Genomic DNA, 106567 nt, shown 5'->3' with positions numbered 1-106567 from the left:
AAAAATTGTGCCCCAATTTAGCTTACAAATCTGAATGGAAGTCTGTTAAAGCAAGTTCTAGCTTATGTCGCCCGAGTACACGACTGGCGTCCTCAAGTACGCATCAGGAATTGCCCAGCAGCTCATCTTGTTAAAACTTCGTTCTGTTTTAGCCAGTTTCAAGTAAATCTGCCCAGTTATGTTAGTAATAAAAACCAATAAAGTTGGTGGCCAATTGGCCTCACAGCGGGGGCTACCCTACTGTATATTTGGTACTAAGGGGGTTCAAAGGGGTCATGTTTCTGAAAAAAGGCCTAAGGCAGAAGTCTTGAACATTCCCCAAAACACTCACAAGCTTTTTTTGTAATTGGCTCAAAAAGAAAAATTACACATACCTGTTTGTCCTGACTCTTCATCTTGAGAATAAACCTAACAATTCTATATTGCGCCCTTACTATATTGCTAGAAATGTATGAAGCCCCTTTAATGGATTAGCTTATTAATGTTCATAACTTTCCTAGGAGGTTGGTAGTATTTTTAGGCTCAGTTTGGAAATGAAATGGGATGACTGAGTCACTTAGCTAGCATCAAAATCCAGATAATCTGGGGGCGCCTGGGTGGCTCAGTCGGTTAAGCGTCCAACTTTGGATTCTGTGTCTCCCTCTCTGTTCCTGCCCCACTCATGTTGTCTCTCAAAAGTAAATTTTTTTTTTTTAAATCCAGATAATCTGGATCTGAGACAGAAACCTTAGTTTATCTCTAATGGGGTGGGTGAGCATCCATACAGCAAATTAGGTTGCAAGGGGAAAATTTGTGCAATAGTATTCAGGACATCATTATCTGCAGGAGAGTTCATTGATTTGGTGCAGTCAGGTTAGGATGAACTGACCTTGAAGCATTTCATTAGGTAAAAGGGATGAGAGCATTTCTGTTCGTATTAAGCTCTGACAAGTTTAGTGGCTGTTGTTTTTAATCAACTACTCCTACCTGTGTGACCCTCAAGATGCAAGTGTAACTTGTGCGTTGGTGTCCTGATGCCGGTGAAAGCAAATGCAGATCCCTGTGGAGCAACTCTAAACTCACACTTCAAAGTGTTTCCACAAAGATCCAAGGGATCCTAGTTCAGAAGGGAAAGGAGGAGCAGCCTAAGCAAGAATCAACCCAAACAACAGACCGCATAATCAGATTCGCAAAGGCTGCAGATACTGTAATTATGATTTAAAAAACAAACAAAAAAAGACCTTGCTAAAGAGATTTAATTCCAGTGGATGCAAATGGAGGAAATAAGAGCCTATCAAGACATAGAATGTAGGATCAAGAAGGACAAATTCAAAGGACAACCCCTGAAATTCAGAACCCAGTGGGGTGATTACAGCTATCGCGAAGCCGGGGAGTCCGAGGAAGTTACCCACAACGCAGGACAGCGCAGCAGCCCGGGTGAAAGAGCTTATTCGGGGACTTGGGGACAAGATGGGCAGCGTCACTTCGCTGGTACCCGGGCACAAGCGCGGGGACGCGCGCACGCGCGCGGAGCTCAGGGGCAGGCAGCCCCGCGCCGCGGCAGGCGCGGGATGGCTGCTGCGGCCGCAGCCTCTACGGCGCAACGACCGTGTCCATATGCTCCTGGGACAGGGCGAGGTGACGTTTAAAGTCGGACCAGTCTCGTGGGAGCTGCGGGAACCCGCTCAGGGTGACGTGCGCTGGCGAGCAGCGGCCGTGACAAGCCAGACCGGAAGTGCTCCCTGCCCCGCTCGGCCGAGCTTCCGTCCCGGGGGCGGGCTACCTCTACGTCACGGGCCCCGCGACCCTTAAGTGGTGCCGCGCCGCGGGGCTCGGGCGGGACTTCCGGGCAGCAGAACTTCCGGCCGCTGACTGACGGGCGCAGCCTAGGCAGCGGCAGCAGCAGCAGCATCAGCAGCGGCGGCGGCGGCGGCGCCCGAGCCCTGAGGCGGCGGCGGCGGCGGCGGCGGCGGAGGAGGAGGAGGCGACGGGCCGCGGCCTGCGGACTACGGGCAGCCGGGGCGGGCGGGCGCGCCGGCGGACAGCGGGCCGCGCTGGCGGCGGCGGTGGCCGCGATGATGGAGATCCAGATGGACGAGGGCGGCGGCGTGGTGGTGTACCAGGACGACTACTGCTCCGGCTCGGTGATGTCGGAGCGGGTGTCGGGCCTGGCCGGCTCCATCTACCGCGAGTTCGAGCGCCTCATCCACTGCTACGACGAGGAGGTGGTCAAGGAGCTCATGCCGCTCGTGGTCAACGTGCTGGAGAACCTGGACTCGGTGCTCAGCGAGAACCAGGAGCACGAGGTGGAGCTGGAGCTGCTGCGCGAGGACAACGAGCAGCTGCTCACCCAGTACGAGCGGGAGAAGGCGCTGCGCAAGCAGGCCGAGGAGGTGCGTGGGCCGGGCCGCGGCGCCCGGGGGACCCGCCCCGCCCCGGGGACCCCTTCCCGCCCGGGGGACCCCGCCCCGCGCCGCCGGGGGGACCTGCCCCGCCCGGGCCCCTCCCCCCACCCCCCGCGCCCCTCGGCCGCTCCCCGGGTCCTGACCCCGCTGCTCCAGCCAGCGGCACCAGGCGGCCTGAGCGGCCTGAGCCTCTGGCCAGGCCATTCTGCCCGCTCCACACCCACCTCTCACTCCAGGCGTCCGTTCTCTTGGCCCGTGTGTGTGTTTTTGCGAAGCCGTTTCCTAGACCCCCACCCCACCCCCCACCCCCACCCCCCGTTACTGCCTTTGGCTGCTGCCATTCTAAATCCTCCCCGAAACGGGACATCTGGCCTTGGGGTTCTGCGCCCCGAAGCAGGGTGTTGTCCCAACACCTTTCCCTTAGGCCCCAGTGCAGCGACATGGATGAATTTGGTGATTGATGTAAACAGCTAACTGAAGGGGCACCTGGGCTGCTCCTCTGGCACCAGGGGAAAGACCCCAGGTTTCTGGAGGTGACGTCTTTGCCTTGTGGTTCCCTCAGTTGGGAATGTTATTAGCTTAGGTGGAAAAGGCTGAGAAATTTCACCCTGGCTTCTGGGAAATTAAGAGTGGAATTTTGAAATATTTGATTACGTTCTAGGAAACCTCCGTAACCTGGAAATCACTTATTTACGAACAGTTAGAAGAACCATGCGTTGTGGGGAACACCGCTTGACTTACTCATTCGCTCTCAAATGCTTAGTGCCAACTGTGGGCCAGCCCCGGGCGGGTGCAGGGGGTGTGGGTCCCCAGCCCTGCTTTGCCTCTGTGACCTTGTCCACATCGCCTGCCCACTCTGGATTTTGATTTTCCATCAAATGAATCAGGTGCTCTAGACAATCTCTAAGCCTCTCTGAGGGTCTTTCGTTCTAGGCATTAGGTGATAGTCTTTGATGTATGAATGAGAAGCTGTTTGTTACATGAGCCACATTTCTTTTCAGTTAGTTTGGCTTAGCGCAATTTTTGATGTTAGTATTGAAGTAGAAGATTGTTTGGGTGTTCAGGCTTTTTCTTGAATCGGAGTGGTTTACATTCTAGTTTGGTTCTGAAGTCATTCCTACTCAGGGTAGTTATTTTGCCTTTGGGGTCATACATCTGTCAAGAGGCTGTTGTGTATTGGTTGGGGTATCAGTCTGGCCACTGGTTTAAACTTCTCAACTGGAGGGGGTGCAAGAGCTCATGGGATTTTAGTGCTCAGAGTGGCCCTAACTGGGGAAGGAAGTGGGCCCAAGACGTGGGGGGGCTGGACCAAGGTCACAAGCCCTACAAGAGCCAGGCTGGACCCAGTCTACCCGGACTCCTGGCCTGGTCTCTTCTGTATCATGCTATTGCGAGAGGTCAGAGAGCTGCACCCCCAGAAAAGTGGAGTGCGGGGGGGGTTACCCTTGCCCGGCCGCGGTGGTGGGGAGTGGCTGCGGCCTCCCCTTCTCTGATTCCTCTCTGCAGCCACGTGATGTCTAACTGATGTTTCCCATAGATGTGTTTTCTTTCTTCCTGTGCCTGTCTGGTCCCCACGGTGGGTGAGAAGAGATGAAAGGGGAAGATCAAGATTGACCACCTTAAGGCTAACAATGATAACCTTCCGGCTTAAAAAATTAGCGAGGTGTGGATTAGGCCTCTGCTCTGCTCTGTGCAGTTCGAGTGCAGCCATGAGTGACTGTGCTTCCTGCCTCCCACTTGCACTCGCCTGGATTACAAGCTGGGGGGTGTGCGTGTGGCTTGCAGGACACTGCCTTTGAGGCCGAGACCCGGCATCGCCCGGCTCTTAAGAGAAGCTGCCTAGAGCTTCCTGAGCAGAAAGCCATGAAGCAGACAAATGCTCGGCTAGCCGGCCCAGGGCTGTGATTAGCTGCTAATAGGACGCCCTTGGAAAGACCTCAGGCCATGTTACAAGTAAAGAAAAAGGCCGAATACTGTAACCATTTTGGCATTCTATCTCATTCCTTAAATCTGCCAGACATTTATTTCCAGTTTTGTGGAAAAGACCACTTCTCTTCTAGGCAGGGAATTGAGATCACAGATGTGTGTCTCCTAACACAGGAGCTGGAACGTCACAGGCTGAGGCACGTTCGTGGCGCAGAGTAGCTCCTGCGTCCCTGGCCACTCTGCTCAAGAAGGCTTAGTCACAGCTGGGTAACCTGAGCCACTGTAGCCTTCCAAGCAGACAGAATCTGGAGGTTTTGTGTAAAAAGCCTTGAGCAGAGCAACTACCCATGTCCCCCTACTGCTGCCCGTAATCACTGCAGCCAGGGATTGCGAGCATGCTCTGGTTCTGGGATGGCTCATTTGGTGGGAGTGAGGGCGGCTAGAGACGGTGGGGGCCAAGCAGCGGGGCCAAGCCCTGGAGTCCACATGGGCTTGAGCACCAGCCCTGTGCTTGGGAGCTGCGCTCGCATCGCCTGGTGTGCCCCTTTCCGGCCGCAGTGGCCACCTCTGTAGGGCAAGCGGCTTGCCAGCTGCGAAGTTCTTTTCCTACCAAGCGCCGAGTCTCCTCGTTGGCTGTCATTTGCCTGGAGAACTGCGGCGAGGCAGATTTAGTTGAGTCAGGGGAGAGCGCCTCGGTGGATTTGCAGACGGCAAGCGCTGGGCATCTCGGTCTCTGATTGTGTGGGGTTTGCCCTTGGAATTGAGATCTCGGAGTCCTGCTCAAGCTTGTGCAGCTAAGCGGACCTATTGCTGGCTCTAAAATTTCTACAGAGACCTTAAAAATGCTGAATCTTTATCTGATTGACAGGAAGTTGTTTTTTAAGTCCACCAAGTTCCTTCCTGTTAGGAAGGGTGGCGGTGGGCAGTTGGGTGAGAGCACCACAGAGCGAGTAGTTGCCCACCCAGCGTGATTTGAGGGAGGAACAGGCAGAGGGCTCCCCGGGGCAGGGCAGGGCTCGGCTCAGGCACGCAGTTCATAGGAGGAAAAACAGTCGTTTTTCGGCCAGATGTGAGTTTGATAGCCGTTACTTGCATCAAAATCATCTTCGCCCTAAAGAGACTACTCGTTGTGCCCCCAACTCATTCAAGGCAACCAACGTGTGCCGATGCCTGGGCATTTGGTGCTACCAAAGGAAGGCATCCGACAGGAAGAAAGTTTTGCCCCAAACTGTTTCTGGTTCTATAAAAGTAATTTATTTCTCGGGAGAACATTTGGATAGGATTAAGCTGGATCCACTCTGTAGAGACGATCATTTTGCCTCTTCTCATAAGTGAATTAATGCACTGAATCAGAAGCTTTTCTTCTTGTTTCCCAGATGACAAATAGTAAATTCGCTGCTGCTTGGACAAGGCATGTCATCTTCTGATTTTGCCACGTTGTAATGTTAAAAGCAGTTTTTAAAAGCCTGTAAGTTTTTTTTTAGATAAAGCCATTAAGATTTAGTGGCCAGTACTGCCTCTTCCGGTTACTTCTAAAGGCTGGCCCGCTGTAGCTGTCCTGAGTCTCCCAGAGAACCACCGAATCGCCCTTAAACATGCAGACAGGTTGGGGCGTTCCCCGGCCAGAGCAAACATGTGGAAGGTGCCCACTTCGGTCTGCTGGCCTCTGGGCCCACAGCCCTGCCACCTGCCTGTCCTGCCGTGTCAGGAACCCTCCGGGCCCGGCGGCGGCGGCTAGACAGCGGGGTCAAGGACTGGTACAAGTTAGTGTGAGTTCTTCCCAAGCGAGGGCTTCTTTTTTAATGTATGTTTGTTTGTTTGTTTATAATGTTTTCAGTTTGTTTTTGAGAGGGACAGAGAGCACAAGCATGGGAGGGACAAAGAGAGAGAGAGAGAGACACAGAATCTGCAGCAGATTCCAGGCTTTGAGCTGTCAGCAAAAACCCCGACACGGGGCTCGAACTCCCAGAACTGGGGGATCATGACCTGAGGCGAAGTCGGATGCTAAATTAAAATTAATACCTGGGCGTTTTTTTAATGGTATTAATTTAATTTTTTTTAATGAGCTCTGCCCCTCCCCCCCACACGGGGCTGAAACTCACAACCCCTGAAATCAAGAGTCACATTCTCTACCAGCTGAGCCAGCCAGGCACCCCGCTGGGTTTTTTATTTTTAAGTTTTCTAAAACTTGCTGTTTTGGAACCATTTATAGAGGGTGCGCAAATGATACTCTGCGTACATTCCCAAATAGGAGCACTTTTCTACCTTGTTCTTTTTATTTGCAAACTTTTTAATGTTTATTTATTTTTGAGAGAGAGGGCACATGTACGCGGTAGCAGGGCGCGGGGAGGGAAAGAGAGAATCCCAAACGCGGGGCTGGGTCTCACCAACTATGACTGCGAGATCATGACCTGAGCCACGAGTCAGAGGCTTAATGACTGAGCCCCCCGCGCGCCCCCTGCACTGCTTTTCTCTCTCTCCATCCCTCCTCCTCACTCTGCCAACAACTCCGGGGTCCCGCTGGTCCTCTCTCCAGGAGAGAGGCGGTTCCTCGTAGTAGAAGCGGTTCCTCGCTTTCTACTTTTTGAGACTGTCACAGGCCCCTGGTTTTGCAGGACGCTCCTCGGTTTGGCTTTCACGTGACCGCGTGACCGGGTTCAGGACAGCAGAGAGCCCCCAGAGGTGACGTCACGCACTTCCCGGGGTCCCTGAAATCCTTGCTGTGTACAAGATGGGTGTCGGGCAGAGGCACACGAGTGCAGGACAGGGCCCTCTCTCAGGTCCCATTCATTGTGAGGGTGGAGCTGCAGCGGACAGCCAGGGGCGCCATCAGCGGCAGGGCCAATGTGCCTTTTCGGGCACGGGTTTCCTGTGCTCTGGGAAAGGTCAGGACGTTACCTCCCAAGCCCCACACTCACTGAGTCCTGGCCATTCTCGTGGCCTGACTAGGTTTCCCGTGCTTTTTTGGTCTCCTTTGCCACGGTCCTGGTTCCAGTCGGCATCGTCACGCTGGCCTGCCAGCCTCTCTCCCTGTCCCAACCCCTCCTCCACCAGAGGGGACTTTTCCAAAGGCACGTCCCATCCGGGCCTGCACCCACCCGTGTCCTCGTTCACCAGAGCCTCCTGAGTGCCAGGCTCGGCTGCAGGCTCTGGGGATTAGGTCTGGGAGGGGGAAGGCAGGGGGGGAGATGCTGCTCTATGTTCCCGTGCAGTGGGGGCACGGGATGCGGGGTGAAAAGTGGGGACGGGACTACTCTGGGTAGAGGGACAGAGACGACACCCCATCCCCGTGCTTGAACCGGCCAGGCCCGCCTCACTCTGGCCGGCTCCCTGCACCACGCTCTGCTCCCCCCACGCTGCCCCTCTGCATGGTCTTCCAGTCCCCGTGCACCCCTGCCTCCCCAGCGTCTGGCGCAGGGGCTTTGTGGACACATCCAGATGCTGGGTGCTTGGATGGATGAGTGCCCGACCAGAGGGAGGGGCCCTGTCGCCCCAGTCGGCCCACGCCACACCTCCCACCCTACCCGGGAGTGGGCCCCGCCCTTGCGCATGAGGATGAGGGAAGCGGCCTTCCTCTGCCTCAGTGCACACCACACCCAACCGTCCTTCTAGTTCCCGGAGGGCAAGGCCTCCACCACTGAGTCTACGGGGCAGCTGTCCGGTTCAATAGCCAGTGACCACATGGGATCACTGACACTGCCCAGGTGGCTCAGGCCGCAGGGGAAGTGAGTTCTTACTTTAGGTCACTTTAATTCCCGTAAACAGCCACAGCATCAGCGGCCCCGCCCCAGGCAGGCAGAGCAGGCAGGGCAGGCAGGAGGCATCCCCTTACACAGCCTCGGGCCAGAAAGGGAGCCGCTGGCAGTGATTGTGGTCTGAAAGAGGAGAGCACCCAGAGCAGGAGGATTGGACACAGGAGACCAGACAGAAGCAAAATATTGTGACATAAGCAACAACAGAGGAATGCCAGCTGTTCGGGAAAGAGCAGGAGACGAGGGAATTCTCGAAAGGCTGGGAAGAACCTGTCGAGAAATCACCAGCGCCTACAAAATGGCTGGCGTCACGGCCCAGGTGGAGATCTGGGACCCCGGCCGCGTCTTCCCTTCTCTGCTTTTCTTTCTAACAGCTTCACCAAGGTGAACGCGCTACACTGTATGCGTTTGTGCAGTGTGGCGAGTGTTGACCTGTTCACACCCAGAAACCGTCCCCGCGGTCAGGGTGACGATGGTCGCCACCATCCCTGAAGTTTCCTTCTGCCCCTCAGTGGCCTCTCCCTGCGTCCCCCACCCCCAGGGAACCACTGATCCGCTTTCCGTCACGGTAGATTAGTTTGCGTTTTCTAGAACTTTATATAAATAGAATCGTGCAGCGTTTTGGTCTTTTTTTGGTCCGGCGTCTTTCTGTGTAATGACTTTGAGACTCATCCGGGTTCTTGCAGGTGTTGTCCGTACCCTCCCCTTACTGCTGAGCTGGCCCCGTTGTCCGTCCCGCCCGTGCCGGTGAAGTGGGGAGGTGCATTTGTCCGCGGCCCAAGGCCCTGCTGCTGTAGCTTGGGACAGGCCAGCCCGGGAGCCCCTGCCTGCGGGGGTCCTGGGGAGACACCCCGAACCCAGGAGAGGCCACGAGCAGTGGGTGGCTGACAGCAGATACTTGGAGCCCGCGTAGTCATCACCTCTTATGGCCAGGAGATTTGGGGAGTGCCAGGTTAGGTGGGGACAGGTCCTTGTCCCCGAGGACTACCCCTTGTTCAGGAGGCCTTGTGGGGCAAAGGCTGGCAAGTTTAGATTCCGATTGTCAATAGCGACAGGTTCAGAGCGACACGTCTCATGAGAGTCTCTGGGCTCCCGTCCCCAGGAACTCTGCCCGCTGTCCAGATGCCCTGCTGCTTCATGGGTCCTTCCCCGGCCTTCCCAGCCCCTCCTCAGCACTGTGGAAGCCCGTGGGTGCCTGCTCACGCGTGTGGCTCAGGGTCTCTGTCACACCTGCCGTGTTCATTTCTAGACAGCAGCCCCCTGTGCCCACGGAACGGCCAGACAGAGTGCCCCTGGCACGCGTGCTCTCAGCCTCGCAGGAGCAGGGGCCAGGGACGAACGGGGCGGGCAAGCCCGTGCAAGGAGCCGGGCACACCCCTGAGAGAGACTCGGCCATCTGTCCCAGGCTGGGACAGTCAGGCTCTTAGTTTTGTCTTCCCTTCCTTCGGTCCCGCATTACCACCCACGTCAGGTATTTTATGTATCTGGTGTGTGTGTGTTTTATGTAGCATATACTTAACATATAAAGTATATGTTACTACTTAGTATGTAAACACATCCATAAAAATCTTTTTTGAGACATAAAAATAAAGATATTTTTCCTGTCTTGCCAATCCTTAGAAGTCAGTGTGAATTAAACCATCGCCATTTGTTGGGATTCGGTTCAGGCGGATGCTAAACCAGTGGTCCCTGTGACATGAATGTGAGAAACTTCTGCTTTTTCTGTGAATCCAGCCTGATTCTTGGATGCCTGCACGGCCTGGCCCCCCACAGGTGTGCGTCCTACCAGAATACAAAAGTACACTTTCCTCTCTCACCCTGTGGGCCACCCCCTGGGCTCGGCGGGCCGGTACCTGGGGGTAACTTCCCGGCTGCTCCGCCCCGCTGCCCGCACTGCGTTTCATGGTCTACGTGGTGACACCGTTGGAAAGCAAGCTGTAAAAGAACATCTGTGGTGTGAGGTCTTAGGGATTCATCGCCCCAGGGAGAGCCCGGTAAACATTTCATGAATGCCATCACCGTACAGGGGGTCAGCCTCCAGGAGAAGGGCGCCTCCCCCTGTGCATGAAGTCTGTGCCCAGCACCCCAACTGTTTACTGCCCTGCCTGCCTGAAAGTCCAAAAAAGAGGACTTTTTTTTGGAAATCTACTCTATTCCTGCACCACCCCAGAAGGAATTAAATGATGACTGATGCAAAAAAACAAGGTCTTTGATTTCTGTTGGGTTCATTTTTTTTTTTCTTTTAATGTTTATTTATTTTTGAGAGGGAGAGAGAGACTTTGAGCAGGGGAGGGGTAAAGAGCAAGGGAGACACAGAATCCGAAGCAAGCTCAAGGCTCTGAGCTGTCAGCACAGAGCCTGACTCAGGGCTCCAACCCACGACCTGTGAGAACCGTGACCAGAGCTGGAGTCGGATGCTTAATTGACCGAGTCACCCAGGCGCCCCTGGATTCTCTTCTAACAAACCAGCCAGAGTTGAATTATTTCCTGTGTATGACCCTGCCCTAAAGGACACATATGAGGGAAGGATTAGATTGAATATGTTAACTTACTTTGCCATTAAAATAACCTTGTGTTATGGAAGTTGCCAGAATTAATGATTACGTTATAAAAAGTGTTTACCTGATAATCTCTCTTGCGTTCTGGGAATTAGGGATACTGATTTCTGCTGTGTTTTTAATTTTATATTTGACACAAAAGGTCGTTTTACTTCTTAACTTTGCTTTTATGGATACACTGGGATGAATGACCTCATTCCATGGAACACTGAGGAAATTCTCTGGCTCTGAGTTAGAAAGAGGCCGCGCTCAGGTTATTTCAGTGTGTGTCTTGAAATTCACCTGAAAGCAAATTCGAAAACCAAAGTTGAGTTTAACTTTTTTTTAATGTTTATTTCTTTTTGAGAGAGAGAGAGAGAGAGACAGCGCAAGCAGGGGAGGGAGAGTGACAGAGGGAGACCCAGAGTCCAAAGCAGGCTCCAGACTCTGAGCTGTCAGCCCAAAGCCCAACACAGGGCTCAAACTCACAGACCATGCGATCATGACCTGAGCTGAAGTTGGATGCTTAACCGACTGACCCCCCAGGCGCCCCTAGTTCCACTTTAAAACAGAGCACTTTGTTCACGGGAGAGAGGGGGCAGACTCCTTAAAACAAATCGAAAAAGAGAATTGTGTGGTCTCTTGGTATTTAGAAGTGCGCATTCGGTGTTTGATGTCTAGATGCTGAGAATAGGACGCGTTTTCCTCAACTGTGTGTTGGCCGGTCCTTGCTCTTTGGGGCGCTCAAAAGACTTGTCACAAGAGTGACCGTAGACACTGTGCGTTATCCTGTGCTTCGTGATATTTTGAGGAGACTTGGTCAGACAGATGGTTAACTTCAAATGCCCTCAAACCCGTGGTACGTATAGTCAGCACGTGCACCGAGTTTTCACTCTGCTGCAGTCACGCCTTCCGGACATCTTTGGGCCTGAGATGCTACTATGTGTAGAGTGGGTTCAGGTGGGAGATTTTTGTTTTTGTGTCTTCGGTACCATGCAGACCCACACGGCCCAAATGCTGACGGCCAAATTTTTATTCATGTCAGTTGTAGTCATATTTTGTAACAGATTCTTTTTTTTTTTTTTCATTTTTTTTTTTTTAACATTTATCTTTATTTTTGAGACAGAGACAGAGCATGAGCGGGGAGAGGCAGAGAGAGAGGGAGACACAGAATGAGAAGCAGGCTCCAGGCTCTGAGCTGTCAGCACAGAGCCCGACGCGGGGCTCGAACTCGTCAACTGCGAGATCATGACACGAGCCAAAGTCGGGTGTTCAACTGACTGAGCCACCCAGGCGCCCCACAGATTCTTTTTTTTTAATGTTTGCTGATTTATTTTGAGAGAGAAAGCCTGCATATGAGCTCCTGCGAGTGGGGGAGGGGCACAGAGAGAGGGAGAGAGAGCATCCCAAGCGGGCTCCACCCTGTCAGCCCAGAGCCCAAAGCAGGGCTCGAACTCACAGACCGTTAGATCATGACCTGAGCTGAGATCAAGCGTCAGATTCTTAACTGCCTGAGCCACCCAGGCGCCCCTCGTCAGATCCTACTTTTAAAATTTTGGAAGATTTTCTTTACAGACTTTACTTAGTCTCCACCCTACCCTGTCTGCCAGCACTGAAAAATCTTGATTCCCTTAAATCTAAACTAAGTGGTATCTAATTAAAAATATTTTCTGCTTTTTCGAAGCCATCTATTGAATTTGGGGTGACTTTGCTCACCCAGTTGATACAGTGTCCTGCTACCACCCCTCCCCCACGTGGCCCACCCCTGTGCCCGGGGAGCTGGGGTTGGCAGCCTCCTTGCTTCTCTCCTGAGCTCGCTGCCAGCCAGGGCGCCCCTGCCTTCTCCCTCACTTGTCCAGATGACGTGCGCTTCTTCCCGAGTCTAGCTCTGAGCGTGTCCTGCTGAAGCGCAAAGATTCAGTGTGGCGTCTCGGCCAGGCACTGTTCCTCCACGTTATTTGTTCCCTCTAATATTTGGTGAAGATTCCATTGCGTGTTCTATTTCGGGTGAATGGCGGGCTTGTGCTGTTGTTGACCAGAGTTACTTTAATGACACTGAAATAATTCCTTCAAGAGGGGAAGAGAGGAGGATTTCTTGCAAGCTGTCCATGCCACGTCGTGTCTGTAATGCTGTCACGGACCCGGAGGCCTTGCGGGGCCCCCAGTCGGTCCTGTCTGGTAGGGTGCCGACGTCGGGGAGCCCAGGAACAGGGGCTCCCCGCCGCACACGCCGTGGTCCAGAAGCCAGCGTGGAGAGCGTGGGCCCGAGGCCGGGGTCCTCACATCTGCTGGTGGTCACTTGGGCTCACCCGAGGAGCTGCTCCACGTGAGCGCCCACACGCCTTTGAGCAGGGGTGCGAGAGGGTGGAAGACACCCATCCCTAAGGATGGAGCGGTTCCCGCCCCGTAGGGCCATTCCTTGCGCACAGGGCTCCACGCAGCCCGAGAACCACGGATGCCCTGCTTACCCACCGTGGGCTCTGTGTCCCTGCCCCTGCGTGCCCTTTGCCTTTTTCCTTAAGGATGCCCGTGTTCATAGCTTCGCTTGGTGCTTGCTCCTGGTCAGTGTCTCCATCCTTCCCGACGCTGAAAACATGCCAAGGTCAGAGGACTTCTGCTGTGGTCTGGTTTGGGGCTGGCTTCATCGGGAATCTGCAGACACGGCAGTGGTTGTGTTCCACGGCAAAGCTTTCTGGCACTGGCACTTAGGTTGATTTTAATGATCACCTATCGGGGGTGGGGGCTCCTGGGCGGATCAGTCAGTTAAGTGTCCGACTTCGGCTCAGGTCATGATCTCGTGGTTCGTGGGTTCGAGCCACACATCAGACTCTGTGCTGACACCTTAGAGCCTAGAGCCTGCTTTGGATTCTGTTGTCTCCCTCTCTCTCTGCCCCTCCCCTGCTTGCTCTCTGTCTGTCTCTCAAAAATAGACGTTAAAAAATTTTAAACATCACCTATCAGGATACACTTAAGAAAGTCTGTCTTGAGCTTCGTAAGAACCTGGGAAGGACAGCTTTCTGACATGGTCTTTAGTTTGGAAATCCCTTAGCTGGTTTCCACATGTCAAGTGCAAGTAACACGTGACGAAATAGAGACGGGGCGGTTGTCACGAAGTGGCCCCTTCTTTGTGTGAAACCACAGTGGTGCCGCTGGCCCCGGGTGGGGTCGGTGTAAAGGAAGGGAGAATTTTCCGTCTTCTGTCAAACAGCCCTTGACGGGCTCGCGATGACTTTTCTCTTCATCCCAGCCCTGAGGACTTGGTCACCAAAAACCGGGACCCCTTCCCGAGGTGCAGAGAGCTGGTCCTTACAGACAGGGAAACTGCTTCCTCAAAAATAAATACAGAAGTGACTCCAGACGGTGCTCCATCACGGCCGACGTGGTAGAGTATTTCTGGATGTAGAAAGGAGCTCCACTCTAGAAGGATGAGCAAGTGGGAATAACCAAGAAAACGTTGAAAGGGGACTTGAGAGGATGAGTGTGGAACAGGTATTGAAGGGTAACGTAACAGTCCACGTTCAGAAAGCCCCCTGGTACTGGCTCACAGACAGACCGAAATCTCTACTAGGGTTTTGCCTGTGATAAAGGTGGCATTTCAAAGCAACGGGACAGGAGAGACCATTACGTCAACTGGGTCAGTGTGCACACCCAGCCGCATCCTGGGGCGCATCTGTAGCCTGTGAGACAGACTCGAGCAGGCACGGTAGAAGTCCTTGCAGATCACGGAGAGCAGCGGGGACACGGTCGTAGGACGCTGGGCCAGGACGTAGCGGGCTGCTCGGGAAGAGGTGCAGTATTTACCCGGTCGGTTTGCGGGAAGTGTTCACTAGCAGAGTCAGCAGGGAACTGGAAGCCGGGACGATCGTGGCCGGTCGCTTTCCCACGCGTGCGGCTGGCAGCATTCTGGTGAAGCTCTGTGCCGAGGCAGCGGGGGGGCTCTGGGAAGGGCTGCTGCCCTAGCCCCGGGGGAGCCGGAGCTGGGCGACCCTGCCGAAGGGTCGTCAGCCGAGTGCGACCCCAGGACCACAGCCTTTGAGAGCAGGTAGCATCGTGCCTTTGCGCAGGCGGTGACCCCAATCACGGGCGTGTGCGAGCAGCCCGGAAGCCCCGACAGCGGGTAATCAACGGGACGGAGTCTGCTCTGCACTCATCGTTTCTCACGGCGGAGGTGGTAGAGTGTTTCTGGATGTAGAAAGAAGCTCCGCCCGAAGCCACCGAGTAAATCAGGCCACGCGACCCTGCGTACAAGAGATTGCGCGTCTGCCCTGTGCACCCACACCCACACACATCTGGAAGAACACCTCCTAATCTTAAACCGACTCCAGAGGGTAGAATTGTGGTTTCTTGAAAACAGCCTTCTTTTTACTTCACGCTCTCACCTGATTTTCCTACAAAAGCACATGTTGTTTACATTTCATTCTTCTCTCTCTTTTTTTTTTTTTTAAATTGAGAGAGGGATAGAGAGCATGAGCAGGGAGGGACGGAGGGAAAGAAAGATCCCAAGCAGGCTCCACACTCAGCATGGAGCCCAGCGTGGGGCTCGATCCCACGACCCTGGGCTCATAACCTGAGCCGAAATCAGGAGTTGCCCACTCAACCGACTGAGCCACCCAGGCGCCCCTACGTTTCATTCTTTTCATAATTTAAAAAAAAAATTTTTTTAATGTTTATTTATTATTGAGAGACAGAGCATGAGCATGAGCATAGGAGAGGCAGAGAGAGGAGGAGACACAGAATACGAAGCAGGCTCCAGGCCCTGCGCTGTCAGCACAGAGCACGACGTGGGGCTCGGACCCACAAACCATGAGATCGTGACCCGAGTCGAAGTTGGATGCTTAACCGACTGAGCCGCCCAGGTGCCCCAACATAATTTTTTTTTAAGTAATGGGAATTAAAATTACCCAGTTTAAAAAATACCCTTCTCAGTCTGTTAACAACAGTTTATTCTTCACACACTGGTTCAGTCCCAAGCCCACAGAACAACTGACTTGTATTTTGTGCGCAGCCGCACCATCAGCGTGCATTTTCCTGCTCCTGGGGCACTTGTCTGCCCCTCCCCCGGGGTTCCCGCCCCCTCCCGCCGGGCACAGACAAGTCGGCTTGGGGCACAAAGGCCTTGAGCCGCTGGGTCCCGGGTGCAGTTATTCCAGCACTCTTCCAGATGCCCGAAACCCAAAACCAGCCATCAGTTTTATATTCCCATCTCTTTAAAAAAAAAAAAAATTTTTTTTAACGTTTGTATATTTTTGAGAGAGAGAGACCATGTGAGCTGGGGAGGGGCAGAAAGAGAGGGAGACACAGAGTCTAAAGCAGGCTCCAGGCTCTGAGCTGCCCACACACAGTCCAACGCGGGGCTCGAACCCAGGAACCATGAGATCGTGACCTGAGCTGAAGCTGGGCGCCTAACCGGCGAAGCCACCCAGGCGCCCTGTATTCCCATCTTCTGAGAAACTCTTCATGTGTTAACGTAGCTGATGCTCCTGCTTTCTACAAACGAAATCGCTTTTTGTTTTTCAAATGAATTGTAATTTATTTATTTTTACTAGGCTTGTTATGTTTTGTTTTTTTAATATGAAATTTATTGTCAAATTGGTTTCCATACAACACAAAAATAGGGAACGCTTCACGAATTTGCGTGTCATGTAATTGTTGGTAGCAGTCATTTGCTTTTGATGTTTGTTTGAGAGACAGAGTGTGAGCAGGGGAGGGGGGGAGAGAGAGGGAGACAGAATCCCAAGCAGGCTCCACACTGTCAGGGCAGAGCCTGATGCGGGGCTCAATCCCGTGAACCCTGAGATCCTGCCCTGAACTGAAATCAAGAGTCAGACGCTTAACCCACTGAGCCACCCGGGAGTCCCAAGAATTGTCCTTTTTTTTTTTTCAAAGTGCTTTCTTTTCACTTGATTTGATGATAATTTTGCTTAGCTACTTAGCATGTAAGGGAAAGATTCCAAAGACCGATCTCCATTGCCGGTTATTCCAGTAGTGATGGCTTCCTGAACTGAGTGGCAATTGGAATACAGATGAAGAGCCAAGTAGACTTGACCTCGTTTAGGTGTGTTGTGGTATCGAGAGGAGTAACGTCACTCTGTTGCAAAAGGACCAGGTACCCGACTTGTGGGGCCCAGTGTGGAAATGGAACTGTGGGGTCCCTTGTTCAAATACTAGTAGGAATTGCAGGATGGCAACAGCAGAACATTAAACCAGGCGTGAGCCCCCCTCCCCTTTTTTAAATAAGGGTATTTATTATTTTGAGAGAGGGAGAAAGAGCACAAGCGGGGTAGGGACAGAGACGAGAGGGAGAACCCCAAGCAGCCTCTGTCATCAGTGCAGAGCCGGACACGGGGCTCAGACCCATCAACCGTGAGACCATGACCTGAGTGGAGATCAAGAGTCTGATGCTTAACCGACGGAGCCCCCCACGCACACCGAAGGTTTCTTGGGAAACTCTGGCCCCTCCTCAGGGGCCCCCGTGTGTCGGGGTTTGCTGCCTGAGGGTGACGGGCCGTGTGGCCTCGGCAGCCTGTGAATGTCGGTCCCGGAAGCCTTTGACCCCTCTGTGAGAGGCTGCTGTCGCCTGACATCCCGCGTTCACGACGCCTGCTCTGTTTCTCCTCCCGCGTGTAGAAATTCATCGAGTTTGAAGATGCCCTGGAACAGGAGAAGAAGGAGCTGCAAATCCAGGTGGAACATTATGAGTTTCAGACCCGCCAGCTGGAACTGAAGGCCAAGAACTACGCGGATCAGAGTAAGTGGCCCGCCAGAGGGGGACCGGCATTTGAATGTGTCTGTTGTTCCCAGGCTGACCCCAGCTGGGAAGGATGTTGAGAGCCTTTGATGAAAGGAGAGCGAGGGAGCCCGGGACAGCCATATTCTACCCGCACTGTCACTCGCCCTACCCTTTGTCTTACCTCTTTACGCTGCCACGCATTTCCCGTAATCGGCCTCCGATTCCTTGTGGAAATAAGTAAACGAGGCTCCTTTGATGACAAAGCATTTTGGCTTCAGGCTGCAGTCCGAGCCAGACTGGGCCAGCGTGCCATCCCGTGTGACCCCTTGGGTTACAGCTCCCGTGCGGTGCGGGCCCCTGTCTGCGTGGCACCGAGGGGACGCCACTGTTGGGTGGTCGGGAGGCCAGGCCTGCTGAGGGAGCCCGCCGGCGTGGCCCTGCCTGGGGGTGCCGGGCTGGCCGGGGGCCTGCAGGATCACTGTGTCCCCTGCATGCAGGGGCAATGGAGTGCTTTTGGATGAGGGTTGTTATAAGAAGCGTTGTTTCGGTTTTCACAAGTCTTTGTTTAAAAGTCGACGTTATGGTGACCCATGAGTAGAAGTTTTCGTGACGGAGAAAGGACACAGCTGAAGTTTGAACAAAGGGCCACAGGCGGAAGGTGTCCTGGCTGCACGCTTGCTCGGGTGGTGGGGCACAGGTGCAGGGTGCCTGGCTGCCTCGTGAGCTCTCCAGCAGGCCTGTGGGGCACTCAGGTGACTTCCCTGCATTTCGTGGCCAGAGTAGGCCCTTGCTGAGGGACAGGGATTGTCAACTTAGGGGGAACCCCCATGCCCGGAGGTGGCAGGTCACGGCGTGGTCTTTGCAGCCTTTGGTACGTGTAAGGGACACTTGTGTGTCCCGTCCCACATTTCAGATGTCTTTTGCTCTTTGCCTCGGCACGGAGGCTACTCACGTATGAATTCTGCCCCCTTGTACAAGCCATTTGCTGGAGTCCTGTCTGCACCTGACTCCGTCTCGGGGGCCGCCGGCCAGCTCAGACGCAGCCAGTCGCCCGTGGCCGAGCTTCAGGCACCCTGGTTCTCCTCGTGGCAGGACTGAGCACACCAGGTGCCGCCCAGACCAGCCAGGACCTGCCTTCTGGCGGCCCCGGCGTTCTCTCCTGAGGGTGGCCCTCTGCACCAGGTGTCAGTTTGTCCTGGGACCCTCTGCCCACGTGCCGAGCCCGGAGGGGAAGTGAGGGGGCGTGGAGATGTGGGTTGTGCCGTTGACACGGGGCGGCTGTGTTTTCTAGTTTCCCGCTTGGAGGAGAGAGAGTCCGAGATGAAGAAGGAGTACAACGCCCTGCACCAGCGACACACCGAGGTGGGTGCCCGCCCGCGGCCCGGCAGCCGTGCGAGGCTTCTGGCCTTTACTTCCGGTTTCTCCTGCCCCAGCCGGAAAGCGGTTAGCCACGTGCTGGCCAGACTCCCTTTCGCGAGCGTCGTTTTTACTGCTGTCGGAGCACAGCGGGCCTGGAAAGTACCACAGTTAGAGGAGGGGACAGGGGCCGGGGTCAGTGGGAATGACTCACATGGCATCCTCCTCCTCCACAGATGATCCAGACCTACGTAGAACATATCGAGAGGTCCAAGATGCAGCAGGTTGGGGAAACAGCCAAACCGAGGGCAGCCTGCCTGGGAGGAGGTAAGGCGGGAAGATGGAGGTGGCAGCCTCTCTGGTTCCCTCATCCCCGAGGTGCCTGGGCCGGGAGGGCAGGGGGCGCTCTGGAGAGCTGCTTCTCCCTGACTCGGGTTCCTGGCGGGGGTGCGTGGCTGGAGCAGGAACCTGCCCCGCCCGTGCCCCGGGCGCCCGAGCCGGTCCGGGGGAACGGGGTGGCCCTCCTGCTGGCCATGTGCGGTTACAAAGGCCCTGGGATAATGGGGTGGCCGTTCCTGATCATCTCAGGGCCTTGTTTCTGGACCCACCTACTCACTAAAACTTGCCTGTGGCCTCCCATCGACACTCGTGGGGCTTCTGGGGTCACGCACAGACAGGTGCAGAGACGCCCAGAGCGTGGAGGCGGGCGGGGCGGTGCAGTGTTGTGCGGGACGCCCGGACCAGGGCCGCTCAGGGACGTTGGAAGCCCAGCCCTGGCCCCTGTCCTGGAGCAGCCTCTTCCACACCCCATTTTCTCCTTTGTAAAACATAGCAAGTGGAATCTCCCAGGAGGAGTCAGGAACGAAGGTTCTGATCTCTGTGAGGCGTGTGTGTCTCATTCGCTAATCCAGGTCTCCGTGACTGTGGGCCTTAACTACCTCGAATCACGAGCACTGATGCGTGGGTGGGGAAGAGGCCTAGACAGCCTGGTGACCGCCGCGTGGAGCCACATTCTTACTGCAGGCCAGGGTGGCACCAGCAGATCCAGAGGCCCTTGCTGGTCTGAGTCCAGGAGCTCCGCTGGTTTTATTTGAGGGGTGGAGAGAGGCCTGCCGAGGCCAGCTGCTTTCTCCCCCCTCTGTGCCCTTCAGTCGGGATAAGGCCCAAAGGAGCGGACTGTCAGCGAACTTCTCGAGGGTGTCGGCAACTTGAGGGAGTTGGCCCGGGGAGACCCAGGTTATGGACCTGGGCCGGGTGGGCCGGGACAGAAGTCCCAAGTCTCTAGTAGGTCGGAGGAGGGGCCGGAGGTTGGAATCCCAGGTCCCCCGGATCGAGCTTGGTGATGGGTCCATTTCCAGCGGTGGCCCGTCATTCCTGCAGGCCAAGGCCTCAAGTCATGGTCACGTCGCATGAAGCCCTTGCTGGCTGCGAAAGCTTTCTCTGTGCCCGCCTCTTCGATGGGTCACGCCGCAGACGGGAGGGCTCAGGCCCTGCCGCTGTGACCGTTGCCGACCACGGTCTTTACCAGCGGGCAGAGCTGTTGTATCCTGTGCTAGAGGCGTCTGACTTGAAAACAGAAACACTGAGCACGCGTGTGAAGAAGGCCTAGCAGGACCTAGGAAAGGAGGTGCAGGGACGGTCAGCCTGTTTTTCACAGCCCCCCTGCTTCTCGCGGGGAGCGGGGGCGCCGGCCCTTGAGGACGCTTCCCTGCAGTGAATTCTCACTCCCTAGGGAGGTGTCACACGCTGTGCTGTTCGTTAGCTGAGTCAGCACCAGGTAGTGAGGGCATACGGACCGAACGGTTTGAGTGACAGAACTCTGTAGGTATCGTTTCTGGGTCACAGATGTCTGAAGGTGGGATATAGCGATCTCGCAAGCTACTGGTTCACGGCTGAGATTTTCTCTTGAGTGCACCGTGAGGTCCTCACTCCTGCACTCAGAGGTGCCGGGAAGATTTCTGAGCAGCTGCACTTGAATGCTAACCTGGGGCAGGGGTCTTTGTGTTGTTTTCTGTGGGGAGTTGGTCAGGGCAGTCTGGGCTGGGGCTGAAGCAGCTGGGCGGTTTGGGCATCTCTGATGAGCACTGGGCTCGTGGCCAGTTCCTGAGAGCTGCAGCATTCCAGAACCTTCAGGCTGTTTCCCTGCCAGCCTCCTTTAGGACAAGAGCACCTCAAAGGTCACAAAGGAGAGAGCCCAGGGAGAAGGGCCCAGTTTTCCCAGAAACCGGGAAGGTGTGACTTCTGAATTCAGGACTCGGAGGCCATGAGCGTGCAGGGTTCTACGAGGGGTCAGCACGCTGGGCCCCAGGGATGCGCAGAACCTCGGGATGACGCAGGCTCAGCAAAAAGCAGAAGCTTCGCAAGTTACAAAGCCGGGCACCGAACATCCTGGCCGTCACCGGGGGCCGGGTCAGGCCTCAGTTTCTTCCTGGATGTGGAAGAGGCCCCACGGTTGCAGGATGGGGTTGCTTTCCGTGGATGTCTCCGTGTGCGCTGGACGCAGGACCTGGTCTGGGAACCTGCTCTCCCGCGTGTCTTGTGGCTCCCTCGACCCTGAGCCAGTCTGGACGGAGCACGGCACCAGGCCCTCCAGTCTCCCTGGTGTCGGAGCTGGGCTCCAGCCCGTTGCGGGTGCCACCCTTCTGCTGGTCAAGACTCAAACTCGAGAGGGGCCGGCTCACAGGGTCCCGTCTAGGGTCCCCTCCGAGGCCCCACGGCCGTTCGTGGAAGCTCTGTGCGCTGTCCTCCCTCCGGGCCCCAGGATGGTCATAAGCAGCCCCACAACCTGTTCACAAGGAACGGGTGTCTTCCGTTCAGCCGACAGTCCACCTCCTGTTGGTGTAGACCGTACCGCCCTCGGTGGGGGGGAGGGGGGACTCTGGCAAGAGCCCACAGGAGCCCCTTCTTTTGTAACACGGACCTGGCGGCTGTCCAGGAGAGGGAGGGGCTCTGGTGCGGATATCCGCCGAGCCTCTTCTCCCTGATTTGATCCTACTAGAAGGGAACCCCACGGTCGAGGGGTATGTAGTCACCATGGTCTCTAGGCCGTCAGCAGTCCGTTAACAGACCTTCCTGAGCCAGAGCCCCTCCCGTGTGAGAGAGTCCTACTCGCAGGAAGAACGCGCCTGAGCTGTCAGCCGACACCTCCTTGGATATGGTCGGCCTCTGCCGGCTCCCTCTGGCCACGAAGAGGAAGGTGCTCCTGCCTGGTGATGGCCGGAGCGGCACTTGTCTGGGTGGGGGGTGGAGGGGGTTGCTGTGGGTCTGCACGGCCGCCATCGCCCTGCTAGCCGGCCCCTCGGCGTTGAACTTCCTCAGCAGCCCGCGAAACCGGCCACCTCTCCTGCATCGTGTGCCCGCAGCCCACACTCTCTGAGGGTGCACTGTGCGTGTCTGACTGCCCAGGACTGTTTCCGGGTGAACAGCCTCTACCCCACGTTCCCAGAGGGACTGCAGGGGGAAACAGGAAGCATGAGCCTTCTCTTGCCGCGCTACTGCACCTGGGGGCCCGGGGAGGCCCCTCCCCCCCACCATCCTGACCTGCTTCTCCAGGGTGTCCCCCTCCTGGCGCAGCTCTTTGGGGACAGATGTACGTCTGCCCCAGCTTCCGAGTTCAGACTCTCTGGCCCCTCCTGGAGGCCACCGGTGCCGGGAGCCACCGATCGCTGCAAAACCTTCACCGGCGTTTTCTTCACTCTTGGCTTGGTCTTCTTGGTCTGTGTGTCTTTAGAGACGCGGGTTAGCGTACGTGTGACGCGTGCTCCGTCCCCACGTGCCCACATGTGCCGGACGGCACTCGCCCTCCGCCCTGTGCAGAGTATGTGTGCAACCTGTTCGCCTGCACAGGCCCCGCTTGGGGCCTCTCGGTGAAGCGGAGAGGGTCACGTGTCTGTGTTGTGTGTCTGTCGCGTGCAGATGTCTGCGTGTTTCCACGTGTCTGTTCCTGTGGAGGGAAGTCCAGAGTGGGGTGCCTGGCCGTTGGCCCGCACCGCACACTCACCCTCCATGTGAGCACGTGTGACCTGAGCTCCTGACCTCTGCCCTCTAATACTGTCTTCTCGTCTCGCCCTCTGTGCTGTTGCCGCTGTGTGCTGGCCCTTGTCTGTCGCTGCCCTGCAGTCCTCGCCAGTCGTGGAGGAAAAGGTAAAGCCTGGGGCAGCGTCCGCGCTGTTGCGCGGAGCGCTCGGGGTGCCCTGGGGTTCGGGAGAGTCAGTCCGGCCAGTGGTTCTTAATTACAGGTGCAGGGCTGGTCCTCGCCCTGCTCTTCGCAGCGGTGTTACCGATCATGGAGTCTGGATGTGGCGCTCGGAGGCCATGGAGAGGCGGCAGTGGGCTGGGCCCGGGTTCCCGAGCCAGCCCCAGACTAGGTGGTGGTGCAGGGGCCCTGCCCAGCAAGCATCCACCTTGTTGTCAGATGAGACCTTGGGTCTGCCGCGCTGGACCCGGCCGGGCAGGGCTGGAGATGTGTGCTCTGGTGTCACACGGTCCTGGACTCACAGTCGCTCCCAGTACTGGGCCCAGAGCCCACTGTGTGACCGTGACCCTTGCGGGCAGCTTGACCTCTGCAGGCGGTGTGACTCCCTAGGGCTGCGGCTTCTGAAGTGGCCAAGCTTTGGACGGGTCTGGGCCGCAGGTGGGCAGTGCCCAGCAAGTGCCCAGGGGACTGTGGACCCGGCTGCCCGTGGCTATGTGAGGAGCAGAGAGAGGAGATGATGTTGGGTCCCCGGGGAGGACTCCATTGCAAGAGAGCAGCCTGACTGCTCACGAGGCACGTCTGTGCACAGAGCCATGGAAGTGGGGGACACGTGTCCTCCGAGGCGGGATGCTTACACGCTGCCCTCCACCTGGGGCCCAGGGACCCACTCTGCATCTCTCCGGAGGTGGAGCCAGGCCTGAGGAGAGGGATCCCCGCGTTGGCCCCGGGGGCCCGAGGGGGAAGAGCAGGCGATGGGCCTTCCTCGGAGCCTGGCCGCTGTGGCCTGAGACCAGGCCCCTCCTCTGGGGATGTGCTGACCGTGTGGCGGCCACTGCCTTCCCAGACACCTGGGCGTGGCAGGGGGGCGTGACGGGCTGCTGGCGGGAGGCAGCCTGAGCACCGGCTGAGCCTCAGGCTTACTGAGGTTTTGATGGACCTGCAGGCTCAGAGCTTGCTAACCTGATGTCTTTCTTAAGATCTGAGTCTCTAGCTCTCACGTGAGCAGCTGAGACACGCCTGAGAACGCATCCTCTGTCACGGGTGACGAGGGCTGCGTGAGGCCCCTAAGGTCATCCACGGGAAACCAGCTTCCTGAGAGGCCCTGAAGGGTGCAGCCCCCGGGAGCACACCACTCCTCTGGTTCTGTCCCTGCCGCAGACTGACTCTGGGACGGCACAGCCAGGTCTCAGCGGGTCCAGGGGAGGCAGCGTCTTGCTGAATAGGACACACGAGCCGGCCTCAAAGGGGACGAAGCAGGACTCCAACTCAGACCCCGTGTTTTTTCTCCTTCATCCTGGCCGCGGCCAGAGAGCCCTCCCCCTTCCCGGGGCCAGGCCTCACGAAGCCCCTGCCCGGCTGCAGCAAGTTCACATCAGGGGTGACGGCCTCACGTCTCCTCTCTGTCACCTGCACCCTCCGAGCACCGCAGGAAGCTGCCGGTCTTCTCTCTCCAGAACAGTCCAGCCTCTGGACCTGGCCATTGGGGAACTCTGCAGAAGCCCCCCGCCACTCCTCCCACCACACTCTCTGGGGGTCAGGCTCCAAGCGTGAGATGCTGTGGTGCGGGGGCTTTAATTCTTGGCCCGAACAGTTTCGGGCAGCACGGGCTATCGAGTGGACCACCTTCTCCCGGGTGTGGTGTGTCCGCCCCGGGGCAGGGCATGCATGGGCCGGCCTGGGCTATGTGCCACCCAGGATCCAATCAGAAGCCCCCGATGGAATGTCCCCTGGGGACTGAACTTGGCAGGCAGCTTTGGGCTTCATCCTGGCTTCATCCCTGTCTCCTGGCACACCTTTAAAAGAACTCCCCTCTGGGGTCTTTGCTCCATGATGACCAGGAAGAACTGCGTGGAGTGGGAGAAAGGGGCCCCCTCGGGCTGTCAAGGACACCGACACCCAACAGGAGGACGGAGCCCCTCTTCACTCTGCACACGTCGGTTCTGACGTTTTGCAGTGAGATCTCGTGAAGGAACAGTGGAGCAGGGTGGGGGACAGGGAGCAAAGTACAGAGCGAAGAGGTCGATGATCCCTTCTGTCTGGCCCCAGGACACAGACGCAGGGCCGACAGCAACAAGCAGGCACGCTGCGCCACCTATAGGAAAGGCCGCCATCGTAAAGTCTCCCCCCGGGAGCGCTCTGTGCGGCCACGTTGCCAGGGGGCCTGCTGCTGGCTCCCCCGTGGGACTTCTTAGTGCACATAGCGGGTGTAAGACCGAAATCACCAAACGTGAGTCACGGTGAAACAAGGAAGTATCACACAGGCCCGCAGGACACCCCGGGTTCCCCTGAACATGGAACCGCGTTTGGTTCCAGAGGAGCTCAGGGGGCAGGCGGCCCCTGTGCCCCCACCCAGGACCCCGCTCCCTCAGAGCAGGCCCCTGCGTGTCCAGAGCGAGTCCCGTTCTCGAGTGGTGAGCCACCTCTAACGTGCGCTTCCTTCCTTTCTCCCTCACGTTTCAGCAGGAAGGAGCGCCCCACCTCTCTGAACGTCTTCCCCCTGGCCGACGGCATGGTACGTGCACAGATGGGGGGCAAGCTCGTGCCTGCGGGGGACCACTGGCACCTGAGTGACCTCGGCCAGCTGCAGTTGAGCTCCAGCTACCAGGTTTTGTAGCCGTGCCGTGGAGTGAGGGTCCCCCCGCCTCCTCTCCCCCGTCCCGTCCCCCCATCGTCCCATGCTCATTCAGGAAGCTGTGTTGCGGCCAACCCTTTGCAGCTGCCCCTGGGTTCGCAGGGCCTCTCGCGGAGGGGCGTCCGAGCTGGAGAGAAGGACTGCTCTGGGGGTGTGGGCCTCAGGCCAGGGCTGAGCTGAGCCTTTGTTTGGGGGCACAAGCACGTCTGTTCCTCAACTCGCCCCAAAGTATGAGCCCCGTGGCCAGACTGGACGCCGGCCCAGAACGTGCCGTCCTCCTAGCATCTGAGGTTTGCATGCCAGTTGCGGGGAAGTCCAGGGTGAGGGGTCGGCGTCGTCTCCTCTAGACTGTCCTTACTGTGCTCCTGACTTCTGGATCTCCGAGTCTGGGGAGATGTGCAGTTATCTGGGGAGTGCACGCCTCAGCGGGGTCCCCGAGAAAGCCAGGGGCAGGGACTCATTCAGGGCCCCTGGTCACGTGCTGCCGGTTTCGGTCTGTGAGCTCAGCCTGCCCTCACCAGACAGGCTGTGGCCCCATCGCCAGGTAAGGATGCCACCCCCAGGGCTGGAGGAGGCGACCCAGGCCTGGTGCCCTTCCCGCAGAGGCTGTTGGAGGTGCCTGTGGAAGGCCAAGCCCCTGGGCCTCTGGACTGGGGCGGGCTGGCGGTTGTGGGGCCTGAACTTGTGGAGCTTCTCCCTGCCGCAGCTTGTGGCTGACTGTCCATTCGTCCCTGGGTGTCCAGCTTGACTGCTGGAGGTGGCTGCAAGCTGCCCGTTCTGTCACCAAGTGACCCCACTCGCTTTCGCTTTTGCTGCAGACACTGAGCATGTCTCTGCGACCTTTGACCTGGGTGCCGGCCCACCTGTTAATGGACCTGCCCGTGTGGGGGGTGGGGCAGAAGGGCAGGGGCCTGGGGGGCCAGGTGCGCCCCCCCCCGGCAGAGCCTGGCTATACCACTGGAGGTGACGGCTCATGCGGGGTGGCCGGGGGAGGTGGCCGCGGGGGTTGCGGGGCCGCTGAGCCCCGCCTCTTGCCCGCACCCCCACCAGCTTTCTTCCTGCGTCTCTTTCTGCCGCTGCGACGTCCAAAGTAGCTTTACTCTTCATCACCGTGTTTTCTGTTTCAGTTCGTATATGTGTTTTATTTGCCTTTTTTTAATTACATTTAAGTTCTTTTTATTTTGTGTTCTAGGTTTTAAGGTCTTTCTAATTTCTTAATTTTTTTTGTTGTTTTTTTGTTCTGTTTTTTGTTTTTATGTGCTGTATTTTCAGTGTTTTAACCAAACAGTTGTGGCTACTCATGGTGAGGAATGACCGCTAAGAGTTTGGGTTCTTTGCATTTGGAGGTCACTGCCACACGTTGATGGTTTAGGAGGTTGAGAGGTTTGCCGTTAGGTAAGTGGTGGCCAGGGGAGCGTCCTGCGGGTAGGCGGCGGCCTGTAGGCTCAGGGAGAGCCAGGGGCTGGGGGAGGCCTGGCTGCGCCGCACGGTTCCCCTCGGTGACTTTGGGGGCGAGGAGGCCTGCTGCAGACCCGCAGACACCGGCTGGTGGGGCACAGACAGGCCACCGGATGTGGCCGTTGAGGAGGCGGCCCAGAAAACGTGTGGTCCAGAGAGGTGTGGACTCGAATGCCGGCCTCCCTCCGCCCTCTCGGACTTCCCCGTGCCTCGGGTCCCCTGCGGCCGTCTCTCGAGTGCTGGCCTGGGGCTCCGTGCAGCAGAGGGCCCCTGCCCGCGGGAGGCCTGGGAGCCTGTGTCGTGTGGGGCGGACAGACCACTGGGGCAGCTCCATCACAGAGGCTGTCAGTGTGCCTCGTGTCACAAAGAGGATTTTTCCTTCTCACACCGGCCTTAGGCGGTAGAACCCAAATAGAAAATACTTGGATGGGGTGCCCCCAGGGAGACAGGACCTGTCACGAGGGGCCTGTGGCCTCAGCACATTAATAATCCGGGCCCGTTGTTCTTGGCTGTGGGGGTCGTCCTGTGGCCTGCAGGATAGTGAGCGGACCCCCGCCTCCACCCACTGGACCCCAGGAGCACCTACCCGTCCCCAGTTGTGAGAGCCACGGGTGTTCCCACACATCGGCACACATCCCCGCGGACCTGGCCGCCGGGTCGAGGAGGGTGTCGATTTGGATTCCAGGCAGATGCGTCCCCGCAGCCTGTTAGATGAAGCCGGAGGTCACCACCCCAGGCCCTGGCCTGACACTGACCACGCGGGTCAGGAAAAGGCGGGTCTCAGAGGTCCTCAACCAGCTCTGCCTCCCGGTCACCTAGAGGCAGCCACGGGAGCCTGGTCAGGCCTTCCTAGTTGCAGGCGGGTGTGGGTGGGTCCCAGCGTGTGTCCAGCTTTGTGGAGAAGGCCACGCACCCCTGCCGTCAGCTCCTTCCCCTCAGCGCCCCCAGAAGCACCCCTTCTGGAGACACCGTGTGAGCCACTGCCGCTGGCGACTGGGGTGTGCACCGGGAGCTGGGCCCCGCAAGAGGGTGGTGATAGGGCCTGGGGGTGCTGCCGGCAGGTTCTGGCGCGCCCACCGAGGACCGGGTTGGGGGTGAGTCACGGTTGTCGGTGTGCGTAGCCGCGTGGGGCCAGGTTATGGATCTTGTCAGGAGCTTCAGGAGGAAAGACCGGGAGAGGAGCGGGCTGGTTTCCTGCGTCATACTTCCTCAAGTAGAGCGTGTTCGCGGCAGGAGGCTCTCACGGTCAGCGGCTGAGGGCGCATTTTAATGGTCGGTCTCTGTCCGCTCCGGGAATGTTTTGAGGGTGACCCGTTCCGTGGAAGGAGAGTCACAGTTTGTTGGCATTTGTGTAGACGTGTAGGTGCTTGAGCCGTGGGGGCCGAGAATTCCACATTCCCTCTAGTCTCTGCGTTCGTTCGGGAGGTCTGTGCCCCTCCCAGCCCCTGGCTGCGGCCAGCACTGGGAGCGGGAGATGGAGTGGGGGGCGGGAGGCGGGAGACGGGGCCGGCCGGCCGCAGCACCCGTAGCTTGATCCGAAGGCATGCTCAGCCTCCTCCCAGGCCCCGGAGAGCCCTCCGCCCCGCCCTGAGCCACAACTTGTTTCCGACCCCCGCCCCCCCCCCCCCCCCCCCCCCCCCCCCCCCCCCCCCCCCCCGCTGGCTGCAAAGGGTTGCTTGTCATGTTCACGTAGCTTCATGTCCATCACACGCGGCATCGGCGGGCTGTTCCCGGGAGCGTGCAGGCTAAAAGCCCCGATGTGCAGCATTTAAATAAGGTGGCAGCAGCCTCTGCAAAGTGGGAGGAGTGGCTGGGTGAACCAAGGGACCGGGCCCGAGGAGCTGGCCCGACAGGAGAGCAGGGGTCCTCCTGTCCCTCCCGGTCCCGGCACAGAGCGCCGTGTGACCGTGGCCGAGGGAGCCCAGCACGGGGCCCCGTGGAGGTGGCCAAGGCCCCTGCTGGCCCTGCACGGCGTGCCCGGCCGTACCCAGAGCCTGGGGGCGTGGTGGCCCACATGACGAGCTTCTCCCTTCCCTGTGTTCGGCCCTAGTGTCCGCAGGACGAGATGTCCGAGTCGGGCCAGTCTTCCGCGGCTGCCACGCCCAGCACCACGGGCACCAAGTCCAACACGCCCACGTCCTCCGTGCCCTCGGCGGCGGTGACGCCGCTCAACGAGAGCCTGCAGCCGCTGGGGGACTACGGCGCCAGCACAAAGAGCAGCAAGCGGGCTCGGGAGAAGCGCAACAGCCGCAACATGGAGGTCCAGGTCACACAGGAGATGCGGAACGTCAGCATAGGTGCCTCGGCCGCCCGCGTGCTCCCGGGCGGCGCCCCCCCCCCCCCCCCCATCCTGCCGTCCCTTCTGGCTACCGCTTTTAGCTCGGGTGCCAGCACAGACAGCGCAGACATTCGTGGGCTCCCCGGCCACGGAGCCAGAAGTGAGCGATCAGGGTGGCGGGCTGGCTCCCCGCGAGGCCTCTGCCGGGCGTGCAGGCAGCCGTCGCCTCCCAGTGTCCTCGTGGGGTCGTCCCTTCCTCTTAGGACACGGTCAGATGAGACCAGGGCCTGCCCATGTGGCCTTCACCTCTTCAGAGTCCCCATCTGCAGATGCAGTCACATGCAGGGGTTCTGGGGGCTGTGGCTTCAGCGTGTGGACTCAGGGGGCAACCCGGCTTCTGACGGTACACTGCCATCACCCAGCAGACGCACTCACTAGAGGAGGGACAGGAGGAGAGACAGGGCTTTGGGTCTGGTCGTTGGAGGTCATGAAAAGGAGACCCGGTTCTGATGAAGGGGCCCCACGTGGCCGCCGGCGAGGAGGAAGCCCTTTCCTGACGGTCCCTGCCTGGCGGGGGTCTAGTGTGGGGTCTCCAGATACGGGGCCAGAGGGCAGGCGCCCCCCCTAACCCTGGGGTTCCTGTGTGTCCCCCCCACCCCTCAGGCATGGGCAGCAGTGACGAGTGGTCTGACGTTCAAGACATTATCGACTCCACCCCGGAGCTGGACATGAGTCGGGAGCCCCGTCTCGATCGCACGGGCAACAGGTACTCACTGAGCCCTGGGGCCGGGTGGGCTCAGCGTTCACTGTGGAGGTGGGGCCTTTGGCGAAGGTGCCCCCTGCAGCCTCTTGCACAGGCAGCGCTGGCATTGAGCGGCCCCTCGGGCGGTGTTGGAGAGCCCCCTCCCCCAGCCCAGAACGCTGCCCACTCACCCTGCCCTCCCCCGGCTGCATGTCCTCACAGCCCAACCCAGGGGATCGTGAACAAGGCTTTTGGCATCAACACTGACTCCCTGTACCACGAACTGTCGACCGCGGGGTCGGAGGTCATCGGGGACGTGGATGAAGGAGCGGACCTGCTAGGTAAACTCAGGCCACCCCCGTGACCCCAGGGCCTCGGGCTTGCTGCCGTTGCTTTTGTTCGTAATGAAAGCAAAGTCTTTGTCAGCTGCAACCTAGGGGTTTCTTTCACAGTTTTGTCGAGATACATTTCACATTCCATAAAAGGTATCCCCTTAAAGGATAAAGTTCAGTGGGTTTCAGGGTGCTCACAGAGCTGTGTTACTGCCTAATTTTAGAGCGTTCCATCACCCTGAAAACTGTGCCCGTGCCTAGGCGGTGCACTTTTTAGCAATTGTGCTCCTCGCAGAAAATGCCCAGACAGGGTCGCTGCCCATCTGCAAGCCCTCGGCACCGTGGTCGCCTCCAGAGCTCCCTGCACCTGGGTCAGAAATGGGTGCAGAGACACTTCCCCGTGTGGACTCCGTCCGGGGCCTGCTTCCTGTCCTGGGGTGGGCGTGAGGCATGTAGACGCCGTGTATGCAGCCGAGCACTGCCCTCGGGGTCCGGGGCCAGGTGGGAAATCGGATCCTTGCAGTGGCACGCCTCACCCCCCCACCCCCCCGCCAGCTCCTGCCCCCGCTGACCTCGTCCCCTGAAGGCCTGCTGCAGGACCAGAGCTCTCGGTCCCTTCCTCCCAGCAAGGCAACCTCCGGGGCAGAGGGCGACCGTGTTGTGGGGGATCAGTGGCTCTGGCTTGTCCTCTCCTCCCCACGCCGGCTTCTGTGGAGGGATGGTACCCCCAGCTCTCATGGCTTAGGAGGGGGCAGCCAGTCGGCGGTGCCACTTCAGCCCAGAAATCCGTGAGGCCGCCTGCAGGCCCTGTGGCCCGGGTTTGGTCACGTGCTGCCCAAGGAGGTGGAGCTGCCTCACGTGGATGAGGTTGGTTTTGTTTTTTAATGTTTATTTATTTTGAGAGAGAGAGAGTGGGAGAGGGGCAGAGAGAGAGGCAGAGACAGAGAATCCTAAGCAGCCTCTGCACTGTCAGCCAAGAGTCTGACAAAGGGGCTCGAACCCACGAGATCATGACCTGAGCTGAAAACAGGAGCCGGACGCTCAACCGACTGAGCCGCCCAGGCGCCCCTTGCGTCGAAGAGTTCTACTTGCCACCAGTGTCCCTCTGCACTGGTGACCTTTGGCCATCAGGGACTTGAGGACATTTGTAGAGTGTGTCTGCCTTGGGCTCAGCTCCCCTGTGTGGACGGCAGTGTCTTCGGTGGATGGCCGGGCTTCCGGCTGCAGACGTGGCCCGGCTGGAGCCCATGAGGGAGGGCCACCAGCCGGTGGTTTCCATCTGCACAGCCTCACTCTCTTAGCTCCAGCCTTGCTGGTTGTCTCGCTCGGGCCGTGGAGGCCTCCCGGGAGCACAGCCGCCTGCGGTGAAGCCTACTTAAAAAAATAACAGAAACTGTTAACATAGAGAAAAAAGGTACTTCGAGGAAATCATTTGCAATATTCTGACACCTTTCCCTTCTCCTTTATAGAGTTCAGGTAATCCTATATACGTTCCAATTTTTATTTTTGGAAAAGTAGTACGCGTTTATAACAATATTCGCATAATACCAGAAATTGCCAATAAGAGAGTAAAAACCAGACGATCGTGACGAGTGCACCTTCCCAGGTGCCGTAGCACACACACGTACGTGGCACGTGGGGGGTTTCGGGTCATGTCTGTCCTCCCCTTTGTGGGCGATGTTACCATTTCTCTGACCTGCTACTACCCCCAGTGCGCGTCACCTTGTGGCATGAGACTGTAAATTACTCAACCCGTTCTGCCAGGGTTCTGATTTTTGCTGTTTGGATACTGCGGTCACAGATACCTATGGGCGTAAATCAGCTCGCCCCCCTGGAGACTTCTTTAAGGCGGGTTTCTAGAGGTGGGAACCTCAGCGTAGAGATGTGGGCTCCTGACACTGGCTCCACGTTGCTTTCCCAGACGTGGCTTCCGTTGGGCTCGTGCCTGGCTGTCCTTCAGACGTTGGACCTGCCAGGCCGGGAGCGGCATGGGAAGGAACTCCCGCCCCTAGAGTTTGTGCCCGGGAGCAAGGCTGTAGTGGGTGACCGGGCACACGTGTGTGTCCGCGAAGGAGCACCTTTCTGCCAGGCCCACCTTGGAGGCTGTGAGGGCGCGAGGGCCTCGTGTGTGCTGCACTCCTGAGTCTCTGATGAAAGAGGTGGCGGCCTTCTCCCTGGAAGAGCGCATAGGCACACGGCGTTCGCGTGTCCGCGACCCGGCTCCACGTTCGAGTTCCTGGCCGTGGGCAGCTCAGCTGCCCCGCGCCGTGTTTAGGGGCCGGCCGCAGGTTGGGGAGGGGACCGTAGGGGAGGCGCCCAGCCGGAGTCCCAGACCTTGTGCTTTTCAGTCTCATCTCACGACACGGTTCCAGTCATCGACACGGTCACGAGAAGAGTCACACCAGCGTTAGATGTGCGCGTCTGCCTTTAATCTGGGGTGCTGCCGCCGCCCCCATTTCATAGATGAAGAAGCTGAGCCCGGGGAAGGTGAAGTGAAGCAGCACAATGGGGACTTGAACCCAGGTCCAGCCAGAGCAGCAGGCATGACTGACCGCCCTCTGTGCTTTTCTAGGGATGGAATGTGATGGGTTTGCCCAGAGTGCACAGTCCAGTGTCTCTGAGTGAGCTCAGGGCCGTGAGGTCAGCACCCCACAGCTCTAGAGCACTGTCCCCCCCGAAGGAAGCCTGTGCCCACGCACAGTGACCCATCCGTGTCTGTGCGCTCGCCCTCCTGGGCGCTTCCTGTCACCTGGCCCTCCTCTTCCACCTGGCCTCTTTCTGTGCACAAGTGCCCGTGAGGTTTGTACGTGTTGTAGCAGGGGTCAGCGTTCCATCCTTCCCTGGCAGAGCGGTGCTCCGTGGCACAGACGGGCCCCCACCTCACGTGGCCGTTCATCCACTGCTGGCCATCGTGGCTGATGCTTCTGCTCCACATTTGGTCCCTCGTGTGGTCGTGGAGGATGACTGGAGTTGGCCGGCCTCGTCGCCGCCCGTGACTCTGGGTGGCCTGCCCGCCAGCGCGTCCCGTCATTGGTCACTGGCCGGTGGCCACCCTGGGCACCGCTCTGTTCTGGCTGGCGTGGGCCCCGTTCTTGGGCGTGCCCTTCCGGAGCCTTAGGCATGACGGGCATCTGAAAGGCAGGCTGCCCCCGGGGAGTTGAGAAGGAATCAGGCGCTGTCACACTGTGTCAGTGGGGCGCCAGGCAGAGGAGCCCTCCCTTTGCCCAGCAGGGTGGAGGAATGGGCTGGGGTCGGCTCCAGTCCCCTCGCCGAGGGGCCCCAGCCCCGTTGTCTGGCTCGGCTAGAGTCTTTCTGAAGAGCCTCGCGCCTGTCCCCTGCATTCCCTGTGTGGCTGCTAAACAGCAAAAAGCCTGCGGCCAGTGGGCGGCAGTCCTCACAGTGGCAAGGTCCTGCAATAGCAGAAACACGGTGATGTTGTCGGCGTGGCCGAGGACGGCGTCCTTCAAAGCTCTGCATGTCTGGATCGGGCATTTGGATCGTGTCTGTTCGCCACGGCATTTGGACTGTGAATTCCTTCAGCAAAGAAGGAAGGACCCTGGATGGGCCTGTCTTGTTACGTTTCACTGAGCTGACCGCACTGCTTGTAAGATACACCGTTAGTTTAGAAATCTCCACGAAAGGAAGCCCTTGCTTCAAGTTGAAGGGGGACACGCCTTCGATCGTGAGAGCACGCCCAGTCTCAGAGGTGCCGTGCTTCGAGAGTGCGCCTCTCAGAGCTGACGTAGCTGGGGAGCCGAGGAGTTAGCACCTAGTGACCACGTAGCACGTGCTGGGCGTCTACCAGGGAGTTTCCAGGGAGCCCGAGCTACGGAGGTCACGTCTCTCCTTCACGGACGAGGAAACTGAGGCTCAGACGAGCCAGGCAGTGCACCCTGCGTCACTGAGTTGGAGTCTGAAGGCCGCACAGGCCGACCGGACGTGCTTTCTACCCGGTGCGCTGTGCCCAGGTAGCGGGGTCCCGCCCCGTGGCAACCAGACCCAGACGCTGTCTAGACGTTAACCTTGAGAGAGAGACCAGCCCATGTGCACAGAACTCGGGAACATGACGGAAGAACGTAGAAAGGGGCGCCCGGGTCGCTTAGTCGGTTAAGCATTCGACTTCAACTCAGGTCATGATTTTGCAGTTCGTTGAGTTCAGGCCCTGCATCAGGCTCTGTGCTGACAGCCTGGAGCCTGCTTCGGATTCTGTGTCTCCCTGTCTCTCTGCCCTTCCCTCCCCTCAGAAAAAAATAAACATTTAAAAAAAGAACATGAAAGGCCTCATGCATCGAGAACTCCTGCACGCTCCTGGTCTGCAGGCTGAGCTCTGTAAAGCTGCCGGGTGGCCTCACGGCTCAGCCCATTGTCCGTACCCAGCCCCGGCCAAAGAGCTTTGTGAGCAGACTCCAGACTCTGTCCAGGAGAACATGTGAGAAGAGCCCGGAAAGGGCTAAGAAAGAACAGACTGCAGGGCTGCCTGACGCTCCAGGCACCAAAGGGTTTACAAGCTGTGACGCAGAGGGCGGCGGACCCAGGGTGGCAACAAACCGGTGACCCCTTCGGTTCGTGTGAGGAGAGCTGGCCCCGCGTGGGAATTCACCGACGCTGAATGTGGTGCTTCACATCACCGGAAAACGGGTGGATTAGTTGAATAGCCATTTGGTGAAGAATGAAGTCTGGTCCCAACCTCCCGCCATACACAGAAGACTTTGTAGGGGGACTTCGGACCTAAACGTAAACACGCAAGGACAGCGGGACTGGCAGAACGCCGGAGAGTGTTCTCTGCATCGCCACAACTGTAGAGGAAAGTGCTGCCAGGTGTGGCTGCGCACAAGTTAACATATACGCGATCTCCCTCGCTGACAGAGGTCAAGTACAGTGGAACCTGAGCAGAGGACGAAATCAGGAAGTTCCCAGAAGATGCCCACCAACCACAAAAAGATGTTCAACTTCAAGAATGAGGCAGGACAGAAAAGAGAAAACACAGATGAGTTTTCGTTTTTGTTTTTTTCCTCACAAGAGCAACAAACACGAAGCAGGTGCTAGGGCGCCCACGGCCGGGAGGTGGTCGTGCGGCCCGCGGAGCCGTGCTGGCGGGGTGAGGTGAGCGGTCACTCCTACCCGTCCCCGCCTGGAAGTCCGGGGTGCTGGGCGGTGAGTGCACGCCCCTGTGCGCTGAGCACTCATCCCAGGCGAGCGCAGATCTTCAGTGCACAGTCCCGTGACACGGGGTCAGGTGGGACAGAGCAAATGGCCCACAAGGCTGGGTATTTGCCCTTGGTTTGTGCATATGTGCCTATGTATGTATGTATTTATTGGGAGAGAGAAAGACACAGCGTGGGGAGGGAGGGGCAGAGGGAGAGAGTGAACCCCACGCAGGTTCTGCACTGCCGGTGTAGGGCCCATCGTGGGCCTGGAACCCACGAAGCCGCAAGACCATGACCTGAGCTAAAACCAAGAGTCAGACGCTTAACCGACTGAGCCACCCAGGTGCCCCTTTGGTTTTGTGTTTTATTTTTTTTTTAATTTTTTTTTTAACGTTTTTTATTTATTTTGGGGACAGAGAGAGACAGAGCATGAACAGGGGAGGGGCAGAGAGGGAGGGAGACACAGAATCGGAAGCAGGCTCCAGGCTCTGAGCCATCAGCCCAGAGCCCGACGCGGGGCTCGAACTCACGGACCGCGAGATCATGACCTGAGCCGAAGTCGGACGCTTAACCGACTGAGCCACCCAGGCGCCCCGGTTTTGTGTTTTAAAAGCTGGTGTTCTTCAGGGCGCCTGGGTGGCTCAATCACTTAAGCGTTCCACTTCAACTCAGGTCGGGACCTCACAGTTCGTGAGTTCAAGCCCCGCGTCAGGCTCTGTGCTGATAGCTGGGAGCCCGGAGCTGCCTCGGATTCTGTGTCTCCCTCTCTCTCTCTGCCCCTCCCCTGCTCGTGCTTTGTCTCTGTCTCTCAAAAATAAAAATATTAAAAAGAAAAGCTGGTGTTTATCTGGAAAGACTTCTGAGAGACAGAAGATCAGCTCTCGAGCACGGTTGCCCTGGGGGGTCGAGACGAGCGGTCACGTCCACTGTTGAGCTGGCACATTCCTTTATCATTTCAGTTCCTGCGGCACGTTGTGTGTTGTGTCGTTTACGTCAAGTGACGAAGTGACCATGTACACAGTACTGTTGCACCCAGTCTTCAGCTGGGAAAAGTTTGGAGCCCAGGAGGAAGGCACTGCCGGCCCCACACGCCTCCACCCCTGTCCCCAGCGCCCCTGCTTTCTGCCTGCCTTTCCCTCCCTGCCAGCCGGGCCCTCGCTTCTTTCTCTTTTTCTGGCCGTCCTTTCCCTGAGGTCGCGCCCTTCCTGAAAGGCCTGGGCTGGCGGGAGAGGCGGGGGGCCACGAGGCCAAGCTCACACGCTCTGGGGGCACCTGGGGCCTGGACGCCCCGGGCCCCTGGCACAGCCCCCGCGCCCACACCCTCTCACCTTCCCCGGCCGTCGCTGCTGCGTCTTCGGGGGCCTCGCCCTCCTGAGGGCTGAGCAGGCGTGGGGCCCGGCGCTCGGGGTCTCTGTTTTCCTTCAGGGTCGCCGTCCCCGGTGGGATTTGTCGCCCACAGGCCTGGTGACATCTGCTTGTATTCTTTCACGCGTTGTTGCTTTCTCTGTAATAAGAATTTCTTTATTTTGTTGGTTCCAGTCACCAACTGACCTTTGTCACTTCCTTCCCCCGTCTCTCTGTGCTTTGCTGGACACGGCCCCAGGGGAGTTCTCAGGTGCGTATCTCCGCCCGTCTGCCACCCCTCCTCACGGCGCTGTCCGGCTGCAGTGGGGGGCATCCTGGGGACACTCCCCACTGCCGTCCAGTCACCGCAGGCTGTGCGGCCTGTCCCTTCCTGGGTCCCCTCCAGGCCACTAAGGCACACGTGCTTCTGCTTACCAGCCTACTGCCGCTCGGAAGCTTCTCTTGGTTTGCTCTACTAGCCCACTGACAATGGCCCTGACACGTGAGGGAGAATGGCTGTGCCCTGGACCCTGTCCCTCAAAGGCAGAGAGTGCCCCAGTGACATTTCTCAGGGTTCTCCCCTGTCAGGCACGCCCCAGAAGTCAGGGGTCCCATGCCCACGTGGCAGATGGCCCAGCCCCGGGCTTCTCCGATTGTTCGCAGCAGGAGACTCTGAGGCCCCGGCCCTCCACACGCGGCCTCCCCCGTGTGCTCGAAGGCATGCCGGGTCCCCGGGCACAGCTTTCCCTCATTTGCAGACTTGTGCCCTTAACCCCCACCCTCACGGCCCAGGACTCTGGTGCACGGGGTCAAGTACACTTCCCGGCCCCTCATCTCATCACCCGCTGCCCTTGGCCTGGTGACCTGTGCAGCCAAGGATGCAATGTCCAGAAGGAGCAGCTGGCTCCGTGCCACCCCCGGCCCTCCCAACCCACCACTGTGTCCATCCCACCTGCCCGCCGACCCTCCCCTGTGTCCACCACCCTGGCCCTCCTAGCCCTCTCCTATGTCCACCTTCCAGCCCTCCCAGCTCTCCCCTGTGTCCACCCACCAGCCCTACCGGCCTCTCTTGTATCCACCCCCCCGCCTCCCACCCTCCCCTGTGTCCACCCTCTGGCCCTCCTAGCCCTCCCCTGCATCCACCTCCCGGCACCCCTGGCCTCTTCTGTGCCCACCCTTAACCCAGCAAGAAGAAGGCTCCGTGCCACCCCCCCCCCCGGCCTGCCCACCCTCCCCTGTGTCCACCACCCCCCAGCCCTCCCTCCCCCCGTCTCCTGTGTCCAACCCCCGGCCCTCCCTCCCACCCTCTCCTGTGTCCACCCCCCCAGCCCTCCCAGCCCTCCCCTGTGTGCACCCCTAACCCAGCGAGAAGCAGGCTCCGTGCCACCCCCCTGGCCCTGCTGCCCTCCCCCGTGTCCACCCCTAACACAGCAAGAAGCAGCCACACGGCACCGCCGCCCTGCTGTTCACTGAGGCTTAATGCGCTTCTTTCTCTCCCTCCCTCCCTCCCCTGCCCCCCCCTCCCCCCGCCACCCGGCTCCCGCACTGGGCTCCCGCACTGGGACGACTCTCGCAGTGCGCCATGATTTCTTTGGTAAGCCCAAGGCCCTGTTTCAGTTTGCGTTCCTCCCTTTCTTGGCTTCCTCTGTCTGCCTCACACCTTCTCGTGCTTCCTGAGCCTTTTGCTTTGCTCTGCATGGTGGGATTGGCGGTGGGGTCAGCAGGGGCCACAGGCACTCCTGGCTCCAGGGTGGGGTTGGGGCTCGAGTGGGGAGCTGCAGTGCTGAGCCCCCCAGCCGCCTCCCTCCGAGCACACCCTGGACAGGTGGAGGGGGGCGGGCCACATCCGAGGCCAGGGGGTGCAGATGGGGACAGTCGTCAGAACCCACTCTGCGCACACCGTGTGTGTCGGGGGTCTCGTCTCACGATCGCCTCATACCGGGGGTGGGGGGGGCTGGTGAATGGGAGGAACAGACCCTGGGTCTCTGGGGCTTTCTGTCCCAACAGATGAGGTTCAGTCCTTTGGAGTTGCTGTGGTGCGCCTGCAAAGCTCAGACGGCGGGGTCCACTTTGGGGCTGGCTTACAGGGGCCGGGTCGGCCCCTCTGGGCACCAACCCCAGGGAGCGTGTCCTCCCCGCTCTCCCTTACCCCTGCCTCCTGCTGTCCCCACCGCGGCGGGCCAGGTTCCCCCAGCCCTGCTCCTGGCCCCGGTGGAGGGCCGCGCCTACCATGGGGCCATCCCCTCTTCTTGGCGGGGGGCTCTCTGCCGTCCTGAGCTGCCTTCTCTGTCCCCATCACCACAGCACCAACCGCTGTTCTCCCGGGGACGGCCCTGCAAAGGGTCTGCCTCCCGAAGGGCGAGGGGAGACAGGAGGATGCTGGCAGAGAGGACAGATTGAGGTGGTCCTTGGGGCCAGCTCACGCTGGTGCCGGCTGGGCCCTGCGGCACACTGGCCTCACGTGGATAGCCACGGGAGCTCAACCCGGGCTATCCGTGCCCATTGAGGCAGCAGGCCCTCCTCAGTACCCTCCAGGGGCTGTTCTGGGCTTGCATCCCTGACCGCGTTGTTGGGTTGAGAGCCCGCCTGAGGAGCCGCAGAGATCCCTCTGCAGGCATTGTCTGGCTTCCCGGAGACCAGACTGCTGGCCTCGCGCCCTCGCCTCTGCCCTCCCAGGGCTGAGCCACCCCCCAGGGAGGATTTTTGGTACTCTGGGGCAGGTACAGTAGTGTCAGGGTCTGGCCTCGCCAGGCACAGGTAATCTCTCTGTGCCTTTTGTTGCAGGAATGGGCAAGGAAGTGGGGAACCTGCTGCTGGAGAACTCACAGCTTCTAGAAACCAAGTAAGGACTCCTGTCTGGCACAGGGCTTGCTGAGATGGCCCTCCCCTAGGGCCGGGCCTCCCTGTAGCAACCCAGAGCTGTGACCTCGCAGCCCCTTGGAGGCCCCCATCATAGCGAGCAGGCTGGCTCACGCAGAGCCCTCGTCTTTCTGCCTTTCCAAAGAAACGCTCTGAACGTGGTGAAGAATGACCTCATCGCCAAGGTGGACCAGCTGTCCGGGGAGCAGGAGGTGCTGAAAGGGGACCTGGAAGCTGCCAGACAGGCCAAAGCCCGGCTGGAGGGCCGCATCAAGGACCTGGAGGAGGAGTTGAGGAGGTGAGCGTAGGCCTGGAGGCTCCTGGGAGGAGGAGGGGCCAGGCCCGCCCCCCACCCCAGTCCTCTCCTCCCCCGGGCGGCAGCCTCACCTCCTCTCTGTTCCAGCTCACTTGTGGGCCTCCTCTCCCCATCCTCCCAGGAGTCCCCCAAGAGGCATGGATGTCGCGCCTTGGGTGTCCTGCCACTCTCATGCCTTATGTTTATTGAGGAGGAGGGAGTTCAGGCACCCAGGAAGCTCTGGGGTCCCCTCCCCAGCACTCTGCACCTCCCTGTGGCTTCTCTTCCAGCCTGATGCTCATCCGAGGGGTGCCTGTAGCTCCAGACCGGAGTGGGGGTGTGACAGGAGGGGGGGGCAGGCGGCACTTGTCGGGCCTGCAGGTGCCGCACACCTGTCTGGGGCCGTCCTGCGACCCTGCCGCCTGTGCACGTGGCCCTGCCTGCCCGTTAGCCAGGCCCCACGGCCCTGCTGGGCAGCCAGGAGAGACATCTGGGCTTCCGGGCGTGAGCTAGCAGGGCTGTGGGCTTCTGCCCACCCCTCCCCACAGTCACATTTCCCTCCTCGTCCTGCAGAGTGAAGTCAGAAGCCATCATCGCCCGCCGCGAACCCAAAGAAGAGGTGGAGGATGTAAGCAGCTATCTCTGTACAGAATTGGTATATTCCACTATTAACATGCGGGGCAGGGGGGGCGGGTGGTGCTGGGTGGGCTCCCGGGGTGCGCTAATTCTCTGGGTCTCTGGGCCCTCCTCATCCTTCCTCTGTCAGCTCCTCTGCCCCTTCTTAGTGGGAACCCCTGTTCGGCCTGTGGGCCCCCCCTGAGGTGCAAGCAATGTTCTCAGGAGCCCTCTGCTCCTTGGGGGTTCGTACCTGACATGCAGGGAATGTTTGTAGGGGCCTTTGCCCGTAATTCGTGGACCCCTTCTGGCCTCCTTTCCGGAATAGAGCCCAGGTCCGGTGACTGGGCCGCTTTCCTGCAGGAGAGGGTGGGGCCCAGCTCCTCGTCCCAAAGTGAGTGGTGCGTCCTGGCCGCACCTCTTGTCAGCTCCTAGCTTCGGGGGTGTCAGGGTGCTGCTCACGTAGCAGCCATCCGAGACGCAGTAGGTGCTCCTTCAGCCCAGTGAACCCCACCCCCGGGAGCAGAAACAAAGGTGCGGGTGAATCGTGGACCCACGGGAGGCATCGATCGGAGCCCTTGCCTCCTTGCGTGGGGCCGGGGTCTCATGCTCTCTGGCCCAGCAGCTCCCCCTGGCCCCTCACCCCTGTGCCAGCCTGTAGTTTCCCAGGACACAGCTCCTCGGAGCGGACTTGGTCCTGCCACAGCACCCACAGACGGCAGACCCCACACATCTGCCAGAACCTCCCACGTCCTACTCGGACGTGTGACCCCGGGTCCTGCTCACTGCACCTTCCCTAGAACCTGTCTTCCCATGGTTCCACCTGGGACCGGCCTCACCTGTTAGCGTTGACGGACGGTTCCACCTGGGATCGCCAGGGTGTCCAGGGGCCGTGTCGTAGCCCTCAAGTGTATCGTGTGACCTTTTGGGGGCGGGCAGGCCCCGGCATCTCCTGCCCCCTGCCCACACCCTCCCCGCCACGTTTCCTGAGGCTCCGTGGGAACCCGCCCTGGGATTCGCCCACACCTGGGTCGGCCCGGTGAGGAAGCGCAGTGTGAGTCGGCCCGCAGGCCCCTCGCTGGCTGACCGGCAGCGCCCCCCCCCCCAGGACAAGATCCCCATGGCGCAGCGCCGCCGCTTCACGCGGGTGGAGATGGCGCGTGTGCTCATGGAGCGGAACCAGTACAAAGAAAGGCTGATGGAGCTTCAGGAGGCCGTGCGGTGGACCGAGATGATCAGGTGGGTCCCCCAGGCTGCCCTTGGGGTTCTGGAAGGCACCCCCATCTCCCTTTGTGATCTGTGACCCCCAGAGGAGGCCCTGACGGTGGGATTGAGTTTGGTCTGCACCCCAGCCCCGTGTCTCATAGGAGGACTGGAGGGGCCTCACGGGAGCCTGTTTGGGGGCCCCGACCCGGCCAGGGGCTAGAGCTGGGCTGGGGCCTGTTGGGCCTGGTGTGCTGGAACCCCTCGGGGGATTTGAACCGACCCACGCAGGGACCCCTCTTCCCCGAGGCTCCATTCCTGGCCACGGGGAGGGCCCCCCCCCGCCCCACCCCCTGAGAAGGTCCTGGGCAAGCGAAGCCAGAAGAGTCCCGCAACAGCGGTGCAGGGTTTGACTGGGTAGGGCCCAGAGCGGGTGTGGTGTGTGGGCAAGTCCACTGGACGCTGGCCGAGCGGGGCTCCTTCCCGGCCCCTCCCCGCAGAGCGTCCCGAGAGCATCCGTCTGTCCAGGAGAAGAAGAAGTCCACCATCTGGCAGTTGTGAGTTGGGGCGCCGGGGTGGGGTGGGGGCAGGGACGGCTCCCCACTGGCCGCCCCTCACTTCCCATGCCTCCGCTGGCAGCTTCAGCCGCCTCTTCAGCTCCTCCTCCAGCCCCCCTCCGGCCAAGCGCTCCTATCCCTCGGTGAACATTCACTACAAATCACCCACCACGGCCGGCTTCAGCCAGCGCCGCAGCCATGCCATGTGCCAGATCTCGGCTGGTAGCCGGCCTCTGGAGTTCTTCCCCGATGAGTGAGTGTCTCCCACTGGCCTGCGTGGGGGCGGGGGGCGTGGAGGACACGGTGTGTCCCGGGGCCTCTCCCCTCTGGGCTCCGAGGCCCGAGCGGGAGGCCTGTGCTGGGGGCGGGGTCCCTGGTGGGAAGGAGGCTAACCTCTCTGTGCCCACACCCTCACGGGGCGCCCCAGGTGTCCCTCCCCTCAGTCCCTGCACAAAGTCTCTCAGCTGTGCTCCCCTGCCCCGGGTGACCCCCCCAACCCCTCCTGGCCTGCGCACCTGCGCCCCACAGGGACGCGTGGAGCTGATGGGAAGTTTACCAGCAAGGTTAGCTTTCTTCCGGGGAATAGGCATCCTTTGGAATTTTATGTTTTCCTTAGTTTTGATACCAAGAATCTGGCTCCAGGGCAGAAGTGGGGAATTCTGTGTCTTGCATCAGAAGACTGACGTTGCCCTGGAAAGGGTTGGGGGCGGGGGGGTGGGAAGGGCACCTCACTGCAGGCCGCTGCCAGCCAGCCCTCGGTGGCAGCAACGGCCGAACGGGCACCGGGGTATGGGGCGCACGCCCCACAGGGCAGACCCGCACGGCTGAGGAGTAACCTGCCGCGTCTCCTGCCCAGTGACTGCACTTCGTCCGCCCGCCGGGAGCAGAAGCGCGAGCAGTACCGGCAGGTGCGCGAGCACGTGCGCAATGACGACGGGCGGCTGCAGGCCTGCGGCTGGAGCCTGCCGGCCAAGTACAAGCAGGTGCTGCAGGGGGCGCGGGGCACGGGGTGGGGTGGGGAGGGTGCTGGGGCAGCCCTGCAGTGCCCCCGCGGCCCTTCCTGCCCGGGGCCGGCCCTCTGCCCCGCGCCTCGCGCCCACGTGGCCGCTCGGCCTTGTGGTTGCAGCTGAGTCCCAATGGGGGCCAGGAGGACACGCGGATGAAGAACGTGCCTGTCCCCGTGTACTGCCGCCCTCTGGTGGAGAAGGACCCAACCATGAAGGTGAGCCGGCCCAGTCGGCCTGGCACGTGGGGGTGGGCGGGAGCACCTGTCTCAGGCCCCGCCGCCCCCAGGGGCCAGCGGAGGGGACTGGGCTCCTGACCACACGACCCTTCTCCCAGCTGTGGTGTGCTGCGGGCGTCAACCTGAGTGGGTGGAAACCGAGTGAGGACGACTCCGCGAATGGAGTCAAGCCCCCGCCAGGCCGTGACCCTCTGACCTGCGACCGGGAAGTGGAAGGAGAGACCAAGAGCAATCACACGTCCCCCGAGAAGAAGGTCAGAGTGGAAGGCAGGGCCAGGGACACCTGCTTTGCTGCCGTGTGTGTACTCGGGCTGTGCCCGGCACTGGAGTCTTGTCAGGGGTGACAGAGACAGGATGACTAGGGCCAGGGCTGGAGACTGGGCTCATCTGAGGACCCACCCCCTGTCCAGGGCACGCGGGGCCTGTGCTTTGTCCTCGGCGGGTGGGGAAGTGTGGAGGCCCAGACGCTCTGCAGGCGGTAGGGCTGGAGGGGTCGGGCCACCGGGCGCATCTCTGTCCTTGCGAGCTGTGCACAGGAGGGTGGCAGAAAATGATTCATCCACGGGTCCTTGTTCTGTGGCCTAGGCTGACTTGGGGGGCAGGGACTTAGACTCAGGAGCTCAGTTCTCCATGGGAGTGAGGCCACACATGCCAGCAGTCTTGGTAGAAAGTCCAGTCCTGAGTTTTTGTCGCCCTGCTACAAGGGAGGACAGCCGTCTCCCCTAAGGCCACAGGCAAGGTTATCTCCCGATAGAGTCCAGGTGGCCCCACCGCCCCGTGCGGCTGCTGGTGTGGCCCGCACCCGGCACCAGCCCCCGTCTCCTGTGCCCCAAAACAGGCAAGAGAGCTCCCCGAGGTGGATGCCACCTCCAGCCGCGTGTGGATCCTCACCAGCACCCTGACCACCAGCAAGGTGGTCATCATCGATGCCAACCAGCCGGGCACCGTGGTGGACCAGTTCACCGTCTGCAATGCCCACGTCCTGTGCATCTCCAGCATTCCAGGTGAGGGCCAGCCCCGCGCGGACGCCCACACCCACAGCGCCGGGGTCTGCACCGCTCCGCACGTGGCTGCGACATAGAGGCGGCCCCGGCCTTGCTTGGGACACGATGTGGACACTCGGGAGCCTGTGGGGGTGTCCCCATTAGTGTTGTGAACAACTGGCGAGACCCAAGGTGAGGCCCACTCACCCAACTGGAAGGAGATGCGTTGGGCCCCGGGACAGACGGAAACATCAGTCGGGTGCTCAACGTGGACCTACTGGGGGGCCCAGCTCCCACTGCCCGGCTGCAGCAGGGAGAGCTGGGCCCCCCCCCCAGGCTTGGCTCTGCCGCACGCCAGCACCTGGGGGTGGCCAGGGCCCTGCCGGGGTCCATTTGCTGAGATGACTCCAAGCTCCTCAGACTTCTTAAGGTTCTGTCACGTGACCACAGCCCTTTGTTCAGAGACCAGAGTCTCACTACTCCACTCTCGCAGGCTTCCCAGGCCTCCAGGCAGCGGTGGCCTGCAGGCCCCCGTGCTGAGGCTGGGCTGGCCTGAGAGGAGAGCCTGGGGCCCACCTCCTCCCCCAGCACCCACACCGGGACAGGAGCCCTGGGTGTGGTCTTGTAGTAGGGGCTTCTTGGTGAGGAGTGACGGGGCCGTGACTCTCCCCCCCCAGCGGCCAGTGACAGCGACTACCCTCCGGGGGAGATCTTCCTGGACGGCGACGTAAACCCAGAAGACTCCAGTGCAGACGGTGTGCTGGCGGGTATCACCCTGGTGGGCTGTGCCACCCGCTGCAATGTGCCACGCAGCAACTGCTCCTCCCGAGGGGACACCCCGGTGCTGGACAAGGGCCAAGGTGAGTCTGGGCCTGAGCCCGGGCGGCTAGCTTCTCTGCGCCCCGTGTTTGTCCCCACTGCCCAGCCGGCCAGGCTCACCTTCTCCTCACGCAGGGGAGGTGGCTGCCGTCGCCAACGGGAAGGTCAATCCAGCTCAGTCCACGGAAGAGGCCACAGAAGCCACGGAGGTGCCAGACTCTGGGCCCAGCGAGGCGGAGGCAGCTGCGGTGCGGCCCGGGCCCCTCACGGAGCACGTCTTCACTGACCTGGCCCCCACCCCGGCCCCCAGCACCCAGCCTGGCAGGTGGGCGATCTCGGGACGGGGCAGACAGAGGGGAGGGAGACTGGCAGAGGCGGGCGGGGACGGGCTTCCACAGGCCACCCCGGAGCCGCAATCCTTCCTGCAGCGAGAACGGGCAGGAGGCCGACACGGGGGGTGTGCAGCCGGAGCCGGAGCCCAGCGCAGACCCTGCGGGGGCCAGCACCAGCGCTGCCCCCACTATGTGGCTGGGAGCCCAGAACGGCTGGTAGGTGGGGCCCTGGGGCCGCGGTGGGGCAGGGTCCCCGGGCAAGCACCCCTGCCCACCACGGCCTCCTCCCACAGGCTCTATGTGCACTCGGCTGTGGCCAACTGGAAGAAGTGTCTGCACTCCATCAAGCTGAAGGACTCCGTCCTGAGCCTGGTGTATGTGACCGCCAGCAGAGGCCAGGGCACGGGAGGGGCCCGGGGTGGCCTGGCCTCCACCCGCTCACCACCATTCCGTTGCAGGCACGTGAAAGGGCGAGTGCTGGTGGCCCTGGCGGACGGAACGCTGGCCATCTTCCACCGAGGCGAAGGTGAGGCCCGGGCCGAGCAGCCACCCCTGTGTGAGCGGAGGTGGGCCCCGGCCAGGTGTGAGCAGGTGTCTTGGGCTCTCTGCAGATGGCCAGTGGGACCTGAGCAACTACCACCTGATGGACCTGGGCCACCCGCACCACTCCATCCGCTGCATGGCCGTCGTGTACGACCGCGTCTGGTGCGGCTACAAGAACAAGGTGCACGTCATCCAGCCCAAGACGATGCAGATCGAGGTGAGTGCTGGCGGCAGGAGGGTCTCCGTGCAGGGGCGGTCAGCTGGTGTCCCTCCCAACGTGGCTTCTAACAGGCACTGGGGGCTTCGTGGGGTCGCGGGAGATGTGCTCGGGGAGACGACGTCACCGACTAGGCTGCGAGTGCGTCTGTCCGGATACCACCTGCTGCTGTACTCTGTGACAAGTCAGAGTGACACCACGTGGGCCCCACATGCCTCCCCTCGGCCACCTGGCCGTGCACGGAGGGAGCCGGTGGGTGGCGACAGCTCCTCCTAGGAGCCTGGACCTTGAGGAGCAAAGCAGGCAGTAGAGGGGAAGTTGCAGTGACCCGGTGGCCGTGGCGGGGTCAGAGTACCCCCCCCCCCGCCCCCACTGACACAAGCTGCTGTGACTGCACAGAAATCATTTGACGCCCACCCACGGCGGGAGAGCCAGGTCCGGCAGCTGGCGTGGATCGGCGACGGGGTGTGGGTGTCCATCCGCCTGGACTCCACGCTGAGGCTCTACCACGCCCACACCCACCAGCACCTGCAGGACGTGGACATCGAACCCTATGTCAGCAAGATGCTGGGTGAGGGGCTGCGACGGCTCGGGGGGCGGGCAGGGAGGGCCCCTGGCCCCACCATGCTGACTCCCCCCCCCCCCCCCCCCCAGGCACAGGCAAGCTGGGCTTCTCCTTCGTGCGCATCACAGCCCTGCTCATCGCGGGCAACCGCCTCTGGGTGGGCACCGGCAACGGCGTCGTCATCTCCATCCCGCTGACCGAGAGTGAGTCACCCCCCACTGACGGCTGCCGCCAAAGGGCAAGAGTCAGGGCCGGGGTTGCGGGGCGGGCTCTGCCGGGCCGTACTGGGGGGATGGGGCACCTCCTGGGCTGCGGCCTTGCCCCACGCCTCCCCCCCCCCCGCCCCTCCCGTGACTCCTCTCCTGTCTCTTCCATGTTCCGTCCCCCCCATCTCCCCCAGCCGTGGTTCTGCACCGAGGCCAGCTCCTGGGGCTCCGGGGTAAGTCAGAGCACCTGTCTCCCACCCCTAGAGGGAAGCCCCCACCTGAGAGGCCCTGTGGGTCAAGGCCTGCCTGGCCCCTCGGCGAGGGCGCACTCCCACCCTCTGCCCCTCGCCCGCTAGAGATCTGGTCTCCTACTCAGGCTCGGGTCCTGGGGCCCCGCTCTCTCTCCAGCCAACAAGACCTCCCCCACCTCCGGAGAGGGGGCCCGTCCGGGGGGTGTCATCCACGTGTACGGTGACGACAGCAGTGACAAATCAGCCAGCAGCTTCATCCCCTACTGCTCCATGGCCCAGGCCCAGCTCTGCTTCCACGGGCACCGCGACGCCGTCAAGTTTTTCGTCTCCGTGCCAGGTGAGGAGGGGCCGGGCCCACCCCCGCTGCAGGGCCGTGCGTGGCCTCCCTTCGGCTGCCCCGCTGAGGTCCCTGTGCCCCGACAGGGAACGTGTTGGCCACTCTCAACGGCAGCGTGCTCGACAGCCCGTCCGAGAGCCCCGGGCCGGCCGCCCCTGCCTCTGAAGCCGAGGGCCAGCAGCTGAAGAACGTGCTGGTGCTGAGTGGCGGGGAGGGCTACATCGACTTCCGCATCGGTGAGTGGGCGCTGCCCGGGTCAGCGCGTCCCCAGCAGGGCCGTCTCATCACCGCGGCTGCTGTCTCCCTAGGCGACGGAGAGGACGACGACACGGAGGAGAGCGCGGGGGACGTGAACCAGGTGAAGCCCTTGCTGTCCAAGGCCGAGCGCAGCCACATCATCGTGTGGCAGGTGTCCTACAGCCCCGAGTGAGGCTTCGGCTTCCGGCGCCCCTCCTGCCCGACGCCAACGTGTACATACGACCCCGCCCGCCTGCCCACTGCCCGCCCTGCAGGCAGCCCGGCGCCAGCCCCTCTTCTAACCTCTCAACCTGCAGCTTTCACCTTACGGCCGGGCGTCCCCGACAGCGGGCGGCAACGTGGGTCAGGGAGGCAGGGAATCCGGGTGGCGCTCTCACCAGGGAGGGGAAGAACCTCTCCAGACAGACGTGCTTTCCCTGGCAGCTTGTGGCCGGCCCCCCATCCCAAGTTCCCACGTCCCAGGGGCCCTTTGGGGCCAGAGCGAGGCAGGATCCCGTGGTAGGTCAGGCTGGGAGGAGGCCCTACAGGCAGCTCCCAGCTCCCCCCGGGGCCCCCCCACTTCCCGTGCTCCTGGACCAGGAGGCAGGGATTTCCGCCCGCCAAGTCTTCCCAGCCGGAGCCCACTCGCCTTTGCCTGCTGCCTGAAGGGGGGGCCTGACCCTAGGGGGGCCGGCCCAGCCACTAGCCTTCCCTGGACGCTCCCCACCCCGCTCCCTGCCACCCCGGGAACTGGCATGAAAGCGCGTGACCAGCCTGCCTAAGGCAGCTGCCCTCTTTCTGCTCGCTCTGTCGGGCAGGAGACCCCCCCTGGCAGGAGCAGGCTCTGGAGTCCTACCCATCCCAGAAACCCCTAGGGTGGAATTTCTCAGGCTGCCAGGGCAAGCCCAGGCCTCAGGAAGAAGGGGGAGGCCCCTGGCCTCTCCTGGGGTCGGTCCTAAGATACAGGCTCAGCCTCAGGGTGACAGGGGAACTTGTCTGGGGACTGCCTCCCACAGTTTCCAAGGAGCCCAGCTCCCGAGACACACTCTAAGTGCCTAGGGCTGGCAGTGTGGCCGGCTCTGGGTGTGGATGGCCACTTGCTTTGAGGGGTGCCGCCCTGGACTGCTGCTCCCTGAACCTACCGGAGAGGGGCGCTGGTTGGGGCAGCCCCCGGCCCTGCTGCCCACCCACCTCCCACCAGAGAAGCACACATCTCCGGCAGCCTCCCCAGGAGCCCAGCCGGCCTGGCCACAGCCCCGTGCAGCTGCAGGCTTCCCCCCACCACCCTGCCACCCTCCACTGTGATGTACGTTCAGTCCCTTGTCTGTTCCCACAGGCCGTGCAGTGACTCGGGGGCTAGCTGGGTGGGTGCGGCTGGGGGGAGGGGCTGGGCGGACATTCTCCTCAGGCTTTGGCCCTGCAAGCAAACCCACGTATCTGCTCTGTATGTAATAAATGTCTTAACACGTAGCTCTGTGTCCCTGGGCCCAGACCGACGTGAGCATAAGCACTTCACTTTATTGTAAACAGAAGTGCCGGCCAGCCTCAGCGCTGGCCCGAGTGCGTTTCCAGGCGGGTCGCAAACCGGACGGCCCCTGGGGCCCGCGGGCAGGGCTACTCGTACAGCCAGTGCCCGGCGCTGTCCTCCCAGCACAGCAGCTCCTCGCCGCGGAACCAGAGGGCGATCTCGCGGCGGGCGCTCTCCACCGAGTCGCTGCCGTGGATCACGTTCCTGCGGGAGAGCCGCGTGAGCGCCGGCGGCCGCCGGGGCGTCGCGACGGGCTGGGCGCAAGCTCTGGCGGCCTTACTTGCCAACCTCGACGCAGAAGTCCCCGCGGATGGTGCCGGGCAACGCGTCGGCCGGGTCCGTGGCCCCGATGAGGGCCCGCGAGGCGCGCACCACGTCCAGCCCCTGCCACACCTGTGAGCGGGTCGGCGGGGTGCTCGGCGCGAGGCCAGGGACGGACCGCCCGCCCTCCCTCCCGTCCGCGGCCGGCACTCACCATGGCCACCACCGGCCCCGAGCCCATGTAGTCCACCAGGCGGCCGTAGAAGGGGCGCTCGCGCAGTTCGGCGTAGTGCTCACGCAGCAGTTCCTCCGAGGCCTGCGGCGGGCCGGGGTGGGGTCGGGCCGCGCGCGCCGGGACCCCCGCCCGCTCCCCCCTGCGCCCCGCCCCCGCCCTCGCCCTCCCTCACCTGCACCAGCTTCAGCGCCACCAGCTTGAAGCCTTTCCTCTCGAAGCGCCGCACGATCTCGCCCACGAGCCGCCGCTGCACGCCGTCGGGCTTCACGGCCAGGAAGGTGCGCTCGTGCACGCCGGCGCAGGCTGCGGGGACCCGCGGGGCGCGGCGCGTCAGGCCCGTCCGCCCCCCGCCTCTGCCCCGGCGGCCCGCCCCGGCCCGCGCCGCTCACCCGCCGGGAAGAGGTGGGCCAGCACCGTCAGCACCAGGCAGATCATGATGGCGGCGGCGGTGGTGGCAGCGGCTCGGACCGGGCGGGGCCTGCGCTTAAAGGGGCCGGGCCGCGGCCGGGAGGGCGGGCGCTGCGGCTCACGCCCACCCCAGGACCCCCGCGACACCCGCCGGGCGCTCCCCAAGCCCCAGACTCCTCCAACCCAGCCCCAAACTCAAAGAAACCACACCCCGAGGCTATGGCTTCTGCCTTTATTCGCGTGCAGTCTGCCCGAGTCCCGGCAGGGGCCGCACGCGACGGGGACGGGGAAAGAGCCTGGAAGGTACAGGCGCCAGCGCGAGGGCTGCACACGGCCAGCCCCGCGGCCCGCGGCTTCCCCACAGCAGTCATCACAGAGCTGGGGGACAAAGGAAAGACACAGGGGCAACGGCCCGTCCGTTTCAGCACAAGTCGCGGGGGGCGGGTCGGATGCAAGCTCCCGGGGGTTCATTCTCGCTCTCACACCGGGGCCCAGCGCCGTACGCTTCCCCGACAGCCTGCCCGCTCTGGCGTTTTACACCGCGGCGGCCTTGGCCCTTTTCTTCGCCTCCTGTTTCGCAGGGTAGTCCCAGGGATGCTCTCGCGTCCTCTCGAGATTCAGCATGGGCTCCTCGGTGCTGGTGTCCCCGCTCTTCCGTCGCTCCGCTAGAATCATGGCCCGGAGGAGCGGCGGGTAGGGCACGCGGCACTGAGCGTCCTCGGGCGGTGCCGGCGTGACAGCCGTGAAGGCCGCCTCCTCGTGCTTGGGCACCAGCCGCCAGTCGTGGTGCATGACCTGCGCGATCTCCCGGGCCTCGCTCTCCGTGTGTCCTGGGAAAGAGGGCCGGCGCGCATCGCACACACGCTCGCGGGGCAGGCTGCGGCCGACGGCCACCCCACCCGGGGCCCCAACGCCTCACCTTTGAAGGTCAGGATGCCCCAGGCCTTGCCGTGCTCCAAGTTCTGCAAAGCAAGGGCAGAGGGAGGCGGTCGGCTCAAAGCGCGCGCGCGGCCCCGGAGGCGGTGGCGGGGGACGGGGCGCGCGCTCGCACCTGCGCCGTGTAGTCGGGCCGCACGCGCGTGAGGCGCCAGTAGCACGGCTCGTCGTGCTGCCACAGCCAGGACTTGCGCGTCACGAGGCGGCCCAGGCCGAAGAGCGGCAGGCGACTGAGCAGCTGCAGCAGGCTGCTCTCGCGGCGCACGTCGGCCCAGGCGCGCGCGGGCAGCCGGCGGCCCGAGTGCGGCCGCGTCAGCGTCCCGTAGTCCAGCGCATAGCGCTGCGAGTCGCGCGGCCGCTCCCGTTGCTCCCGCAGGGCCCGCACGCGACGGGCCAGCTCGGCGATGAGCCGCGGCCGCAACTTCTTCCGCGCCATGGTCCGCGCCCCGCCGACCGGAAGCCGCTCCGCCGCCGCCGCCGGAAGCGGACGGTGTCCCGCGCAAAGGCGTCCGGGCTCGGCCGGAAGCCAGTTGGAGGCCGGGCCGGCCATGTCGCGGACGGATGCGGGGAGGGCGGGGAGCTCGCGCCGGGGCGGGTGTCTGCGGCGTCCCCCGACATGGGAGGTCTCGGACTCGGACGCCGAGGGCCCCGCGGGCGCGGAGGAGGGTGCGAGGGTGCCCGGCTCGGCGGAGGAGCGCAGGGCGGCGGCCAAGGCGCTGCGGCCCGAGCAGGCCCTGCGGCGCGTGGCGGTGCGCGTGGACCCAGGTGCGGGCGGGCGCGGGGAGTGGCCGCGGGACCCAGAACCTCCCCCTGCGGGCGCCCCAGGGGCAGCCGCATCCCCAAGGCCGCCTCCCGTCCAGGAACTGGCGTGGGTTTCCTGGCGGGGACGCGTGTGGCCTGGGGGCGACCAGATGGTGGCCTCGCCCGTGGGGCAGGGAAGTAGTGACCGCTGTGTTCTTGCGGCCTTTCGCAGCCGTTCTGGAAGATGCTGGTGCTGGCATCCTGCTGGAGGCCCTGAGCACTCTGGGCTGTGAGTACCAAGTGGAAACCCAGCGCCTGGCCCGGAGCCTCAGGTGGACCAGAGCAAAGCCGGATTCTTGCCCCCGCACCGTGAGTGTCCTGGTTTGTACAGAGTACGGTTCTGGCCAGAGTGTTTTATGTGCGAGGCTTCACACACCCTGCACATTTTACAGATCGGTAAACTGGGAAGGAAGAACACTGAGTGGGTGGGGCCCAAGCTACTGTGCTGGGAAGTTGCAGGGCTCCTGTCCTTAGAACCCGACTGGCCTTGCACCTGGCAGGGGATGGGACGTGGGTTTTTTAGTTAGAGTAGTTCTGGTGGAGCCTGGGATTGACTGTGGCCGGGAGCCTCAGAGCCACCCGGGTGCCCCACAGGTGCCTTCTGAGGTGTGGGACGCAGGTGAACAGGATTTCCTACTGCTCCTGGAGCCCGGGGAGTTTCTGCAGGGCGTCAACCAGCTGACCCAGGTGCTCTGGTGGGGGCGGTAGTCGTCCACAAATCTCCAGGGGCTGGGTTTCTTAGCATGGGGGAGCTGTTCTGCCTGCCTCCCTTCCCTGCTTAAGGAGAGAGGGTCAGACCGGGCATGCATGCGGCAGTCTGGAGTTCTCCTCAGCAACTGTGGAGCTGTTGTGGGCGAGGTGGAGAAGCCAAGTGGGTTCTTGGCCTGGAAGTGGATGGGAGCCACAGCCATTTCCACAGGATGAGAGTCAGGATGAGGAAGGTTTCCCAGAGAAACTAGAGAGAAGTCAGAGGCGTTCAATCAGACTCTTTGCAGGTTTTGCTGTCTGTTGTTAGGTACTTACCAAACGTGTCATATGCCAGCCACAGGGCAGGCTAGGGTGCAGGGAGAGAGCAGAAATGGGGGATGGGGACTCAGACTTGCTCTTTTCAGTACCTGGGACGTGCCCGGGGCTTTCACATATTCTTTGCCTTTGCTAGAGACATAAAGCCAGTTTCCAACCGGGTGACCAGAGAAAGACTGTGTCTGTTTTTCCCAGGACCCCTCAGTTACTTCCAAGCTCACTTTTTTCCTGTCTGCAAACTGGCTGTGGCCTGGTAGCCCGTGGGTCCTGCCTGCCACAGCCTCCAAAACCGGTGTGTTCATCCTTGGCTTGCAGACCTGTGGCCCACCCTGCTCGGTACCGTGGATCTCTCCTGAGGGCTCCGCCAGCCCCCACGTAGCCGTCATTGGGCTGGATGCCTACCTGTGGTACCGGTCACCCTAATGCCTTCAATAGGCCCAGCTGGGATGGGAGGGTTCGGGGGAAAGGTGGTGGCTTTGGGGGTGGCTGTGACACAGTTGCCCCCCTTCCTTGGGCGGATCGGGGAAACAGAACTGGAGGGTGGGAATGGCAGGGTGGCGGGAGCCGGAGAGACAGGCAACCTGTGCTCAGGTCTCACCAGCCCAGCAACATCCACCAGACGAGGCAGCCAGAGACTGCAGCAGTGGCCCGTACGGCAGTGGCACTCAGCTGGCCCAGGGTGGAGGAGGTGAGGGCTGGTTGGGTGGGGTGAGGTGTTTGTTTGGCCTTGGTCCTGGAGCTTGGACTGCTCTCCAAGGCCCCACGGCCCCGATTTTGGTCCCAGGCGGCATGTGGGGTTGGTCTCAGCTGGGGGTCCCCAAGGGTGACCTCCGCTGACCCACTCTGGGCTCACATCCTCAGGCCCTGGTGCTCCTGCAGCTCTGGGCACACCTGGATGTGCTGCTGGTGGCCTCCTGGCAGGAGCTGAGTCGGCACGTGTGCGCGTTCACCAAGGCCTTCGCGCAGCGCCCCCTCAAGTGCGTGACCACCACCCTGACTGGTGGCTGCAGCTGGGAGGGGGGACAGGAGTGCCTGAAGAGGTGGTACCTTTCTGATAGCTTTGGGAGCGGGGAAGACTGAGAGCTTTGTTGAGCTTGGAGAGTGGGACGTTCAGAAGGTGAGAAGTTTCTAGAAGTTCCCCTGCATCCTTCTCTGTCTGCAGGCAGTACCGGGAGTCCCGTGCCTTTTCCTTCTGTGTGGCTGGACGCTGGGCAGGGGGTGAGCGAGTGGCAAGAGATGGCACAGGGCTTCGGGGGGTCTGGTGGCGGCAGATCAGGCAGTTCAACCGGGTCAGCCCGGCCGTGGCCGATGCTATTGTCACCGCCTTCCCCTCCCCCCGCCTTCTGCAGCAGGTGGGTCCCCCTGCATTGCCCCCCCCTCCCACGTTTGGAGCCAGGTCCCCAGGACCTGCCCTGCTCATCCCCGTGCCTGCCCTAGGCCTACAGGACCTGCAACACAGAGCAGGAGCGCACGGCCCTCCTGGCTGACCTCCCCGTGAAGACGGGCGATGGTGCGCGGCCCCGCAGGGTGGGCCCTGACCTTGCCCGCCGCATCTGCCTCTTCTTGACCACGACCAGTCCTGAGCTCCTGCTGGACCTGGGCTCCTGACCACGTCCGCAGGACCAGAAGGGGGTACGCCGCCTGCCCTGCCTAGCAGGTTAACTGGAAACTACCACAGGCCGAGGGAAGGGAACAGCGCTGCATGTGGGGGATGGGAGGGTGGAGTGCTCAGTCAGGTCTGGCCCCCTGGCCCCGAGGGGGTGGTGCCGGGAGGAGCAGGAGATGACGCTCTTGCCAGGAGCTGCCACGCTGGCTGGAGAGGGTGGCGGCGAGGTTCCCCTGCCCCGGGTCCTGTCCACGGCGGCTACGGGCCTGGTGCCCCAGCGGAATGGTCAGGAAGGGGAAGAAGCGGTAAGACGGGGTCTTGCGGGAGGAAAGACAGCCAGGTTGTCTCCTGGAAAGCACCGTAATGCAGCTGGACCTGATAGGGAAAGAGCCCCAGGCCTCGTCCCACCACCACTGCGAGGCGTTGCCCAAACGTCGAGTTTATTAGGGTCATTTCAGCCTGGGACGGGAGAAAAACAGCAGCTGACGACATGCAAAAGGCAAGTTAAGAAAGAGCCCCAGCTGGCGGCAGCCGCGGTGCCGCCTCTGACGTGTGTCCTCCGCAGCCCACAACAGCCGCCCGGGCCCGCGGTCAGTCCCGAAGAGCCAGGACGGCCGCCCCCACACCCAACGCAGGAAGCAGGCGCCCTCGGACGGCTCTGCTTTCAGGAGCGCAGGGCCTGTCCCAGCCTCGGGCGGCAGAGGGACGGACCTCAGCTCCGTCCTGTCTGCTGCCCCGGAGCGTGGCCCAAAAGGGAGGGACGGAGAACGCGCCGCCTCGGCCCGGAAAAGCAGTTTTCGTTGGGAAACAAGTTAGGTCCGTCGGCAGCGCTTCCTCTGGCAGCGCCGGGTCTCAGGGCCGCTGGGATCGGCCTTGGGCGAGGGGGGCTTGTGGCGGCCACAGCTCATGCTCAGGACCCAGCCCAGCTTGTGGCGCAGCACCTGCTTCAGGCCGGGCGGCAGGGGCAGACCCTCCAGCGTGTCCCCGGAGTCGGGCCGCAGCTGGCGCAGGCGGTAGCAGCACAGGAACTGCAGGGACGTGACGCTGGCGCACGAGCGGATCACCTTCATGCTGCTCTTGGCCGCGGTGGAGCACACCATCGGGTAGAACTTCTTGTTCTGCAGCTTGGTGGCCGCCACGCCTGCGGGAGCAGGGAGCACAGCCTGAGCTCTGGCCCGCTGCGGGGGCTGCGTGTGCCCCGACGGCATCCGAGGACACGGACCTCCCTGACGACTCTCGCGCCGGGGATCCCGGCACCTCAGGCTTCTGGGAGGACAGCCCTTTGGGGAGCCTGGGGTGCTTGGCCTGGGGCTCCAGCTGCCGGCCCCGGGGGCCCGGGCCCAGCCGCCCTCACCTATGCACTTCCTGTTCTTGAAGAAGGTCAACGTGCCGTGCCAGGTGTCCAGGTGTACACCAATGATGGAGCCCTGGCCGAATCTCGACGAGAAGCTCATCTTGTCGCCCTTGTGGTGGAGGAGCCCTGGGGGGGGGGGCGGCAGAGGGGTGAGCGGTGCCGCCCTGGCCTCCCGCCCGCCCCACCGGCCGCAGTGCCCTGCGCACCCGTATAGGAGAGGCCCCAGCTGTCCTCGTCCCTGCCGAGCAGGCTGCAGAATGTGTGGTGATACTTGTCCAGATCCACGTCTGATGTCCCGATGCCCACCATCTGGGGAGAGCGGGGCGGGCACGGGGGGTCAAGGGCCTGCCAAGGCCCGCCAGCTGGGGAGGTGGGGGGCGGGCCTGGGCCCTGGAGGCACTCCTGCCTCCCCCACCCCCCGGCCCCCCGGCTGCTTACCATGTCGGTGCCATAGACGGGAGAGGTCATCTTGATCTCCCAGAAATGCTGGCCCTCCCCCAGCTCCTTGGTGCCCCGGATGGCTGCCGTGCCGCAGCTGTACTCCGTGTGGAAGTTGACCTTGCGGTTGTCACAGCTCAGCAGGGTGGCCGAAGACTTATTCAGGTCATCCCACACCCAGTCAAAATCTGCGAAGGGGGAGGCCGGAGGCCAGGGCTGGAGGGCAGGCTGGCCCCGGGCTCCTCCCCGCCCCCCGCCCCAGGGGCCCCCAGGCACTCACGCTCATCTTCCTCGCCGCAGCGACAATCCTTGCCCCGGTGTGCCACGTGCAGGCTGTTGCAGAAGGAGGCCTCGCTCGGACTGTCACAGTCACAGAAGGACTCCCCGGTCACGGGCACGGCGCTGGGGATGGGTGGCGGCAGGGCCGAGGACTCAGGGTCCGAGTCAGAGTCACTGTGCTGGGAGGGAAAGACTGGGTGCTCGGGTGTGGGGCACCGCCGCCCACCGTCCCTAGGCCCGCGGGTCAGCCGCTCTAATGGCCCAGGAAGGGACCCGGGGATTTGGCCTCGGAGGGCTTCCCGGGTCTCCCACGCACGCACTGCCCACCCTTGCCAGTGCCACCCACGGTGACCTTGGACAGCTCCGGCCTCCTGGCAGTGGCTTCAAGGGCTCCACCCCGTTTCCGCACAGCCAGGGGCACTGGGCTTCCAGCTGATGTTGAGCCACCGGGGGCCGCCAGCCCGCTCCACGGCTCCTTGTTCTCTAGGCAGCTTCCAGGCTGAGGATGCGCCGCAGCCCCACCCGAGGGCAGCCGGAAGCAAGGGAGCCTCAGGGCGAGGGCCGTGCCAACCCGACGAAGGCCGTGCCCTCGGGCAACAGCCGGACTCCAGCAGGTGCCCCTCGCCGTGGCAGTGCCCGTGCACCCTGTCCATGTGGTGGGGCACCCTGGAGCCCCGTGGCCCCATGCCACTTCTACAGTAGGAAAACACTGAGTGGAGACTTGGTCTTCTGCCTGAGGGGCCCAGTCGTCAGGGCACGTGTTCCAAGTCTTGAAGGCCTAATGGTGACCCAGAGCCAGATCCTTCTTGCAGGCCAGTTAGGGACGCTTTCTGTGCACAGGAGCTGTTCCTGTTCTAAAGACACAGGCCTTTCTGGACTCCTGCTTAGCTATGGACTCCAGGCCAACCAGCAAGGGGCTGGGGTCCTGGTCCGGCCCCACCTTCCAACTCCCTCTCCTGGCCTCTGGGCCCTCCTCTCGCTCCCTGAAATGCCCTCCGCGCAGCAGGCCGGCAGCCCCTGCTCAGACCCGGGCTGGGCCTGCCACACCTCAGCAAGCCACTGCTCTGAGCGAAGGCCCACAGCCTCCATCGGAGCCCACCAGGCAGCCTCCCAACCCCCCACAGGCCTGTCCACTTTCTCCCACAGGGTGAGGGTGGTCCGCCTTTAGACCGCAGCTTCCGCGTCACTTCAGAGAGGCTCTTCCAGCTCCTCCATCCCCTGCTGTGCTCCCTGTCCTGCAGATCTCTCTCCTCCCTTCTCCCACCGGAGTGGAAGCCCCTCGAGAGAACCCGGTCCTTGTTTCTTTTCTGTTACAATTGGGGCCACGGGGTGGTCACCCAGAAGCCGTGTGGCAGAGACCAAACGAAGAGAATGGGAAGTTTCAGTTACAGACCGATGCCAAAGGGATACAGGAAGGAGACCCCAAGCACCCCACTACCATGGAATGCTGATCCCCAAAAGCCAAGGCAGACTGGCTCCACTGGCCAGGGGTGGACCCTAACCCTTCCCACTCGGTCAGCAGCCAGGGTCACAGACCAGAGCAGAACGAGGAAGGGAGAGGTGTGTTCATCCAGAGGTTCTCAGGGTGACCGGCCCACCCACACAATCCAGTACTCCAGGTCCAGCAGGTGACAGATGAGCAGCAAATGTGTGTCAGATGCTGTGCCCCGGCCCCTGAACACCTCCCGCATCTCCCAGTGATGAGCTGGTAAAGGCAGGGACTGGCAGAACAGACTGCTCTGGGTCACGTGGTCCGGGGAGCCAGAGGCAGGACAGGAATGCAGGCCTCTGGCCTCTTGCTGGCTGGGGCAGGGAGGCCCTAGGAAGGGGCTGCCGCCCCAACTCAGAACTGCAGCCTCCAGGTCTGGAGGTTCCGCGGGGCTCGGCCACACTCACTCTAGAAGAGATGCAACCCCTTCCTCCCATAACACCTAGCTGCGCAGGGGCAAAAAGGTGGGTGGCTGTGACATGGCAGACGTGAGTCACCCAAGGATCCTCCCTGCAGGAAGCCAGAGGGGACTCGGGGCAAAGCCAAACCCCTGCCCGGGTCGAGGAGACTCAGGAAGCCCTCCACAGTGCCCACCCAGCCAACAGGCACAACGGCCAAGCAGCCCTGCCGCCCCATCCTGGCCCGGCTGCGGCTGGCGTGGTGAGACTCGGGTGCATCAGGCACCCTGCACCCCAGTCAGGCCACTCTGTGGACAGCTCCTGGCCTTCCCAGAGCTCTGGAGTTGCCAACGGAGGAAAGCTGCTGCAACTTTGGCCTCCAAGAATCGGAAGTCTTCCTACACACACGTGTGCATATGCATAAACGTCAAATGCACATCTGTCCAGGCAAGAGCACGCGCGTTAGGTTAATGATAGCTACCTTTGGAAAACGGTCAGGTGAGTGGAACAGAGAAGCTTTTGTTGAACAAACTGACAGAAAATTGAAAGAACAGAGAAGGATACAGCATCTGCCCTGGGTCCTGTCACCCCGGGACCGGTGGGTCCTCAACCGAGATAAACTGCCTGGGTGAGCACAGAGCACCCAAGAGGCAGGAGGGCCCGTCCTCTGCCCTCGGGCGCATCTTCATCTTTCAGTCTGGGCTCAGGCAGTGCCCGTCCTGAGCGTCTCAACCCTTCGGTCCAGCCATGTTCACCTCCCCCGCTAGGACCTACCTGCCCATCTGAGTCGTAGCCCCAGTTAGCGCTCCCCGCCAGAGCCACGGCCCGGGCATCCGCATCTCGGCGGGCTGCACTCAGGACGAAATGCCAAGCTGTGCTGCTGCGAGGACGCCTGGCCATGGTGGACAGGATCTGGAAGAAAACCCAGGTTCTGAGCCAAGAAGATCTGTGGCACCAGCTCCCACGCTCCGTCCTCAGCCAGCGGTGCCAGGCCCATCTCAAGGTGGCCGCTCTTAGGAGCCACGTGTGTGCCCAGCCAGGGCTCTGGAACTCTTCCTGACCTCACACCTCCCTCCAGCGTGCAAGCACCTTGATAAAAGCCAGATAGAGAGCGTAGAACACCATCCAGACACCCATGACTCCCGAGCGTGGGTATCAGCCCCTCTCTGAGCTCAGCCTACTGAGCCCAGCTGTCCTGCCTGCGTGTCCCTCAGGCATCTCGAACCTTGTCTGGCTCCTCCTCTGTTGCCCAGTTTGACAAATGGCATCTCCAACCGCCCAGTTCCTCATGCCAGACCCACCGCAGTCATCCTGAACACCCCTTTCCTTCCTTGGGCGGTAGCCTAACAGCCTCACAGCACCTCCAAGGCGTGGCCTGAACACCTCTCCATCCCCGCGGTCGCCCGACTTCCCAACCACAGCTCACCTTCCTTCTGGCTCCTCCCACTCCACCCATTACAACCAAGGTTGTGTTCGGAAACACAAATCTTAAAAATTAAACAACCCTTAAAAAGCCCTGAAACCCCTCCGGCCTTGCATCATTAACAGAGAATGCATATTTCTGCAACACCTTCAAGTTCGCCTGTGCTTCCCCAGGCCGCAAGGGCCCCGTTGCAGTTGCTAGCCCTGCCCTGCCCTTTGCCCGGAATGCCCTCCCCTCCCGTGCTGGGCTCGCAGGTTCCTTGCCGGCTTCTGTAACCGTCCCGGCGGTCCCCTGCACCGAGAGCTTCCGGAGCCCAGGCGCCCCCGCCGCAGCGCACAGCAGGCGACGCGCTCCCGACCCGGTCCCCGCGGGTGTCCGCTGCCGCGCGGTGGCGGGAATTACGACGGGGACGCTTGGCACCGCCGCCCGCACGAACAAAGGCGCACCGGGGCCTCCCGTCGCCAGCGGAACCGCCAGGCCAGCGGCGCGGGTGCCGCCGGCCGCCGCTCGCTCACCTGTCGCCGCCGCCGCGTTCCGCCGGGCGGCCGTGACCTACTTTCAGCTCCCGAACGAGACGTAAACAATCCCCGCCCCGCAGCCCGCCCCCCGCGCCGCATTGGCCCTGCTGCCGCGGCCGGGTGTTGGCGGGCGCTGGCGGCCCGGAGCAGGGGGCGGGCCGCGCGGCACATGTTTCCTGCCGACAGGATGCTGGACCTGTCAATCCTGACTCGACATCCCTATTGGTCACATCTCAAGCCGTCGGGGAGAGGGCCCGTGCGCCCATTCGGCATAGAGCGAGAAAGGGCCCAACACGGAAGTGAGTCCATCTCCGGTTCGTCGGACGCACCGCAACGTGCGTGCACCTTACGTGAGACGTGATTGGCTGAGTGCCGCGCGAGTGGCCCTATTAGGACGGCCAGGGGGCGGGCGCTGCGCGCTGGAAGCGGAAAGCGGCCGCGGGGCGCGGCGGGATGGAGGCGGCGGCGGGTGAGCGCCGGGGTCCTCGGGAGTGGGAGGGTCCGGCGCGCAGCTGCGGGGCGCGGCCCTGGGTTTTCAGTCCGCGGGCAGGCAGGTGACGGGCGCGGGGTCGCCGTACTGCGCCCCGTGCGTCCGATTCGGGGGCCTGCTGGTGCCGGAAGGTCGGAGGCTCAGGTTGTAACCGACGTACTGGTGGAGTTCTGGGTTAAGCGGGGGTCCTAACGCGAACCCGGACGTCTCTTCTGGTTCTGCACGAAATACTAGGGTGACTCTCTAAAGGTCCCTGCTGAGGAAGAGAAGTGGGGCGGGGCGTGCAGAGGAGACTTTCCGTAGCGGCGCTTTGCCGCGCGCGGCTCGAAGTCGTGCTCGGTCCGGTCCGAGTCCTCGGGGCAGACCTGGGGCAGGCACCGTGTGCTTTTGTGACGGAGACCCGCCAGAAGCCGGGCCAGTTGTCCCTCTCGGTTTTTCTTGTGGAGGCTTTGCAGGTGGGGGCCTTTGAACCTACCCATGGAGCGTTGGGCAGGGGGGTGGTATCAGTGCGTTGTTCGTGGAGCCCGCCTGAGGACCCGGGCTCGCAGCGACGGTGGTGGGAAAGGTCGCTTGTCGGACACCGGGCAGGAGTCTGGATGGCGAGATCCAGAGGGCGCTGAGGTAACAAGAGGGTGTCGCACAGGGGTTGCGTGGATGCAGATGGCAGCCCCTGGGGGTGGCAGGGGTGGGGATGGTGAATATTCAGTGACGTTTCAGGCTCCCTGAAAGGAGAGGGAGGCTGAGGCAGAGCGGCCAACGGCCAGCAGGGATCCACGGTTGTTGGACCCGGGCCCTCATGGGGAACAGCCAAGGCTACAGGTGCAAACTGTGGCCACCCTAACGCACGTGGGGTTTAAGGACTGGTCCGAGAGAGGCGGTTCCGGTCCCCGGAGCCAGAAGCGTCCTTCCCGAGAAGAGGACGCTGGGCACCCACAGGTCCGTCCTAGGAGCGGGGGTGGGGCCGCCCCAGCACAGAGGCACCTGCCATCTGTCACGACGAGCCGATCCCCCATCGTCTTCCATGTTTGCCTGTTTTCCCCTGGAGTCAGCTGGGAGCCAGCAGCGCCTCGGCTCATCAACCACGTGCGGGCCGCGTGTGAGCGAGCTCACAGGTGTGCAGTGTAAAGGGGCGGCTCGAGGCCGGTCAGTCCCGCCCCAGCAGCCTGGCTGCAGGCGGGGGCTGCGGTGGCAGCATTCCGAAAACCCGAGGGTCAAATCTGGGGCTGGGCGACTGGAAGACCTTCCGCCTGGGGTGTTTGCTGATGTCAGGGTGAGGGGGCAGGTCTCAGAATCTGGGCCGTGGGAGGTGCTTGGCGACCCCTCGGTGAGTGAGCCTTGAAGAGCGCCTGGCGCTGAGGTCCTCTGCCCTCCTCCCTTCCGGCTAGAGGCTGGAAACCTGGCAGGCGTCCAGCACATCATCCTCGTCCTCTCAGGAAAGGGAGGGGTCGGGAAAAGCACCATCTCCACGGAGCTGGCCTTGGCCCTGCGCCACGCAGGCAAGAAGGTGAGCACCCCCCAACCCGGCCACTGCGCGGGCGTCCCTTCTGCCCCTGCCTCGGGAGCCCCCTGCGCAGTGTGGACGTCCCGCTTCCTTGCAGGTGGGGATCCTCGACGTGGACCTGTGTGGTCCCAGCATCCCCCGCATGCTTCGGGCACAGGGCAGGGCCGTGCACCAGTGTGACGGCGGCTGGGTGCCCGTCTACGTGGACCAGGAGCAGAGCATCTGCCTCATGTCCGTGGGCTTTCTGCTGGAGAACCCCGACGAGGCCGTGGTGTGGAGGGGGCCCAAGAAGAATGGTAATGGCAGGTGGTAATGGAGGGCGGGGGGGGGGGGGCGGCCAGCCTTCTTACTCGCCTCAGCTGTTCCCATTAGAAAGCGCAGGAACCGCGGGCCCTCCCCACGTTGTTGGGTAAAGCAGAGACTCCCACGGCAGGCTCCCTGTTTCCACGACGGCCCTGCTGCCCACTTGAGCCATCAGGCCGGTGCGGGGGATGAGGGCAGGAGGCCCCGGCGAGGCTGGGCTCTGGGGTTTCTGCCCCAGCAGGCTGAGCGCGGGGGCTGCTTCGGGCGTGCCTGTGCGGGCCGTCGCTGCAGGCCGCCTCCCCTCCAGCTGCCAAGGCTTGAGGTGCACCCGGGTCCGGGCACCGACACCCCCAGGAGGGTCCCGGGTCCCGGCTAAGGCCGGAGCAGGAGTGTCGGGGGCCCGGGAAGGAGCCTCCCTGCCGCGCGGGTGCACTTCCGTCTCCCAGAGGAACGGCTTGCTGTGCTGCCCTCGGGCGGCCCCTCTGCTGGAGGCTGGCTGCTGGCGAGGGACTTGGAGAGGCCCCCGTGAGACCCTGGCCTCACCTGCCCCCGGGCCTCCCTGGGTCACTACAGCGCTGATAAAGCAGTTCGTGTCGGACGTGGCCTGGGGGCAGCTGGACTACCTGGTTGTAGACACGCCACCGGGGACGTCTGATGAGCACATGGCCACCGTGGACGCCCTGCGTCCCTACGGTCCCCTGGGGGCCCTCGTGGTCACCACACCCCAGGTACCCCGTGAGCTCCTCTGGTCTCCTGGAGGTCTGGGACCCTACACCCAGGGCCAGGCAGAGTGACCCGCTGGCCACGGTCCTCTCTTCCTCGGTCTCAGGCGGTGTCCGTGGGGGACGTGAGGCGGGAGCTGACCTTCTGTAGGAAAACGGGGCTGCGGGTGCTCGGGGTGGTGGAGAACATGAGCGGTTTCGTCTGCCCACACTGCGCGGTGAGTCGCGGGGACTTGGCGGGGGGCAGCAGCCCTTGAGGGGGTCGGGCCGGCTGGGACAGCCCGGGACCTGCCCCTCACCTGCCCCTCGGCGTGGGGGAGCCGACGGAGGGAGCAGCACGTGTCTGTTGTAGGAGTGCACCAGCGTCTTCTCCCGGGGAGGCGGGGAGGAGCTGGCCAGTCACGCCGGAGTCCCCTTCCTGGGTGAGTGCGTCGCGGCCCCCGTTGGCCCTTGGGCTGGCTCTGGGATCCCCTCTGTGGGGCCCTCCCCGCCACCCTCACGGCCCCTTCCCTGCCGTCTCCCTTCACAGGCTCTGTGCCCCTGGACCCAGAGCTCACTAAGAGCCTAGAGGAGGGTCGAGACTTCATCCGGGAATTTCCTGAGAGCCCAGCCTTCCCTGCGCTCCTGTCTATAGCCCAGAAAGTTCTGACCGAGGCGCCTGCTCGCGTCCCCTGATCGAACCCCCCCCACCACAGGCCTCCTGGCCGAGTATATGCAGACCCAAGCAGAAGGGTGTGGGGCCAGCATTCCCTCCCTCAGCCCTGCCCCTGGAGCCAGTCCGGTGCTCCCGTAGCATCCGGACAGCAGAGCGGCTGACAGTGAGCAGTTCCCCCAGGTTGGCCCGTGGCAGGGCCCAGGGGGACGTGTGGGGTCCCGGTGGCCTGAGCTCTCCCTGGCTGGCACATTCCCACTTGGTCTCACGGTGCTCAAACGGCAGCCATCTCCCCCTGGGCCCCAAAGCCCATGTGCCTGGAAAATCGTTGGGGCCTCTGCTGTCCTTGGGACTCCTGTGACAGAAGGGGGGTGGTGACAGAAGAGAGCGCGTCGTGAGGTGTTAAGCTTGTCACTTCAAAGGAACCCACAATTAAATGTTCTCCCCCCCACCCCTCACCGTGGTGATGGGTCTGATGCTTCCAGACTCTCCTGTCCTGGTCCCGGCTCTGTGTTTGCATGTCGCGCACTTCTCAGCAGGCACCCCGGCCCCGAGCCCCCTGGAGACATTTGGGTCAAGTGTGGTGGCAGCACGAGGAGGGCTTGGTGATGGCGGAGAGGCATGTGCATTGGGGGAGGCTCAGCCGCTCCCGCCTCCTCCCGCCTCCTCCCGCCTCCTCCCGCCTCCTCCCGCCTCCTCCCGCCTCCTCCCGCCTCCTCCCGCCTCCTCCCGCCTCCTCCCACCGCAGGGCCCAGGGCAGAGCTGAGAGCAGGAGAGAGGAGGGAGGTGGAGGGCAACCTCCGGTCCCACTTCCTGAGGGACAGGGGCGGGCGCACCACGGACAGATGCTTCCGGGTGTGGAAAGGACGGCAAAGGGGGCACTGCCGAGAGCTTTGGCCGGGAGCTGGGGGCACGGACCGGTGTCCCAGCTGGCAACGGAGGCCGCCCCGGCTGAACCTCGGCTTCCCAGGACCAGGGCCTCCAGGGACACTGCACGAAGAGGACAGCTGAGGTTCCGGGGCCCCGGAGTGGGTGCTGCCGCCCCTCAGGTGTGGGCGGGCGTCCTAGGAGGGGTGTGGTGGTGGGGGGACACAGGATGGGGACCCGGGACGGAACCCTTCTTCCCCACCCCCGCCCCCCAGGCTACACCCCTGCGGTCACACGCATGTGTTAGATTGCTTTTAATTACCGACTGGGGGGGTGCTATGTGATGGCGGTGCCCCCACCAGCAGAACCCCCCCCCCCCCCCCCCCGGCTGCCCCGGGTCCTCCCAGGGACGGGACCCCGGCAAGCGAGCAGGTGACACCTGGCCCCCGAGGCGGACATCGTGTCCCCGCCGGGCTCTGGGCCGGCGAGCCCGCGGTCAGCAGTGAGCAAAGTGGGCCTCGGCCACGTCCCGCAGATCGAGGCCGGCGACGGCTGCGGGGCCGGTGCAGGTGATGTTGTTGTAGGCATACGCGGGCGGCTGGCCGTCATCGCCGTCCAGCGCCGCCCGCACGAAGCGGGGGACCACGTCGGGCTGCTGCAGGGCCAGGGCCCTGAGGGCCCGGAGGGGGCAGCCGCAGTCCCAGGGGTTGCCCTCAAGCCACAGGCGCTCCAGGCCGGGGGCCCGCGGCACGAAGGTCCGCAGGGAGTTGTTCCTGAGGTTCAGGTAGCGCAGCTGCCCCAGCGGCGCCAGCACGTCCTCGGGCAGGGCCTCCAGGCGGTTGTGCGACACGTCCAGCCAGAAGACGCGCCGCAGGGGTCTCAGGGCGTCCGCGGACAGCGCCGCCAGCCGGTTGCCGGCGAGGAGCAGGTACTCCAGCTTGCCGAGCCCCTGGAAGAGCTGGCCGGGCAGGTGTGCCAGCCGGTTGGCGGTGAGGTCCAGCTCCAGGAGCTCCGCGAGCCCCTGCAGGCCCTGGTCCTCCACGGCCACGATGCCGTTGTCGCGGAGGAAGAGCCGGCGCAGCCCCGAGAGGCCGGCGAAGGCGTGCGGGCGGATGCGGCCCAGGCAGCTGCGCTCCAGGTGCAGGCTGTGCAGCCGGCCCAGGCCCTGGAACGCCTGCTCCGGGAGCGCCCGCAGGCAGTTCCCGGACAGGTTCATGACCGCCACGCTCAGGAGGCCGAGGAAGGCGCCCGCCTCGATCTCCTGGATCTGGTTGTCGTTGAGCGTGAGCACCTCCAGCTGGCCCAGGCCCTCGAAGGCCTGGCCGGGCAGCTGCCGGACGCGGTTGTGGTCCAGCCGCAGCTCCTCCAGGAAGTGCAGGTCCTTGAAGGTACGGGGCCGCAGGCCCGCGATGGCGTTGTGCGAGAGGCGTAGGACGTGCAGGCCCAGCAGGCCGGGGAAGGTATCCTCCAGGAGGCCGCCCAGCCGGTTGTGCGACAGGTCCAGCCAGCGCAGCGCCCTCAGGCCCAGGAAGGCGCCGGGGGCCACGGCGGCGATGAGGTTGTGGTCCAGGTAGAGCTTCTGGAGCTTGGGCAGCTTGACGAAGACGTTGGCCTTGACGCTGCGCAGGGCGTTCCTGCTCAGGTCCAACTCCCGCAGCTCGCCGAGGCCACAGAAGAGCGCGGGCTGCAGGTAGGCCAGCTTGTTGCCCGCCAGCACCAGCTCGCGGAGGCCGGCCAGGCCCTGGAAGGCGGCGTCCGGGAGCACGGCCAGGCTGTTCCAGCCGAGGTTGAGGTCCCAGAGGCCGGACAGCCCCCGGAAGAGGCCCTCGTCCACCCTGCCCAGCAGGTTGTTGCCGAGGCCGAGCGAGGCGAGGCCCGGGGTGTGCAGGAACGTGTGGGCCGCCAGCCCCCGCAGCTGGTTCCGCTCCAGGTGCAGGTGGTGGAGGTTGTGCAGGCCGAGCAGTGCCCGCGGCTCCAGGCCGGCCAGCCCGCTGCCCTGTAGGTTGAGGAAGCCCAGACCGGAAAGGTTCTGGAAGGCCGCCGCGGGGATGGAGGAGAAGTTGTTGCCGTCCAGCCACAGGGCCCTGGCGCCGTCCGGGATGCCGTCGGGCAGCCGCGTGAGGTTCCTGGAGCTGCAGAAGACGCTGAGCTCGTCCGAATAGTCCTCGTGGCCGCAGGTGCAGACGGCTGGGCATTGCGGGCTCTCCGCCTTCCCCAGAGCCCCGGGCTCCGCTCCCTCTAGGCCGCAGGGGCCCAGCACTGCCCAGGAGACCAGGAGCACGGCCAGGGCCGGGCCTCCTGCAAGGAGAGGAGCCGGAGGACGTGAGTCCCGGGGCGAGCGAGACCCGGGACGTTCCAGGCCTCGGCCTGCGCCCGCAGCCCAGTATGGGACTCGGCACCGAGACCGCAGCACGTGACCGCAAAGACAGGCGCTGCCAGTCAGGCGGCAGAAAGGTGGGAGCCGAGTCGTACTCACCCTGCCGGGACCAGAAGCGGAGCCAGACAGGACAGCTGTCGTCCGGCTCCAGACCAACTGTCCTCTCCACCCGGCCGGGCAGCGATGCCCCTTCCCAGGGGAAACCTGCCCGTACAGCCGGGCGGCCGTCTGCGTCCCGAACACGGGCACCGGCCAGGCTGCCAGGTGGGCCCAGGGGGAATGCGGGAGGGCTTTCCGGCACAGGCCCGGGTCACGTGTGCTCGCTGCCCTCGAGCGCCGGCCGTTGCCCCCAGATTGGAGGGCCCTCACACGGGTGTTCCCTGGCATACGCAGCCCGCTGCCGGCATGGGGACAGAAGCAGGGTGGACAGAACGCCATCCCCTCACCAGGGGCCAGGGGTGTGTTAGGACAAAGGGCGCTGGGCCTCACAGCAGCGCCACCCCAAAACCTGCATTGAACGCTGGGCTACCCACAGAACTGGGCCTGTCCCGGCCCTTGGAAGGGCTCAGGGACTCAGCGTGAGGTCAGAGCATGCCCCATCCCCTGTGGACTGGACGGGACGAGGCCCCGCGGGGCTGGAAGGGGAGCAGTCCCCAGGGGAGGGTCTCTGGGGGTTGAGAGGGGACTCCTACCCTTCCCCTGCACCACTGTCCTGGTCCCTGGGACCAGAGTGGAGGTGGACAGAGGGAACTGAGGCGTTCTGGGACCCCAGCAGGGACACTTCCCCCATCGGCCCACCCAGAAGGGCCCGCCCCTGGCCGGGCGGCTGCCCCCAGAGCGAGGGGCCGGGGCACTTGGGGGCGCCTCACCTCTCTTCAGGGCCATCCCGTGTGCAGAGCAGACCACAGACGGGCAGTGAGCAGGGGTGCGTCTGCTGGGGCCGGCTGCTCCTGCCCTCTGACTTCCCCACTGCTGGGGCAGCCAGCACCCTGCCTCAGGCCAGCCCAGCCCTGCTGACCCGGGTTCCATTAACCCCCTCATGCCCGGCTGCCAGCATCGGCCCCGAGCGCCCAGGGTGCAGATAGCACGGGAGAGTCGGGGGGTGCCGCGTTCACCCCGAAGCCACCTTTGGGGATCGAGGTGGGCGGTGGTGCAGCTCTGGGGGACGGGTGTGTCCCCCCACCTTCGCCCTGCAGGGCTGAGCGGGGCAGAGCTGGGGCAGCAGGCGTGTGGGGGCAGGGGTCTCCCCGGCAGCAGCCTGTGGTTGGGACAGCTTTGGGGAAGCCGGGAGAGGAGGCCCCTCTGCTTGGCCAGCCCCCGGAGCCAAGGTGGGGGCCCCTCGGGCCGCTGTGGGGGACCTCCCCGCTCAGCAGATGGCCACGTGGGAGTTAAGTAGGAGCTGGGTCTGGCGTGCTGGCCACACCTTCCCTCCCCCTGCCCGTTTCCTAACAGCCTGGGTGGGGTCCTCATTAGGACTCCCCGGGGCTTCTGCGACCTCAGGGTCAGCTGGTGTCTGGCAGCTCCTCCTCCCCCAGCCTCTTCTAGGAACACCAGCCGGGCTCCCGGCCACCTCGTGTTTGCTTTCCTAGCACTGCCCTCCCGGGAAGAGCGGAGGGAGGCCCAGCCTTGGGGGCCAGGTCTTGCGCCGCAAGACCAGCCTCCACCTGCTTTGGGACTCCTGCTGTCCCCAGAGCTGTTGGGGCGGGGGGGGGGGGGGCACGGCCACCCCGCTCCGCACAGGATGGCGGCGCAGCGCCTGGCCTGCGGGCAGCCCCAGGTCAGGCCAGGAAGTAGGGGGGCGGCAAGGTGCTGGTTGCTCGAGCGAGGGGAGCCCTGCTGTGCCTTCATCCACCGGCCTCTGCTCTGGCTGCCCAGACCCCCTCTTCCCTGGGGCTGGCGGGGTGCAGTCGGCCCTCCAGCCCCGCCTCCCGGCCTCTGCCCACGGGGCCCTCCTCTGGCTGCGCAGGCGGGGCTGGAGGCAGGGCTTGCCGACGTTCAGACTCCAACGTGACGCCCCCACCGCGAGGCGACGCGGAGGGTGGCGGTTGCTTCACAGCCCCATGGAGGGGACAGTGGGCAGCTGCGGCGCCCCTCCCCAGCCCCCCACCCTGCCTCGCCCTTGCCCTGCCTTAGCTGCTCATGCTTGGGGGTGAGGGCAGCTTTATCTCTCCCTTTATTGAGCTTTGATTGATTTCCAGGCCGTTCTGAGAAATTATAGATCTGCCGGGAGAAAGTCCACGCCCAGAAATTTACACGGTAAACACGCACTGACACAGCGCAAAGTGCGGACTCAGCACGTTCGTGGCCGAGGACCCTCGTCGGGAAGGGAGGGTGAGCATGGGGAGGGGACCGTGCTGTCTATAGATCCCGAGTGGGGCGCTGGAGAACTCGGGGGGCTGGGGGTTGCCGCAATGCCAGCTCGTCCCCGGCGCCCCAGGCCTCCCAGAGCGGCCTGTCCTGGCTGCCGGGTCCCTTGATGCGCCTGCCACGCACGGTTGACCGCCCGAGGGTCTGCCCGAGGCGCGCGGCCTCCTTTGCTTCCAAGCTTCTGTGTACGGGGTTCGCGCACTGGCTTTGGCCGCTGCTGTCATGGAGGCTGAGCGGTCCTGGCGTCCAGCTCAGATCTCGGGGCGCGACACTTGGATTGCTCTGGGCGGTCGAGTCGCACACCGCACCCCCGCCCCGGCCGTCCCCGGCCCCAAAGGGTAGTGAACATCAGCTGTCGTTTGTTTCTCAAATGTCGGTGACGCACCAGCACCTCAGGCTTCTCCCCGGGGGAATGTCCCATTTTGTGATGTGCGTGTAATTTTGTTCGATTGTCGGATAGTCTGATGTGTGTGTTTAAAAACTTCTTCTCGGGCTACAAGTCCCCCATCGGGCACATGTGGGCCGTGGCGTCCTGCCTGCTGTCCCTAGACCCTGCAGGGTCACTGAGCTGGGTTCCTCGGGTGCCAGCCTGAGGGACAGCAAACCCAGAGTCCTGACCGTGCAGACCCTCGTGTGGTCACATCCCATGTGCCACAGGGACCAGAGTGCCCCGTGGATGTGCGTGTGGACACGATGTCGGGGCCCCCGGCCCTGGGGGGCTGCCCCCGAGGCCAGAGGGTGTGGGGAAGTGTCCGTGGCTTGTGGAGCAGATCCCCGCCGGAGCAGTCCAGCCACCTACGGGTGGCCCCTTTTGGTTCCTCACACGTCGCGGGAGCAGCTTGCCGGGTGTGTGAGCCGAAACCGGAGGCTGTCGGGGTGAGGGTCGTGCTCAGGTTCGTGGCGGACGGGTGTTCTCACCATGCTGTCTTCCCGCCCCTGCACGCGGTGCTCTCGGTGCTCCTGGGATCTCGTGTCGCGTGTAGGTTTTCTCCTAGGTGGTTGTTGCTTCTTGATGTTATTTGATCCCTTTTTTTCCCTTGGGTTCCGTCTCCCATCAGTCCGGGCCGGACGCGCCTGTCGCTTGTGGGGTGGCACAGTGAGCGTTAGCTGGCGCAACGCCTTCACCGACGGCTCTCTTCCGCGCCAACAGCCTTGTGACGCGTAGAAAGCGCACAGCCCTGTGGTTTGGACGGCGTGCCCCCCCCTCCCCCCGCCGCTACAGGACCCTGTGTGCGCTCTGTGGTCTTGTGCGTCCCCCACACAGCAGCGTGTGAGTCCTTCGTGCCTTGTTGGCTGAATGGCTGTTCGCCCTAGGGATCTGCACCACGTGTGGGTCCACTCGCCGGCTGATGGGCGTTTGCTTTGTTTCTGTTTTGGGGGCTGCTACAGCGTTGGCGTGAACGTTTAGATACAAGTCTTGGTGTGGACGTGTGTCTCGTCCTTCCAGTAGGTTCTCAGGAGTGGAATTGCTGCTTCACAGGATATTTATGTATAACTTTTTAAGGATTTCTTTAAGTAGCCTTTATGCCCGACGTGGGGCTCAAACTCACCACCCCAAGATCAACTCTCGTGCTCTCCTGACAGCCAGGCACCCCTTATGTCTGACTTTTTAAAAAACCATTCTCAAAAGCGTAACGTTGTGAGAAGTAGGAGCGTTCCGGCTGGGTCTCGTCCTCACCTGCACGCGGGGTGTGCTGTCTGCAGGTCAGCTGCTCCCATCCCACGACCCTGCGTGGCGTGGACGGTTAGGGCCGAGTGCCTTCTCATGTGCACAGTGGTCCTCGTCTTCACGGGCAGGGTGTTGATCGGAGTCTTGCACGTTTTTAAATTGTTTGCTGAGTTGTCAGACTTTAATTGTAGGTTATCAGACACGATACTTGCAGATACTTTTCCTTGCCTGTGGCTTACCAATTAAAAAAAAAAAACCTCGGGGCGCCTGGGTGGCTCAGTCGGTTAAGCGGCCGACTTCGGCTCAGGTCATGATCTCGCGGTCCGTGAGTTCGAGCCCCGCGTCGGGCTCTGTGCTGACACCTCGGAGCCTGGAGCCTGTTTCCGATTCTGTGTCTCCCTCGCTCTCTGCCCCTCCCCTGTTCACGCTCTGTCTCTCCCTGTCTCAAAAATAAATAAAAAACGTTAAAAAAAAAAAATTCAAAAAAAAAAAAACTTTGTCCTTTGAAATGTGAAAGTTTAGTGAAGTCCAGCTTACTGAGGTTTTTTTTTTGTTTCATGCTTTTTGTGTGCCTAACCCAAGATCACAAAGTTCTTCTAATCAAGAGACACGGAGTACCTTCCCATTTACTTACATCTTCCTTAATTTTTCTAAACTTGACACTATTTTTTTAACTTTAACGTTTATTTATTATTTTCAGACAGAGCAAGAGAGCAAGCGTGAGCAGAGAGAGAGAGACAGAGAAGCCCAAGCAGGATACTTGCTCATCACACAGCCTGATGTGGGGCTTGAACTCACAACCTTGAGATCACGACCTGAGCCGAAAGCAAGAGTTGGACACTTAACCGACTGAGCCACCCAGGTGCCCCTTGTGTTTTTGATAAAATAGTTTCTACTTATGTTATTAGTCTTGGTGCCGTTGTGAATGAAGTCGTCTGAATTTCATTTCCAGGTGGTCATTAGCTGGTAGAAAGATCCTGTATTTCTCTTACCGATCTTGTGTCCGGGACCGTCAAACTCACCGGCCAGGTGTGTGCGTGTATCTGGATTCCGTAGGACCCTATCAGCTGTGACTAAGAACGTGTTCGCTTGTTCTCTCCAGTCTGTGTACTACCCCTTTTCTGTTCCTTCCGTGCCTCCCTGCACGCCCAGTACGATGTTGAGTACGGAGGCGAGAGCACACCTCCCTCACCTGCTCCTGGTGTTGGAGGTGAGCATTCGGCCCGTCACCATGACTTCTGATGCTCTGACAGGCGGAATGATGCTCTCGAAGATGCCCTGTCCTTCCGCCGGAATCCGGACTGTGTCGGGTTACACGGGCAAAGGGAGTGGAGGTGCTGATCAGCCTGGGTAGTGAGACTAACCTGGGTTTTCCAGATGGACCCAGTGTCACCACAAGGGTCCTTGACGGTGGAAGCGGGGGGTCAGGAAGGGCGGGCGTAGGCAGTGAGAGGACCCCAACCACGGGTGGGGAGTAGACAGGGAGGAGGCCAGGAGCCGAGGAACGTGGGCGCCTCCGGCAGTAGGACGCCTCCGGGAGGACGCAGCCCCGCAGACACTGTGGTCCAGCGTGGCCCGGGTCCGACTCGAGGCTGCTGGCACGAGGTCCGCGAGGAAACTTCGCACAGGTGTCTTTTATCCTGAGGCCAAGGAAGCTGCCTTCCCGCGGTTGGGCACTTCTCACCACGAACGTGCCGGGTTTCGTTCCTTGTTTCGCTGCGCCCGTTGAGTTGATCCCGTGGATTTTGTCCTTCGTTCCCCTAGGATGGGCCGCGACGTCTGTCGGTTTTCAGATGTGCGGCTGATGGTGCAAGTGCTGCCATATTTGGGTTACTGATGCTGTGTTACAAAGTTAACATCTAGGTTCACCAGGGACACTGACGTCTAGTCTTCTGTCAGGCCCAGGCTTGTGTCGCAAAGGAGCTGGGAAGCGTCCCTCTGTCTCCTGAAAGAGTTTGTGAGTGATGGGTGTTATTGACCGAATGCTCCGTGAAGTCACCAGGCTCTTCCTTTGTGTGAACTTTAGACTTTCTGTGTTAATTCAGTTTCTTATTACAGGTCTGTGGTGTTTTTCTGGTTTTTTCGGAGTCCATTTAAGTGATTTGTGTCTGTAGGAATTCGTCGGTGTCGTTCACTCGCATTCCTGGAGAGGCCTTGACGTTTATTTCTGCAGGGTGGGTGGTCCTGTCCCGTCTCCCGCGTGAATTCGGGAACCTGGGTGTTGTATCACTGTGGGTCTGTCAACTTGATGATCTTTTCAGAGCGTTTTGGGTTTACTGTCCGGCTGATTTCCTGTCTTCTTCTACTTCCTTTGTGTTTCTCTTGCTCTTCTCTAGTTTCCTAACGTAGAAGCCTTTTCTGTGCAGGTGGAGGAGGCCCTGGGCTTGTCTATGTCTGACAGACGCTGGTGTCCGCTTTTGCATCTTTTGACCCACATGCTTAGGGATCTGTTACTTCACTTCTAAACGGGGGGAGGTTTTCCTCACTTCATTCCGCCACAGGTAACTAATTCCGCTGGGGTCAGAGGACGTACTTTGTATGCGTTGGCTTCTGGAAACTTAGGACGACTTGTTCCGTGGCCGGAGTTGTGGTCTGTGCCTGAGGACGCCGCTGCGTGGGCCGTTCTGAACCCAGGCGGGTTGCGTCGAGCAGTCGCGCGCTGTGCTCCTTCCACGTCCTCGGCGATGGCATCGACGCGGTCTGGCTCTTGCAGAGAATTAAGACCTCTAATCCTTACTGCTACGTTACTTATTTTCCTTGCGATTTCTCGGTTGTACTCTTGCTTACGCTGTACATACGAAGTGTTCTTTGTCCCCAGTGGCTGCCACGCCCACTCAGCGGACAGGAGCCATTTGCTGCTTCATCGGAGGACTCTTAGAAAGTCAGGGTTCCAGGTGACACATAATTATGACACCTGTGTGAGCTGGCAGCCGGGGAAGGAAGACACAGGATGTGGTGTCCTGCCTCCTCGCCCCCCTCTCCCCGCCTACACACACCCACCTGGCCACGGTGGGACCCCGGATGGGCTTGACCCCCTCCTCTGCTAAGGGCTGACCTTTGATGCAGACAGAGCCCCGGCGGCACATGGGCACAGGGTGTCTCGCCGTCTGGATCTGTGGGCCCCACACCAGACCACGTCCCAGGCCTCCCTGCTGCCCCGGCCCAGGATCGACATCCTGGGGAGATGGACCAAGAGAAGCCTCTGCTTTTATGGTTTCACTGACACGTTAATGATGAAAAGTTCAGGGGGCTACACCACGATGAACGTCCTCAAAGGCCCTGAAACACACACTCGGGTCACTGCTGTGAACCTCACGTCGTACAAAGAGACGTGGTAGGTTCTGATTAGTAAGGCCCGGTCACCGCTAAGACCCCAGCGCCTTCCTAGCTGGAGAGCAGCACCACAGCAGGGCAGAGAGACCCCAGCCAGGAAAGCGGGCGCACGGCCCTAGGGAGAGACTTCGGCACTCCTCCCCGGGCCGTGGGGGCCCTGGGCTCGTGCCCGATGGGAGGAGGCCGGGCTGCCTCAGAGCCCCTACGTGTCAGGTAAGAGGTGAAGGAGAGAAGCCACACCAGGCCCCAGCCACACCGCCGTGCCCCGTGCCGCACGCTTCGGACAGGCTCCCAGCTTCGCATCCGTGCTCAGAAAGGCGACACCTAGGAGCCCAGGAGGCGGGAGCCGCAGCAAGAGATCAGCGAGCAGGAGGGCACCCCTGACCCCTTCAGGAAATGTTGGAAGGAGGGTGCCTGGCTGGCTCAGTGGGGTGTGGGTTCAAGCCCCGCACTGGGTATGGAGATTTAATTCTTGAAAAGAGAAGAGAGAAAATGTTGCAAAGAAAGACGTCTCCCCAAGTGGCTGAAGCCCACAGAGGGACAGCCCATAACCGTTTACGAAGGGAGCCGGTGGTGTGAAAAAGTGCACAGAGCAAGCACCAGGCTCCCAGCAGAATCACCTTCTTCGAGCTCCCCACTAGTGAAGAGACCTCCCCCTGCCCCCGCACCGTGTTGCCGTCATTTACAGGAAGCAGACCGGGCTTGCACAAGGAAGGCCAGAGTGCGGCCGCCGACATACTCACGTAGAGTTGGCCAGACCAGAGGAAAGCATGTGACGAAGCCCGGTTCCCCTGGGGGTGACTTTTGGCCACACTTCTGCGTGTCCTGCCACCTGCCGGCGCCCCAGCGTCCCCACCTCACTGCCCCGCTAGCGCGCCCAGCCTCCCGAGTGCTGGCGACTCCCGAGGGCGTGCTTCGGCCTGGACCGGCCCCCCCCCCGCCCCAGTGGACGCAGCTGGCCCCCCCCACAACCGCGTGCTCACTGCTTGGCTCGCGCTGCGAACCCCTTGGCCTCCCCTGCGGCCCCACACGCACTCGAGAGCCCGTGGAGACCTGCCCGCCCCCACCTCTGCACGGCTGCGAGTGGCCCCCAGGGTCCCCCTGCACCCTGTCTGCTGACCCGCCTGCCACCGCTCCCCAATCGCCTCCCCTCACGGCTCAGCCACACTGGGCTCCCGTCACACACTTCTGCCCCAGGGCCTCGGCACTCTCTGTTCTCTCCCAGAGATCAGCAAGGCCCTCTCCCTGAACCTTTGGTTTTTGCTCATGTCACCTCCCTGGCCACAAGGCTTCCCGCTTGCTCCTTGCCCACTTTATTTTCCTTAGTGCTTCCTCAGTCCGAGCTGCCCAGGATGTCCATCTTGTCACTCCGTCCCTGTACCGGGACAGAAATTCGACAAGGGCAGGGCTTTCTGTGTTCACTCAACCCCGAGGGTAGCTCGGCCTCGGCCCCCAGGTGTTTGTCAAACCGGTCACTGGGGTTCAGGACGAGGAGCAGTGCCCCTCTCCCCTTCCCCCACCTCAACACGGGAGACCCACAGGACAAAAGGCCGAGCAGCAAGACCGCAGAAAGTTCACAAAGGAAACGGAGCCCACGTGGGGATAAGCAGGTTCCCTAAACAAAGCTCACTGCGCTCCTTTACATTCCTGAGCACTGACGTGATCTGAAAAAGACGCCATTTACGACAAGAACAAAGACTGGGACTGACGTTCCCGGAGAACCGACATCTGGGAAGGAAGCCGTGACACCCGACGTCACCCAGGCAGGTGCTGCATGGCGCTCTGCCTTCCCCTGGGTTGGGCAGGGAGTCTCTACTTCCTTGGAGTTTCCCACATGGTCACAGCAGCCTCGACACACCTGAATTCACCCTAACGCGGTCACTCGAGGGGGACAGTCCTACCAGAAGGACCCACCCGGTGGCAAGAGTTCACTCGCAAGGCCAGGGATGACGCTGTGACCCCAGAGCACCTCAACACAGGCTCACGTGTGCCACAGGGGGCACAGCCCACGTTCCGGGCCCTGTTTGCTTGGCTGTGCCCATTATAATCATACTGCGAAATCATCACAGTGGCACTTCTCTGAGTTCTAGGAGCCATGCTGGTGACCTACGGAAGGTGAGGGGTCAGTGGGAATGCGTGGAAGTCGCAGCCAGGTGGGCAGGAGGCCTGGGGGGGCCCAAGCTTACAGCCATCTGAGGGGACAGTCTCCTTGGGGACCGCGAGCCTCAGTCACAGGGCCACGCGGACATTGGCACTACACGAGTTTTAGCAGCAGGAAGAGCGGCAGAGACCCTAATGCCAGACGGGGGGGGGGGCATGTCCATGGCCTGACACTTGTCACAAGTCCAGAAATCCAGTGAACCCTATTCCAGCCCAAACCACAGCTGTCAATACTCTAACGTTCGTACATACGGGCAAAGGGCCAGGTGGGGCCGTGTCCCTTCCTAGAAACGAAGACTTATTCTAAAGCTGTAGTAACGGGGAATGTGGGGCCTTAGAACGGGTCTGCACCCCCGGATGCGGGCCCTCGGGCTGGCGGTGCAGACGAGCAGGGGGGACGTAAAGTGCCTCCAGGGAGGCAAACCACCGACCGCCGGCATAAACAGCATCTTCACGTGAATTACAAACACAAGTGTCAGAAGCAAGCACGTAACCAGGAGGGCAGCAGAGGACGGAAAGTAGGAGATGAACCTGACCCCATCAAAGATTTCTTCAATAAGACGACAGAGTGCGGAGCAACCAACTCAAACACGTGTGACCGGAGCGCGGCTGACCCTCAACGGGGAAGGTCGGCGAGGAGCAAAGCCAGCAGAACACTGGCCAGAAGCCCGAGGAGAGGCAGCCCGGGGTCGGAAACGCACACGGCCAGCCTCCCCCGTCCCCGCCGGTTCTCGTGCAGCCTCCACGGAGCGCCCCGCTCGCTTCCCGGGGGGCCGCAGACGCCAGCGCACGCGAGGCCCGCGGAGCAGCCCCAGGGCGGTCCACACCCTCGTGCGGCGGACAAGACTCCTCCACCGGATGGACCAACACGTTCTCCTGCGTGGAAGTGCCCGTCCTCCACGGCCAGCTGGGGCCCACGTGAGAGCGTTTGAGCCGCGCCACAGCCCAAGAGCCAGTGGGGGTGGCCCAGCGGGTCCCACCACCAAGGACAACACGTGCAAAGGGAGTTGCTATCTGGGGCTCCCGGGGTGGGGAGAGGCCGGGTGCGGGGGCGCGCTTCTGTGTTCGTACGTTTCAGAAACGTTTATTTCTCTTCTTTGGCGTCTGAATGTGCAGTCGGTAACACGCAAACTAAGGAAACACATCCCCATGGGGTGGGGGGGAGGTGGGCTGGGGAGGCGGTGGCCGTGGGGTCCCTGGCTACACGAGAACTCACGCACAGGGCCCGGCCGGAGGGAGCACAGCAGAGGGCCACACCGGATACCCGCGCTCTCCGGTACCGACAGGCCTCGCAAAGCACCACGACGCATGCTGAGACGCCCACGCCACTACGCCCAGTTGGCGGTACAGAGCTACAAAACGAAGCATCTAGAAGGACCCACCGAAACCCCATTCCCTGACACACCTGGGGGCGCAGAGGGGCTGAGGCTCCACCTAAGGCATCCTCCTCTTTGGACAAGGGTGACTGCTCCCCGGCCGCACGGCACCGTGGCCACACGGGCAGCTGCGGAGCCAGGACCCGGACAGGTCCTTGGCGACCGGAGGCCGTCTGAGGAGAGTGGCGGGAGACAACCTCAGCTGGACGAGAAGCACTAGCCGTGGGCCGTCCAGCAGGAGAGGGTGGGGCAGGCAGGGCCTCGGGGCGCCGTGCGTCACAGGGCAGAGCCGAGCGGAGGAGGTCGGGTAGGAACCGGAAAGACCTCCGGGTGCACACGTGAGCAGCCCGTCCTGCCCCCGGCTGGGCCCCAAGCCTCGTCCCTCCCCGTCCCGCCTCTGGGTCCTCCCGCTACCCCCACCTGGGCTGAGGCTCGGTGCGGCCAGAGCCCGCCCCGCTCCCCCAGCCCGGGTCTGACCTGCGGCGGCTGGCTAAGGAGATGGCCGCTGCCTGGGACAGCGGCTTTCGGGGTTTCCTCCGGCAAAAGCAGAGGGAACTCAGGGCAAGGACACGCAGGTCAGGGACCCGGCCTCCCCGCACTTCGGCCAGGGGGAAGGTGACGGGGGCCTCTCCCTGCAGGGGGGCCAGATGGATCAAACCTCAGCGGGGGCGGCAAGGTGCCGGCGGTCGCGTTGGAGAGCTCCTTCATCCACACGAGGCACGGTGTCCACGCCTGTCCCTGCGGGCGGCCCAGGACCAGGCACCCAGGGATCGGGGCCCCGCGGGGCAGAGGCCCCAAGCACAGAAACGCTGTGTCAACGAACCCTTCGCTGCCCCGGCCCAGGCCGGTGCCCCAGGTGGGGCTGGGGTTCTACTCCACGTCCACACGGAAACGGCTCTGTGAAGAGGACGCCACAGGACCCACCAGAGAAGAAGGTGAGGGCGACGCCGTCCCCCAGGCGTCCTGCTCTGGGGGGCACGGGGCAGGGAGGGGGCCGGCTCTCACAGGGTACCATGTGGGGCTCACACGGCGAGGACCAGGGCCCCCACCGAAGGCCAGAGAGAACAGAGAGTCCGCAAGCAGAGCATCGGGGAATAATACACTTTCTAGACTTCTCTTATAAATATGCATTAGAACATCTGATAACACGGGCAGAGGGCTCTGAAATTAATTTAAAATTAAGCCAAGATTGAATTTCCTGCACTCCTGGCGGGAAATTCACCTAAAACATCTGAACACCCAAAATGTGCTTGAAGGCGGCAGCGGCCACGGGCACCCCAGGCCCTACGGCCACCTCAGTCCCGGGGCACCTTGAAATGGTCCTTCTCTTTGCGGATGGCCCTCATGGTGGTCACCGGGTCCGTCTCGCCGGCATGCTGCTGCACCGTCTTCTCCCTGTGGAAGCCGAAGGCCAGGCTGCAGGCCGCACGTGGTGCCCCCCGGCCCACCGCCCGCCCCAGGGTCCCAGGGCCCCAGGAAAGAAAAGAGCAGGCAGAAGTCGGGACATTCTTCGAAACGAAAGGCCGGCGCTAACGGCCAACTCGCGTGTTCCTAACGGTAGAAGGCCTGCTGGCCAAGCCGTCCTGCCGGTGACCCAGAGACCGGGGACACGGACTCCACACCGGCCCCCGGCAGCGCCCCGGTGACAGAGCTCCACAAGATTCCCGGGGACCGTGCCTGCCCACGCGTGGATCCTGACTGCGGTGTCAGAAAGGACCCCACACCCTGGCCACGTGTAAGGAGAGCACCCCTGACAAAGCCACCTGCTTCCTAGGCTCAGGGCACTTGCTAAGACCCCGTGGCATCGCCTGAGCCACCCGGGAGCTGCAGGGACTGGTGAGCGGGCCCCCGCCAGCGGCACGAGGGCGACCCAGAGGTGCCCACGCCCCTCACCTCACTCTCATGAACGGGTTGTAGGTGAACTCCTCCGCGATGGTGGACGGCACTGTGGGCTCCCCGATACCGTACTTCTCCTGCAGAGGACAGAGGTCACGTGAACATGGAAACGTCTAAAGGAACATTTCAGAGTACTTTCTAATCTTAAAATATTGTCCAACTCAGAAGGCAAAGTGAACGGGGTCAGGTCAGTGCAAGGACGAGCCCCTTCCCGCTGTGGAGACGCGAGTGTCCCGGCCACCACCGACAAGTTGTCCCTTCTCCCCTTGCTGTCCTGGAAGTGGAGGGGGACGCGAAAACTTTTACGCTGATATGAAGTGTGTGTTTTACATGATAAAATAACCAGCAAAAATGCAGAAAACGCAGAAGAAAACACCATCAGCCCTGCACCAAGACCAGTCATGGGCCATGCACAGCTCACTGGTTGCAAGAGTGAGGTGACAGGTGCCCGTGGTCCCTGCCCTGGGCTCACAGCCCCTCTAGAAGGCGGCAAGCTCTCGTCACAGGCTCCCCAGGAGAAAAACCCAGGACGAGCCCTCCGGTCGGGATGGTTTCACTCCTGATCAGCACCGTCTGGCCCACTGGTCACTCCTGTACGGACCTGTGCGGGACGTCAGCTGGCAGCTGGGGGTCTCCGCCCTCCCTGCGGCCCCTGCCCTTCTTCTGCCGGGCTGATCTCGAGGGCCACAGGGTCAGAGCTTGGACAGCACCTGTCAGCATCCACACGCAGGGCCCTCAGACCCGAGGGTCCCGGTGCCACCCCCAAACGTGACCAGTGGTGGCAAGAGGTGATCCTTCAACTGCTGGTGGGATGCCAAGTAGGGGTCTGGCGGGAGGTCAAGATGAAGGCTTGTCGCTAATCTCTGATCCTCCCCTTCTGGTGAAAACAAGCTGGGTGTTTTAGAACATTCCCTGCTTCCTCCAGTATTCACTCCTCCTGAGAATTCCTCCTCCACCTCCTATGAGGGAAGGAAACAAGTTAACACTTCTAAGGATAATTCTAAAACATGTCTTGACACGTATAGTCAGAGGACGATACACGGTCATCACCTTGTAGATTATCTATTAAAATGAGTGCCGGGGCGCCTGGTTAAATGTCCGACTTCAGCTCGGGTCATGATCTCACGGTTCATGAGTTCGAGCCCCACATCAGGCTCTGTACTGACAGCTGAGAGCCTGGAGCCTGCTTCGGATGCTGTGTCTCCCTCTCTCTCTCTGCCCCTCTCTCAAAAATAAGTAAGTGTCAAAAAAAATTTTTTTTTAATGTTTTTTGAACTTGGGTAAAGCAAATATTTCTTAGATAAGAGACAAAAAGTATGAACCATAAAAAATATGCCGGACTTGATTATCAAAATTAAAAATGTCTGCTCTTCAAAAAACATTGTCAAAAAAATAAAAGGCAATCCACAGAACGAGAGAAACCAGCCGACAGAGGACTTGCATCCAGCATATACTTACAAAATTCTCTTGTGATCGAAAATTAGTTCAAATTTTTAAATGGCCAAAAGATTTGAACACACAGTTCACAAAATGGCCATAGACGCTCAACATTTTGAGACACTAGGGAAATGCAAGTTAAGACCACAACGCGACTGCGCTACGTACCCATTAGAATGACTAAAACCACAACGAGTGACGATGCCGAGGGCTGGCGAGCTTGTGGAACGAGTGGAACTCTCACACTCGGCCGACGCGAGTGTAAAGTGACAGCCACTTAGGAAGCCAACTCGGCACTTTCTCTACAAGTCAAACGGACACCGCTACCACCTACCCGTTTCACTCCTAGGTATTTACTCGAGAGAAACGAAAGGGTGTGTCACACACGGATTTGTGCGCAGAGGTTCACAGCAGCCAACGCCCGGAAACGGCACAAACGTCTACGGCCGGACGGGGGAACGGATAAACCCAACAATGGAATACTGCTCGGCGGTGAAAGGAATCAACTCCTGACACGCAGCAGCAGGGGTGCACCTCCGAATCCTGCTGCTGAGTGAACAGGAGACCGTGCGTAAGGTACCTTCCGTTTACGCGAAATTCTAAAAACCGCAACGGCTCCAGGGCACCCAGCAGATCGGTAGGTGTCCGGAGCCGCGAAGACAGCGAGGCGTGAAGAAGCCTTTCGGGGGTGGTGGAACGTTCCGTGTCTTCATTGTAATGGTCGTCGTTTCAGTGGGGTCAGTTTATCTGTCAGAATTCACTCGGCCCTGCACTTGAAACTGATGCGGTTTATCACATGTGAACTGTACCACCACAAAGTTGACACTCGACAAAACGTGAAAACCGTCAACAAACTTGAAAACCTTGACAAAATGTACACAGTTCCTTGAAAGACAGAAGTTGCTAACAAAATGGACTCGAGAAGACGCAAACATCTAAGAGCCCCACACAAAAGACAGACGTCACTTCTAACAATGACGATGACATCTTTCCACAAAGAGAATTCAACGTCCAGATGGTTCCAATGGTGAATTCTAACATTAAAGGAAAAAACAGTATCACAGAAAGATTCTTTCAGAAAATACGAGGAAACATCTTCCGAGTCACTTAATGAGGCCAGCTCTGCCCCAGTACTAAGACCAAACACGTTACAAGAAAATAAAAGTACAGGCCAATATCCCTTGTGTACACAGACACAGAGGGACTGTGGCAGCATAATACAGCACGACAAAGTCTGTCTAGAAAGCAAGGTGGGTTTAACATTTGAAACCAACTGAGGGGGCACCCGGGGGGCTCAGCCGGTTAAGCACCCGACTCTCGGTTTCAGGTCAGGTCATGGTCTCACAGCTCGTGGGATCAGGCCCCGCGTCAGCACGGAGCCTCTCTCTGCCTCTCTCTCAAAAGAAATTAAAAAAAAATGAAACCAATCGATGTACCCCGCCACATTAACAGTAAAAACAAAATATGGTTACACACTAGAGAAAAAGTCGGTTTGCAAAATTCAACACCCACTCGTGATTAAAACTCTCAGAAAACCAGGAATGGAAGGGAACGCCCTCAACCTAAGAAAGATTACAAAAACTTGCAGCTAACGTACTGGTGACACACCGAATGCTTCCCCGCCAAGACTGGGAACAAAGCAAAGGTGTCCGCTCCCACCGTCTCTATTCGGCATTGTACCGGAGACGGCAGCCGGTGTGATTAGGCCAACAAAGTAAATAAAAGGCACATCGATCGGAAAAGAAGGACGAAAAGTGTCTCTTTAGCCGATGACGGGATTGTGTGCTAAGGAATCTATGAAAAAGACGCTAGACTAAGGGAGCTTAGCAAGGTCACGATACAAGATCAAACAAGTATCATTTGTATTGCTGAAGACTTCAACAATAATCATTTTCAGGGGCGCCTGGGTGGCGCAGTCGGTTAAGCGTCCGACTTCAGCCAGGTCACGATCTCACGGTCTTTGAGTTCGAGCCCCGCATCAGGTTCTGGGCTGATGGCTCGGAGCCTGGAGCCTGTTTCCGATTCTGTGTCTCCCTCTCTCTCTGCCCCTCCCCCGTTCATGCTCTGTCTCTCTCTGTCCCAAAAATAAATAAAAAACGTTGAAAAAAAAATTTTTTAAAAACAATAATCATTTTCAGCCAAATACAAAAATGTGAAGTACTTAAGGATACATTTAACAACCTGCACAGCTTCTTTAGCAACGAGGATTATAAAATACTGCCGAGAGGAACCGATGACCTCAATAAATGGAAAGCGACGGTATATTCATGAAAAGACTCCATACTGTGAAGACCTCAGTTCTCCAAATCTTTTGTTGCATCACAGTCCCAATCAAAAGCCAAGCTGACTTTTTTGTAAAAATTAACAAGATCCTAAAATTTCTATGGAAATGCAAAGCACTTCAAAGAGCCAAAACCAATTTAAAAAAAAGACCACAGTTGGAGGACTCATACAGCCTGATTCCCAGACTTCCCACAAGCTACGGTAACTGCGACCATCTGCTATTGATGGAGGAGAAGCCCAGAGACCCACGGAACAGCGAGGAGGGTCCAGAAGTGACTCACGCCTGCACTGTCCGTTTTATTTAGCAAAGACACCAAGGTAATCCAACAAGGAAAGGACGATCTTTCCAACAAATGGTGCTGTGCGGTAGGATGTCAACTTGCAAAAGCAAAGGCACTCGCACCCGACCTCACACGGACACCAACGTCGATACGAGCAGGATCATGGGCCTAAGTATAAATCTGAATGACCATAAGAGCTAAGACCATACAACTTTCAGGAGAAAACACAGCACAGAGTCTTGGCGGCAAGGGGTGTGCCAAGATTTCTTAGGACACAAAGGGTGTAAAGAGAAAACATCAACAAACTGAACTTCATCCAAAGTGTAAACTTTTATTCCAGAAAAGACACTGTTAAGAAAATAAAAGGGCAAGCCACAGACCGGGAGAAAATACTTGAGCTATGTATCTGGTAAAGACGTGTTTCCAGAATACATAAGGAATTCTTGCAGCTGAGTTCAGTTTTTCAAATGGACCAAAGATTTGAACAGACATTTCACAAAAGAGGACCTGTAAGAGGCCGACAGCCACCAGAGCAACGGAAACTTTAAAACCACAGGGAGACACGGCCACACGCCTATTAGAACGGCTGAAACTTAAAACGTCGGCGATACCTATGCACAGGGAGCCCCTGGGGCTTACACGTACGTCCCCAGAGGGCGGGCCAAGAGGCTCGGGAGCTTCTTCAAAGTTAAACGTACACTTCAGGCGGCCGGGCCCCGCTGCCCCAGGTCTGTACCCACACACCGGGAAACCTGTGTTCACACAAAGACGTGCGCACAGAGGTTCACGGCCACTTTGTTTACAATAGCAAAACGCTGGAAACGACCCAAGATTCCATCCACCGCGGATAAACAAATTGCAGTACAGAGCACCGCTCAGAAATCAAGAACGGGAATGAATCTCCAGTTACGTTGAGCTGAAGAGCCAGACACGGCCAGTGTTCTACGGCTCTGTTTCTGAGACTCCAGAACAGAGTGACCTACGTGACAGCCGATCTGCAGCTGGGGGGTGAAAGCAGAGTGACAAGGGAAACTCTGAATCTCGACTGGGGGTGGGGGGCTCACACAGGGGCACATACTGTCAAAAGTCATCAAACCGTGTACTGCTCGCTCAAAACGGGTATGTTTTATCAAATGGAAAGTATCCTCAATTGAGATTAGTTTTTTAAAAGTAGATAACTATGAAGCAAATTAGTGCAATGTGCACGGGGGCGCCCGGGGGGCTCAGTCAGTGAAGCTCAGGTCATGACCTGAGCCCCACGTAGGTTAGAGGCCCGCGTCGGGCTCCATGCTGACCGCTCAGTGCCTGGAGCTGCTTCAGATTCTGTCTCCCTCTCTCTCTGCCCCTCCCCCACTCGCACTCTGTCTCTCTCACTCTCAAAAATAAACAAACACTTAAAAATTTTTTTAATAAAAGTAGGTAACTACGAAGCGAATTAGTTCAGTATGAATAGATTGCTATGGAAAAAGCAGCAGGACCCATTACTAAATGAAAAGGAACAGTACGTGTGGTACATACACAGGGTGAGTTCACGGAGATCACTAAAATACTCGCCTACGCGCACTGCGAAAAAAGAGGAATAATGTTGACCAAGTGATAAAGGTGGTGTCTGAAGTCTTACTGGTTTTATTTTGTGAGCCCGTGCCCAAAACCTGATAAAGATGCTCAAAAAAAACAGGTGATTTAAGAAACAAAACTCCAAAGTAGCACTGGTCACGAACGGAGCAGAAGGCCCAGCGGCACCCGAGGCCTCCAGATGTGGCTCACTGACACCCGTCAGCCACCGGATGGGGAAGGGCCCCCAAGTCCAGGGGCACCTCCCTCAGCCCACCCACCTGCAGCAGCATTTGCAGACGCCCCACTGAAGACGCCTCCGGGACAGTAGGCCACCCCTGCAGCCACCCCTCTGAGCACCCCTAGGGGTCGCCACGGAAATAAATGCCTTCGGGACTAGCAGCCTCTGGGGCAAATCCCACCGCTGGCCGGCAGGTGCGCTCTCCCCAAACGGGAGGCAGAGGTGCTCACTCACGGTCCCCCCTACCCTGGGCTCAGGACGTGGGGCACAGATCAGGGACCCGCGGCGCCGGCCTCACCCGGGCACCTGCTGGAAATGCGGACTCCCAGGCCCAACCCGGCCCCACTGTGTCAGAAAGGACGTTAACCAGAGAACTGGGCCTTCCTCGCGGAGGTCCAGGCGGGCCGCTCCGAGACCCGACTGGCTTGCCGGCCAGGAGGAGCGCCCTCTGCCCACACTGGGCACCGCGCCCTGACAGCGCTGCTCCCAGAGAGGCACTTCGGGGTCACGGACCCGCGGACGCACCCCCGCCCGGGGCGCCCCACTCACCTTGGCCCAGGCCAGTTTCTCCTGAATGGCAGTATTGTTGGGCTCCACGTGGCGCGCGAACTTGAGGTTGTTGATGGTATATTCGTGGCCGCAGTACACTCTCTGAGGAGAACACCAAACTGTGAGTTCAGAGAGTCTCTGTGATCTGTCCTCAAAGCCCTCGCAGACAGGCACGCAGGGCTCTGGGCCAGGTCCTTTTAGCGACACGCACCGAGGTGTCCCTGAGGACAACGGGCATTTCTCACTTGTACGTTAAACAGCAATAAATGGTACAAGAAAAGCCACGCTTCCACAGGAAATGCCTCTGCCCTCCCATTCTTCCCAACACGGGGGACAGGACGGGCGGGAGGTGAGGACCTCGCTCCGCGGGGCCCCACCTACCGTGTCTGGAGGGAGCCGGCCCAGGATCTCAAGCAGGGCTTTGTACATCTCGTCCGCTGTCCCTTCGTAGAACTTCCCACAGCCAGCCACGAACAAGGTGTCGCCTGCAAAACGGGACAGCCACGGAGCAGTGGGGGGCTGGTGGCCAGCTCCTGAGCGACACTGGACACCAAGCGTTCACGGCTGTACCCACAGCCGGCCTCTACCAGACCCCCGACGGGCCACCCCCGACCTGGCAGGACCCAGAGAGACGCCCAGCTCTCGGCTCCCGTGCCCCAACCTCTCCCGTCAAGTCTCGCTAACTGGCACCACCGGTCCCGCCAACAGCGGCTCAAACCCACCCCTTAGGGTCTCCCGACTCCTCCCTTCACTGTCCTACCCTGTCCCCATAGCGCCGAGAGCCCCCACCAGCCCTTGTCCCCACCCACCCAGCAGCCCTCCCAGGCCCACCTCCCTAAGGCGCCTCTTTTTTCTTTTTACTTCTTTATAATTGTGTTGGGGTTTGTTTTTTCTTTTCTTAAGTAATCTCTGCACCCAACGTAGAGCTCGACTCACAACCCCAAGACTGAGAGTCACGTGCTCCACGGACTGAGCCAGCCGGGGCCCGTCCCCAAGTCTCCTCTCATCCTGGGCGGCACTGCCAGCCCATAGAACCCCCGGGATCCCACCGGCCACCACCCGGGCCCTCAAGACCCGAGCCTGCCGCCTCACAGACCCCCTTCCTGCCTCAGCCCTTTAGAGGGGCGTCCCCTCCTCCTGACATCCCTGTTCCTGACCCGCCTCCACCCTCTTCCTGACTCCCCTCCTGACCCTCCTCCAGACACCCCTGCTCCTGACCCTCCTCCTTCTGACCCTTCTCCGGACACCCCTGCTCCTGACCCTCCTCCTGACACCCCTCCTCCAGATACCCCTCCTCCTGGCCCTCCTTCTGATACCTCTCCTCCTGACTCCCCTCCTCCTGGCCCCCACTGAGGCTCTGTGGGCTGCTGCTTCCCGCCCTGGGTCCTCCCTGAGAAGGGCTCCGTGCCAAGCGGGGGCTCAGGCACCGTTGTTCTCCAGGCCCCGGTGGCGGGGAGTCCTCCTCCATCAGTGCAGGCCAGACTCTTCCCCGAGGTGCCGGGGGGGGGGGGGGGCCCACTGGGACCACAACCCAGGACCAGGGTGCCACCGTGGGGCCATCACAGTGTGGTGCAGCACTGTCCCCACAAGACGACAGGACGTCCTAGTGGGGTCAGGACTGGGCTGTGCCCCTGAACAGCCCCACCAGGTAGGGTGAGTCAGAACCAGCTAGAAGCCAGAGAGACCACAGAGGAGGCCGGGCTGCACACAGGAACAGGAGACTCGGGGGCCCGGCCTTCCCCTATTTACACACCGGGACCTGCCGGACGTCCCGGTTCCCACACGTTGAGTCCTCACCGTCCGTGCCTCGGACACCTGAGCTGCGCCGCGAGGACACACGCGACTTGGCACGTACAACACGCCCCCGCCGGCCGTGGTCTCACGGAGGACACGCACACCGCACGGGCCTGGGCTCAGACCGGGGTCTCTGCGCAGGCAGACCCGCCTTCCAAGGCGGGGACACGGCTTCTCCCCCCTGTGCCGTCCCGAGGGACCCGCCTCACTCCAACCCCCAAGAGCCCACCCGGCAGATACGCAGACTGACGTCCGAGGACCCAGCCGACGCAGCAACGACAGGGGCGCAGACTCTCCCGGGCCCGGTGCCCACCTGCCCCCCCACAGGCGGACGAGGCCCAGAGCGAGCTCAGGGCCGCACAGCCCGAACTCGGGTCGCCCCAGGGACCACACCTCCTGCTGCTGCACCACCGAAGACACTGAGAACGGCTGGTCTTTACAGTCGGCTTCGACGGGGGAAGAGGGGCTCACGAGCGCCGTGGAGGTCCCAGAGGCCCCGTGCACCCCACGCTCCGTCTGTGGTTTCCCCGAGTTACCATCTCATGTCACCCGCGCCGCACTCGGCTGTCGACTGAGCCCCGCCGCAGAGCCGACGTGGGTCCCCACCCGGATCCCCACACGCACCCGCCCGGCTGCAGAGCCGCTCTGGGCCCCCACGCTGCCTCTGGCCGCCGCAGGGCCTGCTCGAGGCTGGGGCTGATTCGCTCTGCCGCTCCGGTCCTCACCGGCTCCCCCATCAGCAGCAACATTCTCTCACTTTCCCTCCGAAGGGAACATCCCCTTCGACTGCTGGAAAGGCCTACCTGCCGGCCACTCACGCAGGCCGAGGCCGGGGGTGCATCCAAACAGCGGCCTTCCCACGCTCTGCCCCCAGGGCTGCAGGCCCCCTGAGGCCCCCTGCCAAGCCCTGCTCGGGAAGCCTGGCCGCAAACGCTCCGCTTCTCCGCCCCGAGCTCTCAGACAACCCTAAGTCCCGGGGGTCTTTTAAAGTGCACCCGCCCCAGCACGCGCATCAGAACACTCCTCACCTGTGAACACAGCAGGAGGCTCAGGGCTCCCGGGCTTGCTCACGAAGTAGCAGATGTGGCCAGAAGTGTGGCACGGTGTCGACAGGCACTTGACGTTGAGAGACCCCACCTTAAACGAAGCACGCACTGGCGTGGGCTCCCTGCACGCTGGGGACTCGCCACGGGCTCCCAGGAGGCGGACCACCGATCCCACGGACTCCCCCTCAGACCCTCAAGCCCCGAGGAGAGCGCGGCTTCCATCACCACTGCTCCACCGAGCAGGACCCTGACCTCGAGGGCGCCCCAGAGGCGAGGCGCACTGCAGCCTGGTATTGCTGGTGTGCAAAAGCAGAGGGGCTTCTCTTGCTTTCTTCCTCGACATCGGGCCAAATTTGAACCAGGTGTCGTGCCAGAAGAGCGAGCTTTCCTTCTTAAGTACTTGACCTTCCGTTTGGTTTTCCTTCTCTGTCTCCCACTGCCCCCCTGCCAACTTTAAAACAAACCTTTCAAACCTACCAAAAAACTGAAAAAAAGAGGAACTTCTGTGACCTTTACCCGGGTCACCAAACGCTAACGGTGCGCACATCCGCAGCGTGTCCTGTGCACACACGCCTGGAGTCGCGCACGCGCTGACACAGCGCCCCTAAAGGCTCCAGCCGAGTCTCCCAGGAGAGGGACGTCCCCTCGCTTAACCGCACATCGTCATCACTTCCAAGAGACGTGACGCTGATGTGAGAACCTGACGCGTGCGTGCTCTGTTTTTCCACTTCCCCAACGGTCTCAAAACCCTGCCTGGCAGCCTCTCCCCGCAGCCGGGACCATCGGCCTACTGACGTGCCTGTGATGCTCTGACACTGGGGACCGTGCAGGCCTAGGCGGCCCCGAGAGGCCCTCCACCCATTCGCAGGTTATGCTGCCTCCGATCCCAAGCCCTCGAGGTCCCCTCTGGGCCCCTGGGTAGGGGAGGGAACTGCCAGGAGCAGGGCAAGTGTCCCTGCCACACCCCGCCCCTTTAAGGCCCAGAGGCCAACCCCGTTCGAGTGCTTTCCATTCGTTCGCTGCTCACCTGCAGCGTGGACAGATGCGTGACCTTGTGAGTCAGCGCCCCGATCCGGTCATCGCCCCCACACACCTTCAACCCAGGCTCCAACTTGACCAGCTTCTCGTTCCCACCAGCGTGGTCCCTGGAAGTCGGAAAGGAGACCTGAGCTCCTGCTCATGGGAGGGGCCCGCTTGCTCTTAAACCCCGACCAGATGTTCTTTCCTGGTTACCTTCTCAGAAGCGGGAACGCATCTCCCAACACAGGAAACTGGCCTCAGTGTCATTTGGCTCCACTGAAAAGAACGCTCTCAGATACGCCATTCCCAAATGAGGCACTTCTGTGCCCCTGCCCTGTTGCGGGAGAAGCTTCTGGAGCGACCGACCCAAATCACAAACACCTGGATAATCCCCAAGCCCCCAGCTCCCAAGCTTTGGGCACATAAGAGTCGCCAGAGGATCCGTAAGAAGCACCAAGTCCTGGCTCCTGCCCCGCTCCTGACGCCGTTGGCCGGGGGGCGGCCGGCACAGCGGGAGTTTCAAAGGCCCCCTCGTCCCAGTTTGGGACCCGCTGCTCTGAGCACACAGGCCCATCTACAGTTACACCCAAAAGAATAAGATATCCAGGAATAAACCTAGCCAAGGAGATGAAAGGCTTGTACTCTGAAAACTATAATACACTGAACAAAAGCGTTTGCAAGAAGTGGAGTAGAAAAACAAAATCGCTAAAATTTCGATACTACCCAAAGCAATCTACAGGTTTAATTCAATCCCTGTCAAAATAACACCAGCATCCTTCACAGAGCTAGAACAAACGATCCTAGAATCTGTATGGATCCACAAAAGACCCCGAATAACCAAAGCAACCCTGAAGAGGAAAGCCAAAACTTCAAGCTGTATCACAAAGCTGTCCTCATCGAGACAGTATGGTACTGGCACGAGAACAGACACTCAGGTCAATGGAACAGGATAGAGAACCCAGAAGTGGACCCACAAACAGATGGCCGACTCCTCTTGGACCAAGCAGGAAAGAATACCCAATGGAATAAAGACAGTCTCTTCAACAAGTGATGCTGGGAAAACTGGACAGCAAACATGAAGAAAAATGAATCCGGACCAATTTCTTACACCAGACACAAAAATAAACTCAAAATGGATGAAAGGCCTAAATGAAGACAGGAAGCCATCAAAATCCTCGAGGAGAACAGAGGCGGTAACTTCTTTGACCTCAATCAGAGCAACTTCTTACTACACACACCTCTGGAGGCAAGGCAAACGAAAGCAAAAATTGGGACCTCATCAAGATAAAAAGCTTCTGCACAGCGAAGGAAACAATCAACAAAACTAAAAGGCAACTGACAGAATGGGAGAAGATACTTGCAAATGACATAGGAGATAAAGGGTTGGTCTCCAAAATCTATAAAGAACTTATCAAACTGATGTGCCTGTGATGCTCCTGACATAGGGGACCGTCCAGGCCAAAACACAAATAATCCAGTGAAGAAATGGGCAAAAGACACAAATAGACACTTCCCCAAAGAGGACATCCAGATAGCCAACCCACACATGAAAAAATACTCGACATCACTCATCATCAGGGAAATACAAATCAAAACCACAATGACATACCGCCTCACACCTGTCAGAATGGCTCACGTGAACAACTCAGGCAACAAGAGACGTTGGCGAGGATGCGGAGAAAGGGGAACCCTTTTTGGTGGGAATGCAAACCGGTGCAGCCATTCTGAAGAAAAGTATGGAGGTCCCTCAAAAAATTAAAAACAGAACTACCCTACGGCCCAGCAGTTGCACTGCTAGGTATCTATCCAAGGGATACAAGAACACCCCAATGTTTATAGCAGCATTATCTACAACAGCCAAGGTAAGGAAGCAGCCCAAGTGTCCTCTGACTGATAAATGAATAAAGAAAATGCGATATATTTATGTGCGTACACACACACACACACAACGGAACATTAGTCGTAAAAAAGTATGAACTCTTGCCATTTGCAACGACACAGATAGGTCTAGAAAGTACAAAATAAGTCAGAGAAAGACAAATACCGTGTGATCTCACTCATACGTGGAATTTAAGAAACAAACGAGCAAAGGGAAAAACAAATCGGGGGGGCGGGGGGCAGGCCAAGAGACAGACTCTTAACTACAGAGAACACGCTGATGGTCACCAGAGGGGGCGGGGGAAACAGGATGGGGATTAAGAGTGCGCTTGTCGTGGCGACCTCCAGGTGACGTAGGAACTGCTGAATCACTGTACCGTACACGTGAAGCTAACGTAACACTGCACATTAACTAGCGTCAAAATTAACACTTCAGGGGTGCCTGGGGGGCTCAGCCAGTTAAGCATCCGACTCAGGCTCATCAGGTCATGGTCTCACGGTCATGGGATTGAACCCCTTGTGGGGCTCTGCATAGGATTCTCTCTCTCTCCTCTCTCTCTCCCTCTACCCTCTCCCTCGCTCATGCTCTCTCTAAAATAAAATGTTAAAAATTAAAATATTAAAAACTTTAAAACATAAAAACACTTGTATCTAAACAAACAAACAAATAGACACACACACACAAACGGGCAGAGGCAGAGGGCGAGCTGGGGCCAGGCCAGCCCTGGACACACTCCCCCCCACCCACCCCCACCCTGCAAGGGATTCTAACCTCAGCCAGGACACTCCTCCAGGGCTCCCAGCGCTCAACAGGGGCAGCCTGACCTGCGCTTCAGAAACGGGAAAAGAGTTCCACCCCTGGCCTCGTGGGGCTGGAACCACGCCAGCGTGAGCCCAGGGCCCTGACCTCGGAGCAGGGCTAGTGTCCCAACACCAGATCAGCCTTCCGAGGACAAGGCGAGGGCTGCGGATGGCCAGAGAGCGCCTGCTCCTCACCACACATTTATCTACGGAGTCCTCCGGGGGCCCAGACACGGCAGAGCCCAGAGATAACGGGGGCGGGCCCTTCCCCCACCCCCGGGTCAGCTCCACACAGGCCAGCGTCCCAGCACTGTCCCCCACTGACCTGCAGAAACACCTCCGCCTCCACCGAGGAGAGCGAGGACAGTGAGAGAGGGAGGCGCCTACGCCCTGGGGCTCAGCCTGGGACCCAGCGTGGGATCTTGTGTTCCAACACAAACGCGTGAAAAACCTCAGAGCATCGCAACATCAGAAAAGTGACGTGGTGGTTACTTGGCGCAGGAGAGAGGCCGCAGCCCGCAGGGCACCTTCCAGAAAGAGCAGCTGGCTGGGCGGCGGCCAAGGGCACGGCAGTAAACCCATCCATCAGCACCAGGAATTAACACCTGACGCCCCCATAGACTCTCAGCGGCTTAGTTACATCGACCGAGAAGGTGCCACCACGGAGCAAACTCTGGCCGACCCACGTGCCCAGGACACTCCCACGGGGAAGACGCCCCACGTAGACTCAAGCACAGCAACGGTCTCGGGGACGGGCTGTCAGGGGCTGGCTGCCCTCAGACACTTAATTAGAACAGAAAATGAGCCAAATAAAGATTTTTTTTCCAGCTGAGAAGAGACTCAAAAGTTTCAAAAACCCCACAGGAGGGTCTAAAACCCAAACACAAGTGCTCCTTTCATCCTTTTCCCTTCAAACTTCAAAAACCACAACCTCTCCAAATACACCTGCTTGATTTTTAAAAACACTAACGTCTAGACTAGTTTCTTCCCCGACATCAAAGCCGGTCTCCCATCTCACAAGCCCAAGAGCCTTCAAAGATGCGGCTGGAGGTCCTCCCCACAGAGCCCCGGAGACCATGGCCGGGGCCAAGGTCGAGGGGCAGCAGCCCGGAGGCTGGCGCCCTTGAGTCCTCTCACAGTCCCACCGGGGCCAGCCCTCGGCTGCGCAGAGGATACAGCTGGGAGGGGACGGCTTCCGGGGACCCCGACGCCCCAGGCCTCCGCCTGTGGGAGGGTCCAGGGAGCCTGCAGGTGCCGACCCCCACGGACGCCAGCCTGGGGCGTACAGGCCCAGGCAGCTCGACTGACGTGGAGGTAGCTCGGGCTCCAGAGCTTACCAGTGGTGGTGGGTGGTGAGCACTGTGGTCAGCTTCACGCCGTGCTTTCTCACCGTTTCTACGACCTGCAGCCAAACGTGAGACAAGACATGGGCCATGGCCACGCTCCCAGCACTGGCTCCAAAGCCTGCGGGGGTGCCCAGCGGGACCCAGGGTTTGCCAGGAGGGGCTGGGCCCTGACCTGACCCTGCCGACCTGTGCCCCCCCCGTCCCCCAACACCCCTCCAGCAGCGCAGGGCAAAGGTGGCCTTTTTCTCTCATGCAGCAAGTGGCAGCTCCGTGCCGGCCACAACCTGAGCCCCTCCAGACGATGTCGCCGCCCCCAGAGGCAGTGCGGAGGGACAGCAAGCCTCGTGGAAGGGCAGGCAGGCTGAGGGGGGCTCCTGCTCCCTCCCCCCCCACCAGGGACCTTACAGACAGAAACCCACTTCTCTCCACGCCCCAGCCTTTGCCGGCCCCACCCCTCCCTGGCCTTCCGCCCCACAGCACAGTGGCCGGACACTAGTTCAGTTGTTTTTCAAAACCAAATGGATTAATTTCGGTTTAGCTTCGGCCAAGCCGCGAGGACACTGCAGATAGGAACCCCGGCGGGGGACAAACACGCGGCGCTGGGGCCTCCCACCTTCTGAGGCTGCACCGGGTCCACGATGGCGGCCTCCTTGGTCTCGCCGTCGATGATCAGGTACATGTAGTTGTCGGTCAGCGCGGGCAGCAACTCGACCCTTAGGGTTCCCTGGTCCATGGTGGAGCTCTTCCTACAGTCCGTGTGATGGAGAAGGACGCCCAGCAGGGCCGGACCTGAAGACAAAGGGCAGCCCCGGTCAGCGTCCACAGGAGGCCGCGCCAGGCTGACACGGCACAGGAGCCCTGGCGTCCTGATGCCACGACCTGGGGAAGTGACAGCGAGCAACAGAGCGTGAGGCTGGCCGTGTCTGCTTCTCTGAGTTCCTTTGGTAAAGAAGAAAATACCCTCACTTTACCATATCCGCAAGGAAAATACAGAAAATTATTCATGTGCATATTCACAAATCATTTCTCTCAGACCATGATCCTTATTTTCTTTCTCGCGGGTTCCAAGAGGACAGAAGGACCAGCTTGTGGCTGTGATCAAATCACCGTCAGCTGTGACCGCCGCTCGTTCTGGGTGCTCACACCTGACTCAGACCAGGAAGAGAGGAAGCCCGAGGGCACATGCCCAGCGGGACTACGTTTCAGTGCCCCGCGGCCCAGCTAACAGAGCCTCAGTCACACGGGCTCACCGCCCCTCCCAGGCCTCCAGCCAGAGAAGAGAACAATATTCACTTTCAAAGGGCAGAACTGGAAGTCTGGATAACCCCCAAAACCCACCAGGGGCCACCAGGGTTCCAGATTCAAGTGTGCAGGAGACGGAATCACCATCTGTTGAGCCACAGGACCCCGCCAGGGCAAGAGCCAAAAGCAGCCTCCGCCAAGGAGTCAGGTGCCAAAATATTTTCAACAAACTTATTCAACCTAAAAATTCACAGAGGCGCCAACAATACTCTAAGTCTTAACGCAAAAAAAGATCAACACCACTAACGGTGACAGGACCCGGCCATGAAATTCTGGGGTTGGTACTGGGATCGGGGGGCCTCCCCCTGAAGGGATCCAAAACGCAGGCAGCACCAGCTGACTGACGGACCGCGGCCCCAGGGGCGGTGGCGTGCTCATGGGGAAACTGGCCGAATCGCAGCTTTAAAGAGGACACCAAGTATCCAATTCCCCTTTCCTCTGACCAGCGGCTGGCATTTCCCCGGCCCTTCTCGCCCGCGGCAAAACAAACATCTCTGTATCATCCAGTTTCTGTGATATTCCACCGCTGCTAAAGTCCAGTGCTATCAGGGCCCAGGAAGGACTGCAGAGCAGAGTGGGGTGGGGGTGGGGGGGGTGACAGGATTAAAGGATTAAAGCAAGACTCTGCAGGCTGGGAGAGGAGCGCTACCAGTGAAGGAACACTACTTACAACCTGTGCCGAGGCTTCTCCTGGGGAGCCTGGGGAACTCACAATTATTTTTGCAGGCACCAGCAGAAACATTAGTCCTTTTCCAAAAATTATATGCCTGAGAAATGCTTCCAGCTCACTGGTTTGCAACCAGTTTGCTTGTGTATAAGCAGAGGGCACAGGACTGCAGCCTATAGTCGGGGCCAAGTCCTGAGACCTGTTTTGAGTGGCTTCTCTCTCTCTCTCTTTTTAACATATGGATTTTTTTTTCAGTTTATTTATTTTGAGGGAAAAAGAAAGCACGAACAGGGGGAGGGGCAGAGAGAGGGAGGGAGAGAAGCCCAAGCAGGCTGCACCCTGTCAGCACAGAGGCTGCCCGGGGCTTGAACTCACAAACCATGAGATCATGACCTGAGCCGAAACCAAGCCCCAGACAGGCGATCTGCCAGAGGCCCTGACAGCCCGGTGAGGGTCTCCGGGGGCCCTTCCCTTAGCAAGGGCAACAGCTCACCCACTCCAGACCCCTGAGAGCGCTCGCTGAGAATTGCAGGGGCTGGCTTCCTGTCCCTAACAGCTGTGTGCTCATTCGGGTAACGACTAACCATCTCCAAAGGCTCAGGTTAACCTACTGCCCCTGCCGCTACGCCAGCCACAAGAGACGTCAGGAATAAGGAAAAAGATTTCAAGATCAAGGTCAAAACATTCCCTCAAGGCGGGAGGGAACACGGTGACTGTGACAGCTGCAGGAGCAGGCCCCTGGGCCGGCGCGTCCCACGCCTCTCAGTCTGGAGGGCTGGGTGGTGAGGAAGAGAGGCTGGGGGGGAGGGGGGCGGGGGTTGGGGCAAGGTTCCCACGGCTCCCGGGACCCGCGCCGGGTCTGTGCCCTTTGTCTACACCTCGGAATCGTGTGGCCCGGGTTTCTCCTGTAGGAGAAGACGGGAACGCGCTCCCCGGGGCTATGGGCCCGCCGGGGCGGGGAGGCGGCGCGAGGCTCCTTACCGGGCACAGTTCCTGCAGCAACCCCCAGCTGACCAGTGACCCCGCTGTCTTCAGCCCCCGCCAAGCCTGACTCAAGCGCCGCGGCGCCTTTTCCCGACCCCAGGCGGCCTGCCTGCGCGGGGGTTACGAGCCTGTGTCGACAGAAAACAGCGTCAGCCCGCGGCGGACCGGCGCCTCCCGGCCGTCCCCGGCGCCCCGGCCCCCCTCGGGCGGGCGCGGCGGCCTAACCGCCGTTACCCGGCCCCGACGCCGGCGGAATCCCCTCCGCGGGCCGGTCCCCGCGCCCCCGACCCCTGTCAGGCGCGCGCCTCGTCAGACCCCGGCCAGCCCCGGCCCACGTACCCAGGCCGCGGCGGGCGCAGGCGGCTCCCAGTGCGGAGACGCTCCGGAGGCCGAGCAGCCCGCGGCCCAGCACCATGACCCGGGGCGGCGGCAGCGGCGGCGGCGGCGGCGGCGGCGCGAGGGGCGGGCGGACTGCACACGCCGGCAACGCGCCGCGGCCAATCGGCGCCCGCTGCCCCGCCCCCCAGCCAATCGGCGCACGTCTCGCGCCCCCGCCCCAGACCCCGACCAATCGGCGCTCGCGTCCAAACCCGTGCCCGCTCGCGGCCCGGCAGCGGCGGACCTGAGCTCCGGCCGGGAGGCGGCAGGAGGCGGCTGAGGCGGCGACCGGAGAGCAGCGTCAGGGCCTCCGCCTCTCTCCAGGGACCAGACCGGTGGCCGAGGCAGCTGCTGGACAGCGGCTCCCAGGAGTTCGAGCGCTGCGACTCCCGAGCGCCCGGTAGAGCGCAGAGCGGAACTGGCCGTCGCCGACGGGACGGCGCTCAGAGGTAGTTGGTTCTCTCCCGGGCGCCGTAGGCATCAGGTGACCGCGTTCCGGCGGAGTCACGTGACTCCGGGGTCGCGCGACCGAGACATGGCAGCCCCCAGGCCGTTGTCCCGCTTCTGGGAGTGGGGGAAGAACATCGTGTGCGTGGGCAGGAACTACGCGGAGCACGCCAGGGAGATGCAGAGCGCCGTGCCGAGCGAGCCGGTGCTCTTCCTGAAGCCGTCCACCGCCTACGCCCCCGAGGGCTCGGCCATCCTCATGCCGGCCTACAGCCGCAACCTGCACCACGAGCTCGAGCTGGGCGTGGTAATGGGCAGGCGCGGCCGCGCGGTGCCCGAGGCCGCGGCCATGGACTACGTGGCCGGCTATGCCCTGTGCCTGGACATGACCGCCAGAGACGTGCAGGACGAGTGCAAGAAGAAGGGGCTGCCCTGGACCCTCGCCAAGAGCTTCACGGCCTCCTGCCCCGTCAGCGCGTTCGTGCCCAAAGAGAAGATCCCCGACCCTCACAACCTGAAGCTCTGGCTCAAGGTCAACGGCGAACTAAGGCAGGAGGGTGACACGTCCTCCATGATCTTTTCCATCCCCTACATCATCAGCTACGTTTCTAAGATCATGACCTTGGAAGAAGGAGACATTATCTTGACCGGGACGCCAAAGGGAGTCGGACCCGTTAAAGAAAACGATGAGATCCAGGCTGGCATACACGGGGTCGTCAGTATGAGATTTAAGGTCGAAAGGCCAGAGTACTGAGTCTGTACAAAGCACCCGGACTTCTTAAGTTTCAGAAGAGAAGGGAGGTGGACAGAAGAAGCAAGCAAAATTGTTAAATGCAACGATGCTTTAATAAGAAATAATTTTTAAATATGACTTAATTGGGTTGTTATGACTTAAGGAAGACGGACTCTTCCAGAAAACGTGATCGAAAAGCTGGGCCAGAAATGGAAAGAACGATTGTGTTTTAGGAAAAAAACAAAAACAAAAAACAAAGTTTTCGTGAAGCTTCCAAAGAGGAGAATTTATCAAACTAAATGTTCAGAGGCCTTACTTTCCTTTCCTAAAACCAGACTGGATAAGACTTTTCCGTGAGTCATTCTGGGATCAGGAATTCAACACTGAAAATCTGCAAAGGAAGTTGAAAATCATGTTTTCTAAAATTCCTTGATCACGATAACCATCTGGAGGTAATTGTAAAAATAAAAAATTTCCACCTTACTGACACATACCAGGCCCACCATATTAATTGGCAGAATTAATCTCCAGCATTCCAAGTGATTCTTATCACGGAACTGGGGAAAACCACTACTCCACGTAATCAGTTAATTTAAGATTGTAATAAGTGACCAATTAATGATGACCTCACTCATCTGTGCCATGGCCCGTAGATTCTGAATTTGGGAGATAATTTTGAAACGATTATTTTCCAAATAAATACGCTATCTTTTGTTTGGCCTTAAAGTGTACTTTTTCTCCTCCGGTAGTGGCTAGGAAGGACGCTTTCGCATGAAGGGGCTTCAAACCTTGATCATTGCTCTTTGGCCTCTGGAGCACTGCGCTCTACTAACAGAGTTAATCAGCAGCTCCACCTCCAGCCAGACACAGGAGGCTTCGGGGAAGTTGAATGGCCTGGGAGAGCTACTCTTGTTCTTGCCTGCCCTCCTCGGACGGAGAGTCTCGGCAAGACGCACAGTGCCAGCGTCCGCCGGCCCCTCCCAGAAAGCTGAGGACGTCTCATTTAATAATAGCTCACATTTATTGAACCCTTAGTACTGCTAGGCACCGTGCCAAGAGCTTTCCGCGTATTACTGAACCCTCAGCAAAGCTCTGAGATTGCCCTGCCTACCGTCCCTATCGCACGGGAAGATGTGGATTTAGAGGCTAGCCGGCCTGGCTCCACAGTCACTCAGCTGAGGGAGAGCGCCGTGCTCTAACCCAGCTTTCCTAAGACCAGAACTTGAAGTCTTGACCACAAGGCAGGCTGCATCTTGTAAGCAGATCTGCGGGAAGACTCAGACGTTTAGGTATTAGGCAACCCCCACATTTAATTCCACACTTACTGTGAGGTGCCGGGATTGGACGTGTTTACTAAATGTCACACTATCCTAACTTCTTTTCTAATCAGGTTTCTTATTGTAACTGCTCAAGCAGTATACGCTTATTACAGAAGAGGTGGGGAACATGAATAAGCGAAACACGCAAAATTTCTTTCACCCAGAGCCAGCTACAGTGAAGCATGCAGTCTGCCTTCTTCCAAACCTGTGGATGACATTGTAATTTTTAATTTTTTTAAACATTTCTTTATTTTTAAGAGACAGGGCGAGACAGAGCACAAGCAGGGGAGGGGCGGACACAATCCAAAAGCAGGCTCCAGGCTCCGAGCTGTCAGCACAGAGCCCAACATGGGGCTCGAACTCCCAGACCGCTAGATCATGACCTGAGCCAAAGTCAACCGACTGCGCCACCCAGGCGCCCCTGTGATTTTTTAAAAGAAGATCTGCTCATAACACAATTTTCTAACCTGTTTTTCTCACCGTACATTGTGACTGTGCTATGTCGGTTGGCACATTTCTGCAGTCCTGATTTCAGTGACCGCGTAAGACTCTGAAGTCCGTCCCCCCATTGTTGGCAATTGAAATCGTTTCTCATTACTTGCTAGTAGAGTGAGCACGTTTGCAGTTATTTCATCCGGCTGGTTCTCCTAAGGGGAAGAGCTGACTCAAGGGCCCGCTGGTATTGAAAGTGTGTCAGTCTAACTAGGTTAGGATACAAGGTTCAACTGAGACGAGTCCATCGAGCTGACAGACCTTCAAAGCCAAAAGGTAGGAGGCAGGAGCAGTGCTCACATGCAGCGCCCAGTGGCACAAGCCAGCTCCCAGGGAGCGCAGGGTGCCCCTGAGGTCAGCGTCCACCGCAGTGGTGGCATGGGCTTTGTCACAAACGGCTGACAACAGCATTGCACATATAGCACAGAAAGTCCTTGGCTGGGAGAATAAAACACGGAGAGACACCAATTCCCACAATTCCTGCTCTTGCTAAAATCACTGTCAGCCCAGGAGGCATATTCCCCCCAACTTTTTATTTTGAATAAACTAAACCTACCAAAAAGTTGAAAGACTAATACATTGAGCTCCGTACACCCTTCGTTAGATTCGGTAATTGTCAATATTGGCTGTGTTTGCTCTCCCCCTCTCCCTCCACACAGACATATGCCTAAGCGCACTTGCGTTGGAAAACTGCAAACTGCAGAAACCCTCTACCCTTCCAGTGCGCATCTCCTTCGGACAGGGACCTTCTACACACAATACCGTTAGCACCCTGAAGGAAACAATCCCATGCGATAGTAGTTCCTGTAGAACCTATGGTTCACATTTGTTCTTTTGCACTTTTTCTTTAATGTTTCTTGAGCTTTTATAAAAAGTGAATACTCTGCATCCACTTGATAGACTATGAAACATCATTCCAGGTCAGTGAATACAGATTTCGTAATCCCTTTCTATGGCTGTGTCATAATCCCTTTCTATGGCTGGTACTATGATTGAGTACCCCAGAGGCAGAGCTGAGTGGGGTTCTTGTTCAGGTGACTTACTGAAGGACCACCCTCAGGAGAAAACTCAAGAGGAACCACAAAAGGCAGAGAGCAAACTAAGAAAGAACGTGGTGGGCTCAGAGCTAGAGGCGAGCTTCAGTGCACTGGCCGTCCCAAGGGGAAGTCACTGCTGGGACCTGCCCCCACCCTCCCCATGACTTCCCCAGGTGGTTCTCCGCCTCCCAGGGAAGCTGAGGGTTGGAGATGTCTACCTGAACGTGAAGGGACCTGGCTGAGGCCGGACAGCCCCGGCAGGCTGCACACGTTTCAAATGTTTTGTTACGGGAAACACAGTACTTGAGTAAATCGGATACTATAGGTAAAGTGTTTGTTACACTACACTTCACGTAGAAAGCACTCGATAATGTCAGCTATTGGTATTATTGTAGCAATTTAATGTCCGGAAACTCATCCCAAGGAAATAAGAATGTGGACAAACACTTAGCTATAGCTGGTGTTTACAACAGCAAAAGCTGAGGAGCACCTAACATGTCTAGCAGTACTGGGGAGATGACACTCAGTACCCTACACTCCTGTGATGAGAGGATATGCGGCCATTGAAGTTGTGTCCAGTAGTAAGTGATCACAAAGTTCCCAGTGTGGAAGCAGATTGTAATGTAACCTGCGTTTGCAAATTGTATGTTTTCACAAAGAAAGACGGATACGTGACAGTCAGGAAAGACTACAGGAAAATGAGAAGTGCTTGTACACGCACGTCTGTGACAGTGCTGACTGGCTGACGACAAGAGCCAACGGTGGGAACAGCCCAAGCGTCCGTCGACAGATGAGCAGATTAGCCTCCCTTCCATCCACACGGCGGCAACTACTCAACCATAAAAAGGAATGAGACTGACACATGCTGTAACATAGGTGAACCGTGAAAACATGATGCTCGGAGAAAAAGCCAGACACACAAGGTCACATAGTGTATGAAGCCCCTGGAAGAGGCAAGCTCACAGAGATGAGGTAGATTAGAGGTGCCCAGGGGCTGGGGGTGCAGAAATGGGAGTTCTAGTCTAATGGGGGCAGAGTTTCCGTTCGGGATGGTGACCACCATCTGGAAATGAATGGTGGTGACAGCAGCACAACGTTGTGAATGTATTTGATGCCACTGAACTGTAAGCCTAAAAATGGCTAAAATGGTGAATGTTATGTGATGTATATTTTACCACAAAAAACAACAGCAAAAACACACACACAAGAAAAGAATGCATCACACACCAGGGAAAGACTTCGCGGGTGGGAGGTTAGGGCTTTCCCCGTTTGTTATCTAGTATTTTCTAATTTTTCTACAATAAACACGTCAAACTTTATAACAAAATATAGTTAAAAAGCAGAAACCACCCCAGGGTTCCTCAAGATGAGTGACAGACGGACACACGGACACCGTGTTTCTGCCACGTGCACAGTATCAGGCAAATAAACTCACCAGCGCAGCATTAGGAGAGGAGGATCTTCCCGAAATGAACCGCTAGTGGATCAGGAAGAATCGTACAGCTGCCATGCGACTGTGGACAGCAAGAGCAAAGCTGCAGGTCCGAGGACGCAGAGACCAGGCAAAGCAGCTCCTGGAGAGCAGCAGGGGAGTGCAGGTCCCGGACAAGGGCCTGTGTATTTTGTGGGACGGAGTAGCTTCTTTACCTGTTAGTGTGTGAATTCTGGCCAATCTACAACCAAACTTAGGTATCAACCAATTTGTCATCTTCATTTCATAAATGTGTGAGTTACAGTGTGTGGCGCCCCTATGATTCGGTGTGGCCTGACCCCTGGCCCTATAGACTTCCTGTGTCATCAGATGAAATAAAATGTCAATACTACCCAAAGCTATCTACGCATTCAATGCAATCCCCATCAAAATTGCACCAGCATTCTTCTCGAAGCTAGAACAAGCAGTCCTAAAATTTGTATTTTAGGCAGGAAACCATCAAAACCCTAGAGGAGAAAGCAGGAAAAAACCTCTCTGACCTCAGCCGCAGCAATTTCTTACTTGACACATCTCCAAAAGCAAGGGAATTAAAAGCAAAAATGAACTACTGGGACCTCATGAAGATAAAAAGCTTCTGCACTCCAAAGGAAACAATCAACAAAACCAAAAACCAAAAGGCAACCAACAGAGTGGGAAAAGATATTTGCAAATGACATATCAGACAAAGGGCTAGTATCCAAAATCTATAAAGACCTCACCAAACTCCACACCCGAAAAACAAATAATCCAGTGAAGAAGTGGGCAGGAAACATGAATAGACACTTACTTCTCTAAAGAACATATTCAGATGGCCAACAGGCACATGAAAAGATGCTCAACATTACTCCTCATCAGGGAAATACAAATCAAAACCACACTGAGATATCACCTCATGCCAGTCAGAGTGGCTAAAAGGAACAAATCGGGAGACTACAGATGCTGGAGAGGATGTGGAGAAACGGGAACCCTCTTGCACTGTTGGTGGGAATTCAAACCGGTGCAGCGGCTCTGGAAAACAGGGTGGAGGTTCCTCAAAAAATTAAAAATAGATCTACCCTATGACCTAGTGATAGCACTGCTAGGAATTTACCCAAGGGATACAGGAGTGCTGATGCATAGGGGCACTTGTACCCCAATGTTTCTAGCAGCACTTTCAACAATAGCCAAATTATGGAAAGAGCCTAAATGTCCATCAACTGACGAATGGATGAAGAAGTTGTGGTTTATGTATACAATGGAATACTACTTGGCAATGAGAGAGAATGAAATCTGGCCATTTGTAGCAATGTGGATAGAACTGGAGAGTGTTCTGCTAAGTGCAATAAGTCATACAGAGAAAGGCAGATACCGTATGTTTCACTCTTATGTGGATCCTGAGAAACTTAACAGAAGACCATGAGGGAGGGGAAGGAAAAAAAAAGTTAGAGAGGGAGGGAGCCAAAACATAAGAGACTCTTAAAAACTGAGAACAAACTGAGGATTGATGGGAGGTGGGTGATGGGTATTGAGGAGGGCACCTGTTGGGATGAGTACTGGGTGTTGCACGGAAACCAATTTGACAATAAATTTCATATTAAAATAAATACATAAATAAAAATTTAAAAAAGAAATGCACAGTCAGGGCATCCCTCCAGTGACAGGTACGGGGTCTTCTTAAGTAAATGCTGATGGACTCACAGGTCACCAAGGCAGCTGCGCGGAGGCCATTCAGAGCCCTCTGCCACCTTGCTAGGGTCCTCAGGCTGTGGCTAGAGAACACGGAGTGTGAAACACAGCCCAATTTCAGAATGCCTGTATTAGGCGTCTGTATTAGGCTGCTGAAGCCAGTGGCAAAACAGCCAGAGCAGCTGAGGCCCGTGGACCGTAAGAGCCCACACCTCGTCCTGGCACCTGTGGTCCAGGCCTTGGTCTTGGGGACCCGCTGCTAGAGGTCAGGGCACCAGGGGGCCGGGCACGGCAGTTCGTGACACACCATCAGGGCCCGGTGTCCTGCCTCGTCTCCTGGGCTCCTGGACACCCACTCTTGCTTAACCAACAGAGAGTGTGAATGTGGACACCAGGCGAGCACCCTCAACTTCCCTCTCCTCCCCACCCTGAACCTGCCCGCTCCAATGGGAAGGGCATGACCACCGCCCCCCCCACCACCACCACCACCCTCCTCCTTCCTTCCCTGCCTGTTGTCTGGATGGACACCTGTACCCTGCATCATCGGGCACACTCCCTGCCTGCCCAACTCGGGCAAGTCCTCCATCATCTTGTTTCTTACCACGGTCTGGACACACCAGGTCCACCCACGGCTGCCCATGGTAAAAGCAAACACCACGCTGCTGACAAGTTTATGTCCCAACACCTGCTTTCTAAGAGTTTCATATACTTACCTTTTGTTTTTCACTCCAGGCGTGGGGGACGGAAAGGCCAAACCTCCTAGACTGCGGGCCAGCGTTGACTGTGCTGGTGGGTCTATGCAGCAAGTGTGGAACGGTCGGGGCTGAGCAGGACGCCCCAGGGCTTTGAGCAGGACAGCCGGGGTGGGGGCGGCGTCCTGCTGGGACACCCTCATCCTTCCAGGCCCCAGGCTGGCGCCGCTCCTAAGAACTTCTGAGGCTGGTCTCCTCCCAGCTGAGTCGGGCTCACACCTGTCAGCCCTGAGTCAGCCAGCCTCCATAAGCGTTGAGCGGCTTCATGTGTCATCACAGGAGAGGATCAGAGAAGCTCTTGAGCGTTCAAAGCCGCTGCTCAGCACTGACCCCGGTTTCTACTGTTCCTGCCCCTCCCCAGCTCCTGGAGAGCAGTCAGCCCCTGCCAAGCTCCAGGGACATCATTTTCAGAAGTTCTGATCCTTCTCCATGGAAACAAGACAAACAGGAAAGGGGCTTAAAGAAATTATTCATATATACCAACAACGAGGCAACAGAGAAATCAAGGAATCGATCCCATTTACAACTGCACCAAAACCCATAAAACACCTAGGAATAAATCTAACCAAAGAGGTGAGAAATCTATACACCTAAAACTATAGAAA

General features: G+C 60.0%; 9 protein-coding genes and 1 long non-coding RNA gene across 23 annotated transcripts; 5 read left to right on the top strand and 5 right to left on the bottom strand.

The window, feature by feature from the left end:
* The first annotated feature begins 2002 nt into the window (after positions 1-2002).
* Positions 2003-49495, top strand: MAPK8IP3 (mitogen-activated protein kinase 8 interacting protein 3). Its single transcript, XM_042921096.1, is given in 33 exon segments — positions 2003-2372; positions 17227-17347; positions 18621-18691; positions 18922-18970; positions 18973-19012; positions 25341-25485; positions 29021-29267; positions 29912-30014; positions 30213-30331; positions 37073-37084; positions 38390-38407; positions 39598-39655; positions 39818-39970; positions 40541-40622; positions 41691-41821; positions 42286-42342; positions 42425-42595; positions 43199-43325; positions 43469-43564; positions 43684-43839; positions 44424-44589; positions 45246-45428; positions 45523-45712; positions 45816-45935; positions 46013-46093; positions 46178-46245; positions 46331-46479; positions 46879-47050; positions 47134-47247; positions 47445-47483; positions 47659-47838; positions 47925-48074; positions 48147-49495. Coding segments are annotated over 33 exon segments (4008 nt in total). The 5' UTR covers positions 2003-2054; the 3' UTR covers positions 48269-49495.
* Positions 49388-50674, bottom strand: NME3 (NME/NM23 nucleoside diphosphate kinase 3). 2 transcript variants are annotated; one of them, XM_042921097.1, is made up of 5 exons: positions 50489-50674; positions 50272-50402; positions 50079-50180; positions 49892-49996; positions 49388-49807 (listed from the first exon to the last, which is right to left on the bottom strand). In XM_042921097.1, the coding sequence occupies exons 1-5, from the start codon at positions 50532-50534 to the stop codon at positions 49388-49390; spliced, it is 804 nt and encodes a 267-aa protein (XP_042777031.1). In that variant the 5' UTR covers positions 50535-50674. The 2 variants fall into 2 exon arrangements, with proteins under 2 accessions (XP_042777031.1, XP_042777032.1); XM_042921098.1 differs by having other exon boundaries at positions 49574-49807; positions 49884-49996.
* A 51-nt stretch (positions 50675-50725) lies between these two features.
* Positions 50726-51907, bottom strand: MRPS34 (mitochondrial ribosomal protein S34). The gene is made up of 3 exons (XM_042921100.1): positions 51559-51907; positions 51427-51469; positions 50726-51337 (listed from the first exon to the last, which is right to left on the bottom strand). The coding sequence occupies exons 1-3, from the start codon at positions 51877-51879 to the stop codon at positions 51042-51044; spliced, it is 660 nt and encodes a 219-aa protein (XP_042777034.1). The 5' UTR covers positions 51880-51907; the 3' UTR covers positions 50726-51041.
* An 84-nt stretch (positions 51908-51991) lies between these two features.
* EME2 (essential meiotic structure-specific endonuclease subunit 2) lies at positions 51992-55303 on the top strand. Of its 3 annotated transcripts, none has more exons than XM_042921255.1 (8): positions 51992-52208; positions 52417-52553; positions 52839-52931; positions 53583-53674; positions 53859-53955; positions 54129-54244; positions 54430-54619; positions 54705-55303. In XM_042921255.1, exons 1-8 carry the CDS (start codon positions 51992-51994, stop codon positions 54873-54875), a joined length of 1113 nt encoding a protein of 370 aa, XP_042777189.1. In that variant the 3' UTR covers positions 54876-55303. The 3 variants fall into 3 exon arrangements, with proteins under 3 accessions (XP_042777189.1, XP_042777191.1, XP_042777192.1); XM_042921257.1 differs by having other exon boundaries at positions 52000-52192; XM_042921258.1 differs by lacking the exon at positions 52839-52931 and having other exon boundaries at positions 52000-52192.
* Positions 55297-62085, bottom strand: SPSB3 (splA/ryanodine receptor domain and SOCS box containing 3). 3 transcript variants are annotated; one of them, XM_042921254.1, is made up of 7 exons: positions 61738-62085; positions 59606-59743; positions 56946-57123; positions 56666-56853; positions 56434-56536; positions 56228-56353; positions 55297-56014 (listed from the first exon to the last, which is right to left on the bottom strand). In XM_042921254.1, the coding sequence occupies exons 2-7, from the start codon at positions 59729-59731 to the stop codon at positions 55686-55688; spliced, it is 1050 nt and encodes a 349-aa protein (XP_042777188.1). In that variant the 5' UTR covers positions 59732-59743; positions 61738-62085; the 3' UTR covers positions 55297-55685. The 3 variants fall into 3 exon arrangements, with proteins under 3 accessions (XP_042777188.1, XP_042777186.1, XP_042777187.1); XM_042921252.1 differs by lacking the exon at positions 61738-62085 and adding an exon at positions 60770-60943; XM_042921253.1 differs by lacking the exon at positions 61738-62085 and adding an exon at positions 60518-60738.
* On the top strand, positions 60927-64898 carry NUBP2 (nucleotide binding protein 2). Of its 7 annotated transcripts, none has more exons than XM_042921260.1 (7): positions 61213-61241; positions 62648-62766; positions 62861-63059; positions 63640-63794; positions 63896-64006; positions 64141-64210; positions 64318-64898. In XM_042921260.1, exons 1-7 carry the CDS (start codon positions 61226-61228, stop codon positions 64461-64463), a joined length of 816 nt encoding a protein of 271 aa, XP_042777194.1. In that variant the 5' UTR covers positions 61213-61225; the 3' UTR covers positions 64464-64898. The 7 variants fall into 7 exon arrangements, with proteins under 7 accessions (XP_042777195.1, XP_042777198.1, XP_042777194.1 ...); XM_042921263.1 differs by lacking the exon at positions 61213-61241 and adding an exon at positions 61294-61406; XM_042921265.1 differs by lacking the exon at positions 61213-61241 and adding an exon at positions 61522-61717.
* A 795-nt stretch (positions 64899-65693) lies between these two features.
* Positions 65694-69885, bottom strand: IGFALS (insulin like growth factor binding protein acid labile subunit). Its single transcript, XM_042921251.1, has 2 exons — positions 68554-69885; positions 65694-67605 (listed from the first exon to the last, which is right to left on the bottom strand). Exons 1-2 carry the CDS (start codon positions 69530-69532, stop codon positions 65804-65806), a joined length of 2781 nt encoding a protein of 926 aa, XP_042777185.1. The 5' UTR covers positions 69533-69885; the 3' UTR covers positions 65694-65803.
* Positions 67602-72460, top strand: LOC122209423. The gene is made up of 3 exons (XR_006197587.1): positions 67602-67948; positions 69883-70015; positions 72421-72460. It is a non-coding gene; the product is annotated as an uncharacterized LOC122209423 (long non-coding RNA).
* Positions 72461-79676: 7216 nt separating this feature from the next.
* HAGH (hydroxyacylglutathione hydrolase) lies at positions 79677-98113 on the bottom strand. 3 transcript variants are annotated; one of them, XM_042921486.1, is made up of 10 exons: positions 98008-98113; positions 95329-95504; positions 94707-94771; positions 90698-90815; positions 89653-89761; positions 87212-87315; positions 86831-86932; positions 81360-81444; positions 80483-80562; positions 79677-79984 (listed from the first exon to the last, which is right to left on the bottom strand). In XM_042921486.1, the coding sequence occupies exons 1-10, from the start codon at positions 98081-98083 to the stop codon at positions 79874-79876; spliced, it is 1026 nt and encodes a 341-aa protein (XP_042777420.1). In that variant the 5' UTR covers positions 98084-98113; the 3' UTR covers positions 79677-79873. The 3 variants fall into 3 exon arrangements, with proteins under 3 accessions (XP_042777420.1, XP_042777422.1, XP_042777421.1); XM_042921488.1 differs by lacking the exon at positions 98008-98113 and adding an exon at positions 97666-97903; XM_042921487.1 differs by lacking the exon at positions 81360-81444 and having other exon boundaries at positions 98008-98111.
* A 202-nt stretch (positions 98114-98315) lies between these two features.
* On the top strand, positions 98316-99946 carry FAHD1 (fumarylacetoacetate hydrolase domain containing 1). The gene has a single exon (XM_042921653.1). It carries the CDS (start codon positions 98582-98584, stop codon positions 99245-99247), a length of 666 nt encoding a protein of 221 aa, XP_042777587.1. The 5' UTR covers positions 98316-98581; the 3' UTR covers positions 99248-99946.
* The last annotated feature ends 6621 nt before the right edge of the window (positions 99947-106567 follow it).

Source organism: Panthera leo, chromosome E3 (assembly GCF_018350215.1).
Source record: "Panthera leo isolate Ple1 chromosome E3, P.leo_Ple1_pat1.1, whole genome shotgun sequence".
NCBI classification, from domain to species: Eukaryota; Metazoa; Chordata; class Mammalia; order Carnivora; family Felidae; genus Panthera; species Panthera leo.
Note: the sequence above shows the minus strand (reverse complement) of the source record. Positions and strands in the feature narration are given on the sequence as shown.

Bases quoted from the DNA above. Each gene is read 5' to 3' on its own strand.
- NME3 (XM_042921097.1), bottom strand. From the start codon at position 50,534: ATGATCTGCCTGGTGCTGACGGTGCTGGCCCACCTCTTCCCGGCGG. The intron at 50,403-50,488 runs GTGAGCGGCGCG...GGGTCCCCGCAG, and splicing joins GGCCCACCTCTTCCCGGCGG to CCTGCGCCGGCGTGCACGAG. The intron at 50,181-50,271 runs GTGAGGGAGGGC...GGCCCGCCGCAG, and splicing joins TGGCGCTGAAGCTGGTGCAG to GCCTCGGAGGAACTGCTGCG.
- MRPS34 (XM_042921100.1), bottom strand. From the start codon at position 51,879: ATGGCGCGGAAGAAGTTGCGGCCGCGGCTCATCGCCGAGCTGGCCCGT. The intron at 51,470-51,558 runs GTGCGAGCGCGC...CTTGCTTTGCAG, and splicing joins GGCCCGACTACACGGCGCAG to AACTTGGAGCACGGCAAGGC. The intron at 51,338-51,426 runs GTGAGGCGTTGG...CCTCTTTCCCAG, and splicing joins GGGCATCCTGACCTTCAAAG to GACACACGGAGAGCGAGGCC.
- EME2 (XM_042921255.1), top strand. From the start codon at position 51,992: ATGTCGCGGACGGATGCGGGGAGGGCGGGGAGCTCGCGCCGGGGCGGG. The intron at 52,932-53,582 runs GTGCTCTGGTGG...CTTGGCTTGCAG, and splicing joins GCGTCAACCAGCTGACCCAG to ACCTGTGGCCCACCCTGCTC. The intron at 53,956-54,128 runs GTGAGGGCTGGT...TCACATCCTCAG, and splicing joins GCTGGCCCAGGGTGGAGGAG to GCCCTGGTGCTCCTGCAGCT.
- SPSB3 (XM_042921252.1), bottom strand. From the start codon at position 60,943: ATGTGCCGCGCGGCCCGCCCCCTGCTCCGGGCCGCCAGCGCCCGCCAA. The intron at 57,124-59,605 runs GTAGGTCCTAGC...TTTCCCTCCCAG, and splicing joins GCTACGACTCAGATGGGCAG to CACAGTGACTCTGACTCGGA. The intron at 56,854-56,945 runs GTGAGTGCCTGG...CCCCCTTCGCAG, and splicing joins CTGCGGCGAGGAAGATGAGC to ATTTTGACTGGGTGTGGGAT.
- NUBP2 (XM_042921259.1), top strand. From the start codon at position 62,284: ATGTTTGCCTGTTTTCCCCTGGAGTCAGCTGGGAGCCAGCAGCGCCTC. The intron at 62,767-62,860 runs GTGAGCACCCCC...GCTTCCTTGCAG, and splicing joins TGCGCCACGCAGGCAAGAAG to GTGGGGATCCTCGACGTGGA. The intron at 63,060-63,639 runs GTAATGGCAGGT...GGGTCACTACAG, and splicing joins GAGGGGGCCCAAGAAGAATG to CGCTGATAAAGCAGTTCGTG.
- IGFALS (XM_042921251.1), bottom strand. From the start codon at position 69,532: ATGAAGGCACAGCAGGGCTCCCCTCGCTCGAGCAACCAGCACCTTGCC. The intron at 67,606-68,553 runs GTGAGGCGCCCC...CTCTCCTTGCAG, and splicing joins CGGGATGGCCCTGAAGAGAG to GAGGCCCGGCCCTGGCCGTG.
- HAGH (XM_042921486.1), bottom strand. From the start codon at position 98,083: ATGGTGCTGGGCCGCGGGCTGCTCGGCCTCCGGAGCGTCTCCGCACTG. The intron at 90,816-94,706 runs GTAAGCTCTGGA...TCCGACTTCCAG, and splicing joins CTCACCACCCACCACCACTG to GGACCACGCTGGTGGGAACG. The intron at 86,933-87,211 runs GTAGGTGGGGCC...TGTTCTCCTCAG, and splicing joins GCCGGCTCCCTCCAGACACG to AGAGTGTACTGCGGCCACGA.
- FAHD1 (XM_042921653.1), top strand. From the start codon at position 98,582: ATGGCAGCCCCCAGGCCGTTGTCCCGCTTCTGGGAGTGGGGGAAGAAC.